We start from the raw sequence: 144179 nt of genomic DNA on the forward strand, positions 1-144179 counted from the left end.
GAAGGGATAGGCTACCTAGAGAATTTGGGGTTCCAAAGAGTCAGACATGACTGAGCGACATTCACTTCACTTCACTTCAGCCAATTTGGCAATACATCCTTTTATTGGCTTGCCTCTTTTATATTTCATTCCTGCATTGTAGGAACAGTTCCCAAATAAATGACTTACATGGAAGCCTCTGTCTCAGGCTGTTCTTTTGGAGAAGCCAGGCTAATACAGTTGGTACCCAGAACAGCCTGACTCTCAGGATAGATGGTTGGAGCTGGTTTACTGACAGTCATGGCAAAAACCCCACTGCTATTTGCAGTAGGCAGAATGGTTCCCACACCCCAGCCAAAGATCTCTGCCTCTGGGAACCTATGAATATGTGACCTTACATGGTAAAACCAGAAGTGATCAAGGTTGAAGACCTTGTAACGGAGATATCCTAGATTATCCAGATAGGCCCAACATAATCACAGGGTCCCTTAAAAGCAGAGAACCTTTCTGGGCTATAGTCTGAATGAGATGTGTCTATAAAAGGATAACCAAAGAGATGGCCCATTGCTAACTTTGAAGATGGGGAAAGGAGATCACGAGCCAAGGCATATGGGCCACCTCTGCTGGTGCTGCTGCTGCTAAGTCACTTCAGTCGTGTCCAACTCTGTGCGACCCCATAGACGGCAGCCCACCAGGCTCCTCTGTCCCTGGGATTCTCCAGGCAAGAACACTGGAGTGGGTTGCCATTTCCTTCTCCAATGCATGAAAGTGAAAAGTGAAAGTGAAGTTGCTCAGTCGTGTCTGACTCGTAGCGACGCCATGGACTGCAGCCTACCAGGCTCCTCCGTCCATGGGGTTTTCCAGGCAAGAGTACTGGAGTGGGGTGCCATTGCCTTCAATGAGCCACCTCTAGGAGCAGGTAAGAGCAAGGCAGTGGGTGCTCCCCTGATAAGGAACCAGGCCTGATGCCATTTGGATCTTAACCCCAAGAGACACATGATGGACTTCTGTCTCATGGCACTGTCAATAGAACGCTGATGTGCTGTTGGTAAGCAGGGTGCTGACAACCCTGGCTTGCAGGAGCAGCACGATTCCTGCTGAGCCTGTGGTCTGTAGGTACAGATGGAAGGTGAAATACTGGATCATATGGCACCTGATGGAATGGGGCAATGATAAAGTCTCCGGATTTGGCTAGCTTTTGTTAACTGTTTCAGAAACCTTTTGGGGTTTGTAGGGGGCAATGACAGGTTTAAGTCAACTGTCAGCTCAAGGTTGAGGGCAGGAGGAAATGGTGGGGCAGGATGAGATGGTTGGATGGCATCATTGACTCCATGGACTCGAGTTTGAGCAAGCTCCAGGAGATGGTGAAGGACAGGAAAGACTGGCGTGCTGCAGTCCGTGGGGTCACAAGGAGTCAGACATGACTGAGACTGAACAGTGACAACAATCAGCTCAAGGTATACTGAAAGCCTTTGAAGTGAGAGTTAAGGAGAGCTTCTCTCCTGCAGCAGAGAGAACACTACATAAAACAGGCACCAGGTCTACTGTAAGGCAGGCTGAGCTGCAAAGGAAATGAAATACTCAGTCTTGACCATTCCGTATCAAAGTCGCAGCCTCAATAGCAAGAGCAGGACAAGGCAGGGCAAACAGGGTAGAAGAGCCTGCAATGCTGAAGACCAGGATCCCTCGAGTGTGGGGCTGGTAGGAGCAGCTCGTACTTCCTTTCCTGAAGAGCCTGCCAAGACCACTGGTGAGACCGACACCGAGGATGCTTGACCTCAAGATGTTCTTCCAATACCATTTTTCTCCAAACAAGGAACTGGTCCTGTCTCAACATAGTCTGAGCAGAGAAATACAACCTCTGTCAGGGAGAAAGCACCTAGACACTGAGGGGATTACAGAAGCTGGCTAATATGCTACTGTCAGGAACCAGAGGGGAATGTGTGCGAGTGGACCCTGAGGATAGGGAGCTGGGGATGGAGGTTGAGGCAGGATGACGGAGACTATTATCATGGGAGCCTGTCCCCATGAGGTGAAGGTCACCTGAAGCTGGTCCTGATACCACTGCTGGGATGGCTACTGAGGTTTGGATGTGAGTGGCATACCAGCGAGGTGGAGATGGTGGAACTGCTGTGCTACATGATTAAGGAAAGGCTCAGAAAGTTCCAAGAGGTGTTGCTGTTAGAATGGATTCATTATGTGAGACTGAAGAACCACCTAAGTTCCCAGGACACTGCCTTCACGCAGGAACAAAGACTGCAGTGGGGAGGAGGGGGGCACCCCAATTCCCACAAGCTCAGTGACGACCGCCCCCCTGCAGGCAGGGATGACAGTAGAAAGTGCTGTGATGAAACAGGGCATGCCTGGGATTCCAGAATGGCAGAGGTCATGTACCATTATTTAAATGTCAGAGGCGAGGTTGGCATAGTAAAATGGGCAGTGAGGCTAGAGGGGGAGTCCAGGAGCTTGGTTTGCAGGGCTTTGGGACAATTGCTAACAGATCAGAGTTCTGAGTGACAATTTGTAGAGTGTTACTTGACTTGTATAACCAAAAAGGAAAGAAAAGAGACAAACTGTGAGCAGCAGGCTGGTATAGCCTGTCACAATAAGAAAATTATGATTCCAGATCTGAGTTAATTTACAGATCCAGTGCGCAGTGAGGGGGGAGCCAAGATTCCATGAAGAAAGGCCCTGCTACAAGTGCCTATGATACGCGCACCCAGGATGTTTAAGGCCTGTTGGATAAAAGGTGTGAACTGAAGTGGACACCAGAGAACCCCAAGTACCATTACAGCCCTACATGTAGACAGAGGGGGAGACCTGTGGGAACCAGGTGGTGGCTGGAGCTCTGGCCAAAGTCTATCCCACACTGGGGGTCTCATCTTGGGGTCCTTTCCTTCATCTCCAAGTACCTATTTGGGATAAACACATTTAGACCCCTGACCTGTGGAGTAAGAACCATTTTGAGAGGAGGCACCACATGGAGACCTCTGAAAGTATGTCATCTCCCCAGCCATGTTAATAACTCGTAAGTAACCACATGAGGAAATGCATCCATCAGTGTCACCATGGGAGAATAAAGGACCCAAAGGTAATGGGTTCCATCATAACTTCATCAACTTACTTTAATTTACTCATCAGACTCTGAAAGAGAGCAGATGGCTAATGACGGTGGACCGCTGTTAGTCTCAGTTTTCACCGCCATATTGGGTGTGCATTTTACACAAAGACTCTAGCATTGATATGCAGCTATTTGGGGGGAAATTTTCATTTTCATTTTACATCAAAAGGGAGGATTAAAAGCAGTTCACAGGCATACAGAACAGACTTATGGACACCGGGGGCAGGGGTTGGGGAGAAAGAGAGGTTAGGACATATGGAGACAGTAACATGGAAACTTACATTACCATATATAAAATAGCCAATGGGAATTTGCTGTATGACTCAGGGAACTCAAACCAGAGCTCTGTAACAACCTAGAGGGGTGGGATGGGGAGGAGGGTGGGAGGGAGGTTCAGGAGGAAGGGACATGTGTATTCCTAAGGCTGATTTATGTTGATGTTTGGCAGAAACCAACACAATTCTGGAAAGCAATTAACCTTCAATTAAAAAATAAATTTAAAATTAAAAAGAAGTTTACACTTTTCTGGGATAGACAGAAATTCTCACTTACTCTATTGTCCCGAGGCAATGTGAAATCTCCTGCTCTATGTCACAAGATAGTCTAAAAGGACCTTCATCATCTGGACACTCTGCAGCACTTTATGCTGGTCCATACGACAGCATTCTAGGTGGATGTGGCATCAGAAAGTAACGAGTCCTACAGAGGCCGTACTAAGACGTGTGTGTCAGAGTGTGGGTGATAAGTCCTATGAAAATGCAGGGGCCAGGCCACACTGATGAAGCATGTAGAGACCAGTGACTTGAGGCACATCTCTGTATGTTGCACCTTGTACCTTTATCACTGAGATAGAGACACGGGGTTTAGTAGGCCTCTCTGGGTTTTGGAAACACACGTTGCACCTGGTATATTCCTCCAGCCCATTTATCAGGGCTGCTGGTTTCAGGTGGATGCTACAGAAAAAAGACCTACAGTAGTTTCAGGCTTCACTGCAAACTGCATTGCTACTCTGTCTAAGTGGTGCTTAAGAACACAGTGTGTTCTTTGGCCACCCCTGCAGAAGGTTATAGACAGCCCTGCAGGATCCGGGAGTGAGCCACGCTTTCTGCAACAGAGATCTCCTCAAGCTCTCGGCATGTTTCTGGGCCCTAGGAGAGACTGAGCACCTGATTATGGGTCACCAAGGGACCAAGCAGATCTCTTTGTGAGCTGAGCATTATCAGATCCACAGAGTCATACATTCGGACAGACAAAGCAACGATTCATCCTCACAGAGCTGACATCTACACAGGATATAGGTTCACCTTTCCTGTCTTGAGTGAATCCTCCAAGACCATCATGCGAGGTCCTAGAGAATACCTGATCCATTGTCATGTATATTACATACCATTGCCTCAAATACCACATCTTTGGTAAAAGCAGTGGGGGCAACGGGCACATGACCATGGGATGTACTTCTCTTATTAAGTACCTCAGCAGTAGAAGCAGCCAGCAGAGACAGAGCAATGGAGCAGCTCAGTTAAGACACTGGCCATAGGACAACATGCTGCAGGGTTGGGGTGCTGACTCCCAGGATTCAGTATACATGCTTTAACACTGGCTCATAAATATATGCTCCTTGCTGTTAAAATATACAAGTCTGGGCACCAATAGATGGAAGCAGAATTGATTTTTCTTACCATGACAGTCTCTGATAGCTCAGTTGGTAAAGAATCCGCCTGCAATGCAGGAGACCCTGGTTAGATTCCTGGGTCAGGAAGATCCCCTGGAGAAGGGATAGGCTACCCACTCCAGTATTCTTGGGTTTCCTTTGTGACTCAGCCGGTAAAGAATCCCCCTGCAATGTTGGAGAACTGGGTTCAATCCCTGGGTTGGGAAGATCCTCTGAAGAAGGGAAAGGCTACCCACTCCAGTATTCTGGCCTGGAGAATTCCAGGGACTGTATGGTCCATGAGGTCGCAAAGAGTCGGAAATGATTCACCATGACAGTCAAGGACCCTCTTGAAGAATTTGTATTTCCATACTTTGGCCACCTGATGTGAAGAACTGACTCATTGGAAAAGACCCTGATGCTGGGAAAGATTGAAAGCAGGAGGAGAAGGGGAAGACAGAGGATGAGATGGTTGGATGGCATCACCGACTCGATGGACATGAGTTTGAGCAACCTCTGGGAGTTGGTGATAGACAGGGAAGCCTGGCGTTCTGCAGTCCATGGGGTCACAAAGAGTCGGACACGATTGAGTGAATGACATAAACTGACTAAGCAACTAACACTTTCACTTCTGACTCCAAAACTGGGGGCAGGGCCTCATAGTCTGTTTTAACACGCCTTCTGGGTGATTCTGGTGACCTGGAACTTGAGAATCACCCCTGGGACTTATTTGACTAATCCTACTGCATTAAGTCCTTCCAGCTCTCACCCCATGAAGGAGACTGACAGCAATGGATCAGACTTCAATGGAAGAAGAATATGAGGAGGGCTGGGGGTGGGCTGTGTCTGACCACCGATTTCAGATCCTTTCAGCCACACTTCCTTCTCCAGCCACTGATGCAGCAACCACTGGGGCAAGCTGGTGGCTTCACGCAGACCCTATTTGACTGCATCTTGTCCCAGGGCCAACTGTGTGTACCTCTTACTTCCTGCCCTGGGGTTGCCCCGGCTCTAAGGCATGAGAAGCATGGGGAGCCCCCGTGGCCCTCACTCATCACAATCTGGAGGTGCAGGTGGCATCGTAGGGCCCCAAGAGCAGCTGGATAGACACTTTCCCTTTTAGTACCCTGGGCAGACTCCTCAGATGTGTTTCATAAGGCTCCTCAGAGCATCCTACAGGACTGGGTGACAGTCACCTGGAGCACGGGCCACCCTGTAATGATCCTCCCTGCTTCTCTCCTCTACCCTCCTTCCTGCTCTCTAGGATCACGTCCCAAATCAATCACTCTACCTGGAGCCTCTGTCCTAGGCTCTGTTAGAAAAGAACCATGTCTCAAACCCTTCGTTGCTTGATGCTCACAGCTGGCTTTCCAAGTCACTCCTGCTCTCATTCAGATCTCAGATCGTCGGCTACACAAACCGGCCTTCCAAAACATACAAAGTGGCAAGCCTCTAATATCAGATTACTGTATTTGAATTATCTGTGTAGCATCTATTACTATCTGATATTTTAGAAAATGTTGTTGCTGTTGTTGGTACGTTTGTTCAGCACAAGACTATCCCACACAGGAGAGGAAGGACTTGGCCTATTTTTGATTTTGCAGGATCTTAAACAGTGCCTGGTATATGGTAATGTAACGCAATGTGTCTGCTCAGTCCTGTCTGACTCTTTGCGATCTCATGGACTGCAGCCCCCCAGGCTCCTCTGTCCGTGGGGATCCTCCAGGCAAGAATACTGGAATGGGTTGCCCATTTCCTCCTCCAGGGGATCGTTGGGATTGAGCCCATGTTTCTTGTGTCTCCTGCATTGACAGACAGCTTCTTTACCATTGAGCTAGCTGGGAAATTCATTCAGCAGTGGGGTTCAAACCCACACCTCTAGGGGATACTGCTATCTGAACACAGTACCCTGGACTGCTTGGCCATCCTATTTTGCAGCACCTTAAATCGTGCGTAGCACGTGGTTGGCACTGTAAATATTCCTCGATTAACTGAATGAAGGCTAGAGTTTGAGAATAAGACAAGATTGCAAACCAAGCTAGAATCTGAGCTAACAAACGTTTGGGAGGGGCAGGGGGAAATGCATATCTTAAATTTAAATTTATTTAAAAATTACAAAAAGTCTCCACTCAAGTTGGTGAAAAAAATTTAAAAGCAGCAACAACGATCTTAGTTAATTACCAACAATCTAATGCAATTTATAAAATTGAACAAAATTTGGATGTGTGTCTTATGCCTCTATAGACACGGGATCCTTTCTTTAGGTCCTTGTCTTTAGGGTCTGGTAGTATCATTATTGGAACACTTTCCAAAGCCTTTTTCCTTTGGACTCTATGCAGAATAATTCGATAGACCCCTGTGATGGAGCTTCGGGCATCTCTCCCTTGGTTATTGCGAATGTGCTCTTCCGTAATGCCCAAGTGTTCTAAAGTGCTTTTGACCTCATTTTCTTCTTCTTTGAGGCTGCTGGTCTCTGACAAATGTTTGGGATCTAGCTGGAAAGGCTCCAAAGGGGTGGGATATGGCACCCCCTGCATCCACTCATTGTTCATGATGGAGTCGATTCCGTACCTCTCGGCGGGTACTGGCTGGAGGACTCCCCGGATGAGGCGGAGGCAGGGCTCCGACACGTGTGGAGGCACGCTGTAGGTGCCTTCCAGGATGCTCTTCTTCAGTTTGGCCACGGTCTCTGCCCGAAATGGCATGGTGCCAGTCACCATGAAGTAGAGAAGCACCCCCAAGGCCCAGATGTCCACATAAACGCCGACGTAGTGCTCATCTCGAAAAAGTTCAGGCGCCGCGTAGGGTGGAGACCCACAGAAAGTGTTCAGCATTTCACCTTTTTTACTGACTGTACTGAATCCAAAGTCGCCCACCTTCACACAAGTATTATTGGTATAGAACACATTTTCTGCTTTCAGATCTCTGTGAATAATTTGGTTTTCATGCTGTGGAAAAAGACAAAGGAGGGAAAGTCATTTTCAAAGTAAAAGCCAACATTAAAGATACAGCAGTTGCTCTGAAACAGTGAAGTGATGTTGGTGTAACAACAGAAATTCAATGGAAATCAACTTAAGTCATATCAGATCTCAGACCTTGCAAGCTGCCCTGGCATAACCTTTAGCAAAATGTAACACCTGTACCCTCCAAGCAGACCAAAGGTTCTTTTCTGTGGAGTCAAAGCTGGAGTCTGTCCCTGACGTGGACTTAGGAATTAGTGCCAAAAGTAAGGCCTAGATGGGCTTCCCTCCTAGCTCAGTTGGTAAAGAATCTGCCTGCAATGCAGGAGATCCGGGTTCAATTCCTGGGTCAGGAAGATCCCCCAGAGAAGGAAATGGCAACCCACTTCAGTATTCTTGCCTGAAGAGTCTCATGTACAGAGGAGTCTAGCAGGCTACAGTCCATGGAGTCACAAGAATTGGACAAGACTTAGTGACTAAAGAGAGAGAGAGAATGAGAAAGACCTAGATCTTGTGAAACACAATGAGACAGTTAATCCTTCACCTCTGAGACCATATGCAGGTTTTCCTGGCTGAGCAATCTCTCGACTAGGGCCAACCTCAAGAAGAAAAAGAGCCCTCCTCCGACCCCCTACCCCTGCTCCTTTGGATGGGCTCCTCTAACTTTATACAATTCAGTAGAAGGGAGCAATTTATAGTGGACAAGTTTCTGGCAGCAGATCCCATCCCACCCTTGCATTCTGGATCCAGACAAGCTTGAAGACTCTTGACCAGTTTAATGCCAAGGGCACTTGGGAAATGGTTTAACGCTACTTTTCCAGATGGACCTTCCGGTGTAAGAATCCAAGCTTCGGAGCCTGACATTTTTATTAGTTCTAGGTTCAACTATGCCAGTTGTGTATGTGAATGTCAGCTTCCTTCTTTGTAAAACAGAACACTGAGAACCACCTCCTAAGGCTCTTGTATGGGCTTCCCTGGTAGCTCAAATGGTAGAGTCTGCCAGCAATGCAGGAGACCCCGGTTCGATCCCTGGGTCAGGAAGATCCCCTGGAGAAGGAAATGGCAACCCACTCCAGTATTCTTGTCTGGAAAATCTCATGGACTGAGGAGCCTGGTGGGTTACACCCCATGGGGTGGCAAAGAGTCGTACAAGACTGAGCAACTAACACACACACAAAGCTCTTGTGAGAACTGAACGTGATGCTGTATCTGCAGTGTTCAGCATGGTCCTGGCATACAGGAAGCAAACCCAATAAAATCCAGATCTATGCCTGTCATCCTCTCTTTTTGGAGACCTGAGAGCTGGAGAAAGTCATGGTATAGAGCCTCAGAGGACTCAGTCTGCATTCTCGACTGCTGGATCCTCTCTGCTCTCCTGCCAGATCTCTTTTCTGAGTAGAATGTGGAAGACTCTGACCATCTGCTCCACTGCTTGGTATTTGTTGTTCCGTCTCTCAGTTATATCCGACTCTTCGTGACTCCATGGACTGCAGCAGTCCAGGTTTCCCCGTCCTTCACTATCTCCCAGAGTTTGTTCAAACTCATGTCTGCTGAGTCGGTGATACCATCCAACCATTTCGTCATCTGTTGTCCCGTTCTCCTGCCCTCAAACTTTCCCAGCATCAAGGTGTTTTCCAATGAGTTGGCTGATCGTGTCAGGTGGCCAAAGTATTGGAGCTTCACCATTGTGCGTGGTATAGGTCTGGCTTAGTTCTCGGCCTGGGGAAAGTCCACCCCAGCACAGAGTCACTTAGGTGACAATCGGTGGTACCACAGCCACCACTATCAGGCTTAGGTTCTCCCTTGCTCACTTCTTTTTCTTCCCCCTCTCCCTCTCAAATGTGATCTTGGGGTCCCTAGGGCACTAATACCCTGCTAATAATTTGGCCAGGAGCTCACTGATTCCAGTTCTTATCTCACGACATCCAAGAAGAGGAGCAAAAGATACAGCTTCTCAGCTAACACAGATCCCAGAAAAGTGTCTCTTCCTGCCAGTTACTTTGAGGGCTGGGCAAAGAGGGTGGCCAAAACTTCTGCACTAACAGAGTGGTACAAGTAGTGGTCAGGACTGCAAGTCTGATTCCTCCTGTGTGCCCAGTAATATGGCTGTTGATAGGACACAGGAGAATCAGGGGGAGTGTGCTTACGGAAACCAGATTTATTTAAAGAAATAATCAGAGAACTAAAATCAGAAAGACACAAGCAAGTGTTAGTGTGCTGAGCACAGAGGCAGAAGAACTAGAAGAGTTCACCAAAGGCATCAAGATCAGTGCGGGCTGAGCCCAGACTGAAGAAAGCTTCACAGAGACAAGCTGAGCTGGGTCACGAAGTGTGGATGAGATCGGGACTGTGAGGCGTGATAAGCGGGGAGAGGGCATCCTAGACACAGAAGGAAGGCAAGGCCAAGAAGCAGCAAGAAGCCAGCTCTCTGAGTACCAGAAGACGGGGTTGGAGGAATGGGTGTGGCCAGGGAATGGGTATCGGTCGTCTGGCTGCTCAGAGTGACTCCTCCAACTTCCGCAGAAGCCAGGAGTAACTGAGACCCCTGGGCATCGCTTTGGAGGTCAGGAGCACAATCCCAGCCAGACATCTGACTCTCACGGAAGGGACTGCTATCTGCCCTTATAAAGGACTGAAGCCCTCGGGGATGCTTAGATCAGGGGGCCCCGACTCCCAGTATTGGCCCATGGCCTGTTAGGAACCAGGCTGCACAGCAGGAAGTGAGTGGCTGGTAAGAAAGTGAAGCTTCACCTGTGTTTACAGCTGCTCCCTGTCACTCGCGTTACTGCCTGAGCTCTGCCAAGGGTATTAGATACTCAAAAGAGTTCGAAACCTACTGTGATCGGTGCATAGGAGGGATCTAGGTTGCAAGCTCCTTATGAGAACCATCCTGAAACCACCCCCTGCCCTGGTCCATGGAAAACTTGTCTTTCACAAAACTAGTCCCCAGTGCCCAAAAGTTTGAAAACTGCTGGCTTAGACAACGGTAAACTAAAGCTCCATGCTTCCATTGTGGGGGGAATGGGAGCTAGATCCTCCCTCCTCACCCTGCTCACCATATGCTTCACGGCAGACACAATCTGGGAGAAGATGAGCTTGCTTTCTGGTTCTGAGAACTTCCCTTCCGTGCTGATCTTCCCAAAGAGCTCCCCTCCCCCTGCATACTCCATCACCAGGTGGAGCTTGGATAGAGTCTCCACGACCTCATAAAGGCGGATGATGTTGGGATGGTGCAGTTTTTCCATGCTGGAGATTTCACGGGATAGCAGCCTTTGAGTTTTCTGGTCTAACTTGGTTTTATCCAGGATCTTAATAGCCACTTTTTCTGGAAAAAAAGAAAAAAGTCAAAGGATGTGCCTGAGTTCATAGCTGCTTAGAACTGGAAGGAACCTAGTCCCTTTATTTTTATTTTAATAGACAAAGAGGTTAAGTGGCTGTTTATAGCTCAGAGAGCTCCTAGCAATTTCCGAGTTCAACATCAGTGCTGGTCCCTGGGATCAGTATGACTCTACCATGTATAGGTTTTAATGCCAACTTCTGCCTCCCCAGGAGGTTTCAGTTTGGTGAGGTTTATCCAGTTTTCTGGATAAAGCACTTCTACGTAGCCAACAGAGACTCTCTTGATCAGGTCCAAGCCACCCCTTCAGCCTCATTGTCCATCATTCCTGTCCATGGTCCCCACCTCCCCATGTACCCTTCAGTTCATTACAGGATGCTTTGCAGTTCACTGAAAAGGTCTTTTACATTCACACCTGAGATCTCTTCTCTACCTGCGTCTACCAGGAGTATTTCTCTATCTGGCTCATCACTCCTTCCCTATCTTTACTTGGTTAATGACAGATGATTCTTCACGGCCAGCCTCAGAAACAACCTCTTCCAGGAAGCCTTCTATGACACCTGTCCCCGGAAGATGACATCCAATTTCTGTGTATTCTCTATACAATAATCTCAGCACCCTGCCCTGAAAATGATGACTCCTTACTCGTTTCTTCTTCCTACCCTCTTCCTGCCTGGGCTGCATTCTGATTTGACGTTGTCAGTGCCTGGCACACCATGTACCAGCATGGAAAGCATCAGTGCTCAGTGTGGGTGAAGTGTTAGAGAGCCATGAGGAGATGGGCACTGCAAGGTACCACTGGTGGGAGGACTAGTTGGTAAGATGGTTCTGGATTGTAGTTTGGTTTTACATCTTGAGAGCCTTAAAAATGGTCGAATACTTTACCCAGACTTTTTCCATTTTGGCAGTTAATCTTAAATAATCTGATGCATATACAAGCTTGCTTGTGTAAGAAGACTTCGGTGATACAGAGAACAGCTTAGGAGTCTAGCGAGAGATATAGTTAAAATAAAATGTGGTTCACCTATCTCCACAATGGTACAGAGCTATCAAAATGGTATGTGCAGGGATTAAAATAATGATCTTGATCTTTATTGATAGACATGGAAAGATATTCAATATAGAACATGTGAGAGAACTTCCCTGGTGGTTCAGTGGTTAAAAATTCACCTGCCAATGCAGGATACATGGGTAGGATCCCTGGTCCTGGAAGATCCCACATGCTGCAGGACAACTAGACCCATGAGCCAAACTACTGAACCCCACACTCTAGAGCCTGTGCTCTGCAACAAGAGAAGTCACTGCAATGAGACGCCCGTGCAGTGCAGCTACAGAAAGCCTGCATGAAGCAACAAAGACTCCACGCAACCAATAAATAAATAAACATTAAAAACAAAGAACATGAGGAAAAACACAAATATGCATTTGCATAGGAAAAAAATCTGGCAAGATAATACACCAAATGCTTAGAATAGTTATATTATTAATAGGGGGATCACGGATGGTTTTCCTTTTTTAATTTTCCTACAATTAATTATACAATTAACATCAATGAATTACATATTAAAAATGGTTAATGTTTGAAAATGAATGAATCTCTACTAAAAACTGACACTTCATGTTTTTGCTCAAACTGGACCAGACTTTGATAATTTTCCAGGCAAGAAAACTTCTGAGAACACAGGATGGCAAGGCTCCTATTTGACCTACTTGAAAAACAACTGCTTTGAAGAACTTTGGCACAGTGTGTGTCCTCAATCCCTTAGTCGTGTCCCGCTCTTTGTGACCCCCATGGACTGTAGCCCGCCAGGCTCCTCTGTCCATGGAATTCTCCAGGCAAGAATACTGGAGTGGGTTGCTATTTCCTTCTCCAGAGGATCTTCCCAACCCAGAGATCGAACCCAGGTCTCCTGCATTGCAGGTGGACTCTGAGCCACTAGGGAAGCCCAAGAATACTGGCGTGGGTAACTTATCCCTTCTCCGTGGGATCTTCCCAACCCAGGAATCAAATCGGGGTCTCCTGCTTTACAGGAGGATTCTTTACCAGCTGAGCTACCAGCTGAGCTTCTATCTTACAGGCGTGAAAATAGAAGCAGCTAGTTTAAAGTAAGAGTGTCAGTGGTTTGTTTAAAGTAGGTCATAGGTCTCCCAGAAGACAGCGGCAGGATTTCCCGGTGCCTGATGTGACCACGCTGGCTCAGGGTGTCCGCAATATCGCAACATCGTGGGGGAGGCTCTACCGAGCGGAACCCTGGGGGCTTCCGCGCCCTCCCTCCGCAGGCCATGCTCCAGGCAGAGGGACGGACAGCCCCGGCTATCCCCCCGGGGTACGGGGGGTGGGATAAGGTGGGGTAGGGGTCCCCTCTCTCGTCGTGGCTTTCCTACTCTTCAGTCTTTGGGATTAAGAATCCGGGCAGCTGTTCACCTGAAACAGAAACTTTGGTTTTGCGTAGCCCGTTAGGCGAGCTGTTATTTTATTTATTTATTTATTTTTTATAATTCTCACAGCACACAATCCACCCATAGTGTGCAGTTCCATGGTTTTTTAGTACACTTGGAATTGTAAAGCCATCCCCACAGTGCAGGAGACCTGGTTTGATCCCTGGGTCGGGCAGATCACCTGGAGGTAGGGCGCGAGCTGTTGTTTTTAAGAGCGAGAATAGTGAATTCCGTCCTTCAGTCTGGCAGCTTGCCGGTAGGAGAGGCCGCCTCTCCTCCGCCCGGTCCTCCCAGCGCCCGCCCGGCTTCAGTTCAGGTGTGGGTCCTCCTCTGTCTCCCCCTCCCGCCCGGGAGCGGCACGCTCGCTCCTCGCACTGAGTGCAGGTCAGGCGCTGTCTCAAACCGCCCTTTAAACACCATCCTAGTTTTGGTTTTTCAGTTGTATACCTGAGTGGTTGTGAGCAGAGGCTGCCCTCCCAGGGCCGGGGTCAGAGTTAGGCAAGAGAGGAGCTGTGAAGGGAAGCCCTTCCTGAAATTCTACACCCTATGAAATGGCAACCCACTCCACTGTTCTTGCCTGGAGAATCCCAGGGATGGCGGAGCCTGGTGGGCTGCCGTCTATGGGGTCGCACAGAGTCGGACACGACTGAAGCGACTTAGCAGCAGCAGCAGTATGTCTGCTCACTCTAGTCCCAACCTGCTTCCTCCACCATGCCTCCTCTAACACTAATGAATAATCATAGAAAACATTTAAAAATCCCTGGTGTTCTGGATTGCCACTAAGTGGTAGAAATCGCAGTTCCATGGAGAACTAGGTCTCTAAGTCCACTCCTTCAACAAATGTTCAGGCAGTACCTACTGTGTTCCAGATGGTGAAGAAGACAGACATATGAGACAGAGGGTTTGAGAAAAACCTTATTACACTGTGGCATGTGTTAGGAAGGGGTGCAGATGGGAGAACAGACAGCTCCCCATTAAGAAGTGACACACCCTGTGACCAGGAGGTGAGGAAGGAGGCCCAATACCTGGCCATGGGAAGGGGACAGCGTGCCAGGTCTGGGCAAGATGTCGTGTTTGTGTTTGAAGATCCCACTATGTTGGACACTGGGAATTGAAGGGGCGGCGGGGTGGGCGGTGGAGGGGAAGGAGTCACTAACCAGCCCGGAGCAGTAGGCAGGTGTCACATGACCCAGAGCCTTCGAAGTTATTTCAAGAAATGTAGCCTTGGGTCTTCCCTGGTGGTCCCGTGGTTAAGAATCTGCCTTCCAAGGCAGGGGAAATTCGAGTCCTGGTTGGGGAACTAAGACCCCCACGTGCCTCAGGGCAACTAAGCCAGCCCGCCCTGCCACGACTACTAGAGAGAAGCCTGTGCACTTCAACAAAAGATCCCACATGCTGCAATTAAAACCTGATGCAGCCAAATAAAGAAATATTTTTTAAAAAGAAAGAAATATAGCTTTGGAGGAAGGAAATGAAGAAATAGGTTATATGTGAAAAAAAATGTTGCCTGACCTATCAGTAAACAAAGAATGTTGCAGCCATCAAGCCTTCACATTACAGCCGCTGAAGGTGAGCCCTGAGGGAACTGGGGACGGAAATGGGATGCCAGCCATCAAGCAGTCACCCCGAAGTCACCCCCATCCGCAACCCCAGCCCCCTGCACCCGAGGAGACTCAGGAGGGGAAAGCACAGGATAATGGCTCCATTAGCTGAGGTGCATATCCGAGGAATGGTTTCAATGAGTCCAGACTCTTGCATCTTCCCAGACATAGAAAAACGCTGAATTCCTTAACTTGGGATATCTGGTTTTCTTTAACAGTAATCTTTTGGACTTCTGACTACCTGGTCTTTGTTGCAAGAACTCCTATATATTCTGGCTCCTCCTCTACCTCTTCAGAGCAATCTCTCAGAGATATCTGAGAGACTGTGTCCCCCACTTAAGTCCTCAGTTTTGTCTGCTGAATAAAAGATTATTCTCAACTTTTAGGCTGTGCTTTTCATTTTCAATTGACAAGGACAGATTACGAGGTACAAACTTCCAGTTATAAAATAAAAGTCACAGGGATGTAATATATAGGTTAGGGAATATAGTCAATAATATTATAATAACTCTATATGGTGACAGATGACTTATGGTGATCATTTTGTATTGTATAAAAATATTGGATCACTATGTTGTATACCTGAAAGTAATATAATTTCTTTTTATCAGGGAAGCCCATTATAATATTGTAAGGCCATTATAATATTGTACTTCAAATTTTTTTTTAATTGCCTTTATTTTTAGAGAAGAATAAAACATAAATTAACATTTATTCTTAAAATGTGGGAAGACATTTTAAGGTTTTAAGGGATTGTTATAATCTGATTTCCATTTTATTCTTTTTTAAAAAAATTTTTTTGGCTGCACTGGGTCTTCCTTACAGTGAATGGGATTTCTCTAGTTGCAGCTTGAAGGCTTCTCTTGTTGTGGAGCACAAGCTCTAGAATGTGCAGGTTCTCTAGTTGTGGTGTGAGGGCCTAGCTGCTCCGAGGCATGTGGGATCTTAGCTCCCTGACCAGAAATCGAACCCATGTCCCCTGAATTGCAAGGTGGATTCTTAATCATTAGACCCTCAGGGAAGTCCCTGATTCCCATTTTAGAATGGGTACTCAGGCTGCAGTGTGGGGAATGGATAGGAGCAGAGGATGCCTAAGGGCAGTGTTTTTGGAGGTGATGATAGCAATGGCAGAGAGAGGACTCCCTGGGTAGTGGCAGAGAGGAGAAAGAAAGAAGCAGAGAAATTTGAAAGGTAAACCTCCCCTTTCTCCAAATTTAGTGAAAAGACTGACACATTCTTTAAACCAGGGCTTGCAAACTTAAATGTCTCTAGAGGCTAGGGTGGAAATAAGGTGGCAGGCTTACTGTAAGACAACAGGGAGTAGTGGGGACTGTGGCGTCCTGAAGAATACATGCCTCAAAGCAAAGAGGCAGCTGCTACTCAACTTCAGACAATTGTTACTATTGGGAATGTAGACTCAGTGTTGTCAAATCTAATGTTTTTCAAGAGACATCGGAATTGTAATGCAATCATTCTAATCATTAAGTATCAACAACTAATTCAAATTTTTCAAACCTAGAGTGGATCAACCAAAAATCTGTCTTTAGGACCAAGGAGACAAGGGGAAGGAAAAGATATTAGAACCTAGAGAGTGCTGTGTAGAGGCAGCTGCCTTGAGAGGAGCCACGACCATTCTTCCAGAGTATAGCTGGCCCGAATCAACCTCACAGTCAGGCTGGGGGGACACAGCTCAGATTCTTGCTCTCCTTCCTTTGATCCCCTGCAAGATCTCCCTACAAACCAAACTTAGCTGGAACTTAGAGGACTATAGTCTGGGACAGAGTGGAAAATGAAGGGTGGAAAATGGACCTGGGGGAGCAGATGGGAGATGTCCAGCACAGCAGGCTTGCGGGGTAAGAGAGCAGGATGCAGTAGAGTGAAAAACAAGGGGATATACCCCGAGTCATGGAGTCAGGGAAGATTTTTTAACACCTTCCCTGGAGTCTAAGTGTTAATTAGAGGAAAGTAGGGGAGAAGCAATAAGGAGATATATATATATATATGGAGGTGGATATATACTTAGGGGTGTATAGGGATGTATAGGAGAAAAGACCTTGAGACAGGAAAGCCCCTGACACCTTAGGGGACTAGTCTATTCACTTTTTTGATTAGCTTCCCTTACTAATAAAACATTTTTAAGCACTGCTCTAATATATGTATATTTACAAATTAGATGCATGCACTATTAATATCTTTTTGCCTTTTCATACTGTTCATGGGGTTCTCAAGGCAAGAATACTGAAGTGGTTTCCCATTCCCTTCTCCAGCGGACCACGTGTTGTCAGAGGAGAAGGGGATGACAGAGCATGAGATGGTTGGATGGCATCACTGACTCAATGGACATGAGTTTGAGTAAACTCCGGGAGTTGGTGATGGACAGGCAGGCCTGGCGTGCTGCAGTCCATGGGGTTGCAAAGAACTGGACATGACTGTGACTAAACTGTAACTGAACTGTAACTATAAATATACACACTGTTAGTATATGTAATCATTGATATTAAAAACCATGCAATTACAAATATAAAAAAAGGCTTTAATATTTTCCTCCCTCATCCCAATTGGCACCCCCACTTAGGCACCTCCAGGGGTACATGAACCCTACTTTGGAGACCACTGCCTTTGAGGAACTGAAAGAAGATCGTGGAGCTGGCACATGGGGAATGAAGGAAAAGATAAACCAAGATGAAGCCAGAGAGTCAGTCAGGACCAAAGTCCCTGAGTCATATTCTGGACCTCAGATTAAGGACACAGAGAAACAAGCCAGAGAGTCAGTCAGGGCCAAAGTCCCTGAGTCATATTCTGGACCTCAGATTAAGGACACAGAGAAACCATGGGAAAGTTCCTTTTCTTTTTTTTTCTTTATTTTATTTTATATTGGAGTATAGTTGATCAGACGATAAAGAATCTGGGGAGACCTGGGTTCGATCCCTGGGTTGGGAAGATCCCCTGGGGAAGGGCATGGGAACCCACTCCAGTATTCTTGCCTGGAGAATCCCCATGGACAGAGGAGCCTGGTGGGCTACAGTCCATGGGGTTGCAAAGATTCAGACACAACTGAGAGACTAAGCACAGCACAGCACATAGTTGATAAACAACAACAATGTTGTGTTAGTTTCAGCTGAACAGCAAAGTGATTTCAGTTATACACATATCCATTCTTTTTCAAATTATTTTCCCATTTAGGTTGTTACATAATATTGAGCAGAGTTCCCTGTGCTACACAGTAAGGCCTTGTTACTTACCCACTTTAAATATAGCAGTGTCAATCCCAGACTCCCTAACTATCCCCTCCACCCCCTACCCTTCCCCTCTGGTAACCAAAAGAAACCACTAGAAAGTTTCAAGCAGAGAGCTAGCTTACATGACCAGGCTTGCATTTTCTAAAAGATCACTTCTGGCTGCCGTGTGGATAAACATGGATGAGGGAGACAGATTACAACAGCTTAATCAACTAGGAAAGGGTGAGATATTTAGAAGGCGGAGTCAGTAGGACTCGGGGTTCAGCTAAGGTTTAGGGTTGAAGAAGAGGTCAAGGTTTCTGGGTTGAGGAACTGGGAGGATGATGGCATGTGTTGGAGAAGCATCTTTATTGTTGTTGGCATGGGTTTGTGTGCTCCCTCAGCATCTCTGCTCTCTCTCTCATCCTGTTCACTCAGCTAAAACATACCTGGTCACACCCAGCCTCTCACCTACTCTCTGCCTGTACCCAGGCAGTGACATGATGGCTTGTCTCACTTTGAATTCATGATTTATAACCTCGGGTGCGTCTTTAATGCTCCTGGCAAACACTTTATTTGTCTGGTCCAATAACACTCCTACACTTTTAGATGGTACTTTCATGGCTTCTTTTCTCCCATCAGTTCTTTAATGCTTTCTCTCCTTGCTCATAGCTGAATGACCTTGCTTTCTATTGTATTGAGTAAAGAAAGCAATATAAGAGAATTTCCTCAAGTCTTCCAACCTACCTGAATCTGTGCTCATAAACTCTGTCTTCCTTTTTGTTCTTCTGGATAAATGGTCCCTGCTCCTAAGGCCTGGCTAAGACGCCTCTACCTGTTGAATAGATTCCATCTACTCTCATCTACTCAAGAATGGGCAGCCAAAATTTCTTTCTTCTCTCCTGCATCATCGATTTTAACCTTTCTACTTAATCTTTTCCATCTGCATACATTCATGCTATTTACCCATCTAAGAAAAATGAAAAATCTTCCCAACAAAAATACATACATGCTAGCAAAAGACTGTACTAAAATATTCATAGTAACATTATTCATAGTAGCCCCAAATTGGAAACTATCCTCATGTTCATCAACAATAGATGGCATAAATTATAATATATTCATACAATGAGCTGCTGTATAGCATAAGAATGAAGCACCTAAACTACACAAAATAATATGAATGGTTTCCCCCCGCCAGAAAATTTTTTTTTTGGCTCTGCTGTGTGATTTGCACCATGGATTGAACTAGGGGCCCTGGCAGTGAGGGTGCTGGGTCCTAACCACTGGACCAGCAGGGAAGTCCCTGGTTTTCACAAATTTAATATTGAGCACATGAAATAAGACAAAAAAGAAGACACGCTGTATGAGGTCATTTACATAAAGTTTTACAGGTAATCTGTGATGTTAAAAGTCAGGATAGTGGTTACACTTGTTTAGTGGCTATGTTGTGTCCTACTCTTTTGAGACTCCATGGACTATAGCCCACCAGGTTCTTCTGTCCATAGGATTTCCCAGGCAAGCATACTGGAGTGGGTTGCCATTTCCTTCCCCAGGGGATCTTCCCAACCCAGGGATCGAACCCACGTCTCCTGCATTGGCAGGTGGATTCTTTACCCCTGAGCCACCAGGAAAGCCCAGTTATATGTGGGGATGTAGTAAATAGAAGCGGGGATGGGGAGCCTCTGAAGTACTGGGGATGTTTTCTCTTGAACTTGGTGGTGGTTATATAGGTCTTTTTTAGTTTGGAAAATTCATTTAACTGAATATTTCAGATTTAAAAACTTCATTTGTGTATTTATGTACACTGAACATGTTTTAAAAGTTTTTGAGAAGTCACAGAAAAACCTCACTTCCCCCTTCAGCATCAGGCCTCTTTTTCTCATTCTCTGTATAGAAAAGCTCCCTTAAAGAGTTGGTCCTATGTCACTGTCCCAGTTCTCCCACTATATATATTTTTTAATTTATCTATTTATTTGGCTAAGTTGCCAAATAAATCTTAGTTGCGGCACTCGGGCTCTTCTTTGCAGTGCACGTGCTCCTGTAGTTGTGGCTGCCGCCTTAGGTGCCCCTCAGCACGTGGGGTCGTAGTTCCCCAACCAGGGATCAAACTCATGTCACTGTATTACAAGGCAGATTCTTAACCCCTGGACCACCAGGGAAGTCCCACCCTCATTATACCTTAAGCCTAAGAGATAATGCTACTAAAAATGCTCTTCTCAGGGTCACCGATGATCTCCAAGTTGCTAAAAACAATGGCCAGTTCTCAGGCTTCATCCCTCCTCCTAGAAACATCTTTGCACTGAGTTTCTGACGAAACACACTCTTGGTTTTCCTCCTACCTCTTGCCACTTCTTCTAAGGTTCCTTTGCTGTGTTCTTTTCATCTGCCCAGCCTCTAAATGTTGGACACCTGAAGGCTCAGTCCTTGGCCATCTCTACAATCATTTCCTTGGTGATCCCAGGTTCATATATACACCTGCCTACAAGATCTCTCCATGTGGCTGTCTCAGTTTGGGTTCCGAAGAAGATCATGAGGTAATGATTCAACTGCAAACAGTTGATGAGGAATGGTACAGCTGTACCCAGCAAACAGTGGTAGAAGAATGAGGAAGTGAGAGAGGAAAGGAAAGGCAGCCAATTAAGGATGTGTTACTAAGCAAGTTACCAGTTAATTCTGTATGACTCTTAGCATAACTGACACCATCCTGGGCCCATACAATTCCTCATGTCCTTCCACTGACCCTATCCAGGACTGCACCATGCAGTAAATCACTTTTCTGTTGTCAAGAGCTTTGTAGTTAATATTGTTGTTTAGTCGCTAAGTTGTGTCTCTTTCAGACTGTAGCCTACCAGGACTGTAGCCTACCAGGCTACTCTGTCTATGGGATTTTCCAGGCAAGAATACTAGAGTGGGTTGCCATTTCCTTCTCTAGGGGATCTTCCCAACCCAGGGATCAAACCCGGGTATGCTGCATTGGCAGGCGGATTTTCTACCGCATAGATATTGTTTAAGGTTTGTTAAGTCCAGGTGGCCTCTATGCTCTGTTAGTTCCCAAATAATGATGAAGACTTTTGCTGACATATTCCTGGTACCCACAAGACTCGTTACCCTTTCAATCATCTTGATTCAGGAATACACTTGCTGTTTTAAGCACATACATACCCCCATATCCTAGATTGGCTCTAAAATTGTCCCAGTGGCCGGTTGGCAGTGCAGAGTACACCCTACAAATGCTTCCAGATCATTGTCTGTCCAATCCTGATCCCACCTTATGAGTAAGTTACCCTTTAATAAACTGATCCATGAGGCTTATGGCACTGACTGCTTCATTTTTTACTGGGGATTTTTTTTTGTTCCTTCCATCCACCAAAAATCCTGCTGCGAGTTATCATTTGAGTTTTACTAGCCAAAGAATTGATACTTTTGAACTGTGGTGTTGGAGAAGACTCTTGAGAGTCCCTTGGACTGCAAGGAGATCCAACCAGTCCATTCTGAAGGAGAGCAGCCCTGGGATTTCTTTGGAAGGAATGATGCTAAAGCTGAAACTCCAGTACTTTGGCCACCTTATGTGAAGAGTTGACTCATTGGAAAAGACTCTGATGCTGCGAGGGATTGGGGGCAGGAGGAGAAGGGGATGACAGAGGATGAGATGGCTGGATGGCATCACTGACTCGATGGACGTGAGTCTGGGTGAACTCCGGGAGTTGGTGATGGACAGGGAGGCCTGGTGTGCTACAATTCATGGGGTCGCAGAGTCAGACACGACTGAGCGACTGAACTGAACTGACTGACTGATGAGAAGTGTGAGAGAGCGGGGGTACATCGGTTACTTCCAGTAACTGGTTGTTGGATGCTCTTGACAGATGTTAATTCCCCTGTATTTTTGGCCTCCCATACATGCAGGAAAAGCAGCTCCAGCAGCTAGAGAAAGCCCAGAGGCAAAGAGATGAGAGATGAAGGCCCGGCTTGCATGCCCTGAGATGGTAAGACCCAAAGAGGCACAAGTGAGGCACCAACAGCCTCTGCTGTGCTTGTGTAACAGGCATGTCCAACGTGTACATTCAATACTGATCTCTTCCACCCCAAACCCGTTCCTCCTACAGTCTTCCCAGTTTTGGTAAATGGAAACTATTCTTGCAGTCAAAAACCTTGAGTACTTGACTCTTCTCTTTTACACTCCACTTTCAATCTGTCAGCAAATCCTATTATCTCTACTTCTAAATATAGCCAAAAGCCAGCCCCTTCTCAGCCTCTCACTGCCCCCTTCCTGGCCCAAGCCACCATTCTCTCTTGCCTGGATTATAATAGGCTCCCAGCTGATCTCTGCTTCTGACCCCTTGTAGCCTATTTTCAACAGAGCAGCCAGGGTGATCCTATTAAGCATAAGCCAGGTCGCATCATTTCTCTGCTCCCTTCAAGGGCTCTGGTTTCCCTTGTAGGAAAAAGCCAAAATCCTGACAATGCGGTATTGCACATTAGCCCTCCATAATCTGGTCCCTGCTGCTCTCCGCCGTGACCTGCCTTGGCCATTTCTAGAGTATTACAGGCACTCTCCCACCTTGATGCTCTTCTGAGGACTGTCCCCTCTGCCTGACCATGTTCCCCCATGGACCCCATGGCCAGTTTCCTCATTCTCTTCAGTTCAGTGATCACCTCCTCAGGAAGGCTGTCCCTGGGCATCTTGTCTAAAACTGCAGTCCCCAAGGCTCCACCCCCTTCCCTCTGCTCTATCTTCCTTCTTCTCTCTTATCACTACATAACATAATGAATATTTTCCTGGCTTATGTTCGTCTGTCTCTCTCCACTGGAGCATAAGCTCCACAGGACAGACTGTTGTCTATTTTGTTCACTGCTATATTTCCAGTCCCTAGAAAAGTGCCTGTTACATGGGAGGTGATCAACAAATATTTGTTGAATAAGTGACCTCATTTAATGCTCACAAGAGTCCAAGATAAGTATCCCCATTGAAGTATAAACTCAATTTTGCTTTTTTATTTACTATCGTGTCCCAAGCATCTTCCATGTTACTACAGACTCCCCATAATCGTGATTTTTTAATAGTTGTGTGACTTCCACCCAGTATATTTGCTTTAATGTCCTTGAGCATGCCTGTATCATTGGATCATATAAATTATTTTTAGTCTTTTGCATTATAAATATAGAACATTCTTTTATTATAGTAATTCTGGACTTTTTTTAGGATGGATTCACCAAAGCCACTAACTATTCTTAAAGCAAGAAAACATAATTTAATCTATTTTTACTTTATTTTTTTGGCTGCACTGGATCTTCGTTGCTGTGCTCTGGCTTTCTCTAGTTGAGGGGAGTGGGGGCTGGTCTTCGATTTGGTGTGTGAGCTTCTCATGGCAGTGGCTTCTCGTGTTGCAGCTCGAGAGTTCTAGAGTGCATGGGCTCAGTAGCTGTGGCGCTGGGGTTTAGTTGCTGCAAGGCATATCGCCTGCATTGGCAGGCAGAGTCTTAACCACTGGACCACCAGAGAAGTCCCTTTAATTTATTTTTTAATTGAAGCACAGTTGATTTACAATATCGTGTTAATTTCTGTTGTACAGCAGAATGACTTATACACATATTTTCATTATTTTTAACATTCTTTTGCATTATGGTTTATCCTAGGATACTGAATGTAGTCCCCTGTGCTCTACAGTAGGGCCCTGTTTATCCACTCTATGTGTAATCCCAAACTCCCAGTCCATCCCTCCCCTCCCCCACCCCTTTGGTAACCACAAGTAGATTCTCTACATCTATGAGTCTGTTTCTGCTTCGTAGATAGGTTCATTTGCACCATATTTTAGATTCCACATAAAAGTGATATCATACATTATTTATCTTTCTTTTTTCTGACTTCAGTTAGTACAATAATCTCTAGTTGCATCCAGCAAACATCATTTTAAATTGCTATTTTAAATGTACCCAATAGGAGAGATTGTCTTTAAAAACAAGTTGGGGGACTTCCTTGATGGTCCAGTGGCTAAGATTCTGTGCCACCACTGCAGGGGGCCCGGGTTCAAGCCCTGGTTGGGGAACTAGATCCCACGTGCTGCAACGAAAGATTCCGAGTGCAGCAACTAAGACTCAATGCAGCCGAATAAATAAAAATAAATATTTTAAAATACAATAAAAAAATAAACACCAGTAGGCCTTATTGATTAAGCTTTACTAGAGCCTGTGTGAGTCTTCCAGCTCTGTTCTCCTGGGAGATCACAGCATGAGGAACCCACCAGAGAGTACTGCCCTGCATGGCTCCCTCCCACATCTCTTCTCACTACCACTGGATTTTCAGAGGACTTTATTATACTGACTTAATTCACCAAGTATTGTTTGAATGCTTATTACTTATACTGAATGTGGGGGAAGTCTGAGGATCTATAAGACACAGTGTCTGACACCAAGGAGCCTGTGACCAGGACACACAAGACTTTCACTCTATCTGGATTTGTTAGGCTCCAAACTTTTATTATTCATTCATACTTTCTCTTGGGCTCCAAGATGGTCATTTAGCTCCTCTACTTCATGACCTCTGTGTATCTCCAAGTCAGGGCTTCAAAATCTGCAGTCTCAAATCCATTTCTTCTCCAGTAGTCACTATTCAGTATAAATCATTGAGGCCAGAAACATGGGAGACATTTTAAATTCTTCCCCTCCCTGTCCCTTCCTGCTCTTCCCCATGCAGTCGACCACAGGTTTTCCAATATTCTGAACTAGTCTTCAAATGCATCCTCTTCTCTCCATCCTCACTGTCACTTCCTTAGTTGAGATGGACATCGTCATTTGTCTGGACCATTAGACTAATATTTGATTCTGACATCCCTGACTCTTGGCAGTCCTCAACTTCAGTTCATTTTCCTCACTAAAATAATAATTAATCACTTTTGAGGCTTCCCAGGGGGCACAGTGGTAAGAGAATCCACCTGCCAATGCAGAAGATACAAGAGATGCGGGTTCGATCCCTAGGTCAGGAAGAGCCCCTGGAGAAGGGAATGGCAACCCATTCCAGTATTCTTGCCTGGGGAATTCCATGGACAGAGCAGCCTGGTGGGCTACAGTCCATGAGGTCACAAACAGTCAGACATGACTGAGCAACTAACACTTTCACTTTCCATTCCTTTATTTGGCTGTGTTGGGTCTCAGTTGCGGCACCCTCAATCTTTGATTTTTGTCAGTAAGCAGGATCTTTAGTTTCAGGGGGTGGGATCTAGTTCCCTGACCAAGGATTGAACCTGGGCCCCTGCACTGAGAGTGCAGAATCTTAGCCATGGGACCCCCTAGGAAGTCCCCCTCACTGAATTACTTTTAAATCTCCAAACACTCCTCACCCTGGCTCATACCTCCATTCACTTAACATCTCTCTCTGCCTGCCATCCCCCTTCCCCTTGTAGCATTTCTCCGCAAACCTCAAGACATAACACAAGCCTTTCCTGATCAACTGACCCTTTCCTGATCTCAGGTTCAGTCGAGCACACCCTTTGTCCCTTACCCTGTGACAGCACTTATCAAATGCTTCCTGTCTGTCTCCATTACTTACTGAGAGTTCCTGTCAAGCAAGAACCCTATCTTATTCACCTCTGCAAGGCACAGGAGAGTTAATTATACTTTAAAAAAAAAAGAATGAATGAACCGATGAATAAATAAATCAAGAGAGAAGGAGAAAGGGTTCTAGAAACGCGAGACTCGAGTGAAAGAGAAGAAGACAGGGAAGAAGGGGTCAGGAAGGGCAGCATCAGAGAAAGGGCCAGGCACTGTGGCCGCTTTTGCTTTTGATTGAGGCAACAGATGGGACATAAAATATTCAGAAGCTGAGTGTGTCATCTCTTTTGAGAAATTTCTCATCAGCTAAAATGGGACTCATGGTGGTTTCAGCCTGCTCTATTTGCTTGCAAGGCCCAAGGGAATCTGAGCCATTAGCTATAAAAATAAACTCCAGCCAACGGGGGGCCTGTATGGAGCCTTCTCCCGAGGGATCATGAGCAGCGGGCACCTTTTTATAAACTACTGTCTTAGAAGCTACCCCTGGCACTGAAACCTTCCATTTCCCTGGGAATCTCCTCCGTGATCTTATCCAGATTGTCCATGTTTCCTAGAAAACCTGATGACAATTCTGGGCCAGCTGGCTTTGTATGGGAACCATATTTAAACAAGTCGCTCTTCAGACGATGTCATCTGACACGGCTTGGTAACAGGATAGGGTATTTGGAATTCTCAGCAAGGTTAAACCACTCCCTGATAAATCTTCCCCCATTGTAGAGGTGAAGATTTCAGAGGTAGTCCCTCTGTCTTTCTATCCCAGTCCCCTCCAGGTAGGCTAATGTCCTCCTTCTTGTCACAAGTCACAGTCCTTTAAAAAAAAAAAAAAAATATATATATATATATATATATATATACATTTGTCTCTGCACCAGGTCTTAACTGCAGCATTGTTGTTCAGTCACTCAGTCATGTCCTGCTTGTTGCCACCTTATGGACTGCAGAAATCCAGGCTTCCCTGTCCTTCATTATTTCCTGGAGTTTGCTCAAACTCATGTCCATTGAGTTGATGATGCCATTCAACCATCTCATCCTCTGTCACCCCCTTCTCCTCCTGCCCTCAATCTTGCAGAATCTTTAGCTGCGCCACGTGAACTCTTAGTTTCAGCACTTAGAACTTAAGTTTCCTGACCAGGAGAGTTTTAGCCACTGGATCACCAGGAAGTCCCACAGTATTCTGGTCTTCACTCTGCATCTTCCCTGAGTTCTTGCTTCCTAATACATGAACTCCAAGAAAGCAATGGCACCCCACTCCAGTACTCTTGCCTCGAGAATCCCATGGATGGAAGGGCCTGATGGGCTGTAGTCCATGTGGTCGCTACAAGTCGGACATGACTGAGCGACTTCACTTTCACTTTTCACTTTCATGCGTTGGAGAAGGAAATGGCAACCCACTCCAGTGTTCTTGCCTGGAGAATCCCAGGGACGGGGAGCCTGGTGGGCTTCCGTCTATGGGGTCGCACAGAGTCAGACACGACTGAAGCGACTTAGCAGCAGTAGCGGCAGCAATACATGAACTGCCTGGCTTTTTCTTCATCCTCACATCAATTTGCATCTGGGTCCCCTTCTTCACACTCTCAGTCCCTTTTGTTCTCACCTTCCTATTCTTTCCTGGGCTCACTTCCAGGAGAACCAGAGGAGAGATGAGCATGGGACCAGGATGAGGCCATCAGGGGACAAGTCCATAATTAGGAGGTGAAGTCCAGGATTCATTTTCCTGTTGCATCAGTACAGCATGTGCAGGGACCTGCCATTACAATTTCTGGCTTTTGTTTATATGTATAATTGTTGAACTGATTTTTCCTCTTCCTGTGCTTTTAGCCGTCTTTCCCTCCTTTGCTCCCATACCATTCCATAAGCAGAGGGTGACACCGGACCTTTGATAACAAGGCTCCTCTGTAGAGGGTTATGAGTGAGGAGAGCATGACAGTGAGGCCACGGAGGCATCATCTGCACAAGCAGGAAAAGCCACGCTCTCTGAAACCCAAGGGGCTAGAGTTAAGTTAATTCTGTAACACAACAGGCAAGTAGCCTTTGGCATTTGAGATGACAGTCACTATGTAAATGCCAGTTGTTGATCCTCTTTCTTCTGTCCTCCTCACATAACAGTGTCTACAGAACCAGATGCTCTGCTGCCGTTGGCTAGTGGCAGTTCCCTGCTTAGCTGGTTACAGTCTCTGTGATGATACGTTATCATTTCGCAGTGCTCTCCACTCTCCCTTCTCAGAGATGCTTCTTTGGACCTTGGGCTTTTCTGACAGTGAGGTGGGCCTTGTGACCCAAGGGGCTGCCACTGACTTGACCCAGGCAGGCTCTTGACTCAGGGCGGCCCATCACCGGCTGGCCAGTGAGCACTTATATTCTCTCCCTTTAAAATCTGAGCTGCAATAGGATGAGACTGGTCAGATGGAGATGGGCAATAAAGCTGAGAGATTACATACATATGGGCAACAGTCATTGTTGGTGATGTGCTTTTGGATAATTAAGCACAGAAGACCACTCTGCAGAAAGAAGTATGAAGTAGAACGAGAAAACATGTGGTCCCAGAGAAAGGGGAGGTGGAGAGGGTAACCTCCATCCCTGAAACCTGGCTCCACCACCCCGATGTGGGGCCACAAAGTTCCCCTGCACACGAGTCACCCCATCACTGCACCAAAATCCTGAGGCAGCTTGGGTGCAGCAAAAAGGAAGCTGAGTTCTAACCCCGCCTCTGCCCGTGACCTCAGGACAGCCACTCCGGAACTTCTGTAACTCCCACTTGTAAAACACAGGAGGATGAGATGAGGTCAGTGTTTCCCAAAGCGGAACCTGGAACACTCGTGGGGCATGCAGTGATTTTAGTGCAAGGAAACAGCCTTAAATAGCACCGAACCACAGCATAAAAATGTTATTTTCGTATCATTTAGGAGTTAAGAGTATCAGTTAAGAGTTCTTCCTTAACTCTCCTAGGTAAGGTAAAGAGAAACTCAGATGGGTTTTTGGCATGTTTTAAATTACTTTCAGTCACTTGTTAAGTTTCTTTAAACAAAATTTTTTTTAATGTAAGATATTGCATTAGTAATTTCTTATATTGGATACACATTGAAATGACAATAGTTTGGACAATAATTTGACATAGTTTGGACTTTAAATATGGAGAAGGCAATGGCACCCCACTCCAGTACTCTTGCCTGGAAAATCCCATGGAGGGAGGAGCCTGGTGGGCTGCAGTCCATGTGGTCGCTAAGACACGGACACGACTGAGCGACTCCACTTTCACTTTTCACTTTCATGCTTTGGAGAAGGAAATGGCAACCCACTCCAGTGTTCTTGCCTGGAGAACCCCGGGGACGGCGGGGCCTGGTGGGCTGCCATCTATGGGGTCTCACAGAGTCGGAAACGACTGAAGCGACTTAGCAGCAGCAGCAGCAGCAGCAGGACATTAAATAAAATATTGTCAAAATTTTTTTAAAAATTTGGCTGCCCTGGGTGACTTGTGGGATCTCAGTTCCCTCAGCAGGGATCGAACTCCTGCCCCCTGCAGTGGAAGCGTGGAGTCTTAATGACTGGAATGCCAGAGAATCCCCTGTTTAAAATTTTTTGAAAGTTGTTAAGAAAATAGATTTTTAAGTTCTCACTATACACACACACACAGTTGTAAGTATGTGAGGGGATGAATGTGTTAAAGAACCTTATCCAGGTAATCAGTTTGCAGGACATACATATATAAAATCAGAACATGGTCGTCTTAATATTGTACATCAATTACATCTCAATAAAGCTGGAAAAATATATACAACTTTTAAATTTGTTTGCCTTGTATTACTTTTACCACTATCTTCTAATCACAGATTTTCAAGACATTAATATCAAATTTCCATCTGAAATAAGTTTAAGTAAAAAATAGACGTGCACAGTGATAGCTACCATTTATTGAGTGGCTACTGTGTGCCATGGAGTTTATGTTATTCCTAATTTCCCCTACAATTCTAAGAATAATTATCTCTGTTTTGCAGTTAAAGCAACTGAGGACCAAAAGAATGAGTATAATATGCACAAAGTCAGATACCTAGCAAGTGAATGAACAAGGATTTGAAGCCCATGCTCTGAAGTGCATGTTTTCAGATTTGTCTGTTTCTGAAGCCCACGTTCTTTCCACTCTCTCTTGCTTCCTCTCCTTTAGAATCGAATATCTGAACCCACATTCAGGAAGGAGTTCCATGTTGGCCACATCCAGTAGGCTTTGCTCAGACATCAGCCCCTGTGTCCTCTCTGCCACTTTGGGTACTCTCTCCTTTCTGAACTCCTCTCCTGGTTTGTGTTTATCCAATTTCTGGTCTCCCGTTCCTGATCAAGTCTTCCAACTGCTGTCTCAGTCTCCAGCCCCTCAGCTCTCCCTATGTGTTTTCTCTTTTGCCCCTCACTCTTGCTCTAGACCATTGAAAAATTCTTTTACCCTTCACTTCTCCTCTAGACCATTGAAAAGCAACATCTGTCCTAATTTAGATTTAAATCCTATAGGCTTCCCTGGTGGTTCAGACGGTAAAGAATCTGCCTGAATGTGGGAGACCTAAGTTTGATCCCTGGGTCGGGAAGATCAGGTGCTCTGGAGAAGGAAATGGCAACCCCCTCCAGTATTCTTGCCTAGAGAATTACATGGACAGAGAAGCCTGGACAGCTACAATCCATGGGGTTGCAAAGAGTCGGACACGACTAAGCAACCAACACGCACACACACACACACACTAGATCTGGAGAATTCCATGGACAGAGGAGCCTGGACGGCTACAGTCCATAGGGTTGCAAAGAGTCAGACATGACTGAGCAACTAACACACACACACACACACACACACACACTAGATTTAGTTTTATGTAATCAATGCCCCTGGCTGCATTCTGTCAGTGAGGAACCCAAGGCTCACAGCAGTGCTGTCATGCACCCAGGTAGGTAAGATGAGTAGCCGAGATGTGAAGGCATGAACCCAGACACTTGGGCTCAGAGCAAGACAGAAGGGGACGCTGCAGTGACTTGGGTGTGGGGGTGGATTGTGGGGGGGAGTGTGTGTGTGTGTGCTGCTTTCTCTATAGGGATCCAACAAGGATGAGAGTGGAATGGGATTGGAGGTTAGAGAAGAAGAGAAAAGAAAATTCTAACATAAGAAAGAACACCCTTGAAGACGTGGTGGCAGCCTAGATCCAAGGAGAATAAATATCAGTATGGGACTCGCAGGGAGAGAGCAGAGCCCATGGGCTTTAGAAAGTCAATAGAAAGAAAAACACCAATACAGTATACTAACGCATATATATGGAATTTAGAAAGATGGTAACAATAACCCTATATATGAGACAGTAAAAGAGACACTGATGTATAGAACAGTCTTTTGGACTCTGTAGGAGAGGGAGAGGGTGGGATGATTTGGGAGAATGGCATTTAAACATGTATAATATCATATATGAAACGAATCGCCAGTCCAGGTTCGATGCACGATACTGGATGCTTGGGGCTGGTGCACTGGGATGACCCAGAGGGATGGTATGGGGAGGGAAGAGGGAGGAGGGTTCAGGATGGGGAACACATGTATACCTGTGGCAGATTCATTTTGATATATGGCAAAATCAATACAATATTGTAAAGTTAAAAAATAAAATAAAATAAATTAAATTTAAAAAAAAAGCCAATAGACGATACTGAATTGCAGGTGTTCTTTTTCTGTCTTGTAACTCCATTATGTCGATCTCCAAGCTTAGCTAAATTCCAGGTAACTTGGAGAAGTGCCCACATGGGTTCTCCTCACAGCTCCTGAGGCCAGGGCAGTGGGCACTGCTGGTCTAGAGTCCAGAGGGACCAGCAGTCAAGCAAGCACTGGTCTGTGCTAGAAAGCAAGGAGCTAACAACAGTGAGAATTGGTGCAGGGCAGATGAAGCAGAGAAGATCCTGAGATCAAGTCCCTTTTCCCCTAACCTCACAGATGCAGCAGCCTCAGGTAAGGAGGAGAGGCTGGACCCCGCTATCCACTGACCATCCAGGAGGGTCCCTGTGCTACTGGTATTGACACACAAATATAGACAGAAGTTACAAAGAAGGACTTGGAACGTGAGTGGCCTTGGGATCAAGCCACACTCCACTCGGCTTCTCCAAGGCTTATAACTGGAGAGAACAACACCCTCAGTGTTTGAGTTCAGCTGCATGGTATAGCAGAAGAGTTTTTGGAGTCAAAATCACCTAAGATGAAACAGCTAAAGCCACACTGGACTTCTTTGGATCTTAGTTTCCTTATCTATAAAGTGAAAATAAAAACACTGAGCTCACACCATCACTGTGAAAATGAACTGCGATAACGACAGACAGCAGCTGCCCTAATGCCTGCCCTTAGCAGGGACTCAGTGAAGTTGTCTCACTGGCTTCCTTGGCCCCAGACTCCTAACCCGCCCCTCAAATCAGGTCCCCACACCCTGGACATCACCCTCAGAGGTCAGTTCCTACCTTTGGTTAGGGAGTGAATCCCCAGCTTGACTTGGGAGAAGTTCCCACTTCCGATCTCCCCTCGGATGCGATAGAAGCCGATCCGCTTGCCCAGAGTGATCTCCCTCACCACCTTCTCATCCTGGGACATGTCCTGGGTCAGCTTCTCAAAGGGTGTCAGCTGGCGAGGCTCTCCCTCCTCGTCCTCCTTGGCACACTCCGTCTGACAGCCACTCTCCTCGCTCTCCCGCCGACCCCACCTGGCACAGTGGGGGTTCACCAGGCCGCCTCCATTCACATACACAGCAGTCATCGTCCACGGCAGGCTCACCTCTCCATCTCAGCAGAGGCACCAAGCAGGGCAGTATGGGGAGGAGCGGAAGGGGCTCAAGGGGGATGGGAGATGGGACTTAAAGGCTGTAAGGGCCCTGCGTCCTTGCGAGCTGTGCAAAGACTCCTGGATGCGCAAACCCCTTTCTGGGCTTCAGTCAGCCGAAGGCAGAGACCAACCCCAGCACTGCCTACCCAGCCAAGCCCAAAGCTGCCCGCCTCACTCGAGACATTTCACACCCTCCTTCACAGTGAACTTCCCCGCTCTAACTGGACCATCAGGCACGCATCCAGGTACCCTAGCCTTGATCAGGCTCCAAGAACTTTCTGGCCGGCTGTGCTGATGCTCTGTGGTAGGTGGCTCTGTCCCGAAACAAAGGCTCCAGTTTGCTATTTCCTTTGATGGTCAGAAAATCTTCTGCCCTGGTGTGTAAAAGCCCCCAGGAGGCCCCCAGGTCCCCGCTGCTGGTGCTTATCTCTGATCTTCATTTTGCACTTTTGCTGTCAAGTCGCAGGTCCCAGGAGACCTGACAATCCAGACCCCAGGAAAGAAGAAACTTGCAAATCAGCCTTCCGGTCACACGGGCAGCTAGAGGAGGATTAAATCCCTGCAATGCCACCTTAGCCGGCCTTAATTTAGACGAGCTTGCCTCTAAGCCGTGAGCAGTCTCAAAAATTTGGTGGGTGCTGATTCATCCTAAGAATAGAGAATAAGAAAATACATTAGCCCATGTTAACACACTGGACAGCATTGATAATGAATGCAGAACTGCTGGGGAAGCAACAATCGAAAAGTATCTACACATTTGGTTCTGACTCATATCATAGTAAACGCTTGATCACACACGATTAAGTCAGAAGAAAATGTACATGCACACAAACACACCTGTCAACACTTCAGAAAATCCCTCACGGGCTGTAATATTTCTAGCAAAATGACATCTCTATTTTTGTTTCTAGCGAAACAATTTTTCTTTTTATTGATGTTTAGGGAAATAAGCAGGTTGCCTTGGCTTGCTTTAAAGCGAGACTTTTAAAATTATACAATAGTCATGATGATAAAGGTTTCCTATTAATATTAGTTTTCAAAAGTTCTTACATTGATTCAAATAACAGTGTATTTCCTCATGCAAAGAGCCAACTCACTGGAAAAGACCCTGATGCTGGGAAAGTTTGAGGGCAGGAGGAGAAGCAGGCAACAGAGGATGCACTAGTTGGATAGCATCGCCAACTCAATGGACATGAGTTTGAGGAAACTCCGGGAGACAGTGAAGGACAGGGAAGCCTGGCGTGCTGCAGTCCATGGGGTCGCAAAGAGTCGGACATGACTTAGCAACTGAATAACAACAACAAATATTTCCTTTATCCTGTATGCTCTCATAGGACTTTTCCTAAAGGGGCTGCTCCTGCTCTTTCTTTCTGTAGTATTCTTTGTGCATGCATGTGCATGCTTAGTCGCTCAGTTGTGTCTGACTCTTTGCAATCCCACGGACTGTGGCCCACCAGGCTCCTCTTTCCACGGGATTCTCTAGGCAAGAATACTGGAGTAGGTTGCCGTTTCCTGCTCCAGGGGATGTTCCTGGCCTAGGGATGGGGCCTGAGTCTCTTGTGCCTCCTGCCTTGGCAGGCAGGTTCTTACCACTGGACCATCCTGGAAGACAGGTATTCTACCAGATCAGTTCAGTTCAGGTCAGTCGCTCAGTCGTGTTCAACTCTTTGTGACCCCATGAACTGCAGCACGCCAGGCCTCCCTGTCTATCACCAACTCCCGGAGTTCACTCAGACTCACGTCCATCGAGTCAGTGATGCCATCCAGCCATCTCATCCTCTGTCATCCCCTTCTCTTCCTGCCCCTAATCCCTCCCAGCATCAGAGTCTTTTCCAATGAGTCAACTCTTCGCATGAGGTGGCCAAAGTACTAGAGTTTCAGCTTTAGCATCATTCCTTCCAAAGAACACCCAGGACTGATCTCCTTCAGAATGGACTGGTTGGATCTCCTTGCAGTCCAAGGGACTCTCAAGAGTCTTCTCCAACACCACAGTTCAAAAGCATCAATTCTTCGGCACTCAGCTTTCTTCACTGTCCAACTTTCACATCCATACGTGACCACTGGAAAAACCATAGCCTTGCCTAGATGGATCTTTGTTGGCAAAGTAATGTCTCTGGTCATAACTTGGTCATAACCTTCCTTCCAAGGAGTAAGCGTCTTTTGATTTCATGGCTGCAATCACCACCTGCAGTGATTTTGGAGCCCCAAAAAATAAAGTCTGACAATTTCCACTATTTCCCATGAAGTGATGGGACCAGATGCCATGATCTTAGTTTTCTGAATGTATTCTATAACGCAGGTCAATTTTTCTCCGAGGCTTATTTTCTAGGTATTTCTATCAGCTGTGAGTCTCCAGCTGATAGATGATTTTAAGGTTATTAAAATAATCCAGCAGCTCATTTTAAAGGTTCAGAAACAGGGTAATGTCACTGGAGGGCAATTGCCAATGGCATCCTCCATGATGAGCAATATTGCCCAGCCCGGGTATCTTCATGCTTTCTTCTATGTAGCCTCCAGCAAGAAACAGTCGCTTCCTCTCTGGATCCCCACAGCACTTTGTACAGTTTCCAACAGGTCTCCTTTCCCTGAAGGTGGGAATGGGGTTTACTTCCCCTGTGTATCCTGCTCCTCTTCTGTCTCTCTCAGTATGGAGCATGATGTCCTATATAAAGAAAGTGTTCACTAAATGTGTGTTGAACTTGATTTTTGGACTTAAGCATTCTGAACCAAAACCTGAGCAAAAACATGAGAAACTGCTTTGGAAATGGGAATTCCCAATTCTGTTTGATGATATCTAGTTATTACAATTAGGTACAGAATGGTTTGCATTGCTATTGTGTTTAAGTATGGGGTTGCTGAATAAAGAGAAACAAGGACAGGAAAGAGGAGGTTGCTGCCAGCACTGTGCCTGTTCCTATGGGGCAGGAGAAGCTGGCCAAAGGATAAAGGGGCCAGGTATCAATAACCACACACATCTCTAGGCTAGAGTCTGGCTGCGTGTATGCTAAGTCACTTCAGTCGTGTCTGACTCTTTGTGACCCCGTGGACTGTAGCCCGCCCAGCTCATCTGTCCATGGGATTCTCCAGGCAAGGATACTGGAGTGGGGTGCCATGCCTTCTTCCAGGGGATCTTTCCACTCAGGGATTGAACCTGAGTCTCATGTGTTCTGCATCGGCAGGAGGGTTCTTTACCACTATCGCCACCTGGGAAGGCCCAAGAGTCTGATTAGGGTATTTTTTTTTTTTTTTAAGATATTTTTTAAGATAAAAAGAGCCTTGATCAGCTTGAGGAAAATCTAAGTCACTTGTTCTTAAGCCTTCTGAAGTTTCACACTCCTTGGAGATTCTAACAAAGTCTGTGACCCTACCTCCAGGAAGAACCACCCACACAAAGTCTGCATCCAGCTGTAAGGGTTCACAGACCCTCTGAGAACATCCCTGTACTTCAGATTAAGAAGTTCTATGAAGATCTCCTCAGATTCCTGGCATAGCAAGACCACACAGACGAGAAGTGGGGTAACAATTGTATTGGGTTGGCCAAAAGGTTCATTCTGGCTTTTCCATAAGATGTTATGGAATGAACATTTGGTCAACCCAAACGAACTTTTTGGTCAACCCAGTAATTCTGGAAGAAACTTTAATTTCACCTTCACAAAGAGAGTACGGCCTTCCTACAAGATGCAGTGCTTGCTCACCTGGTGTCCCTGCAGGTTGGCTCTATCCCTCCCTGGGCCTTCTGCAGGACTCCAGGCCTGCCTCCCTGTGAGCACTTCACCACGGTGTGGTCACTGCTGCCGACCTACTTGTACCCCAACTGGATAAGCACCTGGAGGCAGGAACCTGCACCTTATTCTTCCAGCTCCCAGGGCTCAGTCCAGTGCTTGGCATTTGTTTGACACACATTTGGTGAAGAAGGAATGAATTAACTTACCCAGTCATCGATCATTATATTCAAGTATGATCTATCTAGTACAGGTAAATATTTTTATTTATAGACAGATAATGGGGCTTCCCAGGTGGTGCTAGAGGTAAATAACCCACCTGCCAGTGTAGGAGATGCAAGAGACACAGGTTCGATTCCTACATCAGGAAGATCCCCTGGAGGAGAGCATGGCAACCAACTCCAGTATTCTTGCCTGGAGAATCCCATGGACAGAGGAGCCTGGCCGGTTACAGACCAGAGGGTTGCAAAGAGTCGGACACAAGTGAAGCGACTTAGCACACACCCAACACTATTGCAACAGTTACTTGGGTTATCCAGAAAGCTTCTTTCACTCCACATTTTCAAGACCCGAGCTACCTACTGGTGCGTAATAGGATTTCTGGTCCTGCCTTCTTTTGTAGGGAAAAGCTTACTTTGAATTCCCCCATACGACTGAGAATTGCTACAGGACTGTTCAGAAATTCAAAATCTTTGGTCAACCACTTGTAAAAGAATGAAACTAGAACACTTTATTACACCACACACAAAAATAAACTCAAAATGGATTAAAGGTCTAAATGTAAGACCAGAAACTATAAAACTCCTAGAGGAAAACATAGGCAAAACACTCTCCGACATACATCACAGCAGGATCCTCTATGACCCACCTCCCAGAGTAATGGAAATAAAAGCAAAAATAAAGAAATGAGACCTAATTAGACTTAAAAGCTTTTGCACAATGAAGGAAACTATAAGCAAGGTGAAAATACAGCCTTCGGAATGGGAGAAAATAATAGCAAATGAAGCAACTGACGAACAACTAATCTCAAAAATATATAAGCAACTCCTGCAGCTCAATTCCAGAAAAATAAGCGACCCAATAAAAAAATGGGCCAAAGAACTAAACAGACATTCCTCCAAAGAAGACATACAGATGGCTAACAAACACATGAAAAGATGCTCAACATCATTCATTATCAGAGAAATGCAAGTCAAAACCACAATGAGTTACCATTTCATGCCGGTCAGAATGGCTGCTGTCAAAAAGTCTGCAAACAATAAATGCTGGAGAGAGTGCAGAGAAAAGGGAACCCTCTTACACTGCTGGTGGGAATGCAAACTAGTACAGCCACTATGGAGAACAGTGTGGAGATTCCTTAAAAAGCTGGAAATAGAACTGCCATACGACCCAGCAATCCCACTGCTGGGCATACACACCAAGGAAACCAGAATTGAGAGAGACACGTGTACCCCAATGTTCATCGCAGCACTGTTTATAATAGCCAGGACATGGAAGCAACCTAGATGTCCATCAGCAGACGAATGGACAAGAAAGCTGAGGTACATATTAAAAAGAATGCATTTGAATCAGTTCTAATGAGGTGGATGAAATTGGAGCCTATTATACAGAGTGAAGTAAGTCAGAAAGAAAAACACCAATACAGTATATTAATGCATATATATGGAATTTAGAAAGATGGTAACAATGATCCTATATGCAAGACAGCAAAAGAGACACGGATATAAAGAACAGACTTTTGGACTCTGTGGGAGAAGGCGAGGGTGGGATGATTTGAGAGAATAGCATTGAAACATGTATGTTGTCATATGTGAAATAGATCACCAGTCCAGGTTCGATGCATGAGACAGGGTGCTCAGGGCTGGTGCACTGGGATGACCCTGAGAGATGGGATGGGGAGGGAGGTAGGAGGGAGGGTCAGGACAGGGAACATATGTACACCCATGGCTGATTCATGTGAACGTATGGCAAAACCCACAATATTGTAAAGTAATTAGCCTCCAATTAAAATAAAAAAAATTTTTTTTAAAGAAAAAAAAAAAAGAAATTCAAAATCTTCCTTCTCCTTGCCCCGTTCAGAGGATCAAGTCTCCCCAAGCACCCAGGCTTCATGCCTCCTGGGATTGCTCTCCGACTCCCTGGGGCACTGCTTGGCCAGGGCTTCTCTGCTTTCCTGGTTCCCCAACTCTCTCGATTTGAGATCTATATCTCGAGCTTCATTTTGGCCTGGGATTTACAATGGAGTTTTAGACTTGCTGCCCTGATTGACTTCAGGTGCCCCAGGAATTTCTCCTTTCTGCCCTCCTAATTCAGCATAGAGGGAGGAGGGATCTGACACAAATGCCAAGTGTAGTCAGGCTCTATTTTGGATTACATCCCCTACATCCACACAGTGGGCTTGAATCAATTGTCTTGCCTTAAAGTCCAGAGACTTTAATTATCTGTTTAGATCAGATAATAAAGTTGTTACAGTTTTGCAAATAGTGCTGTGGGATTGTATTGAGTATGAATCTCAACTTGTTGGGAGAGCTAGCAAACCAACTAGAAAAAACTGAACCCCGATCTTGCACCTACTCTCAAATAAATTCCAAAATAGATCACCAAATAAATGCAAAATAAATGAAACCATAAAATACTAGAAAAAAATCAGAAACTTTTTAAAGATCTCAGAGAAGACCATAAAATAAAATAATGTCTGACTGAATAAAAGTACAACTTTCTGTTAACAGAACATTGTAAATCAACTATACTTCAATAAAATAATTTTTAAAAACTATAACTTTCCATTTGCTAAAAGTGTATCATAAACAAATAAAACAAATTGAATGATAAATGGTAGAGAAAATTTTCCAATGCATATGAAAGACAAAGAGCTAATTTTCTAAATAAGGAGCTATTTTTTACAAATTGATAAGAAAGAAAACAATATTCCAAAAGAAAGTGACAGAGAGCCTGAGCAGACATTTCACAGAAAATACAAATGGGTTTATAACATACAAAGAGATGCCCAATCTCACAACCAAAGAAATAGACTTAAAACTATGCTGAAATTATGTGGGGCTTTTTGCCATGCTGCATGATATGCAGGATCTTAGTTCCCAGACAGAGATCGAACCCATGTCCCCTGCAGTGGAAGGGCAGGGTCTTAACCACTGGATCACCAAGGAAGTCCCTGAAATTAGATTTTGTACAAATTATATTTAGAAACTACTAAAAAAAGTTATAATGCACTGGTTAGAGAGTGAAACAGGAGCTTGCATTCATTGCTACTGAGAATATAAATTGGTACAATTCCTTGGAGGACAATTTGGCTATAGCTATTAAAGTGCAAGCGTATGTAATCTTTGCCTCAGCTATTTTACTTCTAGAATTTATCCTATACACACATTCACAAAGACATACATATTTCGAATATAAAGGTACATATTCACTGCTGCATTGTTTTATAGTAATTGTATATAGTATAGTAAATAGTAAGGACACTGCGTAAATGCCCATCAGAAGGGATCAGTTGAATAAGATAAAATACATACATATACAAAAATAATGGATTACTGTGCTTTTGTAAAAACAAAGAAAGAGCTATGATATCCAAGAAATACTGTTAAGAGGTCAGCAGAGTATACATAATGTGATATCAGAAGTATAGGGGACTTCCCTGGCAGTTGAGTGGATAAGACTCCTTGCTCCCAAGGCAGGGGGCCCAGGTTTGATCCCTGGTCAGGGAACTAGACCCTCCATGCTACAATTAAAGATCCCACCTGCAGCATCAAAGACCCAGAGCAGCAAATAAATAAATAAAAATATTTTTTAAAAAATGAGAAACAGGAGGGTATACCTGAGAAACTAGCAATAGCTATTGCACCTGGGAGGGAAGTTGCTGGACTGGGAATTGGAATGAGGAAAAGGTGTGTGTTTGTCACTACTCTTTTATGTGGTTTACTTAATTTTTTTTTCATGTGCATGTATTTACCTTTACAAAAGAAAATTAGGACTTCCCTCGTGGTCCAGTGGTTAAGAATCTGCCTGCCAACACAGGGGACACGGGTTTAATTCCTGGTCCAATTCTTGATCCAGGAAGATTCCACATGCCATGGGCAAGTAAGCTCCTGTGCCACAACTGCTCTAACCTGTGCTCTAGAGGCTGCGAAGCACAACTACTGAAGTCTGCGGGCTCTAGAGCCTACGCTTGGCAACAAGAGAAGCCACTGCAATGAGAAGCCCATGCGCTGCAACTAGAGAAATCCTCCTCAAAGCAAAGACCCAGTGCGCCAAAGATAAATAATTAAAAAAAAAAGAAAAATACGTAATGTGTTGCCATCTTAAACAATTGGTGTACAAAAATTTTGCTTTACATTTGGTTATATAGGGAAACTGCCAACCGTGCACGCATGCTAAGTCACTTCAGTTGTGTCTGACTCTTTGTGACCCTATGGGCTGCAGCCCACCAGGCTCCTCTGTCCATGGGATTCTCCAGGCAAGAATACTGGAGTGGGTTGCCATGCCCTCCTCCAGGGGATCTTCCTTACAGAGGGATCAAACCTGCCTCTCTTGTGTCTCCTGCACTGGCACACTTGATTCTCTAAAACTAATGGATTGCTTTTAAAATCAAAAGAAAATAAGGAGCTTCCTGTTAAATGAGGAGTAGCTCTCATAGTCAACAAAAGAGTCTGAATTACAGTATTTGGGTGCAATCTCAAAAATGACAGAATAATCTCTGTTCATTTCCAAGGCAAACCATTCAGTATCACAGTAATCCAAGTGTGAGCCCCAACCACTAATGCCAAAGAAGCTGAACAGTTCTATGACGACCTTCAAGACCTTCTAGAACTAACACCAAAAAAAAGATGTCCTTTTCATCATAGGGGACTGGAATGCATAAGTAGGAAGTCAAGAGATACCTGGAATAACAGGCAAGTTTGGCCTTGGAGTACAAAATGAAGCAAGACAAAGGCTAACAGAGTTTTGCCAAGAGAATGCACTGGATATAGCAAACACCTTCTTCCAACAATACAAGAGGTGACAACTCTACACATGGACATCACCAGATGGCCAATACCAAAATCAGACTGATTATATTCTTTGCAGCCAAAGATGGAGAAAATCTACACAGTCAGCAGAAACAAGACCAGGAGCTGACTGTGGCTCAGATCATGAACTCCTTATTGCAAAATTCAGACTTAAATTGAAGAAAGTAAGGAAAACCACTAGACCATTCAGGTATGACCTAAATCAAATCCCCTTATTTAGGGGAAGTGACAAATAGATTCAAGGGATTCGATCTGATAGACAGAGTACCTGATGAAATATGGATGGAAGTTCATTACATTGTACAGGAGGCAGTGATCAAGACCATCCCCAAGAAAAAGAAATGCAAAAAGGCAAAATGGTTGTCTGAGGAGGCCTTACAAATAGCTGAGAAAAGAAGAGAAGCTAAAGGCAAAGGAGAAAAGGAAAGATATACCCATCTGAAAGCAGAGTTCCGAAGAATAGTAAGGAGAGAGAAGAAAGCCTTCCTCAGTGATCAATGCAAAGAAATACAGGAAAATAATCAAATGGGAAAGACTAGAGATCCCTTCAAGAAAATTAGAGATACCAAGGGAACATTTCATGCAAGATGGGCACAATAAAGGACAGAAATGGCATGGACCTAACAGAAGCAGAAGATATTAAGAGGTGGCAAGAATACACAGAAGAACTATACAAAAAAGATCTTCACGACCCAGATAACCATGATGGTGTGATCACTCACCTAGAGCCAGACATTCTGGAATGGGAAGTCAAGTGGGCCTTAGGAAGCATCACTACAAACAAAGCTAGTGGAGGTGATGGAATTCCAGTTGAGCTACTCTAAATCCTAAAAGATGATGCTGTGAAAGTGCTGCACTCAATATGCCAGCAAATATGGAAAACTCAGCAGTGGCCACAGGACTGGAAAAGATCAGTTTTTATTCCAGTCCCAAAGAAAGGCAATGCCAAAGAATGTTCAAACTATCACACAATTGGACTCATTTCACAGGGTAGCAAAGTAATGCTCAAAATTCTCCAAGTGAGGCTTCAACAGTATGTGAACTGAGAACTCCCAGATGTTCAAGCTGGATTTAGAAAAGGCAGAGGAACCAGACATCTGCCAACATCTGCTAGATCATAGAAAAATCAAGAGAATTCCAAGAAAACATCTACTTCTGCTTCATTGACTACACTAAAGCCTTTGACTGTGTGGATCAGAATAAACTGTGGAAAATTCTTAAAGAGATGGGAATACCAGACCACCTGACCTGCCTCCTGAGAAATCTGTATGCAGATCAGGAAGCAACAGTTAGAACTGGACATGGAACAACAGACTGGTTCCAAATTGAGAAAGGACTACATCAAGACTGTATATTGTCACCCTGCTTATTTAACTCATATGCAGAGTACATCATGCAAAATGCTGGGCTGGATGAAGCACAAGCTGGAATCAAGATTGCTGGGAGAAATACCAATAACCTCAGATATGAAATGACACTACCCTTATGGCAGAAAGCGAAGAAGAACTAAAGAGCCTCTTGATGAAAGTGAAAGAGGAGAGTGAAAAAGCTGGCTTGAAACTCAACATTCAAAAAACAAAGATCATGGCAACAGGCCCCATCACTTCACGGCAAATAGATGGGGAAACAATGGAAACAGTGGCAGACTTTATTTTCTTAGGCTCCAAAAATCACTGCAGACAGTGATTGCAGCCTTGAAATTAAGACTCTTGCTCCTTGGAAGAAAAGCTATGTCCAACCTAGACAGCATATTAAAAAACAGAGACATTACTTTGCTGACAAAGGTCCATCGAGTCAAAGCTAGTGTTTTTCCAGTAGTCATGTATGGATGTGAGTTTTACTGTAAAGAAAGTCGAGCACTGAAGAATTGATGCTTTTGAACTGTGGTGTCGGAGAAGACTCTTGAGAGTCCGTTGGACTGCAAGGAATCAAACCTGTCAATCCTAAAGGAAACTAGTCCTGAATATTTATTGGAAGGACTGATGCTGAAGCTCCAATACTTTGGCCACCTGATTAGAAGAACTGACTCATTGGAAAAGACCCTGATTCTGGGAAATATTGAAGGCAGGAGGAGAGGGGGACCACAGAGAATGAGATGGTTGGATGGCAACACCGACTCAATGGACATGAGTCTGAGCAAGCTCCGGGAGCTGATGATGGACAAGGAAAGTCTGGTGTGCTGCAGTCCATAGGGTTGCAAAGAATCGGACATGACTGAGCGACTGAACTTGAACTTGTCCAGTTAAATACAGAATTTTACACTTCCATTTATCTTTGTGTGTGTGTTAGTTGCTCAGTCGTGTCTGACTCTTTGTGACCTCATGAACTGTAACCCACCAGGCTCCTCTCTCCATGGAATTCTCCAGGCAAGAACACTGAAGTGGGTTGCATTCTATTCTCCAGGGGATCTTCCGGACCCAGGGATCAAACCTGGGCTTTCTGTATTGTAGGCAGACTTTTTTACCATCTGAGTTACCAGGGAAGTCCTTCATTTATCTCTAGTTCCTTCCAAAACTCCACAATAGGAATAGGAAGGGGAAAAGGCATAAACACATAACGATAAACAGTGTAAGAGAAGTAACAGCAGACGCAAGGTGTCCACATGTTTTGGGGAGATGGAAAGCAAATTGAAGAGTGGTTAATGACTGCAAAGAAGGTAGAGAAAACTGCAACCTAAAATTCTACATCAATTCAGTTCAGTCACTCAGTCGTGTCCGACTCTTTGCGACCCCATGGACTGCAGCACGCCAGGCCTTCCTGTCCATCACTCATACCCAGAGCTTACTCAAACTCATGTCCATTGAGTCGGTGATACCATCCAACCATCTCATTCTGTCATCCCCCTCTCCTCCTGCCTTCAATCTTTCCCAGCATCAGGATATTTTCCAATGAGTCAGTTCTTCACATCAGGTGGCCAAACAATTGAAGTTTCAGCTTCAGCATCAGTCCTTCCAGTGAATATTCAGGACTAGATTTCTTTCAGAGAAGGCAATGGCACCCCACTCCAGTGCTCTTGCCTGGAAAATCCCATGGACGGAGGAGCCTGGTAGGCTGCAGTCCATGGGGTCGCCAAGAGTCGGACACGACTGAGCGACTCCACTTTCACTTTTCACTTTCATGCACTGGAGAAGGAAATTGCAACCCACTCCAGTGTTCTTGCCTGGAGAATCCCAGGGACATCGAAGCCTGATGGGCTGCCATCTACGGGGTTGCACAGAGTCGGACACGACTGAGGTGACTTAGCAGCAGCAGCAGATTTCTTTATAATGAACTGGTTGGAATTCCACATCAGGACACGCCAATGAGATGCACTTTCCTGAACACTCAAGAGACTTCAAACTGTAAGAGACCAACTAACTCAGGGTCTGGAGGACTGAAAAAGACCAAAACCATGGGGGTTGTCTGAACGCAGAGCAGTGGGAGCCCAACCCTCTCTCTTCTCAGAGTGGTGCTGCTCACACAGAGCAGCTCAGGCACACAAGGCAAGGACGGTCCCTTAGCTCAGACTCGGATAAGGAATCTCCTGTTCCCCTCTTCTCTCTGCAGCCCTACGCTCTGAGTTTCTGGAATAAAGGGAAACAGGTACAAAAGCTGCCACGAAGGGGATTTCTCTTTTGGTTAAAGAGAAAAGACCTCCTGAAACCCATACTTGGAAGTTCTCCAACCCGCCTGACCACCAACTGTTCAGTTCGCCAGGTGCCAGTTTCACTTGCAGGCAAGGAACTTCCAATCAGATCTGAGTGCCTTCTTCTTAGAATGAATGTCCAGTCAAGAGGCACCAGACACCTGAGGAAAGGCTCCCAGATGAAAGAAAGAAAGCAAACCCAACCCAAATAGGAGTGACCGAAAGGAACTTGAAGAAAACAGAAAGCAACACAGGACAAAAGATAAAATACTGCATCCATAAAACCAGAACAAAGTGCTAAAACGAAACCAAAACAAAAACCCTCAAAGAACAAGAAAGAGAGCTCTGGGAAACTGAAATTTAGGAATTCAATTGAAGAGCTGTTTAAAGAGACCGAAAAACCGAGGACCATCCATTCACTAAGTCCAACATCTAATTATCAGAATTCCCAGATTCACACTATTGTGCTCCCAATAAAGACACATGGATTCTATTGTACTTGAACTGCCTACAAATCTCAGAAATTTCAAAATTAGTGATGAATGGGGAAAAACTCCAGATTCTCACAAATTCCAACAGAGTATAAAAATAGAAGAAAATATCTAACTAGAAAGATACATCCTATTTGGTGATGAATATTCATTTTTATTTTGCAGGATTTTTTTTTTTCCTGAAGACTTCTCTTAGATATCTGGAAGCAGAAATCCTGATGAGAGGTTGTGAGATTACTATAAATGGTTTATATTTGGACTGTTTTCTAGTAGTGTCCTAAAATATCAAGCTATATCATGCTGAAAATAAGCAAATAATGGAAATTATGACATACATAATTGCAGACAAAATCCTCCCTTTTCTTAGATGCTATCATGGTTTGTTGTTGTTTTACTCTCTGCCCTTTTGATTTTGACCAGTTTTTATGGACATTAATGAGAGCTTAGAAACCCAACCAGCCAAAAATACAAGAGTCGCGTCACTGTAGATCAAAGCCTCTGGAGGAGGCAGAATGGTTCTTAATTATTAGCTTGCTGTGGCTGCATAGCAATGTATTAAATAAGATTAAAGAAAACGGAGCTTACTCGGTCATTTATTTTCTTGACTTGCAACCCACTGTGAAAATAATATCAAAGAAAACCAGTTCATCTTTGTTCTCTTTGTCTGAGTTTAAATTATAAAACTTCTGGGCAAGGCTCACAGACAACTTCTTCCTTGGTTGGCAAGGCCAGGCACGGGTTTGCTTAGAAAAAAAAGCTGGGTTTTCTCTCCGTGTGGCGACACGATGGGAGGACAGCCAAAGCTCCTGTAATCCTCCTCAGATGCAGTGGACCCTCGGGGGAGATCATTAGCAAACACGCTCCATTTGAAAATCGATCTTAACATTTAAAAATTATTTGCACCTTATTAGCTTTTGGCCCCAGCTTTGTATTCCCCAACACACCCGTCAAGATCCCCATGGGAGGTGGCGAGCAGGGATGTCGGCAGTTGGGAAACTAAAGCGAATGGAAAATGAACGTATTGACTCTGCCCTAGAGATGAACAGCAACGTGACTCCTTGACACATTCACAGGCTACTTTCCCAGCCTCCAGGCTGGGTCTCCGCATTACCCTTACACTCGTGACCGTGGCCGTCCACCCGGGCTGATGGGCTTACATCAATTGACTTTTTCCACACTAAGCTCTGCCACTGTTGAGGCACTCTTGACCATCATGGTCACAGATTCCAGTGCCCACGAGGGCTCTGCAGGTGTTCAGCGGGGCATAGTGCAGCCCCCTACCCCAGCATGATAAGGCAGCCAGGCCCAGCAACAACACGGGCGGCCACGCTGGAAGGCAAGCTTGCTTTTCCCAAGCCTTTTAATCCTTTAAAGGCAACTGGAAATCAATACATTTTTAGTCAACTCTCTCAATCTTTAAATGGTGGTTCAAATATTTTAAAAACACTGTGTGGCCATGTGAAACAGACCCCTCCAGCCAGATTTGACTGTCAGGTTGCTAATTTACCAATTCTGCTCTAGGTTTTATAGAAAAATCATCAGAGAAAAAGGCAAGGGCGGTCAATAGGTCCATAGTCAAATACCCCTGGGAATGGTGCGTGTTCACCCTTCTTAGATTTCTGTGTTAGTACCTCACTATCTTGCGGTATTTAAAACACATACACAAAGAAAATCTGTTTTTTGTTTGTTTGTTTAATTCAGTGTTCTCCAAGTTTATTTGACCGTGGAATTCATTCTTACAGAATACCTTTATCTCACTGGCATTTTCTTACAACTCTGATTTCAGAGTTAGACAAAGTTATAAAATCCTCAATTAACTGTCAGTAAGACAGCTATACTAATTTGGGTCCCAAGAGGAAGATTATGAAAACAATTCACTATAAAATGAAACAGAAAATAGATTAGCCTAGTTTAATCCACAAATGTAGCTAACTGGGTGGAAGCGGCCCACCTCTGTGAGGTGTAGGATGACATAGTTTCTTAGTGATTGCTGCTGCTGCTGCTAAGTCACTTCAGTCGTATCCGACTCTGTGCAACCCCATAGACGGCAGCCTACCAGGCTCCCCCGTCCCTGGGATTCTCCAGGCAACAACACTGAAGTGAGTTGCCATTTCCTTCTCCAATGCATGAAAGTGAAAAGTGAAAGTGGAGTCGCTCAGTCATGTCCGACTCTTAGTGACCCCATGGACTGCAGCCTACCAGGCTCCTCTGTCCATGGGATTTTCCAGGCAAGAGTACTGGAGTAGGGTGTCATGCCTGCCTTCTAAGTGATTAAGTATCTTTTAACCTTGGGAATATACCACTTTTGTATCTGTACAAAAAAAAATTTTTGTATCTGTATTTAAACCTATTTTGTATCTGTACATTTTGTATAGATACAAATGCATTTTGTATCTATACAAAAAAATACATCATTTTTGTATCTATATTAAATTTTTATATAATGCAGTTTTAAAAATTGCTAAAATCTACTAGATCAAAAAATATAATATTTATAGTATTTTACAACAGGCAACAGTGCAGCAGACGACTGAGTGAATGAACGGATGAATGACCTGACAACCCTGTGAGGTGAGGACTGTCGCTTCCTTTGCACCGATTAAAACAATAAACAAAACCAAGGCTATCTGAAGTTAAGAAAGTTGTCCTTGATGTCTTGACAGTTTACTCAAAGAGAGTGAAGACTGCATATTTAAGTTACCCTTACAACACGTGAAACCAGGGATTTTAAACACATGAGCAAGAGAATGGGGACATGTTCCAGTAGCGACATGGCAGAAACTCAAGCTCTTCCCCATAAAGATATAAACCTCAGTTATAATTCATTTCCAAAACACAGGTCTTCCCAGCTTTTCTGAGAGAGCATGCCTGCCTCCAAATAAGGAAAGGCATTAAGATACAGAATGAAATCATCAGTTGAATCACAAGCAGGTGGCCCTGAGCAGAAAAACAAAATGAATTCTACATCTCCTCAGAAATAACTAATTTAGGAAATGCAGTACAGGAACATTCATGCCTATTTGCAGCTCATGGCTTATTTTTAGGGGATTAAAAATATTTGCAAGTCAAAGCAGAAACTGCTCTTTTCCTGCCTTATAACTTTCTTCAGCTCTAATGTAATGTGTTCACTAAGAAGCAGGAATAAACTTTGAGGGATGGCCATAGGGGATATTAGAGAAAACGTTTTTTTTTCCATTTGAGCAGAACTCCAGAAAGTCTAACATGGCAGGAGGGGCTGGAAGGCTACAGTCATATAGGAGAACAAAGCTTTTACTTTCATCATCATAAAAATTTCAGGTGGATTTGAAGTCTTTATTAGGATCCTCACATCTCTCATAAATGATCCCTTTACACAGTATAAGCAACACATCTGAGCATTCTTAAATATTTACCCAGCAGTGGAGGTAAGCGAGCAAAGGGTGTTGGTGGCAAGGGACAAGAGAGAACTTACTAAATATAAAAAACTGAACAAATCTCAGCATGCAGTAGTGATTTGCACTAATAGAGAATTTTTAAAAATCTTCATAGATATGAAAACTTAATGTGTACTAGAGATGACATTTCAAACCATTGGCAAAAGATGATTCAGTTTATGATGCTCGTAGGGACAGAACCAAGAGGCAACTTGTGTAGACTTTAGCTCTCCTACCACCTAAATTCTCCATCAAATTCCCCCATTCTTTGATATAGATTATTCATATTTTCTTAAATGAATGTAAAGGGCCATGCAAACACACCTCTTCCAGTAATGTTACTAACCCAAAACCCAACTACACACAAATTCAGGAGTCACTATTTGGTGCTGGGACAAACCACATGTATACGTACATCTGGGTGTTCATAGAAAAAAAGGTCTGGAAGAAAAATCTTGAACTCATGGATGACAACTGGGCAGGGGCAGGGAAGTGGGTGGTACAGAAGTGGGGTAGTGACAAGGAGTGTGGCGGAGGAGGCTAGTTACGCCCCTGCTGCCTGTTCTTTCTTTCTTCTCTTACAGTGGCTTTCAGCCTTGACTGCATCAAAATCACCTCAGAGCTTTGTAAAAATGCAGAAGCCCAGGCCTTGTCCCAAAGGTTCTGATTTAATTGGTCTTGGAGGAAGGCATGATTTTTCATCTGTTTTTCAGTTTCCCAAGTGATTGTGTTGTGTAGCCAGATTTGAAAACTACTATTCTACCACATTAAAGTTTTATCTGGGGACTTCCCTGGTAGTCCAGTGGTTAGGATTCTGTGCTGCCAGTGCAGGGGGCGTGGGCTCCATCCCTGATGAGGGGACTAAATATTTCTATTTTATTATTTATGCTGCATCTCATGGCCAAAAAAAAATTTTTTTTTAAATCTGGACACATTACTATTTAGCTATCAGTCTGACCTAATGTTATACAACTTTTATGATGTTTACAGAATGAACTTGTTTCATTTCTTCATGTATTTCTGTATTGTGTGAATCGTTTATAAAATATATAATTAATTCCAAAATTAGAAGTTTATATATATCTAGATAGATAGAAAATATGTGGGTCATTGATAGAAATAGCAACTTCAGAGACTTCAGATTTTGGTTTTCTTGTATCTCAAAAGACTTCAAATCATGTATACAAAGTCACAAATACTTATTGAGGACTGGTCATATGAAAGAAAATAAGGTGATATGAAAAAGTATGTCATTGTTTTTAAAAAAGTACCATATTTACTTAATTTACGAGGAATAAACCAACTTTGTCAAAAGAATTTCATCCATAAGTTTCAGGTAACATTGTTAATCTAAATTTCATTGAATTTCTGTTTAAATTTAATTTAGTAAAGTTTATTTTGCTTTATAGCTGTTTATAAGCTACAAGGAAAGAGAATATAAATGGAGTTTCGTATTCATACTTTTTTGGTGTCTTTAAAGTAGAATTTTTACTTATAGTTATCTAAATAATTTAAGTCCAAGGAGTTGTGAGAATTTTATTCCTTTAAAAGTAATTTTTACATGACACAAGTTTGAGAAACTTGGCTTTTGTCAGTGATTCTCCCAAATCAAAGGACCAGATGGGGTTGTGGAATTAGCACTGACTCAGGTCAGAATGAGGTTCAAGTCTCAACTCCCACTAACGTCTGTGGGGCCTTAAGCAAGTCCCTTCCCCTCTCTGAGCTTTAGCGTCTTTACTGGCAAGTGAGAATATTGGACCCCATGACAGCGATAGATCATTCCAGCCCTGACCTGATATTGTTGATTTTAACAATGGAGGATGAATTCCAAAGTATTTATGGGAAAAAAAGGGCCTCCTGAAGTCCAAGTGTCACATCGCCCCCTTCTGGACCTTTGTAGTCTTCACATGAGTGAGATGATAAAAAATTCAGAAGCCTGCATGGACATGCTGAAATAGGAGAGTCCCTTTTCCGCTCATAAACAATTTAGAAAGCCAGATTTGAAGGTTTCTTATAGAAGCATGAGAAGACAACCCAGGAAAGAAGAAAGGGCAAAGGCCACCGAAGGAGTAAGTGTTGACATGGGAGTGAGGTGGAATCAAGAGAGTCTGACTCACGATTTTGTCATTATTCCCCCCATAGAACACCTACTACTGGCTATCGTTTCTCAGGTGTCTACTATGTGCTGTCAGAGAAGGCAATGGCAACCCACTCCGGTCCTCTTGCCTGGAAAATCCCATGGACAGAGGAGCCTGGTGGGCTGCAGTCCATGGGGTCGCACAGAGTCAGACACGACTGAGTGACTTCACTTTCACTTTTCACTTTCATGCATTGGAGAAGGAAATGGCAACCCACTCCAGTGTTCTTGCCTGGAGAATCCCAAGGACGGGGGAGCCTGGTGGGCTGCAGTCTATGGGGTTGCATGGAGTTGGACACAACAGAAGCGACTTAGCAGCAGCAGCAACTATGTGCTGTGCTCAGTCATGTCTAACTCTTTGCAACCCTATGGACTGTAGCCGGCCAGGGTCCTCTATCCATGGGATTCTCCAGGCAAGAATACTGGAGTGGGTTGCCATGCCCTCCTCCAGGGGATGTTTCCAATCTGGGGATCGAACCAGTGTCTCTTCTGTCTCCTGCATTGGGAGGCAGGTTCTAGCGCCACCAAGGAAGCCCTCACCCCAATATTATTCACACCCAAATCATCTCATCATTATCAGAGTCCAAGACACCGTCAGATTTTTTAAATTATTTAATTAACATTTATTTATTTTTGGCTGCACTGGGTCTTCATCGTTGTGCACAGGCTTTCTCTAGTTGAGGACAGCAAGGGCTGCTCTAGTTGTGGTTCGCAGGCTCTAGGTGAGTAGGCTTTGGTAGTTGTGGCACATGGGCTCAGCAGTTGCAGCTCACAGGTTCTAGAGTGCTAGCTGAACAGTTGTGACCGAGTGGGCTTTGTTGCCCCTTGGCATGCGGAATCTTCCCAGACCATGGTTTGAACCCGTGTCCCCCACATTGGCAGGTGGATTATTAACCAGTGGATCACCAGGGAAGTCCCACCATCAGATTTTTTTTGGATTATAGTTAGTCTCTTTAGGTGGTCTCAGAGCTTCTGTTTTATTTGGCACCCACCAGCCAGGTAAATCAGAAGCTCTGAAATCAGCTCAGACATGGTCTCTTTCAAACAGAGCATCCAGGAAGATCCTTCTGAAAGATATCAGATCATGTCACTTCTCTATTCAGAACCCTTGGATGCCTTCTGTTCTCATTCGGAGTAAAAGCCGAGGCCCTTAAAATTACCTTCAAGGCTCTTCCCAGTACAGTCCGGTTCCCCTTTGATGTCATCTCTTCCAATCTCCACTTCACTCATGCCACCCCAGCCACACTGGTTTCCTCCCTCTTCCTTGAGGGTACCAGGCCCAGTCCCCCACAGCCTCCTTCAGGATTGCTTTAGGTGCTACCTCATTCAGGATGCCTGCACACCCACCCACTTAAACCAGGCAGAGTTCTCTTTTGTACTTCCAACATCTGTAGCTAGCATGGTGAATTTCTCCATCTCTTTGTACAATTATGACTTCTATGTTGTCTGTCTCTCTCATAAATCAGATTGTAAGCTCCTTCAGGGTGGTGATCATACTCTCTTATTTGGACTATTTCTATAAGAGCTATAGTAATTGGGACAGTGTGGAAGGATAGACCAAAAGATCAAAAAGAGTCCAGGAACTGATCCACACATATGGTCCATTATTGATTTTCCACCAGGGCACCAAGCCAATTCGGTGGGAAAAGAAAAGTCTTTTTTTAACAAATGGTGCTGGATATACTGGATGTCTGTGTAAATAAAAGTTGAACCTTAACCTTATCCTACACCATACATAAAAATTAATGAGATCGATCATTGACTTAAACATAAAACCTAGCACCATAAAGCTTCTAGAAGTATACATAGGAGAATATCTCCAGGACCTGGAAAATTCTTAAAGAGATGGGAATGCCAGACTACCTTATCTGCCTCCTGAGAAATCTGTATGCAGGTCAAGAAACAACAGTTAAAACCAGACATGGAACAATGGACTGATTCCAAACTGAGAAAGGAGTACATCAAGGCTGTATATTGTCACCCTGCTTATTTAACTTCTATGCAGAGTACATCATGAGAAATGCTGGGCTGGATGAAGCACAATCTGGAATCCAGATTTCCAGGAGAAATATCAATAACCTCAGATATGCAGATGACACCACCCTTATGGCAGAAAGTGAAGAACTAAAGAGTCTTTTGATGAAGGTGAAAGAAGAGAGTGAAAAAATTGGCCTTTTCACTCAACTTTAAAAACTCAACATTCAAAAAACTAAAATCATGGCATCCATCATCACTTCATGACAAATAGATGGGGAAACAATGAAAACAGTGACAGACTTTATTTTCTTGGGATTCAAAATCATTGCAGATGGTGACTGCAGCCATGAAATTAAAAGACACTTGCTCCTTGGAAGAAAAGCTATGTCCCACCTAGACAGCATATTAAAAAGCAGAGACATTACTTTGCCGACAAAGGTCCATCTAGTCAAAGCTAGGGTTTTTCCAGTAGCCATGTATGGATTTGAGAGTCGGACCATAGAGAAAGTTGAGTGCCAAAGAATTGATGCTTTTGAACTGTGGTGTTGGAGAAGACTCTTGAGAGTTTCTTGAACTACAAGGAGATCAGACCAGTCAATCCTAAAGGAAATCAATCCTGAATATCCATGGGAGAGATGGGTGCTAAAACTGAAGCTCCAATACTTTGGCCACCTGATGAGAAGAACTGACTCATTGGAAAAGACCTTGATGCTAGGAAAGAGTAAAGGCAGGAGGAGAAGGGACGACAGAGGATGAGATGGTTGGATGGCATCACTGACTCGATGGATATGAGTTTGAGCAGACTCCGGGAGTTGGTGATGGACAGGAAAATGTGGCATGCTGCAGTCCATGGGGTCGCAAAGAGTCGGATATGACTGAGTAACTGAACTGAACTGAACTTAAGAAGGACAAGATTTTTGGATGGGATACAAAAAGCATAAACCTTAAAAGGGAAAAAAATTAAGTTTAACTTCATTGGCATTTAACATTTCTGGATATCAAAAGATACCATGAAGAAAACCAATAGGGGTTTCCCTCGAGGTGCAGTGGTTGAGAATCCACCTGCCAGTAATAGAGGGTACAGGTTTGACCCCTGATCCGAGAAGATCCCACATGCCATGGGGCAACTAAGCCTGTGTCCCACAACTAAGCCATGTGCCCCAAGTACTGAGGCCCATGCACCCTAGAGCCCATGCTCCGCAACAGGAGAAGCCACTGAAATGAGAAGCCCACACACGGCAACTAGAGAGTAGCCTCCACTGGCGGCAACTAGAGAAAACCCTCGAGCAGAAACAAAGACCTGCTTAGCTATAAATAAATGAATAAATAAATAAATAAATAAAATGTTAAAAACTGCTTAGGTCTTTAGAAGAAAACACACTTTTAAAAAGCATTAAAAAAGAGAGAAAGAAAACCAACAGACAAATCAGAGGCTAGATTATATATCCAAGACTTTAAACAGTATCTGGCTCACAGTAAGAGCTCAATTAAATATTTGTTGAGCTAATATACAAAACACCTGACTCTTTTCCTCCAAAATACATGGATATTCTAGCAGTACAGGGCTTCCCTGGTGGCTCAGGTGGTAAAGAATCTGCCTGCAGTGCAGGAGACCCAGTTTCAATCCTTGGGTTGGGAAGAGTCTCTGGAGAAGAGAACGGCAATCCACTCCAGCATTCTTGCCTGGAGAATCCCATTGACAGAGGAGCCTGGTAGGCTATAGTCCATGTGGTCCCGAAGAGTCGGACATGACTCAGCGACTAACACTTTCATTTTCACAGACAGCTGAAGTGTCAATATCCTACGACTATTGAGTGGGCAGTGCTAGAGGGGATATCTACCATACTGGAGGAAGGAAAGTGAGCATGGTTCACTAGTAGAAATGCAATGGGTTGTGAGTAAATTCAGGAAAATGTGAGCAGGTCACCAAGACCTGTAGAAAACCAGACAAAATGAGGCTTGAGTAACAGTAGAACACTCACCTCAGGAAATTAGCTAAAAACACAGGAAGAATTTCACCAAGTGGAGCAGAAGGCACACGCCTCACTTATAGTTGCCTCCGTAATGCTAATGATTTTATAATGAGAAACACAGATGCTGCAACTAGCCAATAAAGGCGAAGCTACAAGTGATCTGGAGTTTCCCAGGTGGCTTGGTGATAAAGAATCCACTTGCCAATGCAGGAAGATGTAGGAGGCATGGGTTCAATCCCTGGGTCAGAAAGATCCCCTGGAAGAGGAAATGGCAACCCACTCCAGTATTCTTGCCTGGTAAATCCCATGTACAGAGGGACCTGGCAGGCTATAGTCCACAGAGTCTCAAAGAGTTGGACATAACTGAGTGACTGAGCACACATGCACACGAAATCTACCCTAGATATTAAGAGGAGTAGATCTGAGATCTTGAGAGTTCTATCACAACAAAGGGTGGAGTCAGGAGGGGAAAATCTCCAGTTAGGTGAAAAAGGGCAAAACTGATCCTGCACACTTGAGACTGCTTCTGTGGATGGCGTAGACCCAGGCTGACTGTACATTCTGGTTTGCTTAAGATGTCCAAGTGTTTCCCAATGCAATTAATTATCAGCTCTTTATTCGCTAAAGTGTCCTTGTTTGGATGATATATATTGTGATTATTTTACTTATATGTGTTATTTCTCTTAGTTTGAATACTCAGTGAGGATAGATAATCATGTAGCTCAGGGGTCTCCAGTACCTGAGCCACAGACTGGTACTGGTCCATGGCCTGTTAGGAACCAGGCCACACATCAGGAGGGGAGTGGCAGGTGAGCGAGTGAAGCTTCATCTGTGGCTCCCGTTCGCTCGAACCATCCCTCACCCCCCAAGCCCACCCATGGAAAAATTGTCTTCCACAGTCCCTGGTACCAAAAAATTGGAGACTTCTGATGTAGTTGCATATTCACTGCACTACTTCTACCTATTAGCATCCATTCCTGGAAGGAGAGGTCCCTTCCAGGCCAAATAAGAGCAAGTGCTCACTGTCCTAACGACCAGTGTAAGACTCCTGACAAGTGTATAACCTGGTGTTTAGATTGCTTCCCTGCTCCTTGCTGTAATCAGGTGAATTGAGCCATAGAAGTCTTCAGTGTAATAAATTTTGAATGAACATAGTTCTATTCTACTCCTAAAACCACTATTATATTCTAATCAATACTTTCTTTTAAAGACATGTAAACTGAGGCAGAGAATGATCTGGTTAAATGACTTGTCTGGGATCATTCAGGGTAAAAATCTAGATGAGATTCCCATGTATAATAAATTTATTTTCAGCTCACCATCACCACCATCATTCATTCATTTAACAAGCATTTATTAAACACCTGTTATGTGTCAAAAATCCCCTTTCCACATGATGCGTTTACTAAGGATCCAATGACCTGGATACTCACTGAGCATGCATGGCTTAAAATAGGCAATCTGCAGCTCAGATAAGCACACTGAGTACCAATGTTTGGGGTTTGAAGTATGTTCAGTGTTTCTACAGTGAAAATTGAGTGGAAGGGACCCTGCAGTTCTACAGTAAGACAAATCTTGATTGTACAAGTGAATGGTACTTTAAAGGTCCAAGCAATACAAGTGGATTATAGAACACTGATGGGGAGGGCTGGAGTAGGGGGAGGGGAGGGTTCTTGCATTCAGTAATGGAAATAAATATCCAACCTATCTACTGTATATGTCTAACGAATTTTTTTAAGCCTTAAAAAAAGAAACTTTCATGGTGCTGCTGTCTTCCAAGATAAAACCAGCTAGGAACAGTCATTAATTAGTGTTGCGAATGGCTCATACATTTACATTAAGAACATCACCTGTGGAGCCTTTGATTCCTGAGTTCATTGATCTGACACAGCTTTGAAATCTCTGGCAGGAATTCATTAAAAGCAACCTAATTTGAAAGAAAAACAACTGCTTTCTAGCCCTCTGAATCATCTATCCCGGGGGCTCCTCTCTGTTCTGGTAATCTTAAGAGTAGAGCTGGTTTTTCAAAGGGAGAAAACAGCTCTTTGTCATAGTAATTGCTTAACAACACGAAATAAGTGAATGTTAAGAAGAGAGTTGCTTCATAACGACTCAAGCTGTAACATGATAAATCCATATTTACATGATTGACTGCTACTAAGAAGATGCCTGGCTTTACTGGTGGCTAGACAATAAATAATCTGCCTGCAATGTGGGAGACCTGGGTTCGATCCCTGAGTTGAGAAGATCCCCTGGAGAAGGGCATGGTCACCCACTGCAGTATTCTTGCCTGAAGAATCCCATGGACAGAGGAGCCTGGTGGGCTACAGTCCATGGGGTCACAAAGAATTGGACACGACTGAGCAACTAACACACACACACAAGAAGCTGCCTAGGTAGCTAGATAGTATGAAAATGAGAAGTCTAAAATTGTGTTGAAATTTACTGATAATCTCAACTAACTATTCTAGTCTTTGTTTAATATCAGTTATTACATCAGTAATAATAGCTAGCTCTTACATATTACATACTATGTGGTAGGCACTATTCTAGGAGCTTTATGTGTATTAACCATTTAATCCTTCCATGCATCTCAATTTTACAGAAAAGGGAGGTCAGGCGACTCTATCCATCCAGGATTCAAGTCTAGGCAGGGAAGCTCCAGTCTCAGGACTCATTTTAACCACTATAGTGGACTATATAGTTATTTCCAAAATGTTCTTATAATACAGTAGTTTTTTATGTCTAGGATTTAGTATTTGGCATAGGGAAAGCTGACACTTTGTTCTATGCATCTCTAACCTGGTACCAAGCAAGCTTTCAACAAAATGTTGCAGGTGAATGAGTACCAGATGTAGATCACAGGTTTACTCTCGGTTGCTTCCATCTATCACCAATAGCTTTCTTCTTCCCCTTCTCACTGCCCACCCCTCACTCTACCAACTTGGTTAATGATAAATTTATTTTGTCTTTCCTCTGCTCAGACCTAATCAACAGGCTTGCATGTCTCATCCTTCAATAATTGGACATCCTGCTTAGGACACACTAAGGGAGCAGGTGGTCCAGCGGGGATGTGGGACACAAGGCGAGACCAGCTCAGAAGAAGCACCAGTTTAGACCCACAGGCACTGAGACAGAGATTGCATCCATTTGGGGAACACAAGGACTTACAAGACTGATGTTCTCTTGCCTCATTCTCCAAGACGTGCACCAGCCACAGGATGCTTCACTCATTCATTCAACATTTATTGAGTATCTGCTATGTGCCAACACTGCTAAGCCTCAGTTACATATGAAACTGAATGAGAAAGACATTTTCTTCTTTCTTCTCAGGATGATTATTACCTCTCCCCCAATAAGCACAACTCACACAACCTTGCTCCCTTTAATGTCTTTGTTATTCATCGATACATTTTATTGGGACTCTCTTTCTCTAGGAGTTAATTTTTTATCTGTATGGAGATCATTATTAATTCATTTATATATTTCATGAGCATCTACTATGTGATAAACACTGTTCCCGGTGCAGGGGATATGATAGAGAAGCAAAGTAGAGAGCATTTCTTCATTGGAGGGATTTGTAATAACCCCCAACTCTATTTACACTTATTTTCCTTTCTTTTCTCAGCTTCTCTAAAAGACATTAAATTATATAAACTAATAATTATAACAATATGTTGTTTTATTTTTAACAGAAATACCATAATTATAACAATAATAGTACAGCAAAGGGGAGGTGGGAATGGAGCTATAAAGGAATAAAGTTTTTTGGCTTCACTAAAATTGAGTTCATATAAATTTAAAGTAGGTTCTGGGAGTTCCCCAGTGGTCTATTGGTTAGGATTCAGTGCTTTCACTGCCATGGCCTGGGTTCAATCCCTGGTAGGGGAACTGAGGTCCTACAAGCCTCACTGTGCAGTCATAAATAAATAAATAAACTAGGCTCTGATCAATTAAAATGTGTATTTTAAGCCCTACAGCAATGACTTGGAAAATAAGTAGAAATATATAGTCAAAAAATAATTAAAGGGCTATCCAAGTGCAGAAGAATGATGTTAGGCCCCTACCTCACACCATAAACCAAAGTTAACTCAACATACATCAAAGATCCAAATGTAAGAGCTAAAACTATAAAGCTCTTAAAAGAAAATATAGGCATGCATCTTCACAATCTTGGAGTAGGCAACAATTTCTTAGATGTGACACCAAAAAAAAATGAGAAACAAAGAAAAGGCAGATAGACTGGATATCATCAATTAAAAACTTTTATGCTTCAAAGGACACCTTTGAGAAATTGGAAAGATAACCTACAGGATAAGAAAGGCTTTTTTGCAAGTCACATTTTTGATAAGGGATTTGTATCTAGAAATAAAATAAATATAAAATAACTTAAAAATAACTGAATAAAAAGTAACATAACCCAACTAAAAATGGATCTAAATAGACATTTCTCCAAAGAAGATGTACAGGAAGCCAGGAAGTACATATAAAGATGCTCAACATCCTGTGCCATCAGGGAATGCAAAACTAGAATGATACACCACTTCACACCCATGAGGATGGTAGAATAAATAAAAATAGGTGATAACAAGTATTAGAGAGGATGTGGAGGAACTGGAAGCTTCATGCACTGCTGGTGGGAGTGTAAAATGGTGCAGCACCTTCAAAAGACAATCTGTCAGTTTTTAAAACAGTTGACCCAGCACTTCCACTCCTAGGTATATATACCTTAGAGAAATGAAAACATGTTCACACAAAACCTTAGACACAAATTTCACATATAATAATTCATAAAAGCTAAAAAAGTAGAAACAACCTAAACATCCATCACCTGATGAATAAATAAATAAAATGTGGTATATCCATACAACCAAATATTAGTCATCAATAAAAAAAAATGAGGTACTGATATAAGCTGTGACAAGGACAAATCTTGAAATCATTCTTCTAGGGGAAAGAAACAAAGGACTAAATATTGTATGATTCCATTTACATGAAATGATGAGAGAATAGGCAAATCTATAGAAACAGAAAGTACATTAATGAATGATTGGTTAGAGCTTGTGGGGAATGTGGCTAAGCAGAGCAGCATTTCTTTTTAGAGTAATGAAAATACTCTAAAGTTGATTGTGGTGATGGTGATGATGTAAATATAGATATCTCTGTGAATATATTAAAAGTCATTGAATTGTATACTTCAAATGAGTGAATTGTATACTATTTGAATTACATCTTGACAAAGCTGTTAAACGACATTTGAAACAATTAAGGGAATTAAAATCTTACACTACAAAGTTTTAATTTAATGCAAACTACCCAGCCAGCTGCCTTCAAATCTTTTCCCTACCTTGACCATATATTTGTATTAAATACAATCTTCTGATTCCAAGCCATTCATGATCTCTTTTTGCCAGTCACATCTTGCCCACATCTTCCATTCCAGCTCACAGTCTTAATAGCTATCTCCCCTTTCACACTTTTATTTAGGTCTTGCCTACGGTCCTTTACCCACACAGTCCAAAATGGCTGGAACAAAGAATTACTCGATCCTGGAATATATTTATATTCCATTTCTTTAGAAATGTAAGACCCCCCTCAGTGCTCCTCCCCTCCCAACCCTTCACTTTAGGGCTTAGGAGACAAGGGCCCAGAGAGGTTACATGACGTATCCCCGGTTCCCAAAATATTGGATTGGCCAACAAGTTCATAGAGGTTTTTCCATAAAACCTTGCAGAAAACCCCAAACAAACTTGTTGGCTAACTCAATACTTTTTCTTTGGCTCACCTCTTCCAAAAAGCCTTCATTCATTAAGTGAACACTTCCTTATCTTTCTACCCAATCTGTGACACCATTCTTTATTGCACTACTGAACGGTATTAAACGCATTGATCTTAAGACATCATTCACATTTAAAGTCAAAGTTTGCTGCCCAGAGAGAAAAAAGCAGCCCTTTTATCTCCATGGCCACTATATCTGACGTCTCTGCGGCTGTAGCTTTTCCTTTTTCAGTTGTCATGAACAATTCAAATTTCACAGGAAGCTGGCCTCGGACCAGCCAGGAGCAAATTCAGGGACAAACTCCTTACCTGGTTTCCATAAAGGACGTTCCCTCAACTCACTTCACAGAAAACCATTCCTGAGGTCTTTAGTAAAAAGCAATTTAGTCCATATAAAATACAGCATCTCCACATTCTTAAATGCCCTTGGGAAAGAACATGGTAACAAAGGGTTTTACATGTCCTTATAGGTTGATACCCATAGGTATACCAGGATCAAAGATTAAGTTGCTTTTTTTAAATCAAATAAATATTTATCTTGATGAGAAACAGAAAATCTTCTAAAGTGTTAGTCACTCAGTTGTGCCCTACTCTTTGCGACCCCATGGACTGTAGCCCACCAGGCTGCTCTGTCCATGGGGATTCTCTAGGCAAGAATACTGGAGTGGGTTGCCACGCCCTTCTCCAGGGGATCTTCCAGACCCAGGGATCAAACCCCAGCCTCTGGTCTTGCAGGCTCTCTAGAAAGGCAAGAAATTCATCAATCATGTAAGTACAAGCAGTCATTCTGGACTTTATATAAAGAGAAAATACATTAAAACCAAACTGGCCTTCCAGGTGAAGGGAGTAATGTAGTAAATAATAAGGCAAACCCATTAAAGAACATGAGTCAAGAAGTCAAAGACTGTGTAGGCTACTTGGCTTAGAAAAGCAAAATTCACTGCTCTCTAAAAGGAGAGGAAGGGCCTTATCGTATCCGGCGGTGCCTTTGCTGCTCTAGGAACTGCTGGGCACCGGTGTCTGCACAGAGGACCATGGTGACTGAGGAGGAGAAAGACAAATGTAATTAGAGATGCTGCCTTTCCCAGAGCAGGACCCATGTGGGGCTGATTGAAGAAGGAGTGATTACTCAGTGTTGGGAGGCAGTTTAAGTGGTGCCCACCAGGGAGCAGGAGGCTTTCAGAGCCAGTTCTGAGAATTACATACTGTTCCACGGTGCTTCAGCTAATTGACCTGGTATTTCTGGCTGGAAAAAAAAGCTCCCCAAGGAGGTGAGTGAAAGTATATAACAAAGATCTCTCATCTCACAGGGCAGCCCATGAGTACAGTGTCAGCTCTAGAGACCCAGGTATTATTCAAATGTATGAAACTGTGAAAAGATCACAGACTGAACATGGGAAGATTGTGCATTATGCATCAGGAAGTTTTCTGCTGTGATTCTCAGCCCACACTCCCCCTCCTCCCTGCCCTGTATGACCTTCTAGTTGGAGTTTTATGAATTATTTATCATTGTAAAGATAAGGGGTGTACTGGGGAACAGCCGTGAGGCCCAGGAAATGGGCACATCTTTGGGAGCTTCATGATAAGAGTCACTATTCATTTCCTTATATGTGCAATCTATGCACACATAGATTGCACATATAAGGAAAGATATCTACAAAGTCCACGGAAAGTTCTGGATGTGCAGTACCCAACTGTTGCCAGGGAGGAGGGCAATGAAATAGGGGTAGATATAGAGAATAAAGAAGCTCTTCCACATTTTATCCTGCTTACTTCTGTGGTTGTTGCTATTTGGACTATTTATGATCGATTGTGACAGTGATTTTCTTAAGAACTAAAAATATACATTCATCTCCACTGATGTCCTGGGAATGTGGCCTCTCTCTGGTGACTGTGTATATAAAAGTAACTCATCTCTGATACAGTAAATTGGCCCACCCACCTGGCATGGTGAAATGGTGACATAATTACCAACTGACTGTAGAATACACCCCCCAGGCAGAACAAGGTGCTCCATTATTGGCCATGGAAAACAATACATGGCTCTACAGGGCCAGCATCTGGACACAGGGCCTGGAGAGGGAGTTAAAGCTCTCATGGAGAATATGTGCTGGTGTGCGCTTGTTCTTGTTTGTTTCGCTAGAAGTTACGGCTTAGGGAATCCCTAAGAAAACAGAGCAATGAACAGTAAGGCCCAGGATCATGGGGGGAATTCTCTTCCCAACTGAGTTCTTGATATTTCAGAATATTCAAGAACAATCCCAGAGATATATTAAGCTGCTGTCTGGGACCTTGTTCCCAGACAAATTGGGGGCCGGTGGTGGATTCATTATGCGTGACTATGTCTCCAACAGGCTACATCTTCTTTTGTCACCGGGTCACAGTCCCAGAGTGAACAAGGAAACAGGGTTACCTGTGCTCAGAGGAGCCACCTACAAGGAGAGGACAAGAGATGGGAGAAAGAAATGGGGGTCCCTGCTGCGCCCTCCTGTCTGAGCCAAGGTTGAGTCAGGAGCCTCATGACAGAGCTGTGCTGAGACAGAAGTTATGTCAGAGGCTAAATCTGACCCTGAGGATTTTAAAGTTTGTGAAGAATTTATTGGGGGCCCTCAGAAGAGCGCATTTTAAAATACCCATGGGAGTCTGGACTAAGCGCAAAGGATGGAGGAACTCTGCAGAGAGAACAGATGCTGGAGGCGTGCCTGCTGGGAGGGTCCTCTGCCAAATGTCAGGAGTGATGAATGGTAGATATCCATGGTCACCACTCTGCCAACCTAGTCAGACATCTCAGTGCCAGGCTTCCCTGGTGGCTCAGTGGTAAAGAATCCAGAATCCACCTGCCAGTGCAGGAGACACAGGTTCCATCCCTAATTCGGGAAGATCCCACTTGCCATGGACCAACTAAGCCCGTGTGCCACAACTACTGAACCTGTGCTCTGGATACGAGGAGCGGCAACTACTGAGCCCAGGGATGCAAATACTGAAGACCACGCACCTAGAGCCCGTGCTCCACGACAAGAGAAGTCACTGCAATAAGCAGCCTGTGTACAGAAATTAGAGAAAAACCTGTGCAGCAACAAAGACCCAGCACAGCCAAAAATATCAACTAATAAATTTAAAAAAATGTGAGTGTGTGTGTGTATAAAAGAAATCTCAGAGCCATCCCTGGCTTCTTTCTTCCCTGAACCCAGTCACACAATCCTGTCCATCCTCCCACTTTAAACCACCCCAATTCTTTAATCAACCTATCATCCTGACCACCATTTCTTCAGGGCAGGGCTGGATCTCATAACTCATAGAGACGCACATGCTTTAGGGCATCAGCAGACCAGGGCACTGAAGATGCAATAGAAGTCTTAAGATACTTTTATATTTGACATATTTTTTCAATGCATCTAAACAATCATCATAAGAAAAGTCAGAACTTGGGTTTTCTTATTTTACAGTTGAAAGTGAGAGTGTTAGTCACTCAGTCGTGTCCAACTCTTCGTGACCCCATGGACTGTAGACTGCCAGGTTCCTCTTTCCATGGGATTCTCCAGGCTAGAATATTGGAATGGGTTGCCATGCCCTTGTCCAGGGGATCTTCCTGATTCAGGGATTGAACCTGGGTCTCTGGCACTGCAGACAGACTCTTTACTGCTGAGTCTCTGCTTAAATTTTGAATTGCATGTAGGAGATAATGAGGGTGATGGCCTTTACAGGTCTTAATCCCCCTAGTAGCTACTTGGCTGAAACAGTCTCCTAGCAGGCTTTTCTACTTCCCATCTTACCCAGTTCAACTTTATTCTGCAGCAAACTACCGGCAGGATCTTTCTAAAATGCAAATATTACTTTCCCATTTAAAGTCCTTTATTAAAATGACTATAGGACAAAATTCAATCTCCATTGCAAGGTACAGAAAACTCTGCAAGGTCTCGGTCTTGATTTTATTTCCAGCCTCATTTCTCATCTCCCAGGCTCCCTCTCATTTGTCCCCCTCCATATACCCTGATGGGGTTCAGGACAAGCTACCCCAAAATATGGCACCCTAGTATTTTCAGCAGAAGGGTCACTCTAGCTTTCTTCCCTGAAACATGTGAGACAACCCTCAGGTGAGACAGCCCTCCCTATATCTGGAGGAAAGGAGCAGCCTTATCTCTGAAGACAAAAGGACTTAAAGAAGAATCCTAACAAACAGGTCTTGCTAAGTTAACTACACTCAACTCTACTCCTCAGCCTATCACATTCCTCCATGACTGTCCACTTGTCATCAAATCCAGCATAAAACATTTAGATCTGTTTCTTCAGGTCTTCATTTCCTTATCAAGGCTCCCATGTCACGTAAAGTATATAGTAAATAAATGTGTATCTTTTTTCCTGTTAATCTGTTTTTATCATTTAATTTCCAGATCCAGCTAAACTCTTCCTCCCCTATGTGTGTTAGTCACTCAGTCATATCTGACTCTTTATGACCCCAAGGACCGTAGCCTGCCAGGCTTCTCCATCCATGCGATTTTCCAGACAAGAATACTAGAATGGGTTGCCATTTCCTCCTCCAGGGGATCTTCCCAACTCAGGGACTGAAGCTGGGTCTCCTGCATTGCAGGAAGATTCTTTACCACCTGAGCCCCCAGAGAAGCCCGAAGCCTGAGACATACCAAAATACCCAAGATCCCATAAACATCCCAGGCTGCTTCGTGCTCCTCTGCCTTTGCATATGACATGCCCTTTACATGAACTGTTTCCATGACCCACTCACCATCAAACCTGCAAAACACTATCCTTCCTTGAAGTCTTCCTTGAGTTTCTTTTTAAAAATAATTTACTTATTTTGGCTGCATGGGTCTTAGTTGCAGCATGTGAACTCTTAGTTACAATGTGTGGGATCTAGTTCCCTGACCAGGGATTGAACCCAGGGCCGCTGTATTGGGAGCATGGAGTCTTAACCACTGTACCCACAGGAAAGCCCATCCTCGAATCCCTTATGTCCACAGTGCTCTCAGAGTATTTCATGCATTCCTCTGTGTATATCTGTGGTGTCACTGTGCACACATCTCTGTCCACCTTTAGACTATGAAGGAGCTGAGAGCAGAGATGGTCTATCTCATCTCTATCTCTAAAGAATGCCTGGCACATCATAGGTACTCTATGCATGTTTGTGGAGTAAACATGAGTAAATGAATTAAAACAGGTTTCTTCTGTTGATAAGCAGAAAATTATTTTAAATTCTCATTTTACAAGAGATAAATTTCACTGCTTTTCTTATTTCAGCCACCTAATAGTTGAAATTCTACACATTCAAATCTAGATTAAATTCCATTGTCTTTCCATTCTTTTCCTTCTCTTCTCCTTCTCATACTCCAAGCAAGAGCTTAGCTCCTTCTCTGGTTTTCCCCATGAACTCCAACATTCTCAACATCTTCAAATCCTGTCTGATGTTTGAGTTACTTGGGTACACATTTGTCCTCCCAACCAGAATCTGGGTTTCTATGGAGTAGGTCCTCATTCTTACTAATTTCAAGGTTCTGGGCACCCAGTACCCAGCAGGAGTCCATAAATGCTAGCTGAATTGACTTGAATCATACAGATACTTTAAAAGGTAGTGTGGATCCTGGAAGATACAAAAATAGATATTTATCTCATAGACATCCTTCTCTGGCTAAAAAACAAAACCTCACCACAAACAACTGTTGTATCATGAAGAAAAATATGGTAAAAATTCAAAAAGACAACCAAACCAAAAAACCAAAACTCTCTCAAGGCTGTCTACTAAAACAAGAGCAGGTTTGTTACAAGTGCCCCTAACCCGAGCACCTCTGGCTGGAAAATTTCTGAAACCTTGTGGGTTTGACGAGATGCCCCATTGCTTCTGCAGAGCATTCTAAGGTTCCCAGTGAAGTACACCTCAAATGTGGGTAGACATTCCATAGAAGGCTATTTGAATTGGAAGGATCCAGTGTTTACAGACCAAGGCTTGCTCCTGCCCACAGACAATAAAAACAGCCTGATTATGGCTTCCCTTTGGAAGGCTACCGAGGTTAAAAAGTATCACAGAACAAGAAGGCTCCACCTCCCTTCATTTTTATTTTAAGAGTGTGACTCGTTAGTAGCCTCCAGCAGATTTTGTTGTCTTTTAAAGCATGAGGACTAATCCCTGCTCTATTTTCAAGACCTTCTCTGCATTCCTCAGTTCCTCCAAAATGGTTCTGCAAACACACACACCCATGCACTTGCTTCTGCCCTTCTCCCTGCTCCTTGCCTTCTCTGTGTTTACCCTTCCCTGGGGAAGCCAACACCAACACTAATTAGCAGTGAATTAAATCCCACCGCTGGGACACGGGAGGGTCAGTGTTTTCCCAGCATTCCAAGGCAATCCTCCTCCCTCGCCCTAAGGCCGAAGACTCACAGTTAACTATGCAGCCCGGAAGGGAGTTCTGAGACCTGAATCTATCATGCACTTTATTCCTACATCTGTACCTTTCCTATCGGAAAACATCCTTTCATGCCCAGGAAGCCTGACGAACCCAGCTGCCCTGACTGGAGCACACTTGCTCCTTGTCTCACTCAGTCTTCAGGACCCTGCTGAAATACCACCTTTTCGGTGTTAGACCAGACAGAACTAGCTGTTCTGCCCTCTAAAATTCATTTATTTTTTTTAAATATTCATTTAATATTATTACAAATTTTCCTTCTCAAGAGGATCTTTCCCCTTCTCAGGGATCAAACCCAGGTCTACTATATTGCGGGTGGCCTCCTGGACTGCAGACAGATTCTTTACCAACTGAACCACCAGGAAGGCCCAAATAATTATTCTAATATTTACTTATTTGGCTGTGTTGGTTCTTTTTTGAAAATTAATTAATTTATTTTAATTGGAGGCTAACTCCTTGACAATATTGTGGTGGTTTCTGCCATACCTCGCCATGAAGCCGCCACGGGCGCACATGTGTCCCCGTGTGTTGGTTCCTAGTTACTCAAGAGCAAGCGCTGGCTCGGTAGCTGTGGCGTGTGGGCTTAGTTGTCCACTGGCACATGGGATCTTAGTTCCCCACCAGCGATTGAACCTGGGTCCCCTGCACTGGAAGGTGGATTCTTAACCACTGGACCACCAGGGAAGTCCCTGAAATTCATTTCTTGATACTTTCAGATCCCATCCTGATAGTCTATCTTGATATCTCATATCTGATCCCTTATCAGCTCATATTCTAATTATGTTTGGCCTTTCTAGACTGACCTCTGCTGCTTGTTTACCTTGTATCCTCAATATTCCCCAGCATCCAGTCCTAGGACGTGGTAGGCACCAAATAAATATTTGCTTTAAAAATAAAGACTTAAAACATAATATATATAAAAGGTGATGTATTTAATATAAACCTATAAACCAATGGCAACCCACTCCAGTACTCTTGCCTGGGAAATCCCATGGACAGAGGAGCCTGATAGGCTGCAGTCCATGGGGTCGGGAAGAATCGGATATGACTGAGCAACTTCACTTTCACTTTTCACTTTCATGCATTGGAGAAGGAAATGGCAACCCACTCCAGTGTTCTTGCCTGGAGAATCCCAGGGACGGGGAGCCTGGTGGGCTGCCGTCTATGGGGTCGCACAGAGTTGGACACGACTGAAGCGACTTAGCAGCACAGCAGCGTAAACCATAAACTAATGGTACTTTTGGAAGGTTGTTTAGAAGCGGTCATACTTTTAGTTGGTGTCAGCACAGTCTTACTAGCATTTTATTTGCTACAACAGAGAAGGTATACTAAAAGCTAATTTTATTAAGCATTTATTATATACCAACACTGTTTCGCTTATATTATTGATTAGTCATTATGACTAACACCGTAAGACAGATACTAAAATTCTCATTGCACTGATGAAATACTTAAGGTTTACAGAGGTTGGGTGGAACTTCCCAGGTGGCTCAGTGGTAAAGAATCCACCTGCTGATGCAGAAGACATAGGAGAAGCAGGTTCGATCCCTGGGTCAGGAAGATCCCCTGGAAGAGGAAATAGCCATCCACTACAGTATTCTTGCCTGGAAAATTCAACTGACAGAGGAGCCTGGCAGTCTGCAGTCTAGTCCAAGGGGTCGAAAAGAGTTGGACATGACTAAGCGACTGAGCACACACGCACACAGGTTGTGCAATTTGTCCAAACTCAGAGAGCAAGTGAGTGTCAGGGTCAGCCTGGGCCCCAGGCCCTCCTGATTCCATTCCTCCAAGCAGGGTCACTACAGAGGAACAGGCCACTGCCCTGAGGTCCAAGCTTGGGTCTGGGCCAGAGACAGCTGCAAAAGCAGGCAGGAGAATCAGAAAGGAAGAGTCTTTCTTTTTATTGGAGGGTGATTTCTTTACAATGTTGTGGTGGTCTCTGCCCTATATCAAAGCAAATCAGTCATAATTATATATATGTATCTCCTCCCTCTTGAGCTTCCCTCCCTAAGGAAGAGTCTTCAAAGTGCTTTCCTTTTTAATAAACCATTGACCCTGATGAATATCAGTGACAGTACAAACACAAATGAAAGTATCCTTTGTTCCCAACGACATAAGGATCTAAACTGACCTGATGAAACTCTAGATAGCCCTATGCTATTGGATGACAACCTACCCAGAAAAAAAGCAAACAATAATTCATAATGATTATTGTTATTGCTGAACAAGTCCAAGTGAAGTGCCTCAAAGACAGCTATAAATAAATAAGAATGCACAGCAATATTTGCTGTATATGTATACACCAGAGAAGAAACAAGCTATACTTTAAGTTAGATCATAGCTCAGGCCATCTTGGAATAGAATATCTGTTGTAAGCTTAGCAGACTGAACAAAAAAGCAAAATTACAAGCCAGTTTCACTCCCTAACGTAAATATCAAAACTGTAAAACACACAGTACTAAATCAAATCTGGCAGTGTATTTATAAAAATGTGATTGACTAAAACTTCCCCCAAGAATGTGAGCATGGCTTAATTATAGATGTGTATATTTAACATATGAATCAATTAAAGGAGAAAAAAAAATCTCAGCAGGTGCAGAAAAAGCATTCTATAAAAATGTACACTCATTATCAATAAAATTGTTAGCAAACTAGGTACGGAGGGGAACTTGCTCAACCAAGTTAAAGGCTATCTACCAAAACCCTATAGCAAACATCTTTTTAAATGAAGAAATATTAGAAGCATTCCCTACAAAATCATAAAGAAGACAAAACTGCCTGCTAACACTGAAAGCAAAAGTGAAGTCACTCAGTCGTGTCCGACTCTTTGCGACCCCATGGGCAGTAGCTTGCACTAGGCTCCTCTGTCCATGGGATTTTCTGGGCAAGAGTACTGGAGTGGGTTGCCATTTCCTTCTCCAGGGAATCTTCCCGACCCAGGGATCGAACCCAGGTCTCCTGCATTGTAGGCAGACGCTTTACTATCTGAACCATCTAACACTGCTTCTATTCAATATTTATTGAAGCATCTAGCCAATGAAAGAAGACAAGAACTAAATACTTAAAATAAACAAAACTGTTCTGATTTGCAAAGGTTTTTCTTTTTAGACTTTCTCTCTTGCTGTTCTTTTTAAAATTTTTTATTTATTTTTAATTGGAGGATAATTGCTTTACAATATCGTGTTGGTTTCTGACCTACATCAACTTGAATCAGCCATAGGCATACATGTCTCCTCCCTCTTGAACCTCCCTCCTCCCACTTCTCACCCCATCCCACCCTTCTAGGTTGTCACAGTGTTAGTTTGAGTTCCCTGCATATTACAGCAAATTTCCACTGGCTATCTACTTTACATACGGTAATGTAATTTTTTCCATGCTACTCTCTCAACTTGTCCCACCCTCTCCTTCCCCCACTGTGTCCACAAGCCTGTTCTCTATACAAAGATTTTAAACACTGAAAATCCTAGAGACTCTATTCATAAACTATTAAAACTAATAAGTAAGTTTAACAGCATTGCAGGAGACAATATTGCTGCAAATTCAATAACATTTGAATTCACCAATAATGATCTTATAATAACAAGGAAGTATAATAAAACATGTTCCATTCATATGAGTAGCAGTAAAATTTGTGAGATACCTAAGAATCAATCTAACAAAGGAGGTTAGAGAGACATAAATTAAGAAAATTATGGAAATTTATTGGAGAATATTAAAAAATACCTAACAAATGAGAAAAAAATACCACATTAATAAGAGAATACTCACTATCAAAAACATGTACACTCATCCCCAAATGAATCTATAAAGTTCAGTTCAGTTCAGTCGCTCAGTCGTGTCCGACTCTTTGCGACCCCATGAAATGCAGCACGCTAGGCCTCCCTGTCCATCACCAACTCCCGGAGTTCACCCAAACTCATGTCCATCAAGTCAGTGATGCCATCTAGCCATCTCATCCTCTGTCGTCCCCTTCTCCTCCTGCCCCCAATCCCTGCCAGCATCAGAGTCTTTTCCAATCAGTCAACTCTTCGCATGAGGTGGCCAAAGTACTGGAGTTTCAGCTTTAGCATCATTCCTTCCAAAGAAATCCCAGGGCTGATCTCCTTTAGGATGGACTGGTTGGATCTCCTTGCAGTCCAAGGACTCTTGAGAGTCTTCTCCAACACCACAGTTCAAAAGCATCAATTCTTCGGCGCTCAGCTTTCTTTATAGTCCAACTCTCACATCCATACATGACCACAGAGCCTTGACTAGACAGACCTTTGTTGGCAAAGTAATGTCTCTGCTTTTGAATATGCTATCTAGGTTGGTCATAAATTTCCTTAGCAAAGTTCAATTTTTTGGTTTTCTGTATGAGTATGCTTAAAATGGTATATTGAATCGTATTCGGTAACACATACATACAAACACACTTGTTTCATTTTCATGCTGTAAATTGGTACATTTGCTCTCATCTCCAAATTTCAGGTGAGCAAACATCTTTTGTACCTTCTAAAAGAGGTATCTGCAAAACTGTTACATATGAGTCATTCAGAACAGCCACAGAAGTGCCGAGTTTTATGCAACTTTCCAAAAAGGCAATGAGTTGTCCTGGGCATGAAATGGGGAGGAATCTTTCTCAGTATTTCCATCAGTTTGCTCAATTAGGAAGTACTCAGCAGATGATACTATCTTCTGATAAGTAAAAAGCTGAGGAAACAAAAATCTCACCTGAGGAAGATTTCATAAAAATAAATGAGTTTTCATGAATGGGGAAGAGAAGTTAGCAGAGAAGGTAGAGATGATAACTCTCTAGGGAGTTATCTTCTCCAGGGAAGAAAAATTCCTAAAAATAATTCCAAACCACATTACGGGTGGTGAGGGACGGCAGCATGGAGTGGGTCAGGAATAGGAGTCCTTGGTGCCTTGAAGACATCAGTCCAGCGTTACCATTTCCATAGGTAACTTAACTGACCCAGAGCCAGACCTCCTGGAATGTGAAGTCAGGTGGGCCTTAGAAAGCGTCACTACGAACAAAGCCAGTGGAGGTGATGGAATTCCAGTGGAGCTATTCCAAATCCTGAAAGATGATGCTGTGAAAGTGCTGCACTCAATATGCCAGCAAATTTGGAAAACTCAGCAGTGGCCACAGGACTGGAAAAAGTCAGTTTTCATTCCAATCCCAAAGAAGGACGATGCCAAAGAATGCTCAAACTACTGCACAACTGCACTCATCTCACATGCTAGTAAAGTAATGCTCAAAATTCTCCAAGCCTGGCTTCAGCAATATGTGAACCGTGAACTTCCTGATGTTCAAGCTGGTTTTAGAAAAGGCAGAGGAACCAGAGATCAAAGTGCCAACATCTGCTGGATCATGGAAAAAGCAAGAGAGTTCCAGAAAGGCATCTATTGCTGCTTTACTGACTATGCCAAAGCCTTTGACTGTGTGGATCACAATCAACTGTGGAAAATTCTGAAAGAGATGGGAATACCAGACCACCTGATCTGCCTCTTGAGAAATCTGTATGCAGGTCAGGAAGCAACAGTTAGAACTGGACATGGAACAACAGACTGGTTCCAAATAGGAAAAGGAGTACTTCAAGGCTGTATATTGTCACCTTGTTTATTTAACTTATATGCAGAGTATGTCATAAGAAACGCTGGACTGGAAGAAACACAAGCTGGAATCAAGATTGCCGGGAGAAATATCAATAACCTCAGATATGCAGATGACACCACCCTTATGGCAGAAAGTGAAGAGGAACTCAAAAGCCTCTTGATGAAAATGAAAGTGGAGAGTGAAAAAGTTGGCTTAAAGCTCAACATTCAGAAAACAAAGATCATGGCATGAGGTCCCATCACTTCATGGGAAATAGATGGGGAAACAGTGGAAACAGTGTCAGACTTTATTTTTCTGGGCTCCAAAATCACTACAGATGGTGACTGCAGCCATGAAATTAAAAGACGCTTACTCCTTGGAAGGAAAGTTATGACCAACCTAGATAGCATATTCAAAAGCAGAGACATTACTTTGCCAACAAAGGTTCATCTAGTCAAGGCTATGGTTTTTCCTGTGGTCATGTATGGATGTGAGAGTTGGACTGTGAAGAAGACTGAGTGCCAAAGAATTGATGCTTTTGAACTGTGGTGTTGGAGAAGACTCTTGAGAGTCCCTTGGACTGCAAGGAGATCCAACCAGCCCATTCTGAAGGAGATCAACCCTGGGATTTCTTTGGAAGGAATGATGCTAAAGCTGAAACTCTAGTACTTTGGCCACCTCATGCGAAGAGTTGACTCATTGGAAAAGACTGATGCTGGGAGGGATTGGGGACAGGAGGAGAAGGGGATGACAGAGGATGAGATGGCTGGATGGCATCACTGACTCGATGGACGTGAGTCTGAGTGAACTCCGGGAGTTGGTGATGGACAGGGAGGCCTGGCGTGCTGCGATTCATGGGGTCGCAAAGAGTCGGACACGACTGAGCGACTGATCTGATCTCATGACATGGGTACTCCTTAAAGTAGCAGTGTGATATTGGGATACTAATATATTCATCTGCTTGGTAACATAATATTTCCCAAGGGAAAACTTAATCAAAAACTAGTTGGGATGTTTGAACATGTAAATTATCTCGATTCTAAGTCTTTCCTTTCAAAATTCAAAGTGATAGTCAAGTATAGTTGCAAAACATAAGGGATGCCTTTTAGAAAGGAAGTCATACAAACATGGGAGTGGAGGGGTGGAGTTGAAGAACAGCCAGCCACAGACTGTCAAAGCAATAAGACCAGTGAATTGCAGTTAGAAGATTATGTGAAATCTTGGAGTGTTATTTATCTATAGTTGTAGTCTATCCCCCTTATTAATAACTACTGTTTAATGAGAATCTATAATAAATAACAAGTGCTCAATAAGTAGGGAGACATAGAATTTGTCATTCAAATCAAGACACTTTTGAGAGTTGCAGGGGGTGATAGTAATAACCACTCTGGGACAGGAGGTGCAAACCAGGGCTTCCCATGACCACCTGGGACATACGGTTGTCCTGTCAGTCAGTGGTGAGGGCTTCCCCGCTGGCTCAGCGGTAAAGCGTCCACCTGCCAATGCAGGAGATGCAAGAGATGCGGGTTCGATCCCTGGGCTGGGAAAATCCCCTGGAGTTGTTTTTCAGTTGCTAAGTTGTGTCTGACTCTGTGCCCCCATGGACTGCAGCACACCAGGTTCCCTGTCCCTCGCCGTCTCTGGGAGCTTGCTCAAACTCGTGTCCCTTGAGTCAGTGATACCATCCAACCATCTGTTGTTGTTTAGTCTCCAAGTTGTGTCCAACTCTTCTGTAGCCCCATGGACCATAGCCCACCGGGGTTCTCCATCTATGGGATTCTCCAGGCAAGAATATTGGAATGGGTTGCCATTCTCTTCTCCAGGGATCTTCCCCACCCAGGGATCAAACCCCCATCTTCTGCACTGCAGGCAGATTCTTTACCACTGAGCCACCTGGGAAGCCCACAATTAGGTTTAGATGAGGTCATAAGGGTGGGGCCCTCATGATGGGTATAGTGTCCTAATAAGAGATCAGAGAGTGTTGCCTTTTTCTCTCCCTCCCTCCCATGTGATGGCACAGCAAGAAGCCAAGAAGGGCACTTTCAGCAGAACCCAACCAGCCTGCCACCTTGATCTCAGACTTCCAGGCTCCAGAACCATGAGAAAATTCATTTCTGGCACTTAAGTCCCCACGTCTATGGCATTTTGTTATGACAGCCTGAATAGACCCATACGTCCATCTAGAACTGCCCTTCTGCGAGAAAAATAAACTTTTTTTAGCTGAAATAATAGCTTAGCCTCACCTACCTTAAACATGTTTTAATCACTTACATTAACCTGTGTGCATACCTGCTCAGTTGCTGTAGTCGTGTCCAACTCTGCAACCCTATGGATTGTCGCCTGCCAGGCTCCATTATCCATGGGATTCTCCAGGCAAGAATATTGGAGTGGGTTGCCATGCCCTCCTCCAGGGGTTCTTCCTGATCCAGGGATCGAACTGTCGTCTCTTACATCTCCTGCACTGGCAGGCAGGTTCCTTACTACTAACACCACTGGGGACCTACAGTCAGCAAGATCACTTAATACAAAGACTATTTTATAATAAAGTGTTGAATAGCCTATGCAACTGATTGGTCACTGTACCAAAAGTGAAAAACAGAAGGTGGACTGTGCAGAGAATGGCTATAAGGATTGCAATGGTTTGCCCTTGTGACTGTGTGCCTGCCTGGGAGCTGCAGCTTGCTGCCCCTGCCTGGCATCATGAGAGAGTATGCGCATCTTTTCACTGGCCTGTGAAAAGATTACAATTCAAAACTGGAGGTCTGGTTTCTACTGAACGTGTGTCACTTCCACACCATCATAAAGTCGAGAAATCCTAAGTCAGAAGCCGTCTGTATATACTTTCTTCCATCCTTACAGCAGCCCTGAAAGGTGCCTGCAGTTTTCCTCATTTTTCAGGAACTTCAAAAGAACATGGTAACTTTTCTAAAGTCATACCGGCAATAAGCATCAGAGTCCAGGCTTTTCTGACCTCAGAGCCTGTGCTTCAGCTGTGCAAACCACAGGTGCTCCGGCTTCCCTGGTCTTGTGAGCAGGAGCTGTGTGTGTCACAGGGTGCCCTCACAGAACAGATGCTGCAGGAAAGGGTGAGGTTGAAGAAGAGATCATTCTCCCCCACTTCCTTACACTCTCACTCGTGCTCAGTCCTGTCTGACTCTTCTCGATCCCATGGACTGCAGCCCACCAGGCTCCTCTGTCCGTGGGGATTTCCCAGGCAAGAATACTGGAGTGGGTTGCCGTTTCCTTCCCAACCCAGGGATCCAACCCATGTTTCCTGCATTGGCAGGCGGGTTCTTCCCCACTAGCACTACCTGGGAAGCCCTTTTCTTGCTCTCACCTAAGCAATGTGAGGTTGCTACACTCTTCCTCCACTGGGGAATATTCCCCCAATAACAATCCTGTAATTGAACTGAAGTGTCCAGTTCAGTAGACTGTTTTTAAGGGCCTGCCTACTTTAAACCAGTGGTATGAGGTCCCTCCCCAAGAGTCACGTGGATGTGATTAAATCATCAGCTAGGGGGCAAGGTGAATACATAAATAGATAACTAAATACAACGTTCAAAGCACTGGGCTAGACATTTGTTCAGGAAGGATGGGACCCGGAGAGCACAGGCGGTATGCGCCATGTTCAGGGAAAACCTGAAGGAGATTTGGCCTGAAAGAACCTGCCCCTGTGATTCAGCAAGTGCTAAAATAAGAAAATGTAGGTCAGGGCAATAGAAAGTGAATATGTTTTGTTGTTTGTAAATGGACTTGAGGCAATGTGAAGGGTGGGAAAATCTGTACCTCATTGTCTGCTACAAGAACTGGTGTTTGCTTGTGTCCAAGACATGTTTGTCTGAACTAGAAGTTCAGAGAACTTTAAAAGGTTTTTAAATTTTTCCCATAATTAAATATGATCAAAGCATATCTTACTACCCAAGAATGGGAGTAATAGTCTGTATTTGAATTTTAGTCTCTGTTCTGATGGACAACTTTCAACCAAACAATCTCATTGAACCAAAAGTCACCCATTTTCCACTCTCACTGAACATTTCAGCAACGAGACAAACAGCTTTAAACCAAGAGTCTACTGACTTTGCACTGCAATATACTAACCTTTAAAACTCACTGCATCCCGTTTCCTACAGATATTAACCATGTCACTCATTTTGTGGTTTTGGTAAATCTTTTTTACTTTTCTTGGCAAAGAGTAGTCACCAAAGCACACAGACTGGTTCTCACATGGATATGATGTGCTAAACAGAGAGGATGACTCTTAAGGAAGCTTGAGTTTAGGCAAGACAGAAGCTTCCCTCCTCACCTTCTGTATCACCTTCTATCTCTCTCCACCCAAAGCCAGATACCCAGCCCACAATCCTCTGAAGAACCTCTCTGCCTCCTCCTGGGAAGATAGTAACTCTGTAGTACCTGTGACATGACAGAACACAAACCCACTAACATCCATTTGTCTCAGGGTTTAATGGAGCGCTCTCAAGAGGTATGGATCTTCACTGGGCTGCTCAAGGCTCAATTCCAAAATTCTGGAGACATTGCTAGATTGGCTGTTTCTGGCCACACAGGTCCTGTGTGGCTGCAGCGGGCTGGTGACTGTCATGTCCTGGGAAGAGGCCAAGTCACGTCAGCTCTCCCAGGAGATCAAAGCAGCTCCAGCTTTCAGGATGTATCTGCACACAGAAGCCTTTTCATTGGCTTCCCAGCCTCATGGAATTGCTGAGGTTCCAAGGAAAATTCAAAATATCAGATCCACATTCCATGTGGTCTCTGCTGTGTGGGTGGGGAGACCCACACGTCCACGGGTGATGGCCCCACTGAGTGTCACCCACCACTGCCATCTGGTTCTCCCCCAGCCCTCCCCCTCCTCCCCCGTAATCTTTTCATACGAATCCCACCATCACTCTGTTCTTATGCACACTCTTCAGGTGCCATCTCCAGAATACTTTCATTGTGTAGAGAAAGAGAAGGCCTGTCTTCATTATAACAGGGTCTTCTCAAATTCATGATGGGAAGACCCCTCTCTACACCTGTTCTAAACCCGAAGGGGTCCAGAAGGAAGAATTGGCTTCCCAGTCAGGTGGTTCTTATGAAGAACCTAATTTGTAAGGCTCTATGTTAGGATGAATACAGGAAGCCAATATATCAATACCACCCAGAAGAATACTGAATAATCAATGATATGGGAAAAAAGCTCAAACTATAAAGTGGAAAAATAAACAATAAAATTGTACCTACAACATTCCTTTTTTTTTTTTTTTTTTGCTTTAACTACCAAAAAGCAACCAACCCTCTGAAATGTTAACCACAGTCATCTCTCTAGTGGGAATTATTGATGGTAGTAGAGACAGAATAATAGATTATTTCTTTTAACATTTATTTCTGTACTTTTGACAATAATACTAATGACATTGATATTTATTGTATGCCAGGCACCATTCTAAGAACTTCACATGAATCAACTCATTTAATTCTCACAACTATGTGAGAAGGTCGGTGCATTACTATAGGTCCCCAAACTGAGGCAAAAAGTAGTCAAATAATGCACCCAAGGTCACACAGTAAGTCACAGAGACAGGATTCAAACCCAGTAGGCTGGTTCCAGAATTAGACTTAACCGCTATTACTTGCTGCTTCTGTAATATGTGCTGCTTTTGAATACATATTTTATAATGTCTTATAGTAAGGAATTATGTTTCCTTAAAGCTAAAGAAAATAATATTAAGAAATAGAGGGCCTCCCTGGTGGCTCAGCAGTAAAGGATCCACCTGCCAATGCAGGAGACATGGGTTCAATCCCTGGTCTGGGATGACCCCACACGCTATGGAGTAACCAAGCCTGACTGCCACAACTATCGAGCCTGGGCTCTAGAGCTGGGGAGCTGCAACTATTGAGCCCATGTGCCGCAAGTACTAAAGCCCGCACACCTGGAGCCCATGCTCAACAAGACAAACCACCACAATGAGAAGCCCCACACAGCAACTAGACAGCTGCACTAGAGAACTAGGGAAATGAGCCCCCACTGGCCGCAACCAGAGAAAAGCCCACGCAGCAACAAAGACCCAGCACAGCCAAAAATCAATTAATTATTATTTTTTAAAAAGATTAAGAAATGAAAACAAAAAGAAATATAAGACAAAGTAACCAAGGAGAGGGAGGAGACAGGGTGAAAGAACAAGTAATGAGTCAGGAGAAATGACTCCATGCTAAACATCTCTGGATTGGTTTCCTCCACTGTAAAATGTGAAGGCATGCAAGTCTACATTCGAGAGAGATACCTACTCTGCAAATTACCAATAATTTACATGAAACGTTTGAAAGCTGTACCAGCATTTTAGACTTGGCCTTCACATCCTATAACAAATTTGCTGTCTTTGTGCTTAGATTAACATCTTTAAACCAATATGTACACAAAGCAAATGCCCAAAAAGCACCAAAATTATTAGTAAAGTTAAGGATATGATTCTATGTGATTGACACTAGAGATCAGTTTCTGAAAGACAAAAAGTGGTGAGAACAGAGAAGCTGGTCTGGCAGCATGCATGATTCCAAAGGACAGCAACCAATGTATATAAAGCTAAAAATCCTGAGTTGATACAATTAACAATAGTCAACACATGATAAGGAAAAGAAACCAATAAAATGGAGTAATTTCCAAGTATGTCTACATCATTACTTCCCTGAAAGTGCAGGATGTGTTTCCTGGCTCCACCAGGTAGACGAACATAACGCAGAGAAAGTGAATCTATGCTCAATGAAATTTCATTTAAAAAATGAGAGAATCCCACAAGGTTCCAGACAGAAAAAATAGATCTCATGCCAAGAATCTAGCACCATGATGGCACTGAACTTTCAGAAACACTGGAAGCTGGAAAAGAATAAATCAGTGCCTTCGGAAATTTGCGGGAATGAATTTCCAGCCGAGAATCCTATACACAGACAAACCATCAATTAAGTGTGAGAGTGAAACGGACTTTTCTAGACATGCAAAGTCCCCCAAATTTACTTCCTATACTCCCCTTTAAGAAGCTATTTATAGCAAAACAGATGCTTTAGAAAATGAAAAGCATAAACCAAGAAAGAAGGAGACAAGAGAACAGGGACTCAACATAGAAGTGGGGTGAAGAGAAGTCTCAGAAGGCCCCTATATGTCCCGGCCATCAGAAAACTGTTCAGACTGGAGAACTGGGGGGTCCGTTCAGAGGGCTGGGGTGGGGCCCAGAAGGAAGAGGATTGGCAGATGTATTTCATTGTGTGAAAAAAAACCAAGGAGAGGCATTTTAAAGAGCCACTAGAATAAATGGTGATAGACTCTAAAAAGCAAACAAACGAAAAACTATTTTCCCCAAGAGTTGTACAGAAAAAGAAATACATCCACAGTCCACAACCCGGCTCCAGTGAAAAATAATTACACAGTCATTATCATGCAGATGCAATGTTGATATAATTAACATTGTGATGTCTCTTGTGAGAAGCACTAATAGGGCAGAACTTTGCACGGAGACGTGTGCAAGGTCTTTCCTCCTGCACCCTCCCTTCTCACCATCCCAGCACAAGATATTAGGCCCCGACTCTTCCTTCCCACTCCGCTGCAGAAAATCCATTTAACTCAAATAATGGCTACCAATTTGAAAGAGCAATTCCTCCATTTTCTATCCTTGACCAATTATTTCCTTTCATTTTTTTTTAACTTTTTAATTTTATATTGGAGTACAGCCAGTTAACAGTGATAGTTTCAGGTGAAGAGCAAAGGGACTCAGCCATACACATACATCTATTCATTCTCCCCTAAACTCACCTCCCATCCAGGCTGCCACATAACACTGAGTAGAGTTCCCTGCGCTATACAGTAGGTCCTTGTTGGTTATCCATTTCAAATATAGCAGTGTGTACATGTTGATCCCAAACTCCCTAACTATTTCTGAAATTAACTGAACTTTGGCTGCTCTGGCTGGAGTCCTAGGAAACATCCAGTCCTCCTTCCCTCTCTGGAGCATTCCCCTGCCTGGCATTTGCAAATAAAGGATTATACTAAGGGTGCTCTGGCTGATTTTTTCCCACCAACTGTGTTGCAAAAAGGGAGGAAGGGGAAGTTGGAGGGGAGGAGTAAGAGAGTTATATCCTCCCCTGTAATAAAAGAAAGTGTACAGATTCTGTCTAAAATTGATAACTCAAGGACCAGCCACATAAGAGAATTATTTCCAACTAGGGAAGGATGTGATCAAACAGCTAAGAAAGAGCAGAGCAATCGTAACCCAAGAGAGGGACTGTTTTTTGTTAGAATCTTTTAACATGCTTTAATCCATAAAATTATAGATGAATGCACTCGGCTGATAACAACTGGAGCAGTTTTTAAAAGTGAAGCTTGCAACTTATAGTTAAGAATGACTCAACTAAATGATCCAGCCAACGCAGAGTAGAAAGCTTTCTTGGTGGCTGAAGGGTTGAGAAGAAGGAGTCTAGCCAGAAGATGGGAAGTCCATACCACCGGAAGTGAATTTTGGTCCACTTTCAGTCCTACCAGAGAGCCTCTAAATTGGAGAATTTGGCTAAATAGGACAGCCAGAGCTTTCTTGAAAAGCATCAGGTTCTCCGTTCTCCGTGAAAGGCAAAGAATAGAGTTTGTTTTAGCTTCCTGTTCCCCAACTTGTGTTTTTTTGTTTTTCTGTATAACTCCCATTACACTGTTTTTTTTTTTTCTTTTTACTCCCTTCCCTTTAATCTGTGAGTTTTCTTCTCATTTAAGACTCTTTTTCGCCTACTGTTTTATTTTTCTCTTAATCCCAAATTCTTCCTGCCTCTGTACCTTATCTCTCTTCTCACCTAGATTTTCTCTGAGTCCTACCTGGTACTCATATTCCTAGACATGCCAGGTGGTTTTAGGTTTCATTTCTTAATTTTCCAAGTAGGTACCTGAAATGACTTGAGTTTTTTGAACACAATTTGCCTATCCATAAAACTGGTTAATATTCCTCAGGATGCTATATGACAATGATTGAGCTATCTTTGAAGTTCTTGAGAAAAAGTAATTTAAGAACTGTGATCTGCTTAATTCAAGTTGTAGACACTGTCATCCTAAGAACTTTGACTATTTTCTTCTTTTCTTGAAATTTATAACTTCAATTCTAGAGAACTTTTTCTACAATGACCATGGAAAGTGAAAACATAGAATGAGACTCATTTTATAAACTAATTTTAGTTGTCATTTCAACAACTGAAAGAAAATTAGCAAATGAATTAAGAGTCTTTAGTCCTTAGAGTAATACTATAATGAGATTCAAAGAATGCAGTTGGATTTTCACATTATATTTTAATTTTTAAGTTTCTCAAAATGGAACTATTTGGCTGAAAACACTAACCTATTAAAACAAGGTTTTTTTTTAATTAAAAAATTTTTTTAATATTTATTTGGCTGCATGGGCTCTTAGTTGGGACATGTGGGATCTAGTTCCCTGACCAGGGATCAAACCCCAGATCCCTGCTTTACAGAGTCTTAGCCACTGGACCACCAGGGAAGCTCCATGTTCTTTAAAAAAAAAAAACAAAACTGTAAGTCTAAGGACTGGCTTTCAAAATTTCCAATCATATGCTATCAATATGTAAATTTAATTTATAGGTTTCAATGCTTAAGACTTGTGAATGTGTAAAGAATTAGGGTCCTTTAAAGACATGAACATGTACTAATAAAAGTATTTGAATGGGACCATTACTCTGCTCAAATTAAACCTTTTAAACTGAAAATCTAAGGCCAAACCCACAGCATAAAGGGCTCTATGGCCTATCTGTAGTTATTACTGGAAAATTTAGGTTTTATACAAAACTGCCTTTATTCTAAATGCAGTTGTTATTAGAAGAGAGCACACACCTCAAACTAAATATCAATCCACGTTTTCCCCTAGCACAGAAGGAGACCTCTCTGAAGGTTTTTCCAGGCTTACCACTTAACAGTGGTCAAGCCAAAAATAAACCTATGAGGGCTTTACTAGGCAAATTCAACAGCATACAAAGCACCAGTCCGTGGAGAGTTGGACTTTTTCCCTATTAGCCTCTTTCTGGCCTTTCCTCTCGCATTCCTCCACCTCCTAATTAGAAAGCTAATTAGGAGTCCAAATTTCATGCTAAATGGGGAGAGAGATCTGGTCACAGGCCAGGATTCCTTTCGCATCAAACACTGTTCTCGGTCTCCCTTTCTTAGGGCAGCTGAACTGTGGGAAGAGAGCTGGGCCCGCAGGACCAATTGGCTGAGGGCACTGTTTACTCTCAGTTGTCTGCGAGGGAAGATCTTTTTCACAAACTGCAAACTCTGCAAAGGTAAAATTAAACAACAACATGCCTCGGGCCTTCAGTACCCTAAAGAAACAAGTATCTTCTAGGCTCAATTATTATTACCATGGTAACATGAGGGGTTTGGGGAGGTCTCCTCAAGAACGGTTCCCGATTCCATCCAGGCAGCCTCTCAACAGTGCCGGGCGACTTCTCCAGTTACCATGGCAACCAAAATTAGAAGTGCTTTTGCAACACTAACAGAAACCATCTTTTGAAGCTCTTCTGTGAATCACATTGAATACTGATGATGCAAGCTTGAGTGATACATATTTACAAACATTAAAAAAAATCATATTGCCATAAACAAATACTTGTTTTAGAGTCCCCTTTGCAATCTTGACTTAACCTTGGAATCGATCCTTCGGTCTGGTTTTGTTTGTTTCCCTTCTGGATTCCCGCGGCCTCGAGTGCAAAGGCGATTTGTTTAACTTCCAAACTTGTCTGAATTGCACGGGTGAGAGCTTAAAATGTGGTTCCTTCGCTCTGGGTTTGAAACGGAGTGAGGAAGGGGGTGGGGGAGGGTGGGTCTAACTGAGAGCCCTCTTGTCTAATAAAGTCGGGAGGACGAAAATCGGGAGGGGGTGGGGAGAAGAGCCGGGAAGGGACGGAGGAGGAGGGGGAGAGCCGGGAAGAAAAAAGTGCAGATGGCTACATCTCCGCTGCCCTTACTGGGGCTAAGAGCACCTTTATCGGGTGCCTTGACCTCTCCATCTGCACAGATCCTGGGTCAGGCACACAGAGCTGATCGGAAACGGCATTTTAAAAGCCCTGTTGCGATCCTTTCCAAGTCGTGTCGCCGAATCCTCGGGCTCCTAATATTCCTGAAGGGACCTCAGGGAAGAAGAGACAGGCTCTTCTTTACTTGTACAGTCTTTCCAAAGGAGCGTCTTTCTTTAGGGCGCGTCGTGGCGTGGGGTGGGATGGAGGGTCCACTCCTCTGGACCACCGCCGTTCCCTGTCAGTGCCCTTCACTGCCCACTGCCCGCCGGGGTCACGCAGGTCCCCGGCACTGGATTCAAACTCTGCTGCTCCGGGCTCGCGCCCGGGGGCACCGGTGGCGCGCAGCTGGGGTGCGCGGGGTGAAGCTGGGGGTGCGCGCACAGACCTGGATGTCCGCACCCAGCTGGGACCCGGGGACACAGGCGAGCACACCCCGGGCTCACGCCCTCGGGCACCGGCAGGCTGCTCGCGCCGGCGCACCCCGGCCTCCGCCTCCAACGCTCTCGCCTCCCAGGCGCGATGGGCCTCGGAGGGGGCGCCCCTAAAGAGCGCTAATCCTCTCCTGACCCCAATTCGCCCACCCTCGCCGGGAGTTGGGTCTCTCTTTGCCCTGGGGTTCCGGGGAGGAGAGGCGTCCCTGCTCAGCACCCAAGTCGGCAGGCTGGCGGAGGAAGGGGCGGCCGGGTGGGGTGCCGGCTGCGAGCCCCGCGGCCTTCGCTTACCTTGGTGGCGAGCTCCGCTCGCGGGCTCGGCTGCGCGGCGCCTGGCCGGGCTCTTTGGGTGGTGGGCTCGGGCGCGGGCGGTGCGTGGGTGTCCGAGCGCAGTGGCCGCGCCGAAGGCTCGGGAGCTGTCAGGGGCGGCAGTGGCAGACCCCGCCCACCGGCCCGGCCCGGGCTCCGCAGAAGGGACTCAGGCGCCCCGCAGCGTTTCCCGAAGGACCAATCCGGAGCTGGGGGCTGGCCCGGGGGAGGCGGGGAAGGGGAGGCCGGAGGGGCACCCGGACGAGGGCCTGGACCTTGTAGGCAGGTTTCTATGGCAGCCGGGAAGGAGGGGCTGAAAGGAGGTGGGCGGGGGGGGGGAGGGGTTGGGGGCGCGCGGCGCGGGGACACCCAACGTATACACTGGAGCAGGGGGGGTTAGCCCTGCCGCAAAAAGGAGCGCTCCTGGAGCGTGGATGGCAAGAGGCGACACGGCTCCCATCAACTCCCGCTGCGTGCTGAGTCGCTCCAGCCTCTTGATAAAAAGGGTTTCCGTGTCCTTGGGAGACCCGGTAATCTTCCTAACAGAACGGGGTTTTCTAGCAAACCACCGTGACAGCTCCTTCAGGTGAGTCTGGGAGCGTTTAGGGTTTGCAGAAAGAAGTGCTAACGCCACGCTCAGCCCGGATTAGGCCTGGTTCCTTGGGTGCCCCTTGGGCAGTGGATCCCCAATGTCCTGTGTACTCCCCAGCTATGACTCTCCGGCTCAGGGTGGGTGCCAAATGTTTTTCCAGTTTACAAGCAAGGAGAGAATGCGATTCACCGAATACTAAAAAATAAAGATGATTTATTGAAGTTCACGTCCATCATTTTACAGAGGAAGAAATTGAAGTCGGAGAAGTCAGTTAACAAGGGCCACAGGGCTGGTTAATGGCAAAGCCGTGACTGGGGGCCCTAAGTCACAGTTCTGTGAACAATCTTTCCGCCTCCTCATGTGGCTGGATCCTCCATAATTGCTAGGGTGTATTTACAAAAGCGAAAGAGCTAAGGGGAAAAATAAACTGAGTTTAAAGCCCTTTTATGGTAGAAATTAGGGAATCCAAAGATTCCTTATTTTGCTACTTGCCAGTAACTGTTATAAATACTTTGACAGAATGACTGATTAAATCCTCACAATAGCCTTTTCAGTTAGGTGCTCTGATTACCACCCCTGTTTTGACAGATGAGGGAACTGAGGCCCAGAAATTTACTTGACTTGCTCAAGGTCACACAGTTGTCCAGTACTGATGCCCGGACTCAGACCCGAGGGTCTGACTCAGGTCTGGTGCTCGTCCTCAGCAGCCTGTGCTGCCTCTTTGTATGATGATTAAAGGGGCCAGAACAGGAAGGGCAAGAAATAAAACCTTGGACAGCTCCACACACTGACCACTGGGATTGGCAGGAAAACCAAGAGAACCTGGGAAAAGTGCTTTCTTGTTTTATAAGAGTGGTTATAAAGGTTCTCTGTGAGAAAAGTGTGTCTTTAAAGGGAGGCCTTCTTCTCAAAGACAAAAGGACTTTTTTTTTTAAAGGAGTAATCTTAAAATAGTACGTGCCATCAGTCTTTCTAAAACAATGAAATACAGGATAAGTCATTGCATATTTTAAATACAAAAGACTCCTTGAATTCTACAACATGAAAATCCACAGAACAAGAATTCATAAAGAAACAGCCCAGAAACCAAGAGCCTCAACTTCCCAGGTGACACATACTCTGACATAGGTCATCCCATGGTGCCCCTGTAAAGCAACGCTTGGCAAAGCCAATCCTGGATTCTAGAGAATTAAGAGGTTACCGAAAACTTTAGGCTACCGTAGAAAAGGAAAACTTAAAACTCAGCTTCAGAAACCACTTCTAAAGTCCAGTAGCCAGACTTTTTTCCAGGAGTCACCCGCATTCCTCTTGCAGACAGACTCCTAGGGCCTGCTCCATTTCAAAATATAAACTCTTCCTTCATGCCTTCCTTTCCCTTGGGGGTCCTGGGATACTCAGCCATACAGGACTGACCTCACACTGAATTTCCTTCACTTGAAAAAAATGTTTTTCTCCTAGACAGGGTCATTCAACAATAGGCTAATTACAATGTAACAGTATATAGAAAAGTTAACATTTTTGTTTTGAACAGTATGGGGAAATACTTTCAACATGTTAAGAGAAAGCAAAAGTTACAAAACAGAATGATACAAATTTGTGATATGTGTAACTGGAAGGAAATATACCAGACATTAGAAATACTTTTTCATTGTCTTGTGGAACCTCAGGTGATCTAAACAATGTTAATACTTTCCAGTGTTGTTTGCATTTTCTACAATGGGAGTATATGTCAGAAAAAATTTTTAATGTCAGAAAAATATTATTTTCCAAAAGAATTGATGAAACTGTAAAAACTATAAAGACAATATAGTTTCAGGTTATTGGAGAGCTCATTAAAATTTAGTGTATTAAACTAAACTCCTTTAGTGTATTAAAACAACTCCCTTGCGTTAGCAGTAGCCAAGTACATTCTTAAAAACAACTAATTATTAATAGAAGAACTGACTCTAAAACAGGAGGTCCTTGTTATATACTTTAAGAAGTACCGGCAGTGGCTAAAAGTTTGGAGTTTTGACTCATAAATCTACACCCTGCCTCTTAGCTCTGTTCCTTACTAATTACATGACACTCTGGTTTTATGTACCTTCATCTGTTCTCTCATCTGTAATCCGGGAGTTGTGAAAATTAATGAGACAAAGTTTCTGGTAGACAATGAACTAGGTTTTCTTAACCTGGAGTCCCAGGGGCTTGGATGATTGGCAGGAAGCTCCCTCATCAACAGTGTATTTGTCTACTCCTTTCATCACAGTCTCTAAGTAGTTGGGGCCCAAATGTCAGAACCCCCTCAATAAATGCTTAATAAATGGTAGCATTATTATTTCAAGTTCTGACGTATCTTCCCACCTTTAGTGCTGTTCTAGGGAATATAGGCACATTCTACTCTAATTTTAAGTTACCTGATACAGAACATCCCTATTGAATGTGAACCTAGGCTATTCATGAGGTTTTCCTACCTCTGCTTTTCTTCCTCAGACTTTTGGCTAGTGGAAGGGAGGGATACTTGGGAGGGATATTTGGAAGGATATGGGAGGGATATTTGACAAATGTCAGGGAGAGGACACAGAGCAAAAGTTTTTAAGACTGTATTGCTGCAGAGTTGGGGTGTTGGAGAAGACTCTTGAGAGTCCCTTGGACTGCAGGGAGATCCAACCAATCTATTCTGAAGGAGATCAGCCCTGGGATTTCTTTGGAAGGAATGATGCTAAAGCTGAAACTCCAGTACTTTGGCCACCTCATGCGAAGAGTTGACTCATTGGAAAAGACTCTGATGCTGGGAGGGATTGGGGACAGGAGGAGAAGGGGACGACAGAGGATGAGATGGCTGGATGGCATCACTGACTCGATGGACGTGAGTCTGAGTGAACTCTGGGAGTTGGTGATGGACAGGGAGGCCTGGAGTGCTGCGATTCATGGGGTTGCAAAGAGTCGGACACAACTGAGCGACTAAACTGAACTGAACTGAATCTATAACTCAAGAGGCATATCCTGTTCCAGGAAAATTTATTTATGCTGTTTAGATTCTAAATGCTACCTCAATCTGAGACTTCAAGTCTTCGAGACAATTCCGAAACATTCTGAGACAATATCTCTTTGACTATGATCCCTGTCCCATGTTTATCTTTAAGAAATTCCAGCTGAACATTATGTGTCAGACCTTCTCATTTTATCTCATGTCTTTCTTGTATTTTCCAGATTTTTATCTTCTATTTACGTTTTTTCACATTCTGGTTAGTTTCTTCAGATCTATCTATTTCACAAATTCTCTCTTGTACTCCAATTAGTCAGCTGTTTAATCGGCACACTAACCTCACAAGCCTTGACAATGCAAGTATAATTAGAACACCAAATTGAATCACAACAATTAGGATTTATTAAAATCTTTTCCCTTAATTTTATAGGCACTTTTAAAGAACCAGTAGGAAAGAAACATTTATTTGAGGTTTACCCATGTATTCTGTTCCCTTATTTCTATTAATTTCAAGCAATGTTAAACCAAAAGAACTAAGACTAGTATGGTAATTGTTTTTAAAAGTTTTCTCTCATGTGTATGTGTATGGAGAGATATTTATGTACTATTAGCAGTAATTATTTCTGATTAATGAGCTTTGAACTGTGGTGTTGGAGAAGACTCTTGAGAGTCCCTTGGACTACAAGATCAAACCAGTCAATCCTAAAGGAAACAAATCCTGAATATTCACTGGAAGGACTAATACTGAAGCTGAAGCTGCAGTACTTTGGCCACCTGATGCGAAGAGCTGACTCATTAGAAAATACCCTGATGCTGGGAAAGATTGAAAGCAGGAGGAGAAGGGAATGACAGAGGATGAGATGGTTGGATGGCATCACTGACTCAATGGACATGAGTTTGAGCAAGCTCCAGGATATGGTGAAGGACAGGGAAGCCTGGCATGCTGCAGTCCATGGGGTCGAAAAGAATAGGACACAACTGAGTGAGTGAACAACAAATGAGTCTTGGAGTGGCTTTTTAACTTTCTTATTTTTCTAAAATACACGAATCTTTTTGTTGAGCAAGTATAATTTAACAACAAAAACAACAAAATAGAAAAAAAAGGTTGTACATTTCAGTGACTTGGTGAAGTGCCACTACTTCCTCTAACAAGTCAGCTTAAATTCTGTTGATATTCTGGGTACTTTAATTCACTTCAGACATTCCTGCCTCATCATTTAGTCATTAGTGTTCAATACTTAGCTTTCTTCCTAAAGGTAAGGTACAATGAATAGAGGGGGTAAAAAGAAAAAAACCCAAATTGTAACCTCGAGACATTTTCATTATAAAAGTAATTTTCATTATTAAATTTGAGTTATTACCTGAGATTCCCACTATAATATTAATAGCAACTGTACTCCAAACTTTTCTTGAATATGTAGCTAAGTATAGCAATGTGCTGTGTGGTGCTTAGTCACTCAGTCATGTCCGACTCTTTGGAACCCCATGGACTGCAGCCTTCCAGGCTCCTCTGTCCATTGACATTCTCCAGGCAAGAATATTGGAGTCGGTTGCCTTGCCCTTCTCCAGGGGATCTTCCCAACCTAGGAATCGAACTCAGGTCTCCTGCATTGCAGGGGGATTCTTTACTGTCTGAGCCACCGGGGAAGCCCAAGTATAGCAATAAGTGTGATATTGTCTTAATAATCAGCACTTGGGTATGATCTACAGTTGAACAACGAACAGATGAAGGCTCTGGGCCCATTGATCCTTTGCCAAAATTATCTCATGAAAAGTTTTAAGAATCAAATAGTTACTTTTGATTTTTACCTTTAGTTTTTAATAAGCACCATTTCAACTGGACTAGGGTTCTGAATCTATTATTCCCTCCATAATGTTTCATAGCTGTATCTAACAGATAACTATTATTTCACAGGACACAGTTACTGCTCTAATACACCTCTAATAAAGTGGTCTACCAGGCAACAGAGTTAATGATCAGCTCTTCCTTTAGGTGAGTTCATACACTGACATTTGCTCCTCAGCAGATATTAGCCATCGTTTGGTCTCTAAAGTGTATTTGAGTTACCCAGTGGAAGCAAAAGTATTCAATTATTCTGAATTCCCAGTTTTTATTATTCTCTAATAGATCATGTCTTTGTGGCATTTTCATTTCAGAAACATAAAAGCAATTTATTACTGAGAATAAGTAGAATGTTCTTGATTAATATGAAAAAACAAGACCATTGTCTTTGTCCAGTGCATTACATGAATAGTCAACATGGACAATAAATAACAAGATATTTTGAAAGTAGCACCTACTACCTATAAAAAAAAAAAAGAGAGACCCTCAAAATGTTCACACCACTGGCTAGTCATCTGTGCTTCCCTTAAGTACTCTATGTCAGCCACTCTCCAGGTGTATCAGTATATTACCTGGGAATGTTAGGAATGCAAATTCTCAGGTCCTAATACTAACCCAGGGAGAAGGCAATGGCACCCCACTCCAGTACTCTTGCCTGGAAAATCCCATGGACAGAGGAGCCTGGTAGGCTGCAATCCATGGGGTCGTGAAGAGTCAGACACACTGAGCGACTTCACTTTGTCTTTTCACTTTCATGCATTGGAGAAGGAAATGGCAACCCACTCCAGTGTTCTTGCCTGGAGAATCCCAGGGACAGCGGAGTCTGGTGGGCTGCCATCTATGGGGTCGCACAGAGTTGGACACGATTGAAGGGACGCAGCAGCAGCAGCAATACTAACCCAGACCAATTGAATTATTAACAAAATGCTGTTGCATGCTGTTGTTGAACCATTGCCTAGGCAGTGCCGTCTCTAGGCAAGGAGACAGCAAGGAGCTATCAGAAGGCAATTTGCTGTTAATCTCTTGCCATCTTTTCTGATCTCCTGTTCCCCCCTACACCAAACTCATCAAGGGCTGATGTAAATTCCAGAAGGAAAACAGCTGTTTTGCTTATGCTCTGTGTAAGCCAACACTGTCAGCCACAAAGATCTCATACAGAGGTGACTGTAGTCTGTGAAGTCAAGCTCTCTGGTTTCAAATCCTGGCTTCACTTTCCACCAGCTATTTCTCATCTCCTTGTCTTAGTTTCCTCTATTTGCAAAATGACAGCTAATAATGTAATTATTTCAGGAGGTCATTCAGATGATTAAAGTGCTTGGCATAAGTGATTCATAAATGATGCTATCATGTTACAAGGTTCCTCTCCTAGGCTGTACTTTGGTACAAGTATCAAGGTGGGCATCACTTCAGTTGTATAATTACATATTTAGTGTCATATTAGGTGGGAAAGTTAAGAAAACAATTATGAATTCACATGCTGCCTTCCTACATATCATGTCTACAGAATTAAGGAAGTAACGTTTATAGAACATGGAGTAGTTAACATTCAGCTTAGGTTTCCCTCTCCTGATGTAACAAAGTTCAGTGTTAAATTCAAAGCTGCTATCTCCAGCAAAATCAGGCTAAACTTTGAAGGTCATTTACTTGTAATTTTACATGACGGTTATAAAACTGTTTCCAGGTGAATACTGTCATGACCATCTGATCGTTTAAAACAGTAACAAATGTTGATGTGCATTAAAATCCACTTCATTTACCAGTGGACATTTATCACATTCAGGCCACAGTCAATGCTGTTCGCTTAATCAAAGTACAAAGTGGGTAATTAGCCTAGAAGATTATCTCATAGACTTTTTAAATATTGAAATATTACTTCAAAATTTAATGTAGTAGGATCAGAAGCACTTACCTTTCCATTAAAGTATTTCTACTTTCAATATTAGGAAGAGGATTGCAGCCTATTTTTAATGGTAGGACTGTTAAGATCCTTGTTTTTGTACCTGTTCAAAAGATTTCTAGGTTTTAAATTTGACATTGGGGTGCAGTTAGTTTCCCTTTGAACCCCAGATGATACATGTGGTATAATAAAAAAATAAGTATCTGGTTCCTGGCAATGAGATCTTAAAACCCTTGCAATTTCCTGAGTGGTATCTTTTGTTATTCCTGACAAGCCTCTACCTGAGTTTATATAATGCAGTGACTCTTAGCTCCAGTCACTAGTCCTCAACCATATTGATTAGAGGGCTAGACCTATCAGCCCCACCCCCAAGGGAAGTAAGTAAACAAGGTTAAGGGAGCATCTGGGGAAACACATCCATGTGCTGGGAGGGTGGAGCACCAGGCTAGGACAGGGATGTGCTGTGCACCCCTGCCCCCCACCTCACCCCTTTGCCCTATGGATCTGTCTCTTCCTGGTTTGTATCCTTTATAATAAACTACACTCCATAGTGCTTTCCTGAGTTCCGGATCATTCCACTGAATTATTTAACCTGGGCGGGAGTGGGAACACCTAATTTGTAGTTAACCAGGCAGAAGTGTGAGTACCCTGGGGACTCTATTTTTGGCTGGTGTCTGAAGTGGGGGCAGTATCGTGGATGTTCAGTTGCTAAGTTGTGTCTGACTCTGTGACCCCATGGACTGCAGCATGCCAGGCCCCTCTGTCCTCCACTATCTCCTGAAGTCTCAAATTCATGTTCATTGAGCTGGTAATGCTATCTAGCCATCTCATTCTCTGCTATCCCCTTCTCCTTCCTTTCCCAGCATCAGGGTCTTTCCCAATGAGTCAGCTTTTCTCATCAGGTGGCCAAAGTATTGGAGCTTCAGCTTCAGCAACAGTCATTCCAATAAATATTCAGGGTTGATTTCCTTTAGGATTGACTAGTTTGATCTCCCTTCTCACTTTCTGGAATCTATGTTAATTCCAGGTACTGTCAGAATTGAAGGACAGCCAGTTGCTGTTTAGGAATCAAAGAACTGCTGTTGAACAGTGTGGGGTAGACAGGAGAGGCTCTCCTATCATTTTCCAGTGCTCCTGGGATTCCTGTGGGTGATCAACGTCTGGCAGTACTACCCAGCTGTCATGCTGTAGACCTAGCTAAAAACTCCAGTAGGAGTAAAGCAAGAACAAAATATCCAGTTCAGTACTTTAATATACATTATCGTTCCCTGGTGGCTCAATGGTAGAGAATCCACCTGCCAATGCAGGAGACTTGGGTTCAATCCCTCGGTCAGGAAGATTCCCCTGGAGAAGGACATGCCAACCCACTCCAGTATTCTTGCCTGGGAAATCCCATGGACAAAGAAGCCTGGTGGACAAAGAAGTCCATGAGGTTGCAAGAGTCATGCAAAAAGAACATGAGTTAGTGACTAAACAATACCATGAAAAATGCTTTAGGAACTGCAAGGTTTACTACCAGCGGGTATCTTTCCTTGTCTTCTCTGATAATCTAATTTACTGGCATTTGGAGCACACATAGCCTTCAAACCTTTTGGGAAAAGTAAATGAACTATATCTGTCCCTCAAACCTGCTTTGAAAGGCCTTGCCAAATCTGAAAACTCAAATGATAATTTTAATGCTTTGCTGTGCCTTTGTCCCTGATCTCTACATTGCAGTCAGGGCTCTTGAAAAATTATGTTTAAAAATAAACCTTGTTTCATACCTTGGCTTAAGGGCATAGCATGAGTTATTTTCAGCATTCAGAATTCACTAGATACTAACTAGTAATTTATATACTTGAGACCACTGTCAGGAATTTAAACATTTTTAAAACTCTAACTCAGGAACATGGACATCTTAAGGCAAACTAAAAATTTCAGTTAATTCTATCATCAGTATTTTCCAACTTCAAAGAAAAAAATTACATCTATATAAAGACTTCCCTGGTGGCTCAGACAGTAAAGCGTCTGTCTACAACGCAGAAGACCCGGGTTTGATCCCTGGGTTGGGAAGATCCCCTGGAGAAGGAAATGGCAATCCACTCCAGGACTATTGCCTGCAAAATCCCATGGACCGAGGAGCCTGGTAAGCTACAGTCCATGGGGTCGCAAAGAGACCCCATGGACTGTATATGCTTTGTAGCATATACCCAACTATCAAAGAGAACAGATTTAGAAATGTTCATACACTTCAATTTAAAATAAAGACAGTCTCCGAATTCCTCTTATCTCTAAATCCATGACTTATCCAGTCATGGAAAGCCATTTTCTTCAATATACTTCATAAATGTGATAACCATTTAACATCAGGGTTACCAAAATGTTACATGGAATTGACCTTTTAAATTTAACACACTAGTAAGTGGAGAAAGGATTTTTAAAATAGGCTCTACTAAAATTCCACTGGTTACTGTGTCCCACCATGTAAAATAGCAAATATCAACCTCTTCTTACTTTCTTTTGTGACTTTTGAGGATTGGAGATATATACTGCGAATGTTATATCTCAATTCATGTATCAGTCATATTAGTACAGATGAGAAGACACCTCTGATCGCAAACCAAATTAAACACTGGTTAAATTGAAAAAAAGAGAGTCATAAACACATAATTTTAAAGTTTACTTTAAAAATGTAAATATCTCCCAATATTTAACAGGTAAAGAAAATAGCATATTGGTTTATTTTCTGTTATATTTTATTTTCCAAGTAATACTGATTAAAAATATTTACACACCTACTTTAAAGTCCACAGTTTAGCACTCTTATTTGTATGGCTTTAAAAGTTATAGCACAAGATCTTTACATTAAGGATTGGGGGAAAAGATTCATTCAAAACAAAGCCTGATATATTATATACATGTTTTTCTCTGTACTTTATTTTAAATACACTAATTTTTAAATGATGCTCATCTTGTTTTCATCTGGTGGTAAAATACTAGTGCAACTTTTCATCAAAATAAAGTTTACCACAGATATAAATGAATTTTCCCAATTGAAAATGGCCCTTCAGCTGCCATTAAATGAAATTTCTCAACCTAAGTGAAAAAGAATTGGTAGCTGTCATTATAAGAAAAAATATATAAAGTATTACAGCATCACCTACACTGCCTACAACACAAATTTTAGAAGAACGAGAGATGCTTTATAGAAGTTCAGTTGGTTTTGAAAAGGCACATGGGTGTGTGTGTTTTTAAACATTCTAGCAATTTGCCACCACCACTCTGTTTCTGTTGCAGAGCTGACGTCTATGACCATCAATCAGGGCAGACAAGAATGTTGTTCGAACTAAAGGAAGCCAGAAGCCAAAATTTAACTGCACAGTAACAATGCACTTTTCTTCATGCAGTCTTGTTTCCTATATATTCAAATTTTCTAACATGCATCAGAATACATCAACTTGTATTCTAATGATTTTACGTTTGATTTTACAACATGGCGGGGGGAAAAAAAAACTTGAGGAAGGACATGACCAGGGAAAGAGAGTAAGAACTTTTACCACAATGAAAATATACATTCGTACCCAACTATATAATAAGAATATAACCCATTTAAGTTTTCCAGAAATATACTTCTCAAAGCTTCCCATTCACTTATGGGAAAGATCCCTCCTCTGTGGCAAAGTGGGGGGAAATCAGTCTGTTTCCATAGAAACAGTTCAGCACAACAGGAAAGAGTTTAACTTTGGTCCCCATGTCTGTTAGCATAAGGACAGTCACACTGCCCATCATCAGTTCAAAAACCCAACACATAAATTTAAAAATATATGCATTTGTTATTTCATTCTAAAACTGGCATAGGTGTTCTGTTCTCATTTCCTGCCTTTTCAGCTTGGGAATCCACTGTTGATTTGGTCTCTAAATCCTCAGCATCTTCGTGTTCTTCTATAGCAGCCTCAGCAGCATCTGCTTGGGTAGGCTCTCTCTCCTCTTGGTTCATGATTTCAGGGGTCACTTGCTCCAAGTCTGCTTCTAGAAGCTCAGTTTGTACTTCCACTGGCATCTGATTTACCCGTTCAACATGCAGCTCCTCTACATGGACTTCAGTACCTTCTTCAGTCTGAATTCGCCCCACTTCTAGATAACTTACCTGGACCTGCTCTGGAAGCTCACTCACGTGTGACTCGTGCACTTGGCTGTCTTGGAGCAGATCTGGATGGACCTGTTCCACAGTCACTTGTGCTGAATCCACCTGAACCTGGAGCAGTGGTAACACATGAACCTTCCCAACTTGTTCTATAATAGTCATTGACGTCACAGGTTCAGTTTGCACACGTGTTTCTACTGAAAGAACTTCTTCAGTTACCAGGCGCTCTGAAATATTATGAGTATCACTGAGATGCCTCCTTAATTCATTTCCTTGCATAAACCACAAGTCACACAGAGTACAATGGTTGGGTTTATCTCCAGTGTGTATCACCAGGTGATCTTTGAACTGGTCCCAGCTGTTAAACACACTATTACAGACCTGAAACAACCAAATAGTTAACACTTACATTCAAAGTGAAAGAAATACAGGATGCATTTAATCTGTGTAAGGAAAAAGTTGCAGATTTTTCTGAATATGTCATAAATGTAACATCTGTAATATAGTCTAAGGGAGTTCATAAATCTTTTGTTTATTTGACCTTTTAGCTGTTGTAGCTAAAAACGTAAATCCTTTTTGGGACACGTTTTAATATTTCCTTCATTGTTTAAATGTCATAAATTCTAGGAATATAAAAGTAACACTATTATACTTTCTTATATAATATCAACATTAAGAACAATCTCACCATTTGGAATAAAAACACTAACCAAGGAAGAAGAGCCCATTACAGCTGGTCTGCCTCTTTCACCACTCCAGAATCCCAATGACTGCTCTATGGTTAAGAATAACCATAGTTTGACACTACTTGTTACTTAGGACATAATGTTAATAACATTGGTATCATCTAGGATTGGGTTAAAACAACAGTTTCCCTTATAAAAGCAAGACAATTATGTTCTTTAATCTCTTTCTGAACTGTCAGTGCCATACTTTTGGTCTAGGCTTGTTACTTGTCACTTCTAACAATTTCAAACATAGACTTCTTTGCTCAGAATAGAGTACACCACATCCACACGTACCTGACATTCATAAAGCTTCTTTCTCCCCTTTTTTGCTCCCACTCCAGTCTGGCATGCAGTCAAGTGACATTTGAGGGTACTATTTCTAGCAAATCGTTCATGACAATTTGGACATTCAAAAGGTTTTTCACCTGTTAGAATACAAAAAAATATTGACAAATCAAGAAAAACAAAATGCAAAACGTCTTTTTCTTTTTGGGTAATTCTGATAGAACTGTCTTGAATGGAGGAGCAGAACTTATAACTTGGATGTTTCCACCACATCTAAAAGACTATTCTAAGAGGTGGAAATACAAGTTTTTAATGATTCTTATAACTGTGCTCTGGCAAAGAAATAAAAATTTGGATCTAAATGTTGTTCCATGCCTTTGCATTTCTTAAAAAACTGTCTATTTTCCCTTAGATAAAAATCAAAGTGAAATTCCTTTTCAGGGACATGCAGCCCTCTCCATTCCACAGCAATTTCTGAGCACTTATTGTATTGCCAAGCCATGTGCTAGGTCATGAAGATAAATTGTCATTATTTTTAAAAGTTTCATATCATAGGCCAGGGTATCTCAGGAAGGTGGAAATACATGGACATAAACAAATGCAATATATCATAGAAAGCCTGGTACAGAGAAGAGGGCAATGAGCAATGGGCTGTAGCAGCACAGAGGAGTGATGAATTCTGCCTAAAATGGACAAACAGAAGTTCAGGAAAGAAAGTTTATTCCAGGAGGCGGCACAGAGGTGTAAAACAGTATGGCAGGTGAGGAGTAAGACGGGAGGTATCATACTGACTCCCAGATCGCTGGTTTAGAACACCAACCAGAATAAAGAACAGAGATGTTTAACGAGGTGTGGAGTAGGGTATGCTGGGAAAGATTATAAATCAGTTTTGAGTCTGGTGAGCAAAGTGGCAAAATCTGGTAGACAGAAGAACACTAAGGAAAATTAAGGAAGAAATTTCAGGAAGATGAGGTAGTAAACCGTGCTGAACCAAACACAAACGACAGGTAGGGTGACAACAGGGGATTCGGGTATGCTAGCAGGAACACTGAGTGGTATGGGGCAATCCAGAGCCACACTACAGTGGGGGGTAAGGGAGAGTGAGTGAGGCAAGTCAATGAAAACAGTCAGTACAGAAACTCTTTCAAGAAGGCTTGGAAGTAAAGAGGAGAAGTGGCTCAATGGGGACAGGTCAGAAGAGGTTCTTTCAGCCAGAAAACAATCATTACTTATTTGCTAAGGGAGAAGGAACCAGTGGAGCAGGAGAGAGTAGTAGGAATGACAGGTGAAACGTGGCTTTGGAGGAGACACTGAGATGTGGGCTTCAGAATTGGCCTTGAAAAACAGGAAAATATCTTTCTCTGTAATAAAAGAAGGAGACAATGAAGGAACCACACAGGTTTCTCCACAGCTAAGTTGGGGTGTGGACAGGGGCTCAAGTACTGCACTGAAGGTCTAGAATGGCAATTAGGAAAGGAAAGATATAAACCAGATACCAAAAGGCTTAACTTAAGGTCTGATAAGAATTTTTGCAGGAAGTTCTCAGCAGGGAGCAGAAGTAAATGACTACAATAATTCCAGGATGTAGGGTTCAAAAGCCAAGAAATGTGCTTAGAGTACAAGAAAAAGTGACTCAGGAAGTATATAATGAGGATAAGATGAAGTCAGAAACGGGGCGATAAATGAAGTTTAAGGGCTACCGAAGGACAAGAGGCTAAATGAGGTTAAATGAGGTAGAGCCCACAGCCAAAGGAAGGAAAGCAGGAGAGAAGTCAAGAAAGGATGATGCCTGGAGAGAACAGGACCAAGATTTCAGAGGTGGAGCCTCAGTGATCAGGTCCCAGACGTGACCCTCATACTCACGTGGACCCGACACAGTCAAGGAATAACTCTGAGCTGTGTTTTTTCCCTGAAAAAACAACTATAGCTTATTTTTTATATAATTTTCATAAGATGAAAAAAATTAATGAGAGAAAAGACCTAATCACCTAGAATTACTGTTGGTATAGAAACTCTTTTACAATTCCACAAATGGTGGAATATTGCTAACTAGAATGGTTTTAATAGTGTATAATTTTTCACTATAAAATGAAGCCTACAAATAAAAATTGTTGTTAACTTCTTTAAAGGGCAATTTGATAATATTTGCCAAGGTTTAAAATGCACATATCCTCTGACTTGGCAACTCTGTCAAAAATTAAGTTACTTAAACATGTACACAAAAATTATGTACAGGTATGTTTACTGCAGCACCATTTGTAATAAATGGCAAAAGACTAGCAACAACCTAAAACTGTATCATCATGAGTGATGAAGTAAATTAGGGCATGCCTGTAACTGAAATCCCATGCAGTCACAGTGAAAAAAAAAAGTACATTCATGAATGTTTCACATATTAAAAAAATTTCAAAATAAATTAAATGGTGTAACATCATACTGTATGCTGTTTGTCTTTTTCTTAGTCTAGAAACAGTAACAGATTAATTATACTTTAGATGTGTAAAAAGTACAATCTTCAAAGTGCTTTTATCAATTTCTCTTATTTGTCACAACCCTGTAAAGTAGGTGTCATTATTCTTATTTACACAGATAAGGAGAGAGCTCCAACGATAAAGAGACCAGTCAAGTTCATCAGGCTGACAAATGTCAGAAATGGAGCCTGGGAATTCCCTGGCAGTCCAGTGCTTAGGACTCCATGCTTTCATTGTGGGACCCCTGGTCAGGGAACTAAGATCCCACAAGCTGCACAGTCAGGCCAAAACAAACAAAAAAAAACCTGGAACCTGAATCTAACTCTGGTTTCCAAACCCACATTTTTTCCTACAATTCCATACTACCTCCTTGGAAAACTAGGCAACAATCATTTGAAAACATGGTTACAGGTCATCTTTAGGTTGTCTTTCACACTGGGTGTCCCACAGGTACAGCTGTCAGTATATCTTGGCCAAATATCAAAATGAATCCGCCACAGGTATACATGTGTTCCCCATCCCGAACCCTGCCGTCCCAGTGCACCAGCCCCAAGCATCCAGCATCATGCATCGAACCTGGACTGGCAAACATATTTTACATGTTTCATTGCCATTCTCCACAGAGTCCATAAGACTGTTCTATACATCAGTGTCTCTTTTGCTGTCTCATACCCCGGGAAATTGTTACCATCTTTCTAAATTCCATATATATGCTTAATAAACTGTATTTATGTTTTTCCTTCTGGCTTACTTCACTCTGTATAATAGGCTCCAGTTTCATCCACCTCATTAGAACTGATTCAAATGTATTCTTTTTAATGGCTGAGTAATACTCCATTGTGTATATGTACCACAGCTTTCTTACCCATTCATCTGCTGATGGACATCTAGGTTGCTTCCATGTCTTGGCTATTATAAACAGTGCTGCGATGAACATTGGGGTACACGTGTCTCTTTCCCTTCTGGTTTCCTCAGTGTGTATGCCCAGCAGTGGGGTTGCTGGATCATAAGGCAGTTCTATTTCCAGTTTTTTAAGGAATCTCCACACTGTTCTCCATAGTGGCTGTACTAGTTTGCATTCCCACCAACAGTGTAAGAGGGTTCCCTTTTCTCCACACCCTCTCCAGCATTTATTATTTGTAGACTTTTGGATCGCGGCCATTCTGACTGGTGTGAAATGGTACCTCATAGTGGTTTTGATTTGCATTTCTCTGATAATGAGTGATGTTGAGCATCTTTTCATGTGTTTGTTAGCCATCTGTATGTCTTTTTTGGAGAAAAATAAACTTTTGATCACTAAGCCACCCATATCAGAAAGCTGGGAGTCACCTTCTCTTTTACCCCTTACTTGCTCAGTCATGTCCAACTCTTTGTGATCCCATGAACTGCAGCCCACCAGGTTCCTCTGTCCAAGGGATTCTCCAGGCAAGAATACTGGAGAGGATTGCCATTCCCTTCTCCAGGGGATCTTCCCGACCCGGGGATTGAACCCAGTCTCCTGCATTGGCAGGCAGATTCTTTACTGTCTGAGCCACCAAGGAAGCCCCTCTTTTACCTCCACATCTCACCAATCACTAAACCCTGTTGACTCTGCCTACTTCATGTTACGCCTTCAAGCCTTTACCATATCACTGCCTTTATTCAACCCCTCATCCTTGTTTAGATTACTCAAACAACTTCCTAACTAGACCCCGTAGGCTCCACCCACTCCAATCCTGCCAGTTCTGTCTCTAAAGCATAAATTTAATCAGAAATCTCCCTGGGTTAAATTTCTTAAAAGTGACCCAGTCTTCAAGATAAAATCTAACTCATTTAGAGCATTTATCTAAGATAACTACATGATCTTAGCCTCATCTCCCATCACTTTCTCTCTCCTGTCCTTGAACCACTGGCAGATGATCCATGATGCCAAAGTGTATATCATACAGTCAGCCCCAAAACTCTTCAGCTGCATCTCCTGGCATTCCTCTAATTGGACCCAATTCTCCAGCCATAATAACCTGCTAACAAGTACTCCATATGAGTGACTTTTCTCTCCTCATGTCTGTACACTTAGCTTCTTTTGCCTGGAGGGCTCGTCTCCTGGCTAACTCCTTTTCCTTTGAGAATCATCACAGGATAAACCCTCTAGGAAGCCATCCTTGTCTTCCACCATAACAGCATAAGCAGGCATTCTCGTAATACTCTGTGCTTACCTCTATCAGCACTTAGCTGACTGTGCCTGCCTGTCTCTCTTCACAAAACTTTGAACTCCTTGAAGGCAGGTACTCTAAATCTCCATGACCTAAAGTACAGAAACCTTACTCTTTTCACCTCCTTGGCTGTCCACCAGTCCTGACATGTTTGCCTTGGAGAGATGACGGAGATGGGCAAATACTGCCTACCTATCCGCCAGGTCAAAATAGATAAGCAAATGTTTGCAAAGGTATAAACGTGTTTGGGATTGTTTGTAAATGTATTCATCTATGTAATGTGTTAACATAAGGCAGATAAAGTAAAAACAGTTAACAGTGAAGTTTCATAAAATTAAAATTTCATAATCAATAATCTAATAATAATCGCAGTGTTTATGTATATCTTTTAAAAATACAAAAATTGGCAAGGTGTAAGAATGACAATTAACTTCAAAGTTAATACTGATTTTGCTTTGATAGCATCAATATCAATAAACTAGTATTATAAAAACACTGTGCTCAGCCTACACATTAGGAAACATACGAAATGGTTTCTATAACGCTAATAAAAAAGAATTTAGACACTCAGCTTGAAATGAGTGTGGAAAAAAATAAACTTCTAATATAAAATATTTGTTCCTTACCTGTATGTTTTCGAAGATGCTCTTTAAAATGTCCAAAGTGGTCAAACTGCTTCTCACAGTACTGACATATGTGTATTTTTTTCCCAGTTCTCTGCTTCTTACTGACTCCACCTTCTTCAAGGTGGTAACAACTGAGGTGCTGTTTCCACGCGCTCTCCCGAAGATACCTTTTATTGCATATTTCACACTTGAAACTCTCAGTGGAGTGTGATTTCATGTGTTCCTTAAAATGGTAAAACAATTTAAATGAACGGTTACATTTCTCACAATGGAACAAGTCCTTCACATGTGACAGCTGAAGTTCCACAATTTCAATACCTTCTACCTGTTTGCTTGTGGGGTCAGATGCACAGCCGTCTTCATCTTTAATCTGTCCTTTTCTATCGCCTTGGCGGTACTTGCTGGTAATATCTGCCAACAATGCCAGAGCAGAATCATCAGAGGAACCTGTGCTCTGAATGTACTTTATGGACTGCTTGGCAGAAGCCACTTCCTCCAACGTTTCGATGCCTTCATCTTCCACTTCAATTGTGCCTTCAGCAATCTCCACCTCAATTTCAACAGGTTCAGATTCTGCAGATGGCAACGACTCAGTGATAACATTTGAAGTTTCTGCAATCTTTCTTTTTTTTGCTTCACTTTTCCCTGTGGTATTTTCCTCTAGTGGAGCTGAGTTTTCTTTGTTTCTGAAATACATAACACAGGGGTTTAAAAATTCTCTAAGACCAATCAATCCAACTGGGCTTTTTGGAAGAAATTGATAAGCTGATCATAAAACTTGTATGGAAAGGCAGAAAACAAGATTGCAAGACTTATACTAGCTGATATCAAGACTTATTATAAAGCTAGCAACTTAGACAATCTGACTGGCGAAGGACAGACATGGAGATTAATGGAGCAAAATAAAGTCCAGAAATAGACTACATGTGTATAGTCAATTGATTTTTGAAAAAAGGTTCCAAGATAATTTAATGGAGAAAACATATGACAGTAGTGTTGGAACAACTGCTATCTATATAGGAAGAATAAACCTTGTCCCTTACTCACTTAACATACACAAAAAAATTAAAAATGGATCATAGACTTAAATGTAAGAACTATACACTTCTAGAAGAAAACTGGATAAAAATCTTTGCAACATTGAAAGATTTCTTAAATAACATGAAGAAAGCAAAAACTCTGAGTAAAAATTGGTAAGACGGTTTTCACTTGGCAAAACTAATACAATTATGTAAAGTTTAAAAATAAAATAAAATTAATCTAAAAAAATAAAAGGGTTTCATCACCCTCCAAAAAAAAAAAAAACTTTGTCCTTTGAAATACATAGTTAACAGGAAGGCAAGCCACAAACCAGAAGAAAAATATTTGTAAACATATTTTTCAAAGGTTTTATATAGAGAATATAAAAAGAATTCTTACAATTCAATAAACTCAATCTCTTGAGACAACTGTTGGGAGATAATTCCCCATGAGTCCCTCATGTTTCTGCATATCTTGTGAAGACAGCTTTGGTTCTGGACTATTTTTCAAAGGTGTTTGCAGAAAGGCCAACAGCCTGGGAATACAGAGTGGCTCCTCTGGAGAAGACAGCTTTACTTACTGTCCATATAATAATGTCCCTACTATGGGACAAAGGTCAGGCAGGTTTGTCTGCAGCCCATTTTAAAAGACTTTGGTTTCCCAAGCTGGGGCTTCTTCACCTGTGATGAAAACCAACCACATGCAGGCCACTTTATGTCACCTCTGGGACTTGAGGAAGGGAAAAGTGGCACAAATAGAGTAATAAAGTCCTTTTTTCTGACCTACGAGTCCTGTTATCTTCTATTAGCATCCGTGAAATCGTGGCAGGATAATTTGCTGGCTTGCAAGTAGGGTAACATCTCTGATCCCTCACAGATCTTGCCAGATATTGGCAACCAAGAACAGGATGCTGAAAAAGACAAGACTTTCTGGAACAGGAAGGAGACCACACAGAGCAAATGGAATCTGAGGAAGTCTACTGGAGCTGGCATCAAACGTGTTTACCAAATTGTATGGTCAACTGGGCAATAAATGGTTCTCTACTTACTTGTCTCCTGCTCTGAGTTGAACTGTGCACCCTCAAAAGATATGATGAAGTCCTGACCCAATAACTATGAACGTGACCTTATTTAAGAATGTCTTCGCAGATGTAATCAAGTTGAGGTCATCAGAGCAGGCCCTACACTATGTCCTCCTAAGAAGAAGGACATTGGAACCAAAGAAGAAAAGGTCATATGAAAACACTGAGGGAAGATGGCAATGTGAAGATGGAGGCAGAAACTGGCGTTATGCTGTCACAAACCAAGGAACACCTGGGGCTACCAACCTATAAGAAAGGAGAAAGTCAAGTCACGGAAGGAAGGATTCTCCTCTAGAGGCTTCCAAGGGAATGTGGCCCTACCAACAGCTTGATTTAGGACTTCTAGCCTCCAGAATTGTGTTAAGACACGCAGTGTTGTGGTACTTTGTTATGGCAGCCCCAGGAAACAAAACACCTATGAATAAGGAAAGGTATACTCTTTTGAAAAAGCCATCACTGCAGAAGTCAAGTCTGAGTCAGTTCAGAGGCATAAACCACCTGGCCCCAAGTGGAAAGCAATGTGGATGGGGCTGTTGAATCAAGAGAACCCCCAAACAGACATTGATGGTGTCTACAAAGACCTTTCTGCCTGATACAGGGCTTTGAGGGGTATGAAAACACTGGAGGTTTGTCTGGCTGAGCCACTCACAGCTCAGGTGCTGCTGGAAACTAAAATGTACCTTGCTGACTGGCACAGTCACTTTCTCTCTCCACAGCACTTCCCCTTCTACCTTTTCCCTTTGCCCCCAACTTGACTTAACCTGCTTGGAGAAAGAGAATTACGGTTGAAGCCAAAGTTTCCTTGCTCTCAAGGGCAAACAGTGAAGACATTATATACATCCAAGCATGCTGAGGAAAACTCAAGGATGGTAAAGACACAAATTGCCACAGCTCTGTTATATTCCACAGATGTCCAACTCACCATCCCATCTCTCATCCTCAGAGAGAGGAGGTGCTTGCATTCAAATGTTGGGGTTTGGGCAAGGTCACAGAAGGAAAGGGAGGCTGTCCTTTGGGTGGGGCTGATGCTACAGAAAAGCTCGAATAAACATTGTGGCCAACACAATATATACTGTCATTGCTTTGACATCTGAATGCACAGCAGGGATTGGTATGGCATAGGCATTTACTACTTTCCCATAAGTACCAGAGATGGACCATCTCAATCGAGAAGAGCCACATGCAGAGAAGAGATAATGGAAGGAACTCCCCTAACATTAGCCACCAGTAGCTGGGTCAGGATTTAGCATGAGTGTCTCTATCTCTTGATGTATATATTGCTGATATCCTATTGACTGGCAAGCCCGAAGTCTCAGTCTGAAAAGCCCTGACTATAGTGTCATGACACTTCTACCAGCAGAGACTGCTAATAAGTGATTAAGTGAAACTCGCTCAGTTGTGTCCAACTCTTTGTGACCCTAAGGACTGCAGACCACCAGGCTCCTCTGTCCATAGGATTCTCCATTGAAGAATACTGGAGTGGCTTGCCACTTCCTTCTCCAGGGGATCTTCCCGACCCAGGGATTAAACCTGGGTCTCCTGCATTGCAGGCAGACTCTTTACCATCCGAGCCACCACGGAAGTCCAGAGACTGCTGATAAATCCCAAGAAAATTCAGAGGACTGCTCACCAAGTAAAATTTCTTGGGACTAGATAGGCAGATTCACAACATGCAATTCCCTCCAGCAGTTAAAAACAACAACAGCAGCTTCTCCACCTCCTCCCTCTTCCCCCAGACATGACGCCCAGTACCTCACTGGATTTTTAGGTACTAAGGAAACCATGTGCCTCACCTGGGCACTCTATCAGTACTTTTTTCTGTACATCAGTCAATCTGCAACGCAGCACCTTTTAAGTGGGCCTCCAACCAATAGGCTGCACTGGAAGTTTCCATCTAACTGTGGCACATTCCCTACCTTCAGGGACCCCCTAGTCTAATGACCTCTCTGAGCTCTAAGTCTCTGAGACTGACACTTTTTGCAGATTACAGCTTCTGCTAATGGCAGGCTGTCTCCCCAAAGACAGCCCTTGGATTTTGGACTTGCCAATTCCTTGACATGGCTATGAGGTGCATTCACTCTGACAAGAAAGGGTTAGGTGCTATTTGATTCTTGTTAAAAGTGATGCCTGATCCATGGCAGCTTTGAGGCTCTGCAGCCTGATATTGCCATTTGGGAGTGTTAACTAAAACTTAATGACTATCAAGGTAAAAGGTGCCCAACAAGTCTCACTGGTCACAAAGAAGTAGTTACATTCAAGAAAGCAGTTGAACTCTTGGCTTTACATGAAAAAGTGGTAGCACCCCTGCTGCCCAAAGAAAGCCACTACATCAATGGGGTTTTTCATTCACTGGTGGCCTAGCTAAGCTGAAGGCTGATGGTATTCACTGGGCTGCCAGATGCTCAGTCTCAGCACCAACTCTGCAAAACCAAAAGTGGACACAGTTGCTCTGCTCAGAAGGCAGAACTCAAGGCTATATTCGTCATTCTGGACGACACTCTCCACAATTAACCTTGAAATATTTTTACTGACTCCTGGATTATTGCAAATGGCCAAGCTGCCTGGGAGACCTGGAAATCTTGGCAGATTAAAGACACCCATCTTAAGGGTCAAAACTATGGAGACAAAGAGCTGTTGATCCAAGCATCTGAGTAAGTAGTTTAGATACTCATGGTAAAGGCCTGTTCTCTAATGATACCAACTGGAATCAAGTTGCTTATCAACCTACACTGCCCAGACTTCCATCACCGTTGCCTAGGTCCCACATTATTATGAACATGGTGACACATCCACCATCAGAGACTGAGCAGAAAGTCAAGGACCCTATGCTTCTGATGGAGACGTTACTACAGCATGTCAGACTTGTGACACTGGCCAAAAGTTGGCCTGTCTTACGGTGAATGAGGCCAAATCATACAGGGCATTGTCTCCAACTGTTCCTGGCAGACTGACTACACTAGACCTTTTGACCCATCTCAGGGCTATATGCCTCTCAACTATTGACACTTTTTCAAGGTATGCTGTTGCTGTTCAGGTCTGAGCAGCTGGTTCTGGTCACACCATAGGGCATTTGAAACTAAGCTGTGTCATATGTTTAGCTTTCTGGACCATGTGCAGTCTGATACTGATGCACCAAATGCTATTCAATCAGCTGTTAGTCAAGGTATTGTTAAACCTTTCAAGCTTTCTACCATCCAGATACTGGTGTTGTAGAGAACTGCAGGAATTTTCTCAAACAATGACTCAAAAAACTTTCTGACTCTACTTCCCTCACTTCCGCCTCGTCCAAAAATCCAGTAAGGCAGTTTAGTCATCAAATCCCACTATCCCCAGAACCATCTGTTTTTGGCTGCCTCCTGGGTAAACGATCAAGGCAAATGGAGTGGGAAGTTATATAAACCTCAGTGGAAATTCAGGGTCTGCTGTTATCATTCTCAGACATGATCTTCTTCCTTCTGCCTACTGGCAACCTGGGGTCAGCCTGGTCAAAAGTGGGCCTAGCAGATTTAAACTTAGTTCCAGTTCAGCTATCTGGATTCTCTTATGGAATGGACATCATCTTAGATCCTAAGCATAATGACTACTTGGTTGAATATACTGCTTGCCAAGTGTTCTTAGATTGGTCCTCATGACCCAAAGTGGAAGACATAATAGGTATCTTAAGTTTTATAAAATGTCCTTGCCCCTGACCATTCCAGATGACAGGTCTGGGTAACAGAAGGAGAGAACTGGAAATGGGGTTAAGTTACAGCTACTAGAAAGGCACACACTGGTTTTGTGGGGGTAGAAGGAGAACCACACCACCCTGGAACCTGGAGAGAAAACCTCGTAGACTCCAAGAGGTACAGGGGAGGAAGGGACATTAGAGATCTCTGTCCTTCAGGACTGCTCTGAGTCTTCCTCAGGTAGGAAAAGGCTCTCGTTCAGGTCTCCTCAAGTGCTGCAACTTGCAACTCCTTAATCTGTCGTCTCACGCCAAGGACTCTGACAACTCAATCACCACCTCAACTTTACCAGGAAGGATTTTGCAAAGAGCAGGGGATGGCCAAGACTTGTATGTCTCATGCAAAAACCCCAGATGTTTGCCCACTACCATTACCAAAGCTGAGGCTCAGTTCATGAGGCACCTGACTGCCACTCAGCTGGCATCCAGGTGCTCATGATAAACAGAACGGATTAAACTGGCTGCCCTTAGACATTCTCTCCAAAAACAAAGCCTAGACACAATCATTGAAGCTGAGCTGGGAAAAGGAGAGGCCATGCTCGTGACAACATCAACCTGTGAGCCAAGTGAAGAGGGTCATCCCACTTTGGGAGCACAAACAAATTGTAAACAACACTTTATTCCAAAAGCACCTATGTGTTCCAAGGACCGTATTTCTTGTATGAAGTCAGGTACTAACTTCCTTCCCTCCCTATAAATGCCTTGCAACTCTCGGTGGGAAGAAGACACCGTCCAATGTTTAGGGAAACACCACTGGCTTTTCAATTTAGTTCTCAGATGACCATATATCTCTCCAAAATGAGGCTACTCAAATAAAAAGGTGGTACAAAATTTGTGCCTGACTCAACACAATGTGATCAATGATACCACTTGGGCTCTGGAAGGTATTCATTTTGGCCTCAAATCACTAGCCAAGGTTATTACGGAGGCTACACTTGCCCTAGATGTCCTCCCTGTGGACCAATAATGAGACTGTGCAATTGCTAAAACATCTTGCTATACTCAGATTAATGCTTACAGCTAAGTGGAAAAGCCAATACAGAAACTAAAGGAGAAAGCTACCTGGCTTTCTAGGGATTTACTCAGTTGGCTTAGTGCAGGACCTTAGAGGAGTGGGTGCACAGTTAAGCTTAGCACTGCAGGGTGGCCATATCCTGCTACTTGGAGTTCTGCTGAAACAGCTGTCTTAATTAAATCCAGTGTAAGAAAAACTGAATGGATTTGGTCCAAGTCCCTATTGGTCAGATTAATCCAAGTGGTTATGGAGTAGCGTACTCATGAGAAAATTCACCAGAAGCTGAGCGCAGAAAAACCATACTGTGGAAGAAAATTCTCCATGGATCCCTCAGATTTCTGCATATCTTATACACAAACATACGGCCAGTCTTGTTCTGTCTTCCGAGTTGTCTATATAGCAAATTACCTTACAAAATAGACCCTTTCTACCTCCAGAATGGAGGACAATTATTTATTGTCCAGAATAATAAAGATAATGGCCCCTCTGGGGAAAAACCTGGGCAGGTTTGCTTGCAACTCGTTATAAAAGATCTGGTTTCCTAAAGCCCAGAGTTTCTCAAGTGTGATGTAAACCACCGAGAGCACAGTACACACCAAGGTGATTGCATTATTCCACATGGGACTCGGGGTATGGAGGCAAGAAAAATTGATATGAACATGAACTTCAGGCTGTTCTGTATGCTGTGAAAGAAATAAAGTCCTTTCTGACTCATGAGTTTCATGTCTTCTGCCAGCATCCATAAAACTGTGGCATGCCAACTTATTAGCTTGCAAATAGGGTAAAATCTCACACCTGTCACAGTTCTTGACAATATCCCTACTTTAAAAATGGGCAAAAGATACCCCAAAGAAGATAAACAGATGGCAAAAGAGCACATGAAAAAAGGCTCAACATCATTAGTCATTAGGGAAATGCAAATTAAAACCACTATATACTTACCAACTTGGCTAAAATAAAAGTCTGATCATATCAAGTATTAGGAAGGCTGTGGAGCAGTTGGAACTCTTATACACTACAAGCTGGAATGTAAAATGGCTCATCACTTTGGAAAACAGTTTGGCAGTTTCTTAAAAAAAAAAAAACAACTAAACACATCCACCATACAACCCAGCTATTCCACTTCTAGGTATTTACTTAGAGAAATGAAACCATATATACAAAGACCTACAAATATTCATAGCCATTTCATTTGTAATAGCCAAAAAATGAAAATAAAACCTAAATGTCTATCAACAGATGGTGTATGTTAGTCGCTTAGTTATGTCTGACTCTTTGCAACCCCATGGACTGTAGCTGGCCAGGCTCCTATGTCCATGGAATTCTCCAGGCAAGAATACTGGTTGGAGGCTGCCATTCCCTTCTCCGGGGGATCTTCCCAACCTAGGGATCAAACCCAGGTCTCCTGCACTGCAGGAAGATTTTTACCATGTGAGCTACCAGGAAAGCCCAGATGGTATATTCATACAATGGAGTAACAGTCAGCAATAAAAAGGAACCCACAACAACATGGACAAACCTCTAAAGCATGAGGCTAAGTGAAAAAAGTCAAGCATGAAAGACTACACAATATAGGAAGCCATTTATATGACATTCTAAATAAGATAAAGCCACAGTGATAAAAATCAAGATCATTGGTTGCCTGGGGCTGGGGATCAGGGCTGATTGCAAAGTCACAAGAAAACATAGGGAGATGGGAATGTTTGTGGTGGTGTACAATTAACAAACTTCAAACTTTACATTAAAACGAGTGAACCGTATTATGTGAATTATATTTCAAACGGCTGAGAAAGAAAACATCTATAAGGCAACTGCTGTTTCCTAACAAGTAACAGGAACCTTCTCATATAGTTTTAAATAAAAATAATGATGCAATTTCAGCAAAATAAGGTCTGAGATTCTTTTCCAGTGCCATTCAAAAAGTTTACCACTGTATGTCAAAAATACATGCATACTGCAAATGCTAGAAGAGCATTTATTCACTTTCTCTATCTGCAATAAGATATACAATAAGCAATAGTTATAAAATAAGCTTCTCAACAGACAGTTGCCTTCACCGGTTGACTTAAATACAACTAAATTATGCAATATTTATTCCTAAATTGTATAATATTGACATACATATAACCTATGAAAAACAGCCAATATGTAATACTGCTATCTTCCTGAAGAACTCTTCAGACTGTACTGCATGTGTAACTGGTTCATCAACAATTTAACATGCCAACATATTTATCTTGGCAAGCGCTGATGGCTGTAATTACTGTAAGGACCTCAGTCTTATAATCTTCTAAAAGTTTCTAAATGGCTGTACCCAGCTATTCTTATCCTTTGACTAGACACATAAACTCAGTTAAATGCCTCCCAAATCCAACCTTGTCCATTGTCAGAGAATATGTTCCAATGTTCTGCTACTCAGGACTTTCCCTATAGTGAGATGCTACTCACTACCCCAAGCAACAAAGGGACCACACAGAACATATTTTCAGAGAGTTCTCAAACAGGATTTAACCAGAAATCTGATGCTGCCGAATCTACCTCCACTTTAACACAGTATGATCTAATCAGGTACATATCCACAACACACCTAATTTATTTTTGCCATCCAGATCTTAGCTCTCTCAGCAGAAGAATGCTGGCCTGGTTTTAATCATTCATAAATGCTTACTGTGCCAGATGCTAGGTACCAGAGAACATATACACACCAAGCTCCTATCAGAAAAGTCTAATCTTGAACTCTGTCACCAAACTAATTAAAAGCTTATTAGGGAAAAAATTATTTTTGGATAATTACAGTTCAATTATTTCTAAATTCTAAATTACATCTAACTGAACCACATCAGGGAGTCAGACTAAATCATTTTGTCCCATGTGAAACTGATTTTTACCAAATTTCACCTTCATATTTTACCAATGACCTGTATCGAGGGTCCTATGAAACAGAGCCAGGAGCTACCACCAATAGTAATTCACATTTAGAGTACTACATGCCAGACTCCAGGCTAAGCACTTTACATTCACTCATTCAGCCCTCACAAATAATCCTATGTAGAAATGTCCTTTATTATCCCCATTTGACAGATGAGGAAACTGCGCAGCTGACAGGAGGTGGAGTAATCTCATTAAGGACACACTGTGGCAGAGCTGGCACATTTTCGAGGCAGCCTGTCTCCAGAGCTCTTGTTCTTACTCATTCATTACAGTGCCACTATTCATTATGTAAGATGTTGAAGTATTTATTCATGATACCACTTAATGTCTTCCTAATAATTTCCTATGAGAAATTGTGTTTTAATACCACGAATGGTTCCTAAGCAATTGATTTGTTCTCATCCTATAACCATAAATAATGTAACTGAGATTCAGTCATGTCCAACTCTTTGTGACCCCATGGACTATCAAGTCCATGGAATTCTTCAGGCCAGAATACTGGAAGTGAGTAGCCATTCCCTTCTCCAAGGGAATCTTCCCAACTCAGGGATTGAACCCAGGTCTTCCACATTGCAGGCAGATTCTTTACTAGCTGAGCCACCAAGGAAGGCCTCTTTTATACTAGATGCTTCAGAACTCAGAGCTACATTTAGCCTATCTGGCAAGTACAGACTCAAATGGCATGTATTTTTGCCACCATATTTCTAACTTCACTGATTAACACCTCACCTGGCCTATTTCTTGTATCTTCACCAACTTTCTCACTTATTTTTAAACAATACCATGTTAATCTTTGTAAGCCAAGCATTTTTTAGAATAAATCTTGGTACAAATAATTAACAACTTGCCTCCATAGAACAGTGTATAGAAACCCAGAGAACTCCTTAAAAATTGCCTAGCCCTCCTTATTTTACTGGGGCTTCCCAGGTGGTGCAATGGTAAAGAATCTGCCTGCCAATGCAGGAGATGCAAGAGACATGAGTTCAATTCCTGGGTCAGGAAGATCCCTTGGTGGAAGAAATGGCAACCCACTCCATATTCTTGCCTGAAAAATTCCATGGACAAAGAAGCCTGGTGGGCTATAGTCCATGGGGTCACAGTCAAACACGACTGAGCGTGAGCATGCCTTATTTAATTAGAAATAAAAGATGCTGCCTTTGTTAATATTAGGACAGTTTTTACTGTAAGGACAAGAAATCAAGTGTGAGGGAAAGAACAATCAGTAACCAGTAAAACTTTAAGTGTGCTAAATCGCTTTAGTCATATAAGACTCTTTGCAACCCTATGGACTGTAGCCTGCCAGGCTTCTCTGTTCATAGTATTCCTCAGGCAAGAATACTGGAGTGGGTTGCATTTCCTTCTCCAAGAACTTTACAGATCCTTAAATATATTCCTGATTTCAAACTGTCAGTTCTTTATGACATGACACATATGATAAATTCTTGACTAAGAGTCAGGGTGAACATGACTGAAAGTAACTATCTGCGCCTCATTAAGGAAATAATTACCTGACTTCAAGGGCTTTGATAGCTTCTAGCATCTGTAGAAATTCTGCTGCTTTCCATACATCATTGGCTTCTTCTTCTCCTTGTATCATTAACTTTGCTGTATATGTGAACTCAATCAAATGACGAAAGGCCATTTTACTAACACCTGTAAAAAGGATGTGCATTAACATGTATTCACATTGATTCAAATCTTATAGCATTTAGTAATGGGAATAAAAAGAAGCTCAGTGTTTGAAAACTGATTAGCATTTGTCATTTTAGAAGACAACTTCTGGGTAGAATTCTCATTTACAGCATAATATCATAGCCAAATTCAACACTAACTAGCAAACTACTTTAAGACCTTTCCCAAAGATTTCCTAAGGCTCTTACAGAACAGTAAAATCTATCACTTAAATACACAAATGGGCTATTACATCAGAAGTTCCCCTCTTGCCAGCGAGCTCTGTGTCAACTCAGCTCCAAAATCATCAATAGCTTTCCACAGCTTAGCAAATAAAGTTCAATACCATTCTGCCTTTATTTCAAGGTCCTTTACATTATTTTTCTACTTACCACTATTTTTCCCTTCCAAATTTTAAAATGTTATCAAACCGACATTATATATTTATTCTCAAACAAACCCTTCGCTTTCTAAGCACTTCCTTGCCTTTAACACCCTCCTTTCCTGAATGCTTAACCACTTTATTTCTGGATAAATTCTATGACCCTTGAGGGCCCAATTTTAATGCCACGTCTTTAATGAACCTTCTTTAATACTTCCCTCAGGGTCAACTCCAAACCTAGTCTGATAGTTAAAATTCATAGACAACTCTTGACTGCAAGTTACTTGAGGAGAATGTCTGTCTAAACTCACCTCACAGTATCTAACACAAAGCTTCCTAAAATGAAAGCACACAAATTTGGTATAAATAAAGGCTAAAGCCATTTTTAGAATTAAGCTTCCATAATTCCTAGCTTTCTTTACAAGTTCTATGTTTAGATTTTGGCCCAAAATGATACTATACTTCCCTGAGCTCTTCAATGCTATGTAGTATTGTTTCAGTCTGCTAATGCGAGATATGAAAAGCTAGTGACAGGAACAAAGAGAAAACTTTTTACAGGCTTTTTTATGCTAAGAAATGCCTAAGACCAAACTGCACACAATATGCACAATTACAAAACAAGAATGTCCTCTGGCAGTCCAATGGTTAAGACTCCCAAGATTTTACTGTCAAGGGCATGTGTTGTTAGATCCCTGGTCTAGGAACTATGATCCCAAAAGCCACGTGGCGCAGCCAAAAAAATATACAAATATTTTTATGTTCTTTCAATGCAGTTTATACACCTGAATGTAGCCTTCCAGACAACAGTAAGAAAGCTGGTAGAATATCCACCATCCTCTATCTGTGTAAGGAAAAATACCACTCAGGAAGTCAGAACTTTCAAGTTTTAGTCTAGGCTCTTCATGACTTGTGCAATGTGGGAGGTCAGAACTTCTGAGTCTCAGAAAACTCATCTTCAAATTGCCTGACAACAATAGGAGTACTAAAAAGCACTACCGAATACAATGTAACTTCACCAAGTTACATGCTACCAAATAAGCAACTAAAAATAAACTGGATTCACTGAAGATTAATTTTACTTGGGTCTCCTAGTCTTTTTTTCTTTTTAAATATTTAATTGTGGCACACAGGATCTTCAATCTTCATTATGAACGCAAGCTCTTAATTGCAGTATGTGGGATCTAGTTCCCAAACCAGAGGTTGAACCTGGGCTCCCTGCATTGGGAGCACAGAATGTTAGGGACTAGACCACCCAGTAAGTCCCTCTCTCCTGGTTGTCTTTTGACCATGTTATTCAAGAGTAGCCTGAGGAACAGACAACTAGATTTTGCTTCCTTTTTTTTTTAAGATGTTTTGATCAAATATTTAAAAGTGAATCAAAAATTTTTCCTATAAACGACATGTATTATTTTTCCTGAAGTGGAATGAAATTTTGGTTTTTAATTAAACACACATACTATATACATATATATACACTATATATATATCAGGCAGGCCTCTAAATACTTTACAAATTATCAACTGACTTAATCTTCGTAACAACCCTATGAAGTACTATTATAATCCCCATTTTAAAGAAATTGAGGCACAGAAAAGCTAAGTAACTTGCCAAAGTCACATAGCTATTAAGTGATAAAACTAGAATCAAACCCAGATTGTCTGGCTCCGAAGTCCATGATAAAGATTTTTGAACAGGATGATGCTAAGGAATATTCCTGCTTGGAAGAGTCTGAATATCCATGGTCTCACTCACTACGGGATTGCAATCTCTTACTCATACTTACGAAGTCCCCCATATCTCTTAAAACCAAAAGTTTCCAATAAATATGGCAGCAAAATTTGATCTGAACATGAGGCCATTTATAATCTTTATCCAACTTACAGTAAATTTTAATAAGCTATGTTGCTTATTAATAATACATTGGATTATTATTATTTGGTTATAGGATATTGCCCCAGGCCCCACTGGGAGTATTGCGGAATACACATAGTGAATTACCTTAGGAAATTCTAAGTTAGTAATTTCAAGAAACATTTGACCTTCAAGGATTTGTGGATTTAGCTCCCAATCTTGGTTAATCAGAGTCACCTGTGACTTAAGCATGGGTTCCTCATCTCCAGAATCACAACTGGGGTAGTGAACTGTTTTTTATAAGCACCAAGGTGCTTCTTACGTGGCCAGTCCAACACTGGTCCTAGGAATAAACCACAAACCTGACTATTTAGTTAACAGGAACCAAACTTACAACACCTTTGTAACACCTGCCCAGATAAGTGAAGGGTTGGTAGGTAATGCACAGCCCTGCAAAAATATTTTATACTCTATCAGGACTAGTAGGCTAACTTTCAAATTTCAGCCCATTTTTTTCAATTCCTTACTCTTTTCATAATATAAGTGCAGGACAAGACAATTTTTTAAGCACGGTATCTAAGAAAAATGTTAATACAAACACCTTCAGTCCAATTCAGTCGCTCAGTCGTGTCCGACTCTTTTCAACCCCATGAATCGTAGTATGCCAGGCCTCCCTGTCCATCACCAACTCCCGGAGTTTACTCAGACTCACGTCCATCGAGTCAGTGATGCCATCCAGCCATCTCATCCTCTGTCATCCCCTTCTCCTCCTGCCCCCAATCCCTCCCAGCATCAGAGTCTTTTCCAATGAGTCAACTCTTCACATGAGGTGGCCAAAGTACTGGAGTTTCAGCTTCCTTAACCTGGGTCATTTTTCCCATTCACAAAGAGGCAAAGGATTGAGGGGTGGAGGGCATTCCCCAACTAGTGGAAAACTCCCACTCAAATAGGATGAATGAACATGTCCTTGGGTGTTTCATTCTTGATATTAGGAGCTAAAATTTCAGACAGAGTTGCTGTTTGAGAGAAACTAGGTACTTATGGATCTGTGGTTTCAGGGCAAGTAAAGAATGGATTTGGAAAATTGGAAGCTCGGTTTAGGAGAAGGCTGTTGTGTTCCAAACAAGGAAATCAATGTATGTTGAAGATGTAATATGGTGTGAATCTAAGTCACAAAGCTTAGCTGGGATGCTTCTCAGTTGAAAAAACAATTTTAAGTCAAAGGTGAACCTGTAGTTCTAATCAAAGATAACTCACTTCACCAAAGACAGAAAAAGCAGAGAGAGAGCTGGCCCAGTTTGCACCTATGACAGTTTATACTCATAGAACAGATTCCAATTTAAATTCCCTTTATATATGCTTGCTTTTACAAAACCCTAAGGCAGTGGTTCTCCACACTGGCTGCATACTGGACTTATCCTATGGCAACACTGCCCTAACTTTGCTGTTCAAAGGAATCATCTGAGGATTCTGTTCTGATTCAGTAGGACTAGGGTAGAGCCTGAGAGTTTACAGCTCTCACAAGCTCCCAGGCGATGCCATGCATCCTCAGACCACACTCTGAATGACAAAGACCTAGAGAACTTTGAAAGACAGATGCTTAGACTTCACCCCTCAAAGAGTGAACTGATCTGGAGAAAAACTCTGGCTATTAGTACTTGCAAAAGCTCCTCTGGTGTTTCTAATGTGGTGCTAAATATGAGAACTATCACTATTTTACAGATAGGAGTTCCAGTTTTAGCTACGATGAAGAAAGTATACTCCATCCTATCTTGTCCATCGATACAACTAAAGACCCTGGACAGAACATCTAACGCTAATATAAAAGGACTTTGAAGAAAAAATAGAAGCAAAGAGCCTGGGGAGAGAAAAAGAACTCAAAGAAGAGTAGTGAGTTTCCTGTTTTATATTTTTCCTCCTCTATAGCACAGCCTGAGGACAGTAAAACTCCCATAACTGGGTAGTAGGTGCAGACAGACTAGAGAACCAGGAAAGGAGATGGAGCATGTGTGGCAGTGGGGAAAATAACTGGTTTTTAGTCCTCTCTCAGCTCTTCCCCAGTTAGAATGCTGTGTAACTGTGGCTAGCTGCCACCAAGCAGGCACCTAAACTCTATGACAAAGTTCCTCTGGCTGAGAACTAGGAAAGAGACAATCATCTGAAGAGATGGAGAGAATTCTTGTTATTTTCCTCTCTCACCATTTTACCCAGGAAATGGATCCTATCACAGAAAATGTAGGAGACCACAGAGAGGCTAAATTCCCAGTTTTCCAGCCAGAGGACCAGGAAAGAGAGCTCTGGGGAGCTAAAGTACAGAGAAAATCAGGAGGGGGAGCTGGTGAAAAGTCCTTTAAGCCTGTGTATGCAGTCTTGAGCATACTGCCTAGCTACAATAATGGGAGGCAGCACAGCAAAGGCTCTGAGAATTAGACTGTGTGTGGACTACCACCCAGGTCGGCACACCTGGGGCCTGAACAGAACAAAGGTGTTAAGAACTAAATTGGAATTGGATCCACAGCTCACACAAGGCAGTTTGAATCTAATCAGGTTGACTGCCAAAACAAAATAAACCACAATCAAATCAGTAACGCTAACAAAAACCAAAGCATTTTCCAGAGATTCTAAGCGATCGCAGAGTGTTAAAATGTAATATTCAAAATGCCCATGACACCATCCAAATTTACTTGACATATTTTGCAAATTAAAAGAGAAAAAAAGGAAGATGTTCAGTGTTACACAACTAACAAACAGTAACACTAAGACTACAACCCAGGTTTTCTAAGTGCATGCCCATGGCTTTCTCTACAGCCAGGTGACCTAGCCAGATAGTAGTAAAGCAATTTCAAAGTTAAAGGCTTAAGAAGACACTGAGCCAAATTGATTCTTCAAACCTGGATCTGATAAATAAAAACAAAGAATGTTTTTATATGTTTCCTTCTTACTTTCTATAGTTTAAATACTGAAGATTGTGTGCCCTATACTATAATGGATCCTGACCCAAAGATCAAACCCAGGTCTCCCGCATTGCAGGCAGACTCTTTATCGTCTGAAGCATCAGAGAAATAACTATAATGGACATAGTACGTCAGAAATATAAGAAATAATTCCAAAGTGATTACTCTTGAGAACAAAAGACCCTACTTCTTCAGGTAGGTCAGTATTCCACGCTGCACCAGCAATACCTATTCTAGCCCTAGCCACTTACTTTTTGACTTAGGATTCTGCCCAGAAGTTGCCTCCTCTGTGAAATTCTTCCTCTCTCTAAGCTACTAAATCACTCATCCTTCTTCTTCCCTTCTTATACCATTCTGCAATAAAATTCCCTGCAACATTTTTTTTTTTTGCACTCTTATACCTGTTGCCTACCCATGATTAAATTTGGAAATTCTCTTAAGGGCTATCTTATTAATCAATTTCTCATTTCCTGGATCTGGCACGGTATTAACAGGTATTAAATTTGATAAATAGCCCCAATTTAGTAAACTTTGGCAATGCACCAAACACTACACCAGGCACTCTGCACATGTTAATTCAATTAATCATTAGTACAAGCCTACTAACAATCACACTTCTCAGATGAAGCAGCAACTATGCAACTGAGGTAAAGTAACCTGCCTGGGGTCTCATACCTCAGGTGAATACCTGGATGCAACTTTGCCTTGTAATAGAAACAAATACCATATAGGATCCTGGAGTCTAACTTTAGTATGTTTTGAGGATTTCTGTTATGCCTGTGCTCTCTCCATCACAGATATCAAAAGATAATCTATCTATGGATACCAGTTAGAACGCTAGATAAGCTGGCATTATCAAAGTAAGAGGATCTTTTAACTCTTCTTTACTCCCCTAGGCACCAAATTTTTCCAAGGGAATACTGTTTCTAGGCAACCCATTCATAACAGAACATATACATAGTGAAAGAGATATAAAACCAAAACTCAAGAACCCCATATTTATGTAAGAAAGCTGATTTATTTCCTATAATTTTGGATTGGGGGTAGAGAGCTAGGTATTATAATAGCAGAAAACAAAAGCATGGGAACAGCATAAACTGAATCCCTTGCTAAGTAGGAAACCTTAGGTAAGTAATCTTTTAGAGCCTGTTCCCTGATATGTAAATTGGAAATAAAACAACTTACTTCAAAGGATAGCTGTGAAACTCAGAAAACACACATAAACAACACAGCGTAACACCTAGCACTTGGCGGACTATTATTTTAAAAAAAACCCGGTATAACAATTTCTATTTTAGGACATTATGTAGTGGATGACCCCTTCCATTCTAGACCTTCTATAACCACTTGAACTTCTTTTAAATGTCACTTCATCTTTCCTAGCTTTTTCCATATTATAGCAGCCCATTTTACACTGTGCATGTCACGCTAATACAGAGACCCGCAGCATCTTGATTAGTCTAAAACATAAGGCCACTAAATAAGATGGAAATTCACTTTTAATACATTTTCAAAAGATAGTGACCACTGGTTTTAGCAATGAAAAAGACTCGTTTAAGAGACCAACAAATACCATTTAACCTAAGTTTTTCCTGGAAGATCATCTTACCAAGCACGTTACTAAAAGTAAGAATTCTCAGGTGTCAAAAGAACAATTTACCCAGTCACCTAACAGGAACCATTCGTACCTGTTTCCCATGGTATTTTACTAAATTACTGTCTAAAAAACTTCATCAAATTATAATGTTTGCTAAATAATGTATTTAAAACAAGCATTTACCTTCTATCTCCACCAAAGGTTCCTGAGTAAACTCTTGAAAGAATTTATAGAAGAACTTGCTGCAAGCAGCCAAAACAGCCTTGTGGGCCTTAAAATGGTGTCCTAGAGAAAAAAACAAAATCATCATATTCACAAAAATCAAGTATAATAAAACAAGTTAAAAAATTAAACTACAATCTTTCTTAATATAATTTTAAAAACTATATTCTGGGCAGCTATCTTGACAAATTTGAATCTCAATTAGACATGAAGCCAAATTTTTACTTCAGAAGCCTTACTTATTAAGTCAGTTTTATAAAGGACATCTAACATTTCAGGAGGTACCACTTTAAGTCAAAAGCATATCCTATTCAGTTGAAACTGCTAAATAGAAACATAACTCAAAAGGTTATATATCACTGTAAAAGAGAAGAAAAAGGCACAGAATAAGCACCAAGCTGGGTGTGTTTGCTATGAAAAACACTTTAGGATGCCTAATATTAGGAAACTCAACTTATAGCAGACCTATAACAAAGATTAGCTTGCCTTAAGTCTGTTTTCACTAAATAGAAAAGACACCTAAGCTGTGTTTGTCTCCACTGTAATGACAACTCTCAAGACTGGTAAATACCCCATTCTATTTTGGGGGTTATCAAAGCGGGTACCAGTGCTGCAAAGAAGTCTCTCACATTCTACCTCCAAGACCATTTGGGAAACTATAAAGAATCAACACTTCGCAAATGACTCCTGTGAGTGACTGCTCAAAGCAGCTTAGCTGCAGAAATCTACTAACCAAACATTCAGAGACATCCTCCCTAACCCACGCCCTCATCCTGCACTAAAGTGTGCAATGAGAACACTTGAGAAGGCTGCAAGAAGTTAAAATGCCATGATTACGTCGAAAGCGTGACCAGCCTTCTGCAGCATGGTCTCCGTTAAAGGATACTGCTAAGTGTCCTCGGGTCCGAGAGCGCACCCTCCACAGACTTTCGACAGGTAGTCTACAGAAGGTGAGTAAAAAAGGCGGGTGGGGGAAGGGAAGAGATCTGAAGGCACAAACTTAGCTCCTCAGCCCACCACCCTGCTCACCGTCGACAATAAGGGTGATGTCAGTAAACCGGTCCTGCTCTCGCTGTTCATTCAATCGGTCCAGGATCATTTTATGATGTTCAGGGAACTCCTGAAGGCATTCCATCGTCTCTTCGGCCTCCATGGCCGTCCGGTTGCTCTACAAAAGAGGAGCATGATAATGTACACCCATGAGCTCGGGCTGAGGAACAAAACCCCTAAAGCATAAAATAACAACAAAAAAAACAAAACCCCAGCAACGTGAAAGAAGGGGGGAGGGTGAGGCAAGAGGAGAGGAAGGCGAGGGAAGAAAGAAAGGCGAGCCGGGCGGCCGCCGCGCGTTGGGGGCCGGAGCCGCGGCCGCGGGACTCCGAGCCTGACCTAATTGGAGTCGGGAGACGCGAGCTGGAGCGGGGTGGGCACAGCGCCGGAGGCTCCGAGCGCCGGGGCGCGCAAGTCCGGCAGGGGAGGAGACCCTACAGCCGCCGCGGCCCGCCAATGGCCCGCCAAGCCCCTCGGCCCGTCCCCGGCTCCCGCCTTCCCGGGACCCGGTCCGGCCCGCGGCCCACAACGACTCCCGGGTCGCCTCTCCCTCCCCCGCCCTCCCTCTTCTCCCCCGCCCCGACCGGGCCGGCACTCACTCAGGGAAGGAGGAGCGGCCCGGGCCTGCGCGTCACTTACGTCGACGTGCTGTGTCACGGCGTCGGACTCCGGCTGACGCGGACGCCTAAGCGCAGACTAGAGAGCGGCAGGGCCACGCCCCCGCCCGCCCTCCTCTAATGGCAGGGCGGAGCTAACCGAGAGATTTGGCGCTCGCGAAGCTTAGGCCGCTCGCACAGGGAGGAGGGAGTGCAGCTGAGGCGGGGTTAGGCCGGTTTACGGCCTGGCTTTGTCGGGGGTGGGGCTCCACCTTCTACCCACCCGCGCCACACTCCAGGTGTGAACACTTCCGAGCCGGACCTCAGAATAAACTCGCAACCGGTTCCGGGTGTGTTTTATAGCGCTGCCCCCCTCCCCCACCACGCCCCGCCCCGTCCCCTTCCTCCCGAGGCCTAAGTCTGGCCACCTTACCTAGCTCAAGATCCTCCCTCTCTCCTCTCAGTCCTAAAAGCCTTTCCTTCTCTGCTCTCCCCTCTCAGGGCGAAACTCGCCCCGCACTTCTCCCTACCCCTGAACAGCGCCTCTCCAGCCATTTCCTCGCCAATGTCCGGGCGCTCCCTCTGCTTGGGTCCGGCCGGCGCACGTGCGCTCGCTCCGACACCGGGTCGGCCGCGGCGCGGGCAGCGGCGGCCACGGGCGCGAGCACGTTCCGGCCGCCTAGGATCTTCCTCCCGGGTGCCCGCCCTCTCTGTGTTCGGCGGGCAGCGCGTGTTTGCTAGACTTAGGTCCTGTGGCTGCTCGGGTTATTACACGTGGTGTTGTTAACTGCAGCTCTCCATTCCCCAGGTCCCACGCTTAAAGAGGCCAGTGGCCCATAGTAAGCCCCACGTGACTGGATCATTCATTCATTCCTGGGGGGGGGGGGGAGGCGGGGAATGACATTTTGAGAATGAGATAGTCCAAATTTACTCATTCTTTTCTCTCAAAAGAGAGATTAGGATTAAGGATTAGGGAAGGGTTTAAATAGCTGTCTGCAGGGGTAAATGTCGCTCAGTCGTGTCCCACTCTTCGGAACTCCATGGACTGTAGTCCATGGAATTCTCCAGGCCAGAAGAGTGGGTAGCCGTTCCCTTCTCCAGGGGATCTTCCCAACCAGGCATCTAACCCAGGTCACCCACATTGCAGGCGGATTCTTTACCAGCTGAGCCACCAGGGAAGCCCAAGAATACTGGAGTGGGTAGCCTATCCCTTCTCCAGGGGATCTTCCTGATCCAGGATTCAAACCGGGGTCTGCTATACTGCAGAGGGATTCTTTACCAGCTGACCTACCAGGGATCTGGGCTTCCCTGATGGCTCAGACGGTAAAGGACCCTCCTGCCAATGCAGGAAACACAAATTAGATCCCGGGGTTGGGAAGATCCCCTGGAGAAGAAAATGACAACCCACTCCAGTATTCTTGCGTGGAGAATCCCATTGACAGAGGAGCCTGGTGGGCTACAGTCCATGGGGTCACAAAGAGTCAGACACGGCTGAGCGACTAACACTTTCAAGGGTAAATGTAATGATTATTTCAGCAGATATTTATTAAGAGCCGACATTGTCTTAGGCACTCTTTAGTGTTGGTCACTCAGTCATGTCCAACTCTTTGTGACCCCACGGGCTGTAGCCCACCAGGTTCCTCTGCTCCATGGATTTCTCTCCAGGCAAGAATACTGGAGTGGGTTGCCATTTCCTTTTCCAGGGGATCTTCCCAACCCAGGGAATGAACCGGAGTTTAGAGCCACCAGGGAAGCCTAGGCACTATTTAAGGGACTAGGAATTCCAGTGGTGAACAAGGCAAATGTGGTTTCTGCCTTCCTGATCTGAGTGTGATAGAGTAAATAGACATTATTGAACAATGAATTTCCTGGTGCTGACTGCTGAGTGTTATGAGACAGAACAAGATAATCTGGAGGTCAAGGAAAACTAGTGATATATATGAAGTCTGAGTGTTCTTAGTCAATAACATGCTGAGGTATGGGAGAGACTAAAGCTCTCTGGAGCTGAAGGAATGTTGCTGGGCAGACCCACAAGGGCCTTGTAAACAGTGTTAAAGGCATAGAGTTTCTCATGATGGCAAAGGGAAGTCTTGAAGATTGAGCGAGATAGTGACATCGTAAATTTTACTTTGTAAAGAGAATTCTGTGGAGAATAAATGAGATGAAATAGAAGTAGAGATTAGTTGGGAGATTGTTAGTAATCTAGATGAAACCATGGTGGCAAATGAGATTAGAAATTTGACAGAGGGAATTGCCTGGTGGTGCAGTGGTTAGGGGCTTGCCCTAGTGATAACCTGACTGCCAGTGCTGGAGACATAAGAGATCTGGGTTTGATCCCTGGGTCGGGAAGATACCCTGGAAGGGGAAATGGCAACCCACTCCAGTATTCTTGCCTGGAGGATTCTGTGGACAGAGGAGCCTGATGGGGCAACAGTCCATGAGGTTGCAAAGTTGATTGCAACTGAGTGACTTCCACTCACTCACTCCGTTGGTTAGGACTCCACTCTTCACTGAAGGGGCTGTGGGTCTGATCCCTGGTGGGGGAATTGAGCCACTTGGTGAGGCAAAAAAAAAAAAAAGGAAGGCATTTTACATTTGGATCTGTATAGAGCTTGGAGGAGAGAGCTAACCTTAGAGATCTGGAAAATTTTAGCATAAAATGGCTATTGAAGCCATGGGAAATGATGAGATAGTTTTAGGGCAATCTGTGGGGGTGATGGACTAGTGGAGTGGTTTGTAGATTAACTTGAACTCCTGGTGTTTTAATATTATTATTATCATTATTATTTACAGAGTTTTTAAGATGAAGAAATTGCACCTAGAAATAGGCATTTTAGAAATTCCAATCTATATGGCTGCTTTCCTATAAAACAACTAGATTAAGCCAAACAGAGATTGCCATCTCTCCATGGAATTTGGACTATCCAGTTCACCACAGCCCCCACCACTTTTGAGAGTCTTAGACCCAGTGAATGTCATTCCTTTTTACCTGCCTTTTTCTTAAAGCATTTGAATTTGGACTTTTGGCCTACAGGGTCAGAATGGACATGGGTGAAGGACTTTATATCTAAGAAGTATCAATGTTTATAGGCTTAGCAGTAAAGAAAAAACCTGAAAAGACAGTATGGCAGCTGGAGAAAGGAAAAGCAGAGGAGTATGACATCAAGGAGGTCCGTGTTTCAAAGAGATGGTATGATCAGCAGTGCCAAATGCTGCAAAGTGCTTAAGCTAAGTAAAGATTAGGAACGTTCCATGGTGGGTAGGGGAGTACAGGAATAAATAAGCAGGTTAAGGAATAGTTAGGAAAATAAATTGAGTTGGCAATGATCAAACTGTCATTAAAAAATGAGAGAGGAAAGAAAGGACTATTTGCAGAGGGTGATATGTCAAGCCAGTTTTAGTTTTTGTGTTTTGGGATGAGAGAATCTTAATGTAAATGCTGACAGAGAAGAATCCAGCCGAGAGGAAGATGACAAAATATATGAAAAACCCCCCTGAGATGCAGGAGCCCCAGGAAACACAGGTTCGATCCCTAGGTCGGGAAGATTCCCCTGGAGTAGGGCATGGCAATCCACTCCAGTATTCTTGCCTGGAGAATCCCATGGACAGAGGAGCCTGGTGGGCTACAGTCCATGGAGTCTCAAAGAGGTGGACATGACTGAAGCGACTTAGCACACAGGCACCTTAATTAAAAATAACTTTGTTGCTTTAAAAATACCAATCATCATCTGACATATCACAAATCTTAAGCTTATTATTATTTTTTAATTATCGGAAATGCAATAAAATGAGGTATGCCTGTCCTAGGAGGCATAATCATTGGTAGCAATCTTAGAAGCTGCCTACTACAGAACAGAATGGAAAGATTCGAAATGGATCTAGGACATAATATCACAGTAGCATCAGTGGGATCTGGTAGAAGTTCGTGACCTTGAATTTATATGATAGCAGTTTCTCAGACATTGAGATTTCTTCCAGAAGTGTTTAGTAATCAGGTACCTACAAGGATAATAAGATTGAAGACCTAAGAATGAAGTTAGTGTTAAAACACAGTTCTCTGTGGTGCAGGCTTTGTGTCAGTTAATAATTATCAGGTGTTCTCTGGAGTGAAAATGGATTGTTCAAACTTAAGGAGAGTTGGCAAAATCAAGGTAGTTCTGGCTACCATATCCCTGTGTCTGTTTCAAGGCAACATTGGGAAGGAGATAGTCTTGTGTTTAAGACTTTGGTTTGAAGATAGCCTGGGCTGAAGTCTTAGTTCAACTTAATAGTGGGGTGAAAGTCGCTCAGTCATGCCCGACTCTTTGCGACCCCACAGATTATACAGTCCATGGAATTCTCCAGGCCAGAATACTGGAGTGGGTAGCCTTTCCCTTCTCCAGGGGGTCTTTCCAACCAGGGATCAAACCAGGGTGACTTTGGGCAAATTGTTTAACTTCATCAATATTCCATTTCCTCACCTGTAGAATAGTGTTGTTGTGAAAAGCAAATGAGATAATACATGGGAAGCACTTATATTAACTTTAGTACCTGTACACAGCAACCTTTAATTACATGATCTTCATTATTATGCCCCAATATAAAGTTTGTGTTCTATTTGCTAGCTGCTAAAATTTTTTAAAAACTACTTATGGGTCAAAAAATGAAATCTTTGGAAATTCCCAGGTGATCCTGTGATTAGGTCTTGGCACTTTCATTGCTTGGCCCTGGGGTTCAATATCTGATCTGGGAACTAAGATCCCACAAGTTGCATGGTGCGGCCAAAAAAAGAGAAATTGTTTTATGGTTACCGAAATGAACTAAAACTCTGGGATATCCCCAATGAGCCCACAGATACAGCAAGCTGAAAAAGGGATCCTGACAAGTCCAGACTTTTCAGAGGGGCCTTTAATACTTTACATATGCTACAGATACCTAGAGTTATTTCCTCCTTTTCTTCCTTCAGGCAATGTGTTGGAACCAGGATGATAATATGCACTTGAGAACAGTTACTTAGTTGCTTCTCAGCTTGTAGATGATGGCCTTGATTCTTGCAGTAAACTCTAATGTTGGCTTGGAAACTTTAAACTAGGAGCGTACTCAGTCATTCCTGTGGAGCTGAGAAAGAAGACAGAACAGCCTCAGGTGGCAAAAATCCCAGAAGATAGCAGGCTAAGCAGGGGATGACACACCAGGTCTAGAAATTTCTTTTCAGCATTATTGTCCCAAGTGGCTGCTAAATCTTGAGTGTTCAAGTTTAACTCTGGTCCTGTCTTGGAATAACAACAATATGAAATGTATTAGCATGCAGATGTGGAAGTGGTTACTATTCTCCTGGAAGTTGGAGAAACTCCCAAATGTTTATGTTGTCAAAGGGTCCTTTAGGATCCAAGTGTTGCTGCTCTCATTTTTAAATTTTTCTTGCAAACAAGGAACTTACTGAACCCTCCCTGGTCTCACTGTGGATCTTCCTCTTTTCCTTAACTTCTTAATGTTGGAGTACCCCTGTGTATTACTTAGTCATTTCAATATATTTGGAATTAAATCTATCATGGTAACATTTGTTTTCTATTTGTCTTACTTTTCTGTGTTACTTCTGTCTCATTTCTTACATTATTTTGGATTAATGTTTTTCTCAATTATTCCAGCCTCTATGATGACTTCCAAACAGGACTGGAAGTAGGGTGAGGTGAAGGAGGTGATTGCCTAAATTTCCAAATTTAAGAGGGGATCAAAACTCAGAAATCAAGGCAAATAATATTCTTACACATTGTTTTTAGAAAGCATAATGAATGAAAGACTTCCACTGCCAGAGAGTAGATGTGCCTTTCACTATTTCTCTCATTAAGCACAACAACAACAAAACAAACCCTATACCTTATGTAAAAAACAAACATACCAAGACTCTGAAAGAAAAACAGAAAAAGAAGGATGAGTTGGGATCTCAGAATCTGAGAAACAACACACTGCTAAGTTTCTGGAATTTTCTTTTGGCCTCTACATCCCAGATTTGTAGGCAAAGAACCCAGCAAATCAGAGGTGCCAGTGAGCCTAAGGGAAAAAAAGCCTGCTAAACAAAACCCTGCTGTCCCTAGTTGAAGCACCAAGAAAGGGGCAGCTTCACAAGACATAAAACTTTTAGGGAAAAAAAAACAAAACTGCTCTATTGAAGCCAAAACATCACAGGAAAGAATATGGTCCCATCCCTACCCACAGCAGCAAAGCTGAGTGAGGAGCCTAAATGTTTGCAGTCTCAGGGCCATAATGAGGAACCCCTATCCCTCTTCTCTGATGTGGTGGTGTCAGAGAAGGCCAAACAGGAGCCCAGATTTTTATTCACACCCAGAAGTAACAAAGTCCCCCTAGCTCTTTCCCTGGGGTGATGTTACAGGAGACCTTGTGGGGCATCAGGACTCTCACCGTTATTCAGCAGTAAGAGGCCACCCCCATGGCCTTGTCAGTAAAGACCATGGAGGGAGCCAGAACATCCGTTCCTGCCCAGTAATGACAAGGATCAACCTCCTCCTTGGGTGTTGTGGAGGCCAAGTGAGGAACCTGGACTTCTACCTCCATTGAGCAGTAATAAGGTGCCCTTTTCCTTTGCAGGAGCTGTGTCATTAAACAAACAAACAAACAAACAGTCAAAACAGAAGGTTTAAATAAAATGCAGAGTCTTATAACTTGTAAAATATCCAAGTTTCAATTTAGAAAGTTATTCATCCTAAGGGGGAAAAAATCACTTATTCTACTAAGCAAGAACCAATAGATTTCAAACTATTTTCAATCAATAGGTGCCAACAAAAAAATGACAGAGATGTAAGAATGAGTAGACCATTTTATCCATGATGAAAATGTTTCAAGAAGCAATTATGAACATGGGTGAAATAAATGAAGAAAATGACAAAGCCTCAGCAAAGTAATAGAAGATATAAAGAAGAACCAAATGGAAATTTGAGAACTAAAAATTCAGTAACTGAAATAGAAAGCTCTATGGATGGGTTCAGCAGAACTAAGAGTATAGAGGAAAGAATCAGTGAATTGGAAGATGGAAGAATCAAAAAATAACCCAATTTGAAGAACAGAGAGAAGAAGAAAAGTTAAAAAGAAGAAAGAGAGAACAGAGCTTTAGCAATCTATGGGGACTACAGCAAAAGATTTAACATTCATGTCAGCAGAGACCCAAAAGGAAAGAAGAAAGAGTGAGGCTAAAAAAGTATCAATACTTGAAGAACTAATGGCTGAAAACTTCTCAAACTGGATAAGAGGTGTAAACATACGGATTCAAGATGATGAGCAAACTCCAATCAGGTAAGTCAAAAGAAATCAAAATCAAGATACATCATAATTAAACTTATGAAGCCTAAAGACAAATTCTTAAAAGCAGCCAGAAAAGAAGTAAAAACTTATATGCTATGCTAAGTCACTTCAGTCGTGTCCGACTCTGTGTGACCCCATAGACGGCAGCCCACCAGGTTCCCCCATCCCTGGGATTCTCCAGGCAAGAACACTGGAGTGGGCTGCCATTTCCATCTCCAATGCATGAAAGTGAAAAGTGAAAGTGAAGTCGCTCAGTCGTGTCCGACTCTTAGCGACCCCTTGGATTGCAGCCTAACAGGCTCCTCCGTCCATGGGATTTTCCAAGCAAGAGTACTGGAGTGGGGTGCCATTGCCTTAAGGGAAAAACAATTCAGATGACCATAGATTTCTCATCAGGCATCAGAATGTCAGAGGGATGTGGCATAATATTTTTCATATTCCTTCTGTTCTATTTGCTGGCTCCTTTTGAGTTTCCAAATACATATATATTAGACTTTCTATTTGCATTCTCGATGTTTTTTTCTTTTTTCTTTTTTTAACCTCTTCTGTATTTTCCATCTCTTGCCTTTTCTCCTTGCTTTCACATGGACATTTTCTTCTGATCTTGCAGCTCACTGATTGTCTGCTCAAGTGTGTCTAATCTTTTAATTTATTGAGTTCTTAATTTGGTTGTTATTTATTTTTAGTTATTTTTACCTTTTTGTTACCATTTCAAATTCTCTAAGTTTCTCACTCTTGTCTTTAATTTTCTTGTACACATTAAGAGTGGTTACTTTACAGTCTATATCTCATTGTCTGGAAACTCTATTTCTTTGTTGCTTCTCTTGATTTTTTTATCATGTTGTTTTATTTCCTTATTTCTTAATTATTTTTTCTTGAATGCTGATATTATGTGTGAAAATTTTTATAAATAATTTGAGGCATACAATGACTTTATCTTCCTCCATGAAGTGATTTACTTTTGCATTTGGCAGGCAGCTAGGGACATTGGTAACTGGGATAAGCATTTCCAGTGTTAGAGATGATTCAAACTTTGACTTCTTGCCCTTTGAGGAATAATCTACTCCCTGTTCTCTTTTTTCTAGGGGATAGGTTCTTCTGGTGGCTCAGATGGTAAGGAACCTGGTTGTAATGTGGGAGACCCTGGTTCAATCCCGGGGCAGTAAGATCTCCTGGAAAAGGGACTGGCTGCCCACTGCAGTATTCTTGCCTGGAGAATTCCATGGACAGAGAAGCCTGGTGGGCTACAGTCTGATTATGTATCTGTGGTAAACTTTGGGGTTCTGTGGTGGTTCAGACTGTAAAGAATCCGCCTGTAATGCAGGAGACCTAGGTTTGATCCCTGAGTTGGGAAGATTCCCTGGAGGAGGGCATAACAACCCACTGGTATTCTTGCCTAGAGAATCCCATGGACAGAGGAGCCAGGCGGGCTACAGTCCATGGGGTCACAAAGAGTCAGAAACGACTGAGTGACTACGCACAACATAGGTTCTTGAAGAAGTGAAGTGAAGTCCTCAGTCCTGTCTGACTCTTGGCCACCCCGTGGACTGTAGCCCACCAGGCTCCTCCGTCCATGAGATTCCATGAGTTAAGATCTTAACTCACATCAAATCCTCTTCTTTGTTAGTATGTGGATTTGTTCTCATTGCTCATTTCTGGAATGTTTCACCAACCACGTATCAGATCAGATCAGATCAGTCGCTCAGTCGTGTCCGACTCTTTTCGACCCCATGAATCGCAGCACTCCAGGCCTCCCTGTCCATCACCAACTCCCGGAGTTCACTCAGACTCACGTCCATCGAGTCAGTGATGCCATCCAGCCATCTCATCCTCTGTCATCCCCTTCTCCTCTTGCCCCCAATCCCTCCCAGCATCAGAGTCTTTTCCAATGAGTCAACTCTTTGCATGAGGTGGCCAAAGTACTGGAGTTTCAGCTTTAGCATCATTCCTTCCAAAGAAATCCCAGGGCTGATCTCCTTCAGAATGGACTAGTTGGATCTCCTTGCAGTCCAAGGGACTCTCAAGAGTCTTCTCCAACACTACAGTTCAAAAGCATCAATACTTCAGCACTCAGCCTTCTTCACAGTCCAACTCTCACATCCATACATGACCACAGGAAAAACCATAGCCTTGACTAGACGGACCTTTGTTGGCAAAGTAATGTCTCTGCTTTTGAATATGCTATCTAGGTTGGTCATAACTTTCCTTCCAAGGAGTAAGCATCTTTTAATTTCATGGCTGCAATCACCATCTGCAGTGATTTTAGAGCCCCCCAAAATAAAGTCTGACACTGTTTCCACTGTTTCCATCTGGTCCACATCCATGAAGTGATGGGACCAGATGCCATGATCTTCGTTTTCTGAATGTTGAGCTTTAAGCCAACTTTTTCACTCTCCTCTTTCACTTTCATCAAGAGGCTTTTTAATTCCTCTTCACTTTCTGCCATAAGGGTGGTGTCATCTGCATATCTGAGGTTATTGATATTTCTCCCGGCAATCTTGATTCCAGCTTGTGTTTCTTCCAGTCCAGCATTTCTCATGATGTACTTTGCATAGAAGTTAAATAAGCAGGGTGACAATATACAGCCTTGACGTACTCCTTTTCCTATTTGGAACCAGTCTGTTGTTCCATGTCCAGTTCTAACTGTTGCCTCCTGACCTGCATACAAATTTCTCAAGAGGCAGATCAGGTGGTCTGGTATTCCCATCTCTTTCAGAATTTTCCACAGTTTATTGTGATCCACATAGTCAAAGGCTTTGGCATAGTCAATAAAGCAGAAATAGATGTTTTTCTGGAACTCTCTTGCTTTTTCCATGATCCAACGGATGTTGGCATTGTGATCTCTGGTTCCTCTGCCTTTTCTAAAACCAGCTTGAACATCAGGAAGTTATCACCAAAGACTTCTTTAAATATTCCATAACACTCTATGCTGGTAATATTTTGTCCTTCCTTGAGCCAGACAGTATTAAAGGGGAAGTAATGCCTATGTCCAGGCTACCCTGATAGTGATTGTGATAAATGAGAGGTTTTTTTTAGGTCTAAGTGAAAATCTCTGAGTTAGAGTAAGGGCACATGGGTTTACTGTGAGACTCCCTCAGTCGCCACCATGTGGTACTTCCTTTTGTAAGCTTTAGAGCCCAGAGCTTAATTTTATTGGTAAAGACAGCACTTTCTTATATGTTCACTGATTTCTTCTGAATCTTTTAAACACCTATTTTGGTTTTTTCCCTCTGAGGATCAGTCAAACAGAGTCCAGCAGTTGATGTCAGTCAAAAAATATACATATACATATATATAACATTATAGTGGGTATAAAGAAAGACATTGAGGATTGTGTTGTGCGACCAGTCTGTTTATAACCTGTAGTAGGGAGGAGACCTGGGATGGTCATAGAGACTCTTAATTTGGAGGTACTTGCACCCAAATAATTTGTCTTTCCCCAAAACACTCATGACTGATAATTGCACTTCATAAGATAACATCAACTAGAAGAAAAGTGGTAAAGTAACTTTTTCAATACATTTTGAACTTTTATTGAAATAAAATGATAGGAGTAGCAGAATGGGACATGGGAATTAATTGAAAACTGAACAGTAAATGGAGTGAAAAATTTTAGCATTTTTCCCCTGAGAACTAAAGTATTTCATTTAGTATCTGTTACTGACCAAACCATTGTTGTTGTGGCCACTGGTTTTTTTTTTTTTTTTTGAAAGATGCACACGCTGTGCTTAAGAAAGCTTCAGGTTCACCTAATACTGAAATAGCCTGTTAATGTGTCTCTGTCTCCCCTTAGGTTGGAAGTTTTTTGAGGATTGAGACTATGTCTTCTCTGTGGGCTCTCAGGTATCAACAGGGCACAGCCTCTCTCATTTTTGGAGGTTTCTGGCATATTAAAGCATCAAGAAATCCTGAAACAGGTTTCCAAAAATGGTAGCCTATTTTAAAGTGTTGATTTAACAAATTTCTGATTTTTGTAAGTTAAAGTATAATATAATATAGTTATGCTTTCCGCCCAAAATGGCAGGAGAAAGAAGATAATTGATAGTGCCAAACAGGGACAAAAAGTTAAAGTTGTAAAATCACCATCTTGCATTCTTGTCACTGTAGCTCTGTCTCTGAGGCCTTTCAAGTATATGAAGTCTCAATTCGGATGGACCTCCTGCTTCCTCTGACTCCAACTCTTGCATTGGCCTTGGTCATATTCATCATCATACCAGGAGCCTAGCACTCTTTGTGAACCTATAGACTCTAGCCTGCCAGGATCCTCTGTCTGTAGGATTCTTCAGAGTGCGTTGCCATGCCCTCCTCCAGGGAATCTTTCCAACCCAGGGACCGAACCTGCATCTCCTGTGGCTGCTGAATTGCAGGTGGATTCTTTGCCATCGAGCCACTGGGGTAGCCATTTCATATAGAGTAGTGTGTGTATGTCAACCCCACCCCCCCCACTTTGTTGCTCCCCACTCACTCCCTGGTAACCGTAAGTTTGTTTTCTATATCTGCAACTCTATTTCTGTTTTGTAGATAAGTTCATTTGTACCTTTTTCAAGAGTCCACATATAAGCAATATCATGTTATATTTCTCTTTCTCTGTCTGACTTCACTTGGTATGACAATTGCTAGGTGCATCCATGTTGCTGCAAATAGCATTATTTTGTTCTTTTTTTATGTCTGAGTAACGTGTATGGACAGAGAAGGCAATGGCACCCCACTCCAGTACTCTTGCCTGGAAAATCCCATGGACAGAGGAGCCTGGTAGGCTGCAGTCCATGAGGTCGCTAGAGTCGGACACGACTGAGCGACTTCACTTTCACTTTTCACTTTCATGCATTGGAGAAGGAAATGGCAACCCACTCCAGTGTTCTTGCCTGGAGAATCCCAAGGACGGGGGAGCCTGGTGGGCTGCTGTCTATGGGGTCACACAGAGTCAGACACGACTGAAGCGATTTAGCAGCAGCAGCAACGTGTATGGAAATGTGAAAGACCATGAATAGGCAAACTAATCTTGAGAAAGAAAAATGGATCTGGAGGAATCAGGCTCCCTGACTTCAGACTAAACTAAGAAGTTACAGTAATCAAAACAGTATAGTACTGGCACACACACACACACAGAAATGTAGATCAATGAAACAGGATAGAGACCAGAGATAAACCCATGCACCTATGGTCACCTAATCTATGACAAAGGAGGCAAGAATATACAATGGAGAAAAGGTAGTCTGTTAAATAAGTAGCGCTGGGAAAATTGGACAGCTGCATAAATGAATAAAGTTAGAACACTCCCTAACACCACACACAAAAATAAACTCAAAATGGATTACAGACCTAAATGTAAGGCTGGATTCTATGAAACTCTTAGAAGAAAACATAGGTAAAACTGTCTTTAACGTAAATCACAGCAAGACCTTTTTCAATCCACCTCTTAGAGTAATGAAAAAAAATACAGAACCAATTTAAACTTAAAAGATTTTGCACAGCAAAGGAAACCATAAACAAAACAAAAAGAGAACCCTCAGAATAGGATAAAATATTTGCAAAAGAAGCAAACAATAAAGGATTAATCTCCAAAAATATACAGCTTAAATAGCTCAAAAAAAAATCCAATAAAAAAAATAGGCCCAAGATCTAAGTAGACATTTCTCCAAAGAAGACATATAAATAGCAAACAATCACATGAAAAGATGCTCAACATTACTAATCATTCAGTTCAGTTCAGTCGCTCAGTTGTGTCCGACTCTTTGGGACCCCATGAATCGCAGCATGCAAATCAAAACTACAGTGAAGGGGATTGACCACACTGGATTCGTGTGGTCCAGTGGATAACAGTTTGCCTTACAATGCAGGGGGTATGGGTTCAATCCCTGGCTGGGGAGCTAGGATCCCTATGCTTCAAGGTCCAAAAAAAAAAAAAATATATATATATATATAAAGCAAAAAATATTATAACAAGTTCAATAAAGAGTTTTAAAAACTACAATGATTTATTACCTCACATTGGTCAAAATGGCCATCATCAAAAAATCTATAAACAATAAATGGTGGGAAGTGTGTGTAGAATAGAATACTTTCCTACACTGTTGATGAGAGTGTAAATTCCCCATGGAGGAATGTAAATTCCCTATGAAGCCACTATGGAGAACAGTGTGGAAGTTCTTTAAAAAGAAAATAGATACATGATGGAATATTACTCAGCTATTAAATAGAATGCATTTGAACCAGTTCTAAAGAGGTGGGTGAAACTGGAGCCTATTATACAGAGTGAAGTAAGTGAGAAAGAAAAACACCAGTACAGTATATTAACACATATATATGGAATTTAGAAAGATGGTAACAATGACCCTATATGCAAGACAGCAAAAGAGTCACAGATATAAAGAACAGACTTTTGGACTCTGTGGGGGATGATTTGAGAGAATAACATTGAAACATGTATATTACCATATGTGAAATAGATTGCCAGTCCAAGTTCAATGCATGAAACAGGGCACTCAAAGCCAGTGCACTGGGACAACCCTGAGGGATGCGATGGGGAGGGAGGCAGGAAGGGGTTCAGGATGGGGACACGTGTACACCCATGGCTGATTCATGTCAATGTATGGCAAAAACCACTACAATATTGTAAAGTAATTAGCCTCCAATTAAAACAAATAAATTAATTTTTTAAAAAAAGAAAAACAGAGCTACCACATGATCCAGCAATTCCACTCCTGGGCATATATCTAGAGAAAAATCATAATTCAAAAAGATACATGCACCCCAATGTTCATTGCAGCACTATTTACAATAGCCAGGACATGGAAGCAACCTAAATGCCCATCAAAGGAAGAATGGTTAAAGAAGATGTGGCACATATATACAATGGAATGTTAGCCATAAAAAATAATTAAATTTGTTTTTAAACTTAACTCTTTCTTTAAACTGACTCATTTTGACTTCTAAAAGTTTGGGTACCAAAATATGAATTTCACATTCCACTGTTAGGACTCCCAAAATTCCATTTTACGCATAATTTTGCAATAATGCAATAACATTTCTAGATTTGCAGTGCATAATTTTCCCTTATACTTTCCTACCATGATTAAAAAATCTTAACTGGAAAAAATCTAAGCTAAATTCAAAGAATGTATGAGCATGTAGAGGGAAAATGGAGGAAATAAACAAAATCTATACCTCAATTTTGACCCCATAAGCCAATTGATTAGGGATAAACCCAACGGATAACTCAATCAGGGAACTCCAGAGCCATCTTAAGCGAATGTCAGAGTAGATGGAAACTCTAGATTGCCCTAGAAATATCCCACCCATCCCAGGCTCCCCCAGACTGGAGAGTCCAAGGCCAAGTCTCTGGGACAGTGCAAATTCGCTGAAACTCAGCTTTTATCTTCCTCTTATTCTACAAACTCTAGCTAGGTGATCTCACTCTTCATCTTGCTTAATATAAAATCCAGACCCAAATCTCCAGCTCAGACATTAATGTTCAGTTCTAGGCTGGTGGTTCTGTTGGGATGCCCAAGGGGTACCTCAAAACCATGTTTTTTGCATATGAAATTTATTCCTTTTACTGAATTCTATTCTTGTTTATTGATCTCCACATCTGCCCATTAGTAGAACAAGTCATAAATCTGAGAAGCATCCCTTTTTCTTTTCTCTCCCACTTTTCTCTCTCTTTCATACACACATACATCTAATCAATGTATTACCAAGTTCTGTTTATATTAAGCCCCTAACAACTCAGATCATTGATTAACAAAACTCCCAGAAAGCCATTTGGCAACTTTTATGAAAAGGCATTGACAGTTTCATATCCTTTTACAAAGGATATTTGTATTATGTATTACAAAGGATATAATATTATGTAAGTCAAGGGTACAATAAAATCCCAAATTTTAAAACTATATATATGTGTGAATGTAGGCATCCCCTTCATGGATCACAGCCTTGTCATGGGGAAGCGGCTTTCAGTCCCAAAGAAGGGCAATGCCAAAGAATGTTCAAGCTGTTGTACAATTGCGCTCATTTCACATGCTAGTAAGGAAATGCTCAAAATACTTCATGCTAGGCTTCAGTAGTATGTGAATGGAGAACTTCCAGATGTACAAGCTGGGTTTAGAAAAGACAGAGGATCAGAGATCAAACATTCGCTGGATCATAAAGAAAGCAAGGGAATTACAGAAAAACATGGACTTCTGCTTCATTAACTAGGCTAAAGCCTTTGACTGTAGATCACAACAAACTGTGGAAATAACAGACTACCTTACCTGTCTCTTGCAAAACCTGTATGTGGGGCAAAAAGAAGCAGTTCCTTACACGGAGCTACTGACTGGTTCAAAATTGGGAAAGGAGTCCGACAAGGCTGTATATTGTCATTCTGTTTAGTTTATATGCAGAGTGAAAGTAAAAGTGTTTGTCCCTTAGTTGTGTCCAACTCTTTGTGACACCATGGACTGTAACTGACCAGGTTCCTCTGTCTGTGATTTTTCAGGCAAGAATACTAGAGTGGGTAGCCATTCTCTTCTCCAGCGGATGTTCCCAACCCAGGGATTGAACTCAGATCTCCTGCATTGCAGGCAGATTCTTTATCATCTGAACCACCAGGAAAGCTGCGAAATGCTGGGCTGAATGACTCATAAGTTGAAATCAAGAATGGAGGGAGAAATATCAACAACCTCAGATATGCAGATGATACCACTCTAATGGCAGAAAGTGAAGAGGGGCTAAAGAGCCTCTTGAGGGTGAAAAAGGAAAGTGAAAAAACTGGCTTGAAATTCAACATTCAAAAAACTAAGATCGTGGCATCTGATCCTATCATTTCATGCAAATAGAAGGGGGGAAAGTGGAAGCAGTGACAGATTTTATTTTCTAGGGCTCCAAAATCCCTGCAGAGGGTGACTGCAGCCATGAAATTAAAAGACGTTTGCTCCTTGGAAGGAAAGCTATGACAAACATAGACAGCGTATTAAAAAGCAGAGACATCACTTTGCCAACATATGTCCCTATAGTCAAAATTATGATTTTTCCAGTAGTCATTTACAGATATGACAGTAGGACCATAGAAAAGGCTGAGTGCTGTCGAATTGATGCTTTTGAACTGTGGTGCTGGAGAAGACTCTTGAGAGTCCCTTGGACAGCAAGGAGATCAAACTGGTCAATCCTACAGGAAATCAACCCTGGATATTCATTGGAAGGACTGATGCTGAAGTGGAAACTCCAATACTTTGGCCACCTGATGCTAAGAGCTGACTCACTGGAAAAGACCTGGATGCTGGGAAAGCCAGGATGCAAAAGGAGAAGGGAGTGACAGAGGATGAGATTGTTAGATAGCATCACCAGCTCAAAGGACATGAATCTGAGCAAACTCTGGGAGATAGTGGAGGATGGAGAAGCCTGGTGTGCTGCAGTTCATGGGGTCACAAAGAGTCGGACATGACTCAGCGACTGAACAACAACAATAGGCAAAGCAAAAAAATCAACTTAAAATGCATCAAAATGTTAAAAACTCACTATCTTTTGTTAAAGTAATAGACACTTTTTCTTTTCTTCCTTACAAGGTTTAGTATTTTCTAATGTTTTACACCCAAGATGGGCGGGTCATGATGGAGAGATCTGACAGAATGTGGTCCACTGGAGAAGGAAATGGCAAACCACTTCAGTATTCTTGCCTTGAGAACCCCATGAACAGTATGAAAAGACAGAATGATAGGATACTGAAAGAGGAACTCCCCAGGTCAGTAGGGGCCCAATATGCTACTGGAGATCAGTGGAGAAATAACGCCAGAAAGAATGAAGGGATGGAGCCAAAGTGAAAACAATACCTAGCTGTGGATGTGACTGGTGATAGAAGCAAGGTCCGATGCTGTAAAGAGCAATATTGCATAGGAACCTGGAATGTCAGGTCCATGAATCAAGGCAAATTGGAAGTGGTCAAACAAGAGATGGCAAGAGTGAATGTAGACATTCTAGGAATCAGCGAACTAAAATGGACTGGAATGGGTGAATTTAACTCAGATGACCATTATATCTACTACTGCGGGCAGGAATCCCTCAGAAGAAATGGAATAGCCATCATGGTCAACAAAAGAGTCCAAAATACAGTACTTGGATGCAATCTCAAAAATGACAGAAGGATCTCTGTTCGTTTCCAAGGCAAACCATTCAATACCACAGTAATCCAAGTCTATGCCCCAACCAGTAACGCTGAAGAAGCTGAAGTTGAACGGTTCTATAAGACCTACAAGACCTTTTAGAACTAACACCCAAAAAAGATGTCCTTTTCATTATAGGGGACTAGAATGCAAAAGTAGGAAGTCAAGAAACACCTGGAGTAACAGGCAAATTTGGCCTTGGAATACAGAATGAAGCAGGGCAAAGACTAATAGAGTTTTTCCAAGAAAATGTAGTGGTCATAGCAAACACCCTCTTCCAACAACACAAGAGAAGACTCTACACATGGACATCACCAGATGGTCAACACCAAAATCAGATTGATTATGTTCTCTGCAGCCAAAGATGGAGAAGCTCTATACAGTCAACAAAAACAAGACCAGGAGCTGACTGTGGCTCAGATCATGAACTCCTTATTACCAAATTCAGACTTAAATTGAAGAAAGTAGGGAAAACCACTAGACCATTCAGCTATAACGTAAATCAAATCCCTTATGATTATACAGTGGAAGTGAGAAATAGATTTAAGGGCCTAGATCTGATAGACAGAGTGCCTGATGAACTATGGAATGAGGTTCGTGACATTGTACAGGAGACAGGGATCAAGACCATCCCCATGGAAAAGAAATGCAAAAAGCAAAATGGCTGTCTGGGGAGGCATTACAAATAGCTGTGAAAGGAAGAGAAGCAAAAAGCAAAGGAGAAAAGGAAAGAAATAAGCATCTGAATGCAGAGTTCCAAAGAATAGCAAGAAGAGATAAGAAAACCTTCCTCAGCGATCAATGCAAAGAAATAGAGGAAAACAACAGAATGGGAAAGACTAGAGATCTCTTCAAGAAAAGTAAGGATACCAAGGGGACATTTCATGCAAAGATGGGCTCGATAAAGGACAGAAATGGTATGGACCTAACAGAAGCAGAAGATATCAAGAAGAGGTGGCAAGAATACACAGAAGAACTGTACAAAAAGATCTTCACGACCCAGATAATCACGATGGTGTGATCACTGACCTAGAGCCAGACATCCTGGAATGTGAAGTCAAGTGGGCCTTAGAAAGCATCACTACGAACAAAGCTAGTGGAGGTGATGGAATTCCAGTGGAGCTATTTCAAATCCTGAAAGATGATATTGTGAAAATGCTACACTCAATATGCCAGCAAATTTGGAAAACTCAGCAGTGGCCACAGGACTGGAAAAGGTCAGTTTTCATTCCAATCCCAAAGAAAGGCAATGCCAAAGAATGCTCAAACTACTGCACAATTGCACTCATCTCACATGCTAGTAAAGTAATGCTCAAAATTCTCCAAGCCAGGCTTCAGCAATATGTGAACCGTGAACTTCCTGATGTTCAAGCTGGTTTTAGAAAAGGCAGAGGAACCAGAGATCAAATTGCCAATATCCGCTGGATCATGGAAAAAGCAAGAGAGTTCCAGAAAAACATCTATTTCTGCTTTATTGACTATGCCAAAGCCTTTGACTGTGTGGATCACAATAAACTGTGGGAAATTCTGAAAGAGATGGGAATACCAGACCACCTGACCTGCCTCTTGAGAAATTTGTATGCAGGTCAGGAAGCAACAGTTAGAACTGGACATGGAACAACAGACTGGTTCCAAATAGGAAAAGGAGTACGTCAAGGCTGTATATTGTCACCTTGTTTATTTAACTTATATGCAGAGTACATCATGAGAAACGCTGGGCTGGAAGAAACACAAGCTGGAATCAAGATTGCCAGGAGAAATATCAGTAACCTCAGATATGCAGATGACACCACCCTTATGGCAGAAAGTGAAGAGGAACTAAAAAGCCTCTTGATGAAAGTGAAAGGGAGAGTGAAAAAGTTGGCTTAAAGCTCAACATTCACAAAACGAAGATCATGGCATCTGGCCCCATCACTTCATGGGAAATAGATGGGGAAACAGTGTCAGACTTTATTTTTGGGGCTCCAAAATCACTGCAGATGGTGACTGCAGCCATGAAATTAAAAGACGCTTACTCCTTGGAAGGAAAGTTATGACCAGCCTAGATAGCATATTCAAAAGCAGAGACATTACTTTGCCAACAAAGGTCCGTCTAGTCAAGGCTATGGCTTTTCCTGTGGTCATGTATGGATGTGAGAGTTGGACTGTGAAGAAGGCTGAGTGCCGAAGAATTGATATTTTTGAACTGTGGTGTTGGAGAAGACTCTTGAGAGTCCCTTGGACTGCAAGGAGATCCAACCAGTCCATTCTGAAGGAGATCAGCCCTGGGGTTTCTTTGGAAGGAATGATGCTGAAGCTGAAACACCAGTACTTTGGCCACCTCATGTGAAGAGTTGACTCATTGGAAAAGACTCTGATGCTGGGAGGGATTGGGCACAGGAGGAGAAGGGGACGACAGAGGATGAGATGGCTGGATGGCATCACTGACTCGATGGACGTGAGTCTGAGTGAACTCCGGGAGTTGGTAATGGACAGGGAGGCCTGGCGTGCTGTGATTCATGGGGTCGCAAAGAGTTGGACACAACTGAGCGACTGAACTGAACTGAACTGAACTGAATGTTTTACACCAAGCATGTGCTACTATCAAATGTAAGTTCCATGAAGACAGATGCATTTTTTTGTTCCCTTATGTATTTGAAGTGCCCAGAACAGTGCTTTGTATATAGTAGATGTATAATACATAGTTTTAATTAATTTATTTAGTTTTGGCTATGCTAGGTCCTCGTTGCTGTGCATGGCCTTTCTCTAGCTGCGGCAAGCAGGGGCTACTCTTCATTGCAGTGCTTAGGCTTCTCATTGCGGTGGCTTCCGTTGTTGCAGAGCACAGGTCCTAGGCATGTGGGCTCAGTAGTTGTGACACGTGGGCTTAGCTGTCCTGAGACATGTGGAATCTTCCTGGACCAAGTATCAAGCCCTTGGTCCCCCTGCAATGGCAGGCAGATTTTTAACCACTGAACTACCAGGAAGCCCTTAATAAAAATTTTTGAATTAATCTTTATAATGTAAAAAATAAAATGAAGAATAAATATGTCAAAATTCCATTTATTATTCTTTCTGGATTATATATAATATTCATCCCTTCCTTTAGACCACCTGTGGCTAAAATGGTCAGCAGTGGTCATACCTACAAAGTCTTACCTGGCTCTTGATTTTCTTTTTATGCTCAACTTTACAAAGACTTGCCTTCTATTCTTTCCTTTCACTTCTCCCAGCAGACATTGATAGGAAGACTGGTACAGAGGAGTTTCCAGAAATTGGCATCACAATCATGGTAGAATAAGATGTTTCTTGTTTTTGTCTGCCCCATCAACATCATTAGCTTGGCATCTGTTTACAAACAAAGGTGTCTTTGTGGGAGCTGTGGGATACAGCACCATATGCCAAGGGGCTCAGGAGAAGGCTTTCCAACTGTGCATCAGGTAATACGCATTTAGACCTTGATTCTGGCCACGGATCCTCCAGTGATCTGTGATCTAGCTCCAGCTTCTCTTGGCTGCGGCCCAGGAGCCTTGGAAAGCACTGTCTTAGAAAATTACCAATGGATGACAAGAGACTTTTGTGGAAGTCCAAGTTTCCAGTGAGGTTCTAGCATGTTACTGGATGGGGAAAATGTGTGTGTGTGTGTGTGTGTGTGTGTGTGTGTGTGTACACATATGAGTTTAGATGTTTCAAAAGGGGTACGAATACAGCTTGACTTTACTTGCATCTCCCATCCCCCAAAGTAGCACAGTAAGGCCAAGAGAGGTCTTCTTGGTCTGCGCTCTTTTTGAAGGAATGAGAGCATGTGAGTGAACACTGCTTCTCCAGCTCTGAGATACTGACGAAAACGCCCTCTCCTGCTGTAGCAGAAGGAAGGCGCTTTGGCAGATGACAAGTGAGCATGCGCGGAACGCCTGCCCAACTTGGCTTGCCCGTATGTGTCCAAACTTGAGCTTGAGCGCCACCTTTGGGAAAGAGAGACAGTCAGCCCTAGGCCAGGTTCATTGCAGAATCCAGTTCAGCTCATTTCGGACACTCAGTCGTGTCCTACTCTTTGCGACCCCATGGACTGCAGCACGCCAGGCTTTCCTATCCATCACTAACTCCAGGAGCTTGCTCAAATTTATTGAGTCGGTGATGTCATCCAACCATCTTAACCTCCGTCGTCCCCTTCTCCTCCTGCCTTCAATCTTTCCCAGCATCAGGGTCTTTTCCAATTAGTCAGTTCTTCGCATCAAGTGGCCAAAATATGGCAGTTTCAGCTTTAGCATCAGTTCTTTCAAAGACCATTCAGGACTGATCTCCTTTAGGATAGACTGATTGGATCTCCTTGCAGTGCAAGGGACTGTCAAGA

General features: G+C 42.8%; 2 protein-coding genes across 11 annotated transcripts; both read right to left on the bottom strand.

Moving 5' to 3' along the window:
• Nucleotides 1-3086: 3086 nt before the first annotated feature.
• Nucleotides 3087-84710, bottom strand: NIM1K (NIM1 serine/threonine protein kinase). Its single transcript, XM_061393610.1, has 4 exons — nt 84574-84710; nt 32317-33322; nt 10768-11036; nt 3087-7699 (listed from the first exon to the last, which is right to left on the bottom strand). Exons 2-4 carry the CDS (start codon nt 32606-32608, stop codon nt 6950-6952), a joined length of 1311 nt encoding a protein of 436 aa, XP_061249594.1. The 5' UTR covers nt 32609-33322; nt 84574-84710; the 3' UTR covers nt 3087-6949.
• Nucleotides 84711-94617: 9907 nt separating this feature from the next.
• On the bottom strand, nt 94618-123072 carry ZNF131 (zinc finger protein 131). Of its 10 annotated transcripts, none has more exons than XM_061393602.1 (8): nt 122942-123070; nt 121795-121933; nt 120727-120828; nt 113596-113740; nt 102642-103002; nt 102317-102539; nt 97037-97167; nt 94618-96395 (listed from the first exon to the last, which is right to left on the bottom strand). In XM_061393602.1, the coding sequence occupies exons 2-8, from the start codon at nt 121916-121918 to the stop codon at nt 95709-95711; spliced, it is 1773 nt and encodes a 590-aa protein (XP_061249586.1). In that variant the 5' UTR covers nt 121919-121933; nt 122942-123070; the 3' UTR covers nt 94618-95708. The 10 variants fall into 10 exon arrangements, with proteins under 10 accessions (XP_061249586.1, XP_061249587.1, XP_061249588.1 ...); XM_061393603.1 differs by having other exon boundaries at nt 122845-123070; XM_061393604.1 differs by lacking the exon at nt 122942-123070 and adding an exon at nt 122415-122783.
• Nucleotides 123073-144179: the final 21107 nt, after the last annotated feature.

This window comes from Bos javanicus, chromosome 20 (assembly GCF_032452875.1).
Source record: "Bos javanicus breed banteng chromosome 20, ARS-OSU_banteng_1.0, whole genome shotgun sequence".
NCBI lineage: Eukaryota > Metazoa > Chordata > Mammalia > Artiodactyla > Bovidae > Bos > Bos javanicus.

Bases quoted from the DNA above. Each gene is read 5' to 3' on its own strand.
- ZNF131 (XM_061393596.1), bottom strand. From the start codon at position 121,918: ATGGAGGCCGAAGAGACGATGGAATGCCTTCAGGAGTTCCCTGAACAT. The intron at 103,003-113,595 runs GTAATTATTTCC...TATGTATTTCAG, and splicing joins ATCAAAGCCCTTGAAGTCAG to AAACAAAGAAAACTCAGCTC. The intron at 97,168-102,316 runs GTAAGGAACAAA...GTATTCTAACAG, and splicing joins GCATCTTCGAAAACATACAG to GTGAAAAACCTTTTGAATGT.
- NIM1K (XM_061393610.1), bottom strand. From the start codon at position 32,608: ATGACTGCTGTGTATGTGAATGGAGGCGGCCTGGTGAACCCCCACTGT. The intron at 11,037-32,316 runs GTAGGAACTGAC...CTTTTTTTCCAG, and splicing joins GATTCACTCCCTAACCAAAG to AAAAAGTGGCTATTAAGATC. The intron at 7,700-10,767 runs GTGAGCAGGGTG...CTTTTTCCACAG, and splicing joins TGTCTGCCGTGAAGCATATG to CATGAAAACCAAATTATTCA.